The 144,179-nt window shown below is 37.6% G+C and overlaps 2 protein-coding genes and 1 non-coding gene across 4 annotated transcripts; 1 reads left to right on the top strand and 2 right to left on the bottom strand.

The window, feature by feature from the left end:
• The first annotated feature begins 13,955 nt into the window (after positions 1-13,955).
• Positions 13,956-16,575, top strand: LOC121984463 (tubulin beta chain-like). The gene is made up of 3 exons (XM_042537394.1): positions 13,956-14,451; positions 14,964-15,233; positions 15,704-16,575. Exons 1-3 carry the CDS (start codon positions 14,058-14,060, stop codon positions 16,384-16,386), a joined length of 1,347 nt encoding a protein of 448 aa, XP_042393328.1. The 5' UTR covers positions 13,956-14,057; the 3' UTR covers positions 16,387-16,575.
• A 26,642-nt stretch (positions 16,576-43,217) lies between these two features.
• LOC121988124 lies at positions 43,218-43,323 on the bottom strand. The gene has a single exon (XR_006113881.1). It is a non-coding gene; the product is annotated as a small nucleolar RNA R71 (small nucleolar RNA).
• Positions 43,324-74,441: 31,118 nt separating this feature from the next.
• LOC121984462 (starch synthase 3, chloroplastic/amyloplastic-like) lies at positions 74,442-130,679 on the bottom strand. 2 transcript variants are annotated; one of them, XM_042537393.1, is made up of 17 exons: positions 130,585-130,679; positions 130,262-130,493; positions 129,645-129,705; positions 128,129-129,562; positions 126,930-127,144; positions 126,471-126,741; positions 124,818-124,993; positions 114,799-114,906; positions 113,849-113,958; positions 112,815-112,920; positions 90,499-90,669; positions 89,587-89,715; positions 76,337-76,519; positions 76,094-76,225; positions 75,910-76,021; positions 75,245-75,368; positions 74,442-74,761 (listed from the first exon to the last, which is right to left on the bottom strand). In XM_042537393.1, exons 2-17 carry the CDS (start codon positions 130,355-130,357, stop codon positions 74,632-74,634), a joined length of 3,558 nt encoding a protein of 1,185 aa, XP_042393327.1. In that variant the 5' UTR covers positions 130,358-130,493; positions 130,585-130,679; the 3' UTR covers positions 74,442-74,631. The 2 variants fall into 2 exon arrangements, 1 of the variants encoding a protein (XP_042393327.1); XR_006112908.1 differs by lacking the exons at positions 74,442-74,761; positions 75,245-75,368 and having other exon boundaries at positions 76,420-76,519.
• Positions 130,680-144,179: the final 13,500 nt, after the last annotated feature.

Genomic DNA, 144,179 nt, shown 5'->3' with positions numbered 1-144,179 from the left:
CCTATAAACAGAGAAGATGACGTAATTCAATCTGAACCTATTGAATCTGAAGAACAAATCACTAACTCAAATGATATGCGACCAACTAGAACAAGCATAAATCACCCATCTGACCAAATTTTGGGTGACCCAACTGTAGGAGTCAGAACTAGATCATCTTATAGAAACCAGAGCCAAATAGCTTTGATTTCAAAAATCGAACCCAAAACCATAGAAGAAGCCCTACCAGACCTAGATTGGACTCTAGCAATGCAAGAAGAATTGGCCCAATTTGAAAGAAATCAGGTCTGGGAATTAGTGCCGAAACCCGTTAACAAATCCATAATTGACACTAAATGGGTTTTTAGAAACAAATTAAACGATCAAGGTGAAATAGTTAGAAACAAAGCTAGGTTAGTAGCTAAAGGATTCAGTCAAGTAGAAGGGTTAGATTATGACGAGACCTATGCTCCAGTAGCAAGACTTGAATCCATTAGGATGTTGCTAGCCTATGCAACACTCAAAGGATTCAAGCTATTTCAAATGGACGTAAAATCCGTATTTTTAAACGGATTTATTAAAGAAGAAGTGTATGTAGGGCAACCCCCAGGATTTGAAGATTTAGAACAACCAAATTATGTCCTTAAATTTAAAAAGGCCCTATATGGACTAAAACAAGCACCTAGGGCTTGGTATGAACGTCTGTCCAATTACTTAATATCAAAAGGATTTAACCAAGGTCAAATAGACCCAACCCTTTTCGTAAAGATCTTAGAAAATAACATTTTTATAGCCCAAATTTACGTTGACGATATTATTTTCGGTTCCACAAACTCTAAATTTCTAAAAGAATTCACCCAACTTATGAAAAATGAATTCGAAATGAGTCTGGTAGGAGAACTTAATTTCTTCTTAGGCTTACAGATTAAGCAAACTAAAGATGGAATTTACATTTATCAAACTAAATATGCTAAGGAATTAATTAGAAAATTTGGCATGGAAAACTCAAAAATAATCAATACACCAATGGCTACAAATGCTAAAATTGACTCAGACTTAGAAGGTAAATCAGTAGACTTGAAATACTATCGGAGTGTGATAGGAAGTCTACTGTACCTAACTGCAAGTCGACCAGACATTATTTTTGCAGTAGGTATGTGTGCACGATACCAATCTTGTGCAAAAGAGTCTCACTTAACCTTTGTTAAAAGAATCCTTAGGTATGTTAAGGGAACCCTAAATGTAGGACTATGGTACCCTAGATCTGGCACCCTTGACCTAAATGGCTACTCTGACTCAGACTATGCTGGATGCAAGCTAGATAGAAAAAGCACAAGTGGTAGTTGTTAATTTCTAGGACAATGCCTAGTAAGTTGGTCAAGTAGAAAGCAACACTGTGTTGCTTTATCTACCACTGAAGCTGAATATATAGCCTTAGGTGAATACACATCTCAGTTGCTGTGGATGATGCATACCCTTAAAGACTATCAACTGGAGTATCATAAAATTAAAATCTCAATTGATAATATAAGCTCAATAAATCTAACAAAAAACCCAATTCATCACTCAAGGACTAAACATATAGAAGTGAAACACTACTTTGTAAGGGATCACGTAGCTAAGGGTGATATTGAACTCAACTATGTTGAGTCAAAATCAAATCTAGCTGATATCTTCACAAAGCCCTTACCTGAACTTGAGTTCAGCTCACTTAGAAGGCAAATAGGAATGTGTTGGGTAGAATAGACATTAATTTTTCAAAACTCACTGTCTTACTTCAAAACTCATTCTTTTATTCTTTTCAAAACCTAGGAAAAATAATGATTTTAAAATCCCATTTTCTTAGAATTTTCAAAAATATGACATACCCTAGGATCTACCCTAGAAATCTTGTTCCACTAGATTTTAGCCAGAGCATCTCACAAACACCTAGGTATACCTTGCTTGTGTTGGGCAAAATAATTCTTTTTGAAACACTAAGACACTAAATAAATGGCTACTCTTCAGGGGGAGCTTAAACTAATTATTCTTTTCTTTTCCTGAAATTCTTTTTGATTTATGTCAAAGGGGGAGAGAAAAGTTAAAGTTAAAGTTAAAGAATAGTTAAAGAAATTAACAACAATTAAGAAATTTAAACATAAAGAGCAGCATAAGTTTCAAATTGTCAAACATTCATGTTTAAATTTCCTAATAATTTTGTCATACTTTTACTTAACTTTGAACTGTGTTGCCATAATCAAAAAGGGGGAGATTGTTGGTGCAGGAAGCATCCGACGATCGAACCGATGTTTTGATTATGTCAAAGGGTTCAAGTTAAGTTGTTTTGTTATCTAATGAGCTTAAACAAGTGTGTAGGAAAGTCCTAACTGCAGTTAGGCAGGAGGAAAATCCTAAGGGGGGTAACCTTAGGTCCTAGGGGGCCCTAGGTGGAGGAAAACCCTAAGGGGCGGTAACCTTAGGTCCTAGGGGGTGGTAACCCTAGGTGGAGGAAAACCCTAAGGGGCGGTAACCTTAGGTCCTAGGGGGTGGTAACCCTAGGTGGAGAAAAACCCTAGGGGGCGGTAACCCTAGGCGGAAAGTTCAGTCGGTCTGGAGGACCGGACTGACATCAGGTAAAATCTCCTGAGTGGAGTAGGTGAGGACGCGTTCCCCGTAGAGGGAACAGTAGGCGTCGGGTCGACCTAGGGTTTTCGGTCGGAAACTTGAAGTCAGACCCGGTCAGTCCGATGACTGACAATTATATTTATTGTGTTATCTTTTTGTGTTCTAACTCTGTTTTGCAGGTAACTAATAGTTTTATGTAGGGTTAGAACTGACCAAGATCGGTCGACCGAACCTTCAAGCTACCAGATCAGATCTCCAGAAGATGGGTCGGGTTCGACCAGGGATCGGTTGACCGGACCTCGGGATCGGTCGACCGAACCTGGGATAGGTGTCGACTGGATCAAGCCGAGGTGTGCGGGTCAGAGGAGACTGATCGGTCGACCGAACCTTGGGATCGGTCGACCGAACCCAGGGATAAAGTTTGACCAGATCGAAGCGGAGCGACGGATGGACGGATCAGATGCGGTGGAGGTCATCTGATCGGTCGACCGAACGTGGGGATCGGTCGACCAATCCACTTCGGGTCAAATCTGATCCGGAGACTTGGGGATCTGGATCAGACTTCACAGAGCTATAAAAGGAGGCCTCGAGGTGCAGCTCAGTACATCGAATTCCGAACAGAAGTTCTGCGCTCTTGTGTGCTCCGTACGCTTCAACTACGCTCTGCTGCCACAACGAACTGAATCTCCAAAGTTCTTCTACTTTCTTGTTCGTTGGTAAAACTTTCTGATTTGCACTTAACTATAATTGCTTTTAGTTTGTAATAATTCCGGATATATAGTTGTTGCCCACCGAAAGCGGTCAAGGACCGCGGGCCTTCGAGTAGGAGTCGAAATAGGCTCCGAACGAAGTAAATCAATTGTGTCTTTGTATTTACTTTACTTTTCATTTCCGCTGCGTTACTTTAGTTACTCGAACGATTTCCGTAAATCGATAAAATAGCCACGAGCGCTATTCACCCCCCCCTCTAGCGCTTTCGATCCATCAATTCTGACTTATGTGTCATCAAATACACATAACCATATCTACTGATGTCATCAGTAAATGTAATGAAGTACCTATCACCACCTCTGGCAACGACATTGTAAGGGCCACATATATCACTATGTATAAGTCCTAACAAGTCAGTCACTCTCTTGCTGTGTCCACTAAAGGGAGTCTTGGTCATCTTACCCAGTAGGCATGACTCGCATGTCTCATATGATTCAAAATCAAATGAGTCCAGCAAACCATCTTTATGGAGCTGGGATAAGCGTTTGTTATTTATATGACCTAAGCGACAATGTCAGAGATAGGTTTGGTTCATTTCATTTCATTTGAACCTTTTGATATTTATGTTATAGATGGGGGTCTATAAGTCTAGAATATAGAGTCCGTTCATCAGAGGTGCACTACAATAGAATATATCGTTTAAATAGACGGAACAACATTTGTTCTTTATGATAAACGAAAAGCTTTTCTTGTCCAAACAAGAAACTGAAATTATGTTCTTAGTAAGAGCAGGCACATAACAACATTCATCTAATTCTAGTACAAGCCCAGAGGGCAGAGATAGAAAGTAAGTCCCTACAGCAACAGCAGCAACCCATGCTCCATTGCCTACTCGTAGGTCCACCTCGCCCTTCGTCAATGCTCTGCTATTTCTCAATGTCTGCACATTAGTATAAATGTGAGAAGCACATCCGATATCTAATACCCATGATGAAGAAATAGAGAGATTAACTTCTATAACATATATACCTGAAGTAGAAGTCTCACTTCTCTTCTTCTTAAGATCTTCTAGGTAAACTTTGCAGTTCCTCTTCCAGTGCCCGGTCTGACCACAGTGGAAGCAGGTAGCATCCTTGGCAACCCCTCCTTTAGGTTTCAGTGCCTTGCCTTTGCCCTTGGCTTGAGACTTTCCCTTACCTTTAGGCTTGCCCTTGCCTTTATGCTTTTACACCATCAAAATGGAGTTAGGCTTCATGTTCTTAAGGTTAAGTTCAGCAGTTCGTAACATGCTTAGCAGTTCAGGCAGTGGCTTGTCAATTTCGTTCATGTTGTAGTTCATGACAAATTGACTGTAGCTCTCTGGCAAGGATTGCAAGATCAAGTCAGTGGCCAACTCTTGGCCAAGTGGGAATCCCAACCTCTGTAGGTTTTCTATGTACCCAATCATCTTGAGCACATATGGTCCTATGGGAGTCCCATCTTGCATCTTGCACTGAAACAGTGCCTTGGAGATCTCGAATCTCTCGTGCCTCGCTTGTCCTTGATATAGTTGACGAAGATGTTCAACCATATCATAAGCACCCATCAACTCGTGTTGCTTCTGAAGCTCAGAGTTCATGGTTGCGAGCATGAGGCATGACACATCTAATGCGTCGTCTTGATGCTTCTTATAAGCATCTCGGTCAGCTTGCGTGGCAGTGGCAGGAGGTGCCTCAGGAATGGGATTCTCCAGGACGTACAGTTTTCATTCTTGTGTGAGAACGATTCTCGGATTCCTGTACCAGTCCAGGAAATTAGCTCCATTGAGCTTGTCCTTATCAAGGACAGAACACAAAGAGAAGGTGTTCGTGTTTGTCGACATGGCAATCTACAACAGAAAAATGCAGAAAATAAATATCATATTCCACTAATCATTTAATTAGGCCTTTAATTAAATGATGCTCCCACTTAATTATAGAGTTTTTGTAGAATCAAGTCATGTATGTGGTCAAACCACACTACAAGATTCTTACCAATTAGCTATAATTTTTGTGGGACAAGATCCACATCATACTATGACTTGAGGTAGCTTTAGCTAAATCGCCCAAGACTTAGTATGATCGGTAGATAACGAATTATCAATTACATCTCTATGCAACTCTTGTTTATAGGATCAAAAATCTCATTTATAATAAAACTTGAGTTAGCTTTGGCTAAATCGCCCAAGATTTAGTATAAATGTGATTTTTATTTTATCGTCCAACTGTTGGAAAATGCCTATAGTTATACCTGATCCAATTGAGTTAACTAGTTATACTCAATCTAATTGAGTTTGTACTCACCCAAGCTTTGATAGGCGGGACCAAGATTGTCCCTCCGCACCCTACCAAGATAATATGCGTTGCTCTGCTTTGGCAGATTCAACAACAACAAATGATCGAGGTAGTGATGGGTATCAAAACTTGGTAGGCATTTCGAGTTGAGTTGATTTAGATCTAATCTAATCGTGGATTCGTATCTTATACGCATCAAGGCACTAATTATCCTACTCTAGCATGCATCACATACACACAGGCAATGAATAATTAAATTTTGATTAGGTTATGGCCCTACTACAATCTTCTCAAGCCAATGAGAAGATCGGACGGTCAACCTAGGGTCAACAGCTTCTCTAAGCTCCTCCCTTTGACCACCATGTGTTGCTCGCACCCTCCTCGTCGTTCCTCCTCGAGTGGACCTTCCACCGCTCCATTTTTTTTGTACATTACAGATATGAAACTTGAGTTATATTCGAGTCTAAAAAACTATTTACAACAGGAAATAAAAATGAGGGCGGTACGACACGCAGGTCGCATAATATATACAACACGCACATCACACAAAATGGCGCACAGGCCATATTATGAATTACAACACATTTAGTCTAATCAAATTGGGTTTTTGGGCCATGACCATCACAAAATCATACATAATTCTAAATTATGTATTTTACATAAATTTCTATAATTTTACTACTATTTTTATAATTTTATGAGTTAAAATTTCTCGGCGGTCCCGTTTAGCAATTTTCGGGCGCGATCGCGGGACAATGCCCCTTGTGGGGTTAGGGGCAGCATCCCTTCTCGCGAAATAAGTCTCATGAGTGTCCTACTTCGATCTTACAGTGCCTTAAGCCGCTGTCCCAAAACAATTAGGGCGGTACCTAGCCGTTTCGGAAAGTTTTTATCGGTAGTCGAAGCCTACAAGTGTCCTAGCACTTGTTGCTTCGCCTCTACGAGAAAAATACCCATAAAATTTATAAAAATAGTAAAGTTACAGAAACTTACAGATCTGATATTTTTCATAAAAATACAAACAAAACATGTACACGCTTCGCACGTGGCTCTGATACCACTATTGGGACTTTCGGGCCGCAAAAACTGCTTTTTGCGTTGCGGAAACCCCGAAGTCTTACCACGGATCCATTCGAAGACATATAAAATTTTTCATGTACATGTTTCTTATCCTAGATCTACACTAAATCTACTAGAAAGTGAGTATACCTTTGAAGTGAAACCCTTCGCAAATCCTACTCGTCCAAGGTCCATCGGATCTCAAGTGTGTTTAAGTGTACACACCTCTAGAAGTATCCACACGAACAAGAGATGGAGAGGAAACCTTAGAATGTGCTAGCACCCCAAGGAGTCTCGGCCAAAGAGGAGAGGGAGAGAAGAGAAGAAGAGAGGAGGAAGAAGATGATGCCTTGAATGAAAATCAATTCATTCTATCACTAAAAGTGGTCGGCCACTTCAATGAGGTTTGTAACCTCCATGGAATCTCAAGAGTAAGACTCTTGGTTTCCCTCATGAGGTGGCACTTGGTCAAGTCAATCTTGACCAAGTAAAGAAGCCTTGATGATGTGGAACACTATCATTGGTCGACCCATGCCAAGTCACAATGACATGGCATTTGGTCAAGTCAAGGTCAAGTCAAACTTGACTCTTCATCTTCCCTCTCAAGTCAAGTCAAACTTAACTTAAATTCTCCCATGGTTGATCAAATCTAACCATTGATTCAAGCCAATTTGATTTAATGAATCTCTATTCATTAAACTAAATTGATTTAATGAGTCATAATCTAAATTAGACTCATTGGACACATAAATCAAATTGAGTCCAACTAAATTAGTTTAATTCGGATTACTCTTGATCCAATTTGGTTCATCATATGAACCTAATCCTCTTGGTTCATCATATGAACCTATTCTCCATCTAATTATCCTTTGTGGGTGACCCTATAGGTTCTTGTAACGTTGGCAATGCTCCTAAACTCATTTAGAAGCATAAGTAATGAGCGGTATCTAGCAACACATCATTACTACCCAAGTTACAAGAATGTTGAGATCCAACATTACCTTGTGACTACTAATTGTGACCCTTCACAATATATGCTAATGTCCTTCTATCTTTGACATCTAGATTGATCAATTTGAGGCATAGACCATGTCATCCTCTAATCAATCTATATCTTGAACTCCAAGTAGACTCACTCTAATCAAATGAGTTCAATATCTCATATTGACTCATTTGGGCATGGTCATGCACTTAGTGGTCTCACTCTATCAAGAATGATGATGTCACTCCCATCATATAGGAGGGATAGATCCTATCTACATCACTCACATCCCTCCGCATAATTTGTTATATACTCAGTAATCGCCTTTATAGTCCACCCAGTTACAAGTGACGTTTGACGAAGCCAAAGTATGTAACTCCTTATGTAGGGAACCATGGTGACTTCTGGTTCAATGACTGATAGTCATACTAATAGTCACATGAGAAAGTATATGACACTCATATAATGATCCATGATACTTTCTCATGGCGGGTCATTCAGTATACATTCTCCAATGCATACCCATGTGTCAACTTGATATCTCTATATCCATGACTTGTGAGATCAAGTCATCGAGTTGACCTACATGCTAGTCTCGTCGCATTAACATTGTCCCTGAATGTTAATACTTGACTAGGAATGATTAAGAATAGTGTTCTCTATATCATCTCACTATCGATTCAACCAATCGATTGGTATAGATAAGAACCTTTTACTCAAGGACGCTATTATACTTAGTTATTTAGCACCAATACAAGTAAGTATAATAACCATAAAGAAATGTCTTTATAAACATATAGGAATATGGTACATCGAGTTCATACAATAATCATCATATGATTGATTCTAGGGCTCTAACTAACATTAAATCTTGATACCTTCGATAATTCAGATATCCAGCTTTTGATAATATCTTTACTTGATAAATGATCGTAGCCAAAGCTAAAATACATACCAAAGGAAAAGAATAAACATAAATACACGCACTCACTACTGTCTTGCAATTATCCAATTATGTTGGTTAGAGAATGTGAATCTTTATCTTTAAACCACTAATTCAAACATTATTAATTTATGGACATTATTAATTAATTTATTATTATTATATATAGTTGGTGCCACATTTCAAAACTTATTATTATATTAAATTTACTCTACCCATTATATAAAAAATGTATCCCTCTTTAAACCCAAAAGGTGCACATGATTTCAATTATACCCCCGACAATTGTTCACTTTTCTTCTCTCATTTATATACAACATTTAATTAATCTTTCTCTTCCCTCTCTCCTACTTTTCCTCTCTTCTATTTTCTCCAACTCCACAGAGTTATCTCTATTTTCTCTAACCCCAAGGAATTATCCGAGATAGTAAGTGATAGTTATATTTGCAGTTAAGAACGTGAGGTCGAATCACAGGAATGTCGGGACGTAAATCTCCGGATTCTGTGTACCTCACCCCATCCACCACTTACCCTCTCGTTACCGTGATTTACCTCTATCGTGATGACTTTAGATTGGGTGCGGTGAAGACACCGAGGGCGAGCGATTTCAACTTTTGCAGCTCTCTTCTATTTTCTCTAAAATTAATTTAAACACTCTAAATTTATTTATTTTTATTTTAAAACTTTAATTAAATTTTTTAAAAAAATATAAAATAAAATTAATAAAATATCAAAAATATTTTTTCTATTTTTTAATATCTAATTATAAAAGAATAATAAATTAAAATTAATAAAGTTAATTTTATTAATAAAAATAAATAAAATAAAAATTACTTTGATGCAGGTCTTCAAAAACCAACACCACAACTTAAATATCAACATTACTGTTGTGCTAGTTTTCGAAGATCAGTATCACAATGCCATGAAAGTTTTAAATCATTTTGAGTATTATTGGGAGGATCTTAAAACAATAAATGAGAGCTTATTTGGACTTAGATTTACCTAATAAACACATAGGAGTTGGAATGAGTTCGATCAAAGCTCTCTAGGGTCATCAATGGATCTTGATCAAAACTTATTGATGAATCTAGGGGACTCAGATTTCTAAAAACTTGAAATGAGATGGAAGATGTGAATGTGTAGAAGGGAGAAATGGTGAGAAATCATGGTCTTGAGTCTCCTACATAAAATTATAGACCCGTGTCAATTAACACAAAGTTTGAAACTTTCTAAACCTTTGAGCAATGATGGGAATATTTTACAATGATAATGGAAGACACCCTTGGACTCTGGGGCACTACAGAAACCTATTAGACTTGGAATGAGTCTGATCAGAGCTCTCTAGATTCATCAATGAATTTTTGACCAAAGCTTATTGATAGACCTTGATGACTTAGATTTTTGGATTTGTATAATGAGATGGAAGTGGGGAGTATGTAAAAGGTATATATGGTGAGAAATCTTGATTCTAAGTCTCCTACATGAAGTTATAGGCCCGCGTCAATTGGTACAAAGTCTAAAACTTTCTAAACCTTTTGAGCAATGCTGAGAATCTTTTACGATGATAACAGATGGCACCCTTAGACTCTAGGGAACTGCAAAAACCTACAGTAGTTGGAATGAGTCCGATTAGAGCTCTCTAAGTACCCATCAATGGATTTTGATCAAAATCTATTGATGAACTTAGATGACTTAGATTTCTGATATTTTACAATGAGATGGAAGTATAGAGTGTGTAGAAGATATATATGGTGTCCAATCATAGTCCTAATCCACATAGACAAAGTTATGATCGCGTGATAGCTCGTACAGACTATGGTGTTGGTTTTTGAAGACCAGCACCATAGACTATGCTAATTGGCACGCGATCATCACTTTGTCTACGTGTATTAAGACCAAGATTGGATACCATATATACCTTCTACACACTCCACACTTCCATCTTATTATAAAATTTTAAAAATTTAAGTTATCTGGGTTCATCAATGGATTTATATTAATGGACTTAGAGAATTATGATTGGACTCATTCCAACTCCTGTAGTTTCTACAGTTCCCTGGATCGAGTTCATGGGTGTTCTCCGTTATTATCGTAAAAGATTCTCAATATTTCTCAGAAAATTTAGAAAATTTCAGACTTTGTGACAATTGGTACAGGCCTATAACTTCATATAAGAGACTTATAACTAAGATTTCTCACCATATCTACCTTCTATATACTCTACACTTCCATCTCATTACAAAAATTTTAAAATCCAAGTCATCTAGGTCCATCAATGGATTTTGATCCCATTGATGGACCTAGAGAACTTTGATCGAACTCATTCCAACTCTTATAGGTTTCTTCCAAGGGTGTCCTTCATTATCATCATAAAAGATTTCCAATATTGCTCAAAAGGTTTAAAAAGTTTCAAATTTTGTGCCAATTGGCACAAGTTTATAACTTTGTGTAGGAGACTCAGGACTATGATTTCTCACCACATCTTCCTTCTACACGCTCACCTCTTTTATCTCATTATAAGTTTTTAGAAATCCGAATCCCCTAGGTCCATCAATGGATTTTGGTTGGACTCATTCCTGTTGAGGTTGCAAGGTTGCAAATAAAGTCCCACATTGAAAATACATGGAAAAAATCATGAGCTTATAAGGGAACGATGTCTCCATTGGTATAAGATCTTTTGTGTAAAGTTTAAAAATAAAACCATAAGGGATTAGACTCAAAGTGAACAATATCATACCATTGTAGGGATCTATAAATTCTTTCGATCCTAACAATTGATATTAGAGCTTGGACTACTAGAATGTCTAATTGTCAACTGTAGGGATGACAATTTTCCCCGCGGGTTTGGGGCCCAGCGGGGAAAACCCGAAATGGGGATGGGGATCCCCGATTTTTCGGGGATGGGGCGGGTATGGGAATACTATCCCCATCCCCGAACCCGCCCCGAATATTATTATTATTAATATTAATAAATAATAATATGATATTTTTAAAAAATATTAATAATAGTGTTAATATTAATATTAGAATTTTTGAAAATATTATTAATAATAATATTATTGATATTGATATTGATATTAATATTATCATTAATAATTATTATTAAATAATAATAATAATAATAATATAAATTAAATTTAGAAATGGGGCGGGGATGGGGAATTCCCGAACCCGTGGGTTCGGGATCGGGGAATCCCCAAACCCGAAAAAATGAGAACGGGGCGGGGATGGGAATGGCAAACCCGCCCCCGCCCCGCCCCGTTGTCATCCCTAGTCAACTGTGCACAAGAGCTATGGTCTAATCAAGTTATGTGAGGCAGTTATGTGAGGCAAGAAGACCTAGTAGGTTTGTTGGACCGAGGGGTAGGAAGACCTGGTGGATAGAGAATCGGACGTCAAACAAATAGACTTTCCACTTGAGAGGAGCTTGTGGTCATTCATTTGAGGGGGGATTGTTGGAATTGCAAGTTTACAAATAAAGTCTCACATTGAAAATAAATGGGAAAGATCATGAACTTATAAAAAAAAGATATATATCTATTAGTAAGATATATCTAAATTCTTAACTTAAATTAAGAATTTATTTATAATTATAATAAATTATATTATTTGTAATTTGTATGGTATATTATACATATTATCAAATAATAAATAAAATAATAAAAAATTGAATATTTTAATATAAAATTATAAAAATTAAGGAATTAAGAATGAATTAAGGAATTAAGAATATATATATATATATATATATATATATATTAATTTATTTATTTTATATTGTATATTGTTTATATATAACATAACAAATATGAATAATGAGGATCGATTATGATTATATGATTGGTTATAATTAGGAAAAATATAAATTCTAACCTTACAATACTATAATAAAAATAAATAAATAAATAAATAAATAAATAAATATAATAATTTGAAACTTTCATGACAATTCGGTGTTAGTCAGTATCACCAGCATTAAAGTAATAAAACAAGCTTTATGAATTTTATTTATTATTCTTTTTATAATTAGATATTAAATATAGAAAATATTAAAAAATAGGAAAAAAAATATTATTTGATGGTTTATTAATTTTATTTTATATTTTTTTAAATATTTATTAAAGTTTTAAAATTAAAATTAAAAATAAATAAATTTAGAGTGTTTAAATTAATTTTAGAAGAAAGATAAGAGAGGAAAATTAGGAGATGAATGAGAAGATTAATTAAATGTTACCGGTAAATGAGAGAGGAGAGATAACAAATGTGAAAAGTTATCAGGGTTAAAATTGAAATCAAATGTGTCTTTTGTAGAATGAAATTTGAGCCTGTCTTTTGGGTAAAATTAAAGTTGAAGTGCGGCCTTTGAGAATTTGTCACATTATATATTCTTTTAAATGAGCGCAGATCTTCTAATCAACTTTTTATAAATGGATAGTTTATAATGTAATTTTGATCGGATTATAGTTATGATTTGATCACAATTAATTACAATTCTTTTCTAAGTTTATTTTTCTATCTAAATTATAGTTTGGGTTGGAATAAGCGGTCGGAGATCGCCTAGAGGCCTCCGGGGATGGGTGGGTGGCCGGGCTATCGTGTATCGAGCAGGGAGCCGTCTTCGATCGTCCATCTCGATCCAAACTATAACCTAGATGGGAAGATAAACATAAGAAAATATCCTAACTAATGATAGTCAAATCATGATCACAATCTGATTGTAATTATGTTGACCATCTCTGATCGTGATCTAAAAAAAAAAATAGATAAGAGAATCCCGTCTTCTTTTAAATTGTTATTAATGTGTTGTTATGACAAGTAAAGGAAACATTTGTTTTTTAATAAAATAAAATTAGATATTTTGAACTATATTGGTGTTTTGTTATTTTGATTAGAATACAACCCACATAAAAACACATTATATATCAAGATACTTCTATAGAAATTACTTTTTATAGAAATTCATTTAGAAGTCCTAAATCTGCCACTAGATCTGTGCTACGTAAGATTCGCGGCGTATTAAATCCTATATATATAAAAATTTTATTATCCCTCATAATAATAATAATAATGTATATATATATGATAAATAAATCAATATGAATAAACATAAGGAACGTAGTTTGGCCCATGTATTTTCTATCTACTCAACAAATTTGGATTTTGCATGCTCATCTTTTAAGTTGAACTAAATAATGAATATTTAAATTTACTTATTGGCAAATTAAAGGAAGACTATATTTAAAATTAATCGGACAATTGAACACCTAAATTATTAAATAATAATAATAATTATTATTATTATTATTATTATTTTACCCGAGCTGTCTCCGTGATTCATAATTTGGCTCGCGGCTCGTGGCTCGTGGCTCGTGGCTCGTGTCTCCTCCGCTTCTTGCGCATTTGTCCTCCGTCGTTATCTAGGAAACCGAAACGCCTCGTTCGAGCGTAGGTCTCCAAAGAAACGAAGATGAGAGAGATCTTGCACGTACAGGGCGGGCAATGCGGGAACCAGATCGGCGCTAAGTTCTGGGAAGTGATCTGTGACGAGCACGGCATTGACGGCACCGGCAGGTACGGCGGCGACTCCGACCTCCAGCTTGAGCGGATCAATGTGTATTACAATGAGTCCAGTGGAGGCCGCTACGTTCCACGAGCTGTTCTCATGGATCTGGAACCCGGCACTATGGATTCCATCAGATCTGGCTCATTTGGCCAGATCTTTAGGCCGGATAACTTCGTCTTCGGGCAGTCCGGTGCTGGGAACAACTGGGCGAAGGGGCACTACACCGAGGGAGCAGAGCTTATTGATTCGGTGCTTGATGTGGTGAGGAAGGAGGCCGAGAACTGTGATTGCTTACAAGGTATGGTTTTTGGGTATAATTGCTGGATTTTGCTTGTAGGTATTCTTAGTCTCTAAGAAAAATGATTTTTTTTTCGTGAATAAATCAATAGATCTGGGCAGTATTGCATTTTTTGATCTTGTAATGTTGGCTTCTCTTTGGCGGATTTATGTCTCTTCTACGTTAGGTTTCTCTTAAAGGTGCAATATCTGTAAACAAACATGAGATTTTGCAAACGGCTCTTGTAATTCATTTCTTTAATCGGCAGTAAAACAAACATCACTGCCAGGCATGTCTTTTTCTTTCCTCTGTTCTGTGTGATTCTATGTAGCCTAGTGTAGTATATCTGCGTGTTATAGTTGCATTATATTTTTGCTCTCACATTTGAAAGATCAACCATGTGTGCTAAGGAAGAGCCCAAACCAGATCTGTAGTCTTAACTCTTCAATTGGGCACAAATCTGTGAAATTCTACCCTGTTTACTCCCTCGAGGTTGATCTATCTGTTAGTAAATCTTGGTTTTTAATCTGCAGGATTTCAGGTCTGCCATTCCTTGGGAGGTGGAACTGGTTCTGGCATGGGCACCCTCCTTATATCCAAAATCAGAGAGGAGTACCCTGATCGTATGATGCTTACTTTCTCTGTTTTTCCATCGCCGAAAGTTTCTGATACAGTTGTGGAGCCATATAATGCTACTCTTTCGGTACATCAGCTTGTGGAGAATGCTGATGAATGTATGGTTCTGGACAATGAAGCACTCTATGACATTTGCTTCCGCACACTGAAGCTTGCAACTCCTACATGTAAGTGAAAACAATATTTTTTAAAATTCTTTAATTGTCTCATTCAAATCTCATAGCTTTACTACAGTCTTCAATCGTTGTAACATACTCTGATTCCATTTCAACTTCAAGAGCTACTAGTGTTAGTCATACTATTAGTTGCATGTCCTTTGATCCCTCCTTGCTACAATAGTACTTTTCTCTTGGTAAATCGTCTCCTGTTGCTGACAGCGTCCTAAATTAGTGCTAATCCCTTGAGCCATTTTTTTTAATTGGTTACCTCATTTGTTCTTCTTTTCTTTGGACATGGCGTAAATGTAGCTCCATTTCACAGTCATTATGTGTCTAAAGTTAATAAATGGTAATTAGAATTATGGTGGATATGTAGTTTTCTCAATGTTCCAAACAGTCATAATTGCAGATGTCAATCTCCCAATTAGTAAATAGTTGTTATCTTGTTCTGTTTGTTCATTGTTTCTTTTCTGCTCCAGTTGGTGATCTGAACCATCTGATCTCTGCTACAATGAGTGGTGTCACATGCTGCCTCCGTTTCCCTGGTCAGCTTAACTCTGATCTTCGAAAGCTCGCTGTGAATTTGATTCCTTTCCCTCGCCTCCACTTCTTCATGGTAGGGTTTGCACCCTTGACATCGAGGGGATCCCAGCAATACAGTGCTCTGACTGTTCCCGAGTTGACTCAACAGATGTGGGATGCCAAGAACATGATGTGTGCTGCTGATCCTCGACATGGACGGTATCTAACTGCCTCAGCCATGTTCCGTGGTAAGATGAGCACAAAGGAGGTTGACGAACAGATTATCAACGTACAGAATAAGAACTCTTCCTACTTTGTCGAGTGGATTCCAAATAATGTAAAATCAAGCGTGTGTGACATTCCACCCAAGGGGCTGAAGATGGCTTCAACATTCATCGGCAACTCAACATCGATCCAGGAGATGTTCCGCAGGGTCAGTGAGCAGTTCACTGCCATGTTCAGGAGGAAGGCTTTCTTACACTGGTATACAGGCGAGGGAATGGATGAGATGGAGTTCACTGAGGCAGAGAGCAACATGAATGATTTGGTGGCTGAGTACCAACAATACCAGGATGCAACAGCTGATGCGGAAGATTATGAAGATGAGGAAGAGGAAGAGGAAGAAGAAGAGGTCGGCTAGGAAGCTTGAGTTTCTTCTATCTATAGTAATGGTTATTATTGCTCTTATAAATATAATTCCATCTTGATGTGAGATATTAGTTGTGCTTCTGGCATGAAAGACATGAGGATACCCTTCTACGGTATGACTTGTGTTCTAAGAGCTGTGACTTGATATTAATATTGAGCTACATAATGTTTATTTGAGAAATGGCACTTTTGTTTCCATAAAACACTACTAATTGGGATTTTAAGTCATTTGCTATGGGGGTTTGAGAAGAAAAATTGATCACAAAATTCTCTAATGGTGTATTTGTTGAGGATCGATAGTCAACTAGAAGGGCGTTGAATAGTCGGTACCCCTAATTCATGGTTCTTTCTTTCTACACATGTTAGTTGTACAGCGGAAATATAAATAAATAAAGTTAAACAATAAGGAATAACATCAAATTGCTAACACGTCGATTTATATGGTTCAGAAATAAGCTTCCATTTCACGGTTGTCCGTAAGACAGACGCCCTCGATCCATCAATGGATGACTCCTCGAAAAACCTCCGGCTAACTCACGTAGCTCCTTGTACGTGGAGAAACCTCACCACAACTCTCACAAGAACACTTGAGATGCTAGGCACTTGAAAGATTACTAATAGGGGTTAACCACCTCTATTTCGTCAACCTTAAATCAAGCTTCAAAGCCTTGGTTATATAGGTCATGAATTGAAAAACTCCACCTACCAATCGACTACTAAGTATACCAGTCAACTGCCCTCTGTGAAAATATGACCATTACACCCCAACGACTCGATACCAGTCCAATGCTCCACATTGACTGAGCGAATAAAAGTATTCTGTTCGCTCCCAGTCGACTGCGCAGTCGTCGACTGCACCAGTCGACTGACAAACCCTAAACCTAGGGTTTTACCTCGAATATAATCTTTCAGCACTCGAACTCTCACAACTATGCGTGTAAATGAATCAAGTTGCTCATTAGCTATTCGAAACTCGATTCGATAAAAGCTCGTTTGAGCTCGTTTAATTAGGCTTGTTAAGATAAACAAATCAAGCTTAAGCTTCACAATACTCGGCTCGTTAGCTCGTGAACATTTGTTAGTAAGCTTATGAATCAACTTTTAAATGAAAAAAATAGTTTTGATATTGAATTTATAGATTTTACACTCTAATTATGAAAAATATAGATAAATATATTAAATTTATTAGAATAAAATTATAAATTTTAATAAGAATATTATAATTTCTCTAAATATATAATTTAATTTTTAATGAATATTTAAATTTATAATTTATATTTATTAAGCTCGTTTAGGCTCGATAAAAGTTCAAATAATCTCCTGGGTTATAAATATATTCGTTAAATAAAGCTTGAGCTCGACTCAATTATAAACGAGTTAAACTCAAACATTCAAGAGTTCATCTGGCTTGGCTCGATTACACCTCTACTCACGACTCACTTGACTTTTTTTCGTAACCTTGATCTATTGCCTTCAAGTCTTCATCCTTTAGCTTTCATCACTCGGATGCATTCAAGCCCATGACTTACCCCAATATCATCCTTCGCGTATGCCTCGAAGTGTGCTTCCCTCGGCTCTTGTGCTTGTTGCCTTATCCACGGTCCCTCGGATGCTCCATCCTTCACCGGACCTGAAGCCATCAAGCTAAGTCATATATATATACTGTAAATCTGCATAACTCAAATACACATATCAAATATAATGATAAATCTAACTTAAATTTTTTATCCAAATCATCAAAACTCATGATCACATCGGACCATAATAAGGCAAGATGACTTCCAATAGTATTTTCTTTTGTTTTAAAGATAGCTCAAGACTTTGGTAATTATTTGTAGTGTTCTTGCCAACTGACCTAGTTTACCTTCCTCTCTTAGTTGAAAACATTTGATAAAAAAAAGGGGTGTTTGTTAGTAACCATCTGAAAAAGCATTTAAAAACATTTGAAAGAAAAATGAGAGGTTTGTTGGTAAATATTTGAATATGTATATTGAACCTTGCTGCTACTTCAACTACGCTAATTTTTTTTTATCTATACAATTGTAGCATTAGATATGAAGATCTCATTTCTGTGTAGGACCTTGTTTCTTTTCATAAAGAATTACTTTAAAATTATTTTTTTTTCTTATTGTTTTCTTATTAGTTTAACTCGTCTGCCAAATCTACATATGCCTTCATCAATTACACCTATTCTTAGAAACCGTTTACACTTCATTTCCAATCCTTGTTTATTTAGATATTGACCGACAAGATTCTCTCAAGCTCATAAAGAGTTTGATGATTCGTCTATTATGTTTCCTTGAAGTTTCTATAATCTTAGTTTTGTTGTTTAAATCATAGAGGAAGTTTATCCAAAATTATTAGAAAGATATAAGTTTGTCAAATCTCAAAATTGATCTCTCTATTGTATTCACTAGAACCTTTAGGCCTTCGGAGCTATGGTATAGTGGAAGGATGTTTAGTTGTCATTTATATATCAACGGTTCAATTCTCAGCTACGGTGTATTTATAGAAATTTTTTCTCTAAATGAGACTTGTAACCAAGAGATATTGGACTTTTGGGTTATCCACCATAAGCACTTTCTGATCTATCCTAACGACCGATGAAAAATTTTCATGGGATTAAACTGATCACCTAATCATTTTTTTTCACTAGAACCTTTAGAAAATTTATAAACGTCTGAATATTGGTTAAAAATTTTGTTTGAGCCCACTAGTAAGATGAGGAGAACGATAGCACTCATAGAAACTTGTTTCGTGTCAATCCGAGCTCTCTAGGGTCATCTTCCAAATTTTTAAAGTATCACTTAAAAAACAAAAAATTTGCGACGAACTCGGAAATTCGTCCCTAATTTGCGACGATATATAATGGCGACGAATATATATTCGTTGCCAATTTGCGATGAAACTAGAGATTTGTCGCAAAAATTTATCTATTTATCTTAGTTTCTGCGATGAACAAATTTTTTCGTCGCAAATTTTATAAATTTTCCAATGAAATTTATTTTTTGACGGAGATTGGCAATGAATTTTACGACGAAAATATATTTGTTGCTAATTTGCAACGAATTGTTTTTGTTTCTATTTTCGTTGCTAATTTGTGATGAATTAGGTTTTCATTGTAAAATCAGTCGCAAATTTGTAACGAATATTATTCGTCCCAAATTTTCGTCCCTAAATGATAGTTTTTTTATAGTGGCTTTTATTTCTATTGTTTTAGTCTTTAAAAGGTCATTTAACAGTTTCGGTCAAAATTGTTAGATGGACCTAACGTTAGGATTAGTGCATCAGGATAGAAGGGATGGAATAGTGATTAACAGCTACAAATACGATTCTAATATTCTTGCTAAAGAATTAGTAAGGTCAAACACAAACACAATTAACAGCAGAAGCAAAACATTAAACTAGTCACACTTATAAGGAAGTCCAATGGGAAGTTATAAGAAGTCCAATAGAAAATTAACATTATGAAATCTAAGTGGGCACGGTCAATCAAAGACTTAGTAGTTGAAAGTCTAATAGAGAGTTGATAAAGATGAAGTCCAAATGTATCTATTGGGCGTTGCATTAGTTGCAATGTTAGGAAGATGAAGGGGTGCTCGTTCACCTTCATCTTCCTCTATTATATGTTATCAAAGTATCAATTACAAACCAATGCTTTCTTCTTATATAATGAAGCGTCCAAGAGCAATCGGAAGGAGGAAGAAGGTGATCAGTGTGTGCACAGCAGAGTCAACAGTGAGCAAAGAAGAACATTCAAGATTGGCTTGTCCAATCTTGCAAGAGGGATTTGGTTTGTGAACCATGAAGAGGTTTCTGATTATGTAATCATTCTCCCGTCAGCAAGTCTTGCCAGCGCCGATTGCAGATCTGTGGGAGATCACTATAAGTGTTTACTATTTTTCATGTTTTAGAACTATCAACAATGGTATCAGAGCAGTGTCTTAGTTCTAAAACTATATGAAACTTGTCACTTCGTTGAAAAAATGTCTCTGCCACCGTCGCCAGGCAAGATCGCGGCTGGGTCGCTATTTGCCGCAATTGTCGAGCCCTGAGAAGTTGTTGGCTATCGACTTCCGTTGCCAGAGAGTGCTAGTGACCACGTTGGCAGACCAACGATCGCGTTCGTCGCGGCAGAAGATGAGAGTGTCGTGGTCACGACAAAGAAGAGAAGAAGAAGTTTAATCGATTAAACTAATCGATTTAAATAGATCTTAATCGATTCAAAATCTGTGTAATCAATTAAACTGACGAAGTACAGTAAATCTGTGTAATCGATTCAAGTACAGGTGTAATCGATTCAAACAGATTTTTAATCGATCTGAGTAATCGATTAAAACATATTTGTAATCAATTAAAATTAGTCATTTTGAAATTTTAATCGATTCAAATATCAAGGAATCAATTAAACTGAGTAAGATGAACAGTATTGGTTATGGTTCATCCGTCAAAAGATTTTTTTTTTTAAATTAAAAAAAAAACATGAAAGCTATGTCATGTAAAAAAAAATGATAATGAAGGTTATTTTTTTTAACAAAAAATGATTGAAAATTAAAACTTTGTGTTTTTAATTTTTCAATTAATAATTCTTGTATTTGAATTTGCATGACTATTTAATGGTATAATCTAAATCGGTCTAGTTAATTGGAAATAGACCATATCAGATTGGGTTGGTCTATGAGGATCTCAATCTGGTGCAAACCATTGGTTGGTTTAACCAGACCATTTTGATTCAATAATACCGAGATCTAGTGCAAACCATTGGTTAATTTAACCAGGTCAGTTTATTATTGATTTAATTAGGATGAGTTTAAACTTTTTGGTCAAATTTAAATTGGATTTGGTTCACTGAACCAGACCGACTAGGTTAGTTTAACTAGACTAATCTTTTGGTCTAATTAGACCCCAATCTAGTTTAAACCATTAGTTGGTTTAACTAAACTAATTAGATTTGTTCTAATGGGTCAAACTTAATCTAATAGACATTGGTTTGATCAAATGAACCTAAGTTTGATCAATAAGTCTGAGATTTACTTAAATAGGCTTAGATTAACAGAACATAGGTAAGAAATCCCAGTCTAGTTAGATTAGTTCTAATGAGGACATTGGACATAATTCAGATCTAGATTCCGAATCAACCGATCAAATAGATCAGTCGATTTAGACTCCTGAAAATCAAGAAGATTTATTTTTCTTGATTAATAATGTTGGTGCTATGCCTATATAAATTAAATTAAGCTGATTTTTTACTGGTTAGTTGGTTTTGTACTAACTTATTTAATTTCAATTTAAAGATGACGCGAATGATTACCAGTCCTGAAAACTCGAATAAGAAGAGTTTCGAATCCTGGATAATTACAGGATCTGGGCATTGATTCGTTCATTGCCGGAGAATACTAACGTGGTAGCACACTAGATATAGAGGCTCTCCGAAGGAAGAACCTTATATGTATAGTTGTGTGTGGAGCTACTTCACCATAAGTTTCTAAAGGAAGATCCTAAAGAATTTGAGAAGGATCCAAAGGAGGATCCTGAAGAATGTAAAGAAGATTTTGAAGAAGTTTCGATAATAGATCGAATTGAAAATCTTGAAGTTGGTCTATCTGAGACTGCCTCAAATGAGTCCAGGTTGAATAGGATTATGTTGGTTACTACATTAGTGTCTGTCCTAGTGAAAGTGATGTCTACCTATTTAGTTTGTAAAAGTTCTATTATTATTACTGTCATTATGTATGAACAGTATTAGTCCATTTAGTTTATGTCCATTTGTTATATGTTCACAATATGTGGTATATTTATATGAATGATATGTTCATTCATATGTTGATTACTCTACATGATACATGAAAAATGATTAGTTCATTTTATTAAATGATTAGTTCATTTAATTATAGAAATCATGATAGAATGATGATTAGTTCATTTGTTGGGATGTATGTAATAGTATTGATCAATGTTGATTTGATTGGACCATACAAATGATGAGTAGAAACGTAGTTATCACTTGATTTTGTAAACCAACTCAAATTAATACTAAGTCAATTATAAATTGCATGCATATGAATTACACTGAATACTAAATAATATGTTTATTTATGTTAGATCATGACAAATAAAAACATCATAGCTAAACTCAATAATAGAGAGCAATTATATGAGGATAACTATAAAATCTGACAACTCAAGATATAATATGTTTTTAAGGAAAAAGAAGTTCTTGAGGCTATAAAATAGGTTATGGAAGAACCTGTAGATCCCATTACACAGAACAGACGAGATCTTGATGCTTATAAGGCATGGAAGAAGAAGGACTCCACTATGATTAGTTCAATGGTGGATGACCTAGTTTTTGAATATGAGTCGTATTTTACGGCTCATGCAATCTGGGTAGCCCCTAAGGAGAAATATAGTGGAGGAAGTCTAAGCAAGCTTCGATAGCTAACAATTAAGTTTGACAGCTACATTAAGCGTCCGAATCTTTCAATGGTTCAACACCTCAGGGAGATGTCGAACATAATTCAGGAGCTTAAAACTGCTAGTCATGAGTTGACCGATGAACAATAGGTTCAAGAAGTTATTCGTTCCCTTTCAGATTCTTGAGAGACCACGAAACAGACCCTAACTCACAGTGAGAGTATTAAGACTTTCATTAACATCTCACGCCATGTAGAATTAGAGACGGAGAGAGTTGAATCTGTAAGGATTTCTGGACTAGCCTATGTGGCTATTGGTTTTGTTGGATCATCTGAATCCAAGAAAAAGAAATGGTTTAAGAAGGGGAAGGGAAAGAAGAAATAAGTTGCTGCTATGGGAGAAGACCCAATCAAGAAGAAAGGAAAGAAGACCAGATTGAAACAGTGCAAGTGTGTCTTCTTTTCTTGAGCATTTTGTTGCTAGTTCAGTGTTGTTAGCTGATTCTTATCCTTTGTGGATTATAGATTCGGGAGCAACCAACCATGTAGCTCAAGAGTGAGTTACATTTGTAGAGTACTGACGGGTACCAGCTGGCAACAAATGGATCTATGTAGGAAACAATGCAAGAGTTGAAGTCAAAGGAGTCAACACTTGCAAACTCAACCTCCATGGTGGTAGTGTTTTGTTTCTACATGATGTCCTGTATGCTCCTGAAATTCGATGGAATCTTGTTTCCATTACAGGTCCTCTTGATTTTGGGTATTGTATTAATTTTTATAGCTGGAGTGTTAAACTTAAGATTGACTCAGTGTCAATCGGATATATTTTTTTTTATCAAATGGTTTTATGGTTCTTGATAGAACCAGATGTCAATTGTGCTATTAAGGGTTGCTTTTCAAATATTGCTCTAACTAGTAATGCAGATATAACTAATGAGGTTTGACATGCTAGATTAGGACACATAGGACAAGAACGTACGAATCAGTTGGCTAGAGAGGGTCTATTGGGCACTCGGGCTAAGATTCACTTGTCTATATGTGAGCATTGTCTTATTGGAAAAGCAACTAGGAAATCATTTGGTAAGGTTATAAGAGTTGAATCATCATTGTAATTAATTCATTCGGATATTTGTGGTCCAATGAATGTGAAGACTAGATATGGAGCTTCCTATTTCATTACATTTATTAATGATTTCTCTTGTTTCGGTCATATGTATTTGATTTCTCATAATTTGAAGTATTAGATTGCTTCATTCGTTATATGAATGAAGTTAAGAATCAAACAAAATGTAAAGTTAAGACCTTACGCACTAACCGTGGAGGGAAATATTTGTCTGATATGTTTTGTTGGATCGTGAAAATGCTAGAGGGGGGTGAATAGCGTTCGAAAAAAAATCGTAATTAAATCGAGTCGAGTACGCAGCAGAAATACGAAAGACACAATGCTAACACAAATTAATTTTACTTGGTTCGGAGTCTTCGTCGACTCATACTCCAAGGCCCGCACTCGTTGAGTGCTTTCGTTGGGCAATCACTAATAATTTGAAAAGATGTTTACAAAATGAGTACAAGAACTTGCAAAATGAAATTACCGACAACAAGAAAGTAAAGACTAAATCGTTGGTTGTCAGAGAAGCTTCGCTGTGACGACCCGCCTTCTACTGGCTAGGCTGTAAGGCCGGACCGTCACATTATGCTGTGCTAGCTATTTTTAAGGTGCGGAAAAAGCTAAACTAATTTAAATCTTTGCTAACTAATACCATTTCCTTGTTCTACATGTGCTAAGGGATGCGATCTAAGGTATACGTGGCATATCCTACATCCCCTATGGTCAAGGAGATGAATTACAGGGTTTCCTGGTCGAAACCCAGCTTCCCAATCGATTCAGATTCAACTCAATCGATTGCAAGCTGTTGGATCGATCCATGGATCGATTCAGGTTGCTACTGTGCTCGGGTAATATTCTGGATCGATCGGCTGATCGATCCAGGCTGGCCAATCGATCCAGTGATCGATTCCGAAGCTCTCTGTTCGCGGGAGCAAATTCCCCGATTCCTCGATCGATCGGTTGATCGATCCGGCAGCTTCCTGTTCGCGACAGAAAGTGACTGGATCGATCGGCTGATCGATCCAGGAGCTTACTGTTCGCGGAACAAGTTCACCAATCGATCAACGGATCGATTGAAGACCCCCAATCGATCGGCTGATCGATCGGGGTTTCTGATTTCGTATCAGAAGTCTGATTTCAGCACTGGTTCGTGCCAAAATCACATACATCAACTCTATAAGCATAAAATAGAACTACTAGGCATAACATTACTCATGGAATGCTATCTAATATCATGACAACTAACAATCTATGCTTAACTGACATAATTCAAAATACTTAAACAACTAAAGTGTAGGAAAGTAATGACATAAAGAAAATGCTATGTTCTAAGTGGGCTAGTTCCCAAGCATCGTTATTCCAAGTTCCTTTTTCCACACACATCTTCATCGCATTGTCCTCCAGCCTCTGCTAGTCCATCTTTCCTTTACCTTTATCTGCAGTATAAGGAAAAGAAGTATCTGTAAGCTTTCGCTTAGTAAGAAACCATCTACCTCACAAAAACATGCATACGATGCAATTAATGCTTTTAAAACATGCTATTTGAAATATATGCTGAACATTACTAATCATAGGTTCTAAAATCATGGCATAATCACATATAAGACATGGCAATCATACCTAAGCATAAAACCAACATGTGCATCCATAAGAACTAAACTGAAATCAAACTGAACTAAGCTAATGTGAACTGATGCTAAGCTGTACTATATCCACATAATATATTTTGTGAAGCTTTTGAAAACTATTTATCATAGATAGATGAAAATACATAATCATGCTGCTGATGGGCCCGGCAACTGTACGTGCTATGTGCGCATCCCTAACTATACCCGGGTTTGCAAGTCCCGAATTTAGTAGGGTTTACTAGGTTATCTAAACCTAGGGACGACTGTGGGAGCCCAACCCAATGGACATCTAGTCCAGTACAATGCCACTGCTAAAATAAAATACTGGTTATAGCTAAATTTTCTTATTTTGCTATTTCTAGGTTATCTGAACCTAGAGCTAGGTTATCTGAACCTAGAGGCGACTGTGGGAGCCCACCCATTGGACCGTAGTCCCATATAAGCTGTAGTAAAACTGCATATACTAAATAAATGCTTCTATCGCATTTAGCTAAACTATTAAAATGCCTAAGTCGCATTTCAATTATACTGAACATACTATCGAGCATTTGGCGTGCGCTGTTGCACACCCTATGTGCCACAAATCCATATACTACTAAACTAAAGCATGCAATCACACAAGAACTACTTATACTGCAGGTGAGGGGTTTCTTACATCCTGTGCTAGATTTCCTTACGATCTGATCGCTAGATTTCCGATGGAGAAGATCCCTTCGTCGATCTCCTCGCGTCTACGTGCTCTTCTCTCGGAGAGGAGCGTTCTCGAGCCGAAGTCGTTTCCGGAAGGTGCTCCTATAGCCCTTGGGATGAAACCCTAGACTTACTTGTGGTTGGCGCCGAGAGATGAAGGAGAAGGGAGGTTCGGCGGGATTAGGGTGAGGAAGAGGAGAGAGTTACGTTAAAATAAAATAACTCTTCACTTGATTCCCTATTTATATTAAGGAATTAATTCGCCCAACTCTAACTTAAATATAACTGATTCCCTTTCTTTTCAGCACGGCCCTGCTAGGTTCACTTGGTTACTAAAGCTATCTATAAGACATAGGGCCTCATAGGTCTTGGGTTCAATTCCCGCGTAGGCTATTTTCTCTTCTATTTGTTTTTGCTACTTCCGCTACTCTAAAAATTCCATAAAAATATTCTAAAATTCCAGAAATTCATAGAATATTTCTAAAATAATTTTTAGAATTTTTGGGCGTTACAATCCCCCATACCTTATAAAAAGTTTGTCCTCGAACTTAGAATAACTCTGGGTACTTCTGTCTCATACTAGCTTCTGTCTCCCACGTTGCCTCTTCTGTGGTGTGATTTTGCCAAATAACTTTTACTAATGGTACCTCCTTATTCCGCAATTTCTTAACTGCTCGGTCTATTATCTGAATAGGCCGACTGTCATAGTTGAGGTCTTCGCGGACTGGTACCGATTGGGGTTCAATCACCTGGGTGGCATCTGGGATATGCTTCTTCAGCATAGAGACATGAAATACATTATGGATGACTGACATTTCCTGTGGTAGCTCTAGCTCATATGCTACCTTGCCAACTCTTCTAGTGATAAGGTATGGTCCCACATATCTGGGACTTAGTTTGCCCTTCTTCCCAAAACGCATTACTCCCTTCATGGGAGCCACTCTAAGGAATACTGTATCCCCAACTGAAAACTCTAAGGGCCTGCGCCGTGTATCAGCATAGCTTTTCTGGCGGCTCTGCGCTGTCTCTATCCTCTGGCGGATCTACTGTATAGCTGCTATGGTATCTGCTACTAGATCTGTCTGAAGTTCTAGTTCTTTATGTTCACCACTTTCATACCAGCAGATTGGAGATCTACACCTCCGCCCATAGAGAGCCTCGTAAGGTGCCATACCAATAGTGGCCTGATAGCTATTGTTGTATGCGAATTTTTCTAAACTCAGATATTTGCACCAACTTCCCTTGAAGTCTAGGGCACATGCTCGGAGCATATCTTCGAGTACCTGATTCACTCGCTCCGTCTGACCATCTGTCTGAGGATGGAAAGCTGTGCTAAATTTCAACTTAGTGCCCAATGCTGACTGCACACACTCCCAGAAGTGTGATGTGAACCTACTGTCTCTGTCTGAAATGATGGTCCGTGGGACTCCATGTAGTCTAACGATCTCCTTGAGATACAACTGAGCTAGCTGTTCCATGGAGTAGGATATCCTGATAGCTAAGAAGTGGGCTGATTTAGTTAACCTGTCAACTATTACCCAGATGGTATCAAAACCATTCATGGTTCTGGGTAGTCCCACTATGAAATCCATAGAAATGTCTTCCCACTTCCATTCTGGAATCTGGATAGGCTGTAGAACTCCTCCTGGTCTCTGGTGTTCTGCCTTGACTCTCTGACAGGTCAAACAGGTGCTAACATATCTAGCGATGTCTCTTTTCATCCATGGCCACCAAAAACGTTTCTTTAGGTCTTGGTACATCTTGGTGGAACCTGGATGCATCGCATAAGGAGTCCTGTGAGCCTCGTCTAAAATCTTCCTCTTTAGTTCCTCCTGATCTGGAACACAGAGTCTGTCACCGAAGTATAATACCCCACTATCGGACACTCTGAATTCTCTACTTTCTGATTCTGTCAACCCTTGCTTGATTTTCTGAATTTCAGGATCCTGTTCCTGAGCTGTCTGGATATCACCAAGCAAGGTGGATTCTAATGTCATAGTAGAGAGCCGTCCCACTATAAGTTCGAGGCTGAAATCTGCGATTTCTTTCTGTAGGGGCGGTGACATGGCTGCTAGGGATAGTAAGGTAGCATCGGACATTCTGCTAAGTGCGTCTGCCACCTTATTGGCTTTTCCTGGGTGGTAGAGGATATCTATGTTATAATCTTTGACCAGCTCAAGCCATTTACGCTGTCGCATATTCAGATCCTTCTAAGTAAAGAAGTACTTCAGACTCTGATGATCTGTATACACTCTGCACTGAGCTTCATACAAGTAATGTCTCCAAATTTTGAGAGCGAACACCACTGCTGCAAGCTCAAGGTCATGAGTAGGGTAATTCTTCTCATATTCCTTGAGTTGTCTGGAGGCATAGGCGATCACCTTGCCATTTTGCATCAGTACTGCTCCTAATCCCAACTTAGAGGCATCACTATAAATATCAAAGCTGTCTGTGTTTTCTGGTAGAGTCAAAATGGGAACACTGGTCAATCTCCTCTTTAACTCGCTGAAGCTGTTCTCGCAGTCCTCTGTCCACTGAAATTTTCTGTTCTTTCTAGTAAGAGCTGTCAGTGGGGAGGTTATTCTGGAGAAATCCTCTATAAACTTTCTGTAATAACCTGCTAGTCCCAAAAAGCTCCTGATCTCACTGGCATTCTTGGGTCTTTTCCAGTTACTTATAGCTTCTATTTTACTGGGGTCTACCATGATACCATCCTTTGAGATGATGTGACCCAGGAAGGACACCTGATCTAACCAAAATTCACATTTCGTGAACTTGGCGTACAGCTGGTTCTGCTGAAGGGTCTGCAATACTATCTTCAGGTGCTCTGCGTGTTCTTCCTGAGTTCCTGAATAGATAAGGATGTCATCGATGAACACAATAACGAACTTATCTAAGTATTCCCTGAATACCCTGTTCATGAGGTCCATGAAAGTAGCTGGAGCATTTGTCACGCCAAAGGGCATGACTACGAACTCATAATGTCCGTATCTGGTCCTGAAGGCTGTCTTGGGTATATCACCTTCTTTAACTCTAACATGGTGATATCCTGACCGTAGATCTATTTTAGAGAACACTGTCGCTCCCTTTAGCTGATCAAACAAGTCATCTATTCTGGGAAGAGGATACCTGTTCTTAATCGTGACTTGGTTCAGTGCTCGATAATCTATGCATAAGCGCATGCTCCCGTCCTTCTTCTTCACGAACAATACAGGCGCTCCCCATGGTGAGTGACTAGGGCGTATGAAGCCTTTGTCAAGCAGCTCCTGTAGTTGCTCCTGAAGTTCCTTCAGTTCTGCTGGAGCCATGCGATAAGGTGCCTTGGAGATAGGATTCGTACCGAGAATGAGTTCTATCTCAAATTCAATCTCCCTGTCTGGTGCTAGGCCTGGTAACTCCTCAGGGAAGACTGCTGGGTAGTCACATATGACTCGGACCTCTGCTAGCTGTTGGTCCTTGTCCTGATTGGCATTGACTACATGCGCTAAAAATCCCGTACATCCTGAATCTAACAATTTCTGTGCCTTCAAAGCTGAGAGAAATTTCTTCTCTTTTCTCTTTGGTTCTCCGCTATACTCAAATTGTACTCCTGCTTCAGGTTGGAATATGACTTTCTGTTTACGGCACTCGATAGAGGCACCGTATCTGATTAGGAAGTCCATTCCAAATATGACATCGTAATCAGTCATATCTAGCACTATCAGATCACAAAAGAGCTCTCTGTCTGCTATAATGACTGGCACTGCTTTGAGCCAGTGCGTGGACGCCATTATTTCTCCTGAAGGTAGTGTTGTCAAAAACTGACCACGGAGTACCTCTGCAGGTATCGCTAACTTTTCGGAAAATGCCCTAGATACATAAGAATGGGTTGCCCTAGTATCGAATAAGACAGTTGTACTTTGCTGTAAAATACTGATCTGACCTGTAACAACTGTCGAGGCATTCGCTACGTCCTCTCTGGTTAAAGAGTAGATCCTCGCATTTGTCGTAGCTGGAGGGGCTTCTAGTCTGCCCTGGCTGATATGTGGACCATCTAAAGCGGTCTGCATCTGATGTAGCTGTGCTGGCTGGCCTCCATACTGTATCGGCTGTGGTTGACGAAGACTTGTCTTGTTCGGGCATTGCTTAGCCATATGCCCTTCCTGTCCACATTCAAAGCATCCTCGCGTGCCCTTGCGACAAACTCCTGGGTGAAATTTCCCACAAGTAGCACATTTGGGATAACTGGGCTGTTTGCTAGCTGGTCCTCCCTTTGGGTAACTCTCTGGTTTGCGCTTGTTACTGGAGTTCCCTTTCCAGTTAGAGCTGTGGTCCTGTTGTTTCTGAGTACCTGAGCCTCCTTGCCCTTTGGACTCTGAGAGGACTTGCTTCTGCTGCTTGATATTGTTCTGATAGTGCTCGGTGGTCAGAGCACTGCTGACTAGTTCTTCGGTGGTTTGCGGTCTATAAACGCCGCCAGCCACGTTCATTGCTATTTTCGGCCTCAGCATCTTGAGCATCAACCGTACTCGTTCTTTTTCTGTGCTGACTAGTTCGGGGCATAGACGAGCCAATCTATTGAATTTCTTCACGGCTTCCTCCACTGATAGGTTGCCCTGACGAAACTCAGTGAACTCGTCATAGTGGCGGTTTGTGACCCGCATGTGAAAGAACTCCTCGAAGAATTCTTTCTCGAAGTCAGCCCATGTCATCTGGTTCACTGGGCGCTTCGCTCTAATTCTCTCCCACCACATACGTGCATCTCCTGTCAAGCAGAAGGAGGCGCACTTCACTTTTTCATGCTCTGGCCAGTCCAGAAGCTCCATCGTACTCTCCAGCGTTTTGAACCAGGCTTGAGCATCCCATGGTTCACTGGTGCCTGAGAAGTTCTCGGGCTTGACTCTCTGCCACTGGATCAGATAGACTTCTCCCTTTGCCTCTGCTGCTGGGGCTACTGGTGCTGTAGGCTGGACTGGTGGAACCTCTATAATTACTGGGGTTGTTATGTTTGGTTCCGGGGTGACAGTGGGAGTATTCTGTTGATTAGCCTTTAAGGTGGCTATCTCCTGTTTCTGTTCTGCTAGCTGCTTCTGTAACTGAGCCACTACTACTGTAAGGTCTGGGGGAGGCACTGAACTGCCTGCCTCATACTAGGGCTCAGTAACTGGTGCCCTTCTAGCTGGGCGTCCTCGTGCCATTTCTAAAGGAACAAAGGACGTACATAACTAAAGCATCATGTTCACATAGCTAATACTATCATGTTAGTTACTATCACAGATAAGCATACTCTAGTTGTCTACAAATATGAAAGCAATAACATAACAAAGTGAGAGGTATTCTTACTTGGAAGCTGCAGGTTCAATGCTGATGTGTGTGTAGGAAGTATGGAACTTCCTGCTCTGATACCACTCTGTGATGACCCGCCTTCTACTGGCTAGGCTGTAAGCCCGGACCATCACATTATGCTGTGCTAGCTATTTTTAAGGTGCGGAAAAAGCTAAACTAATTTAAACTTTGCTAACTAATACCATTTCCTTGTTCTACATGTGCTAAGGGATGTGATCTAAGGTATACGTGGCATATCCTACATCCCCTATGGTCAAGGAGATGAATTACAGGGTTTCCTGGTCGAAACCCAGCTTCCCAATCGATTCAGATTCAACTCAATCGATTGCAAGCTGTTGGATCGATCCATGGATCGATTCAGGTTGCTACTATGCTCGGGGTAATATTCTGGATCGATCGGCTGATCGATCTAGGCTAGCCAATCGATCCAGTGATCGATTCCGAACTCTCTGTTCGCAGGAGCAAATTCCCCGATTCCTCGATCGATCGGTTGATCGATCCGGCAACTTCCTGTTCGCGACAGAAAGCGACTGGATCGATCGGCTGATCGATCCAGGAGCTTACTGTTCGCGGAACAAGTTCACCAATCGATCAACGGATCGATTGAAGACCCCCAATCGATCGGCTGATCGATCGGGGTTTCTGATTTCGTATTAGAAGTTTGATTTCAGCACTGGTTCGTGCCAAAATCACATACATCAACTCTATAAGCATAAAATAGAACTACTAGGCATAACATTACTCATGGAATGCTATCTAATATCATGACAACTAACAATCTATGCTTAACTGACATAATTCAAAACAATTAAACAACTAAAGTGTAGGAAAGTAATGACATAAAGAAAATGCTATGTTCTAAGTGGGCTAGTTCCCAAGCATCGTTATTCCAAGTTCCTTTTTCCACACACATCTTCATCGCATTGTCCTCCAGCCTCCGCTAGTCCATCTTTCCTTTACCTTTATCTACAGTATAAGGAAAAGAAGTATCTGTAAGCTTTCGCTTAGTAAGAAACCATCTACCTCACAAAAACATGCATACGATGCAATTTATGCTTTTAAAACATGCTATTTGAAATATATGCTGAACATTAATAATCATAGGTTCTAAAATCATGGCATAATCACATATAAGACATGGCAATCATACCTAAGCATAAAACCAACATGTGCATCCATAAGAACTAAACTGAAATCAAACTGAACTAAGCTAATGTGAACTGATGCTAAGCTGTACTATATCTACATAATATATTTTGTGAAGCTTTTGAAAACTATTTATCATAGATAGATGAAAATACATAATCATGCTGCTGATGGGCCCGACAACTGTACGTGCTATGCGTGCATCCCTAACTAGACCCGGGTTTGCAAGTCCCGAATTTAGTAGGGTTTACTAGGTTATCTAAACCTAGGGACGACTGTGGGAGCACAACCCAATGGACATCTAGTCCAGTACAGTGCCACTGCTAAAATAAAATACTGGTTATAGCTAAATTTTCTTATTTTGTTATTTCTAGGTTGTCTGAACCTAGAGCTAGGTTATCTGAACCTAGAGGCGACTGTGGGAGCCCACCCATTGGACCGTAGTCCCATATAAGCTGTAGTAAAACTGTATATACTAAATAAATGCTTCTATCGCATTTAGCTAAACTATTAAAATGCCTAAGTCGCATTTCAATTGTACTGAACATACTATCGAGCACTTGGCGTGCGCTGTTGCACTCCCTATGTGACACAAATCCATATACTACTAAACTAAAGCATGCAATCACACGAGAACTACTTATACTGCAGGTGAGGGGTTTCTTACATCCTGTGCTAGATTTCCTTACGATCTGATCGCTAGATTTCCGATGGAGAAGATCCCTTCGTCGATCTCCTCGCGTCTACGTGCTCTTCTCTCGGAGAGGAGCGTTCTCGAGCCGAAGTCGTTTCCGGAAGGTGCTCCTATAGCCCTTGGGATGAAACCCTAGACTTACTTGTGGTTGGCGCCGAGAGATGAAGGAGAAGGGAGGTTCGGCGGGATTAGGGTGAGGAAGAGGAGAGAGTTACGTTAAAATAAAATAACTCTTCACTTGATTCCCTATTTATATTAAGGAATTAATTCGCCCAACTCTAACTTAAATATAACTGATTCCCTTTCTTTTCAGCACGGCCCTGCTAGGTTCACTTGGTTACTAAAGCTATCTATAAGACATAGGGCCTCATAGGTCTTGGGTTCAATTCCCGCGTAGGCTATTTTCTCTTCTATTTGTTTTTGCTACTTCCGCTACTCTAAAAATTCCATAAAAATATTCTAAAATTCCAGAAATTCATAGAATATTTCTAAAATAATTTTGAGAATTTTCGGGCGTTACATTCGCAGTGTAGCAAGAGCGACTTAGAAGCAGCGCGCACGAGAGCAATTGTAGCAGAAGTTGTTATATTCTACTGCAGGTGATGGCCTCCTTATATAGGAAGCTCCGGGCACCCGGATCCCTTTCGGGCGCCTAGAGCGTGATGTAGGCCCAGCCAATCAGCGCGCTCCATGTTGCGTTGGGATAGAATTTATATTCCGGACGTCTGGATCCCTTCCGGGCGCTCAGACCACCATTTTCAGCAACTCAATTTCCTGCAAGAAAATGTTAGTCTAAGACAAATGCAAATTATACTACCCTATAAAACAAAGTGTTAGTGCAATAAAAAAAAGATAGTAATTAGATTCTGTCTCACCATACCAGAATCTAGTCACGATCTTAACTTAGATTCCCGAAATGGTTTTAAGTTGGATCGACGTCAATTGTTCCCTCGAACGGGGAATGCATCCTCACCAAGTCACTCCCTTCTAGTGACTTACCTTAACTTACCTGCCAGACATCGGGTTAGCCCGTTGACCTATCTGGACTTCGTGCCAGCTATCAGATCAGTTCATCGACCTAGTTAGACTTCGTGCTAGATATTCGGTCAGCTCGTCGACCTGTCTGGACTTCGTGCCAACTATCAGGTCAGCCTGTCGACCTAGCTGGACTTCGTGCCAACTATCCGGTCGGCCTGTCAACCTAGCTGGGCTTCGTGTCAGATATTCGATCGGCCCGTCGACCTAGCTGGGCTTCATGCCAGATATCCGGTCAGCCCGTCGACCTATCTGGACTTCTCCTGTACACTCAGTCAAAGTCTTAGATTACTACGAAACTAACTTAACATACTTTGTCATTTATCAAAACCTGAGTTAGACTGTTAGTGCTAACCGCACCAACAATCTCCCCCTTCTTCATGCAATGACAACCTGAATTAAGTTAGTAAAAATATGCAAAAATAACTATTACCAAAGAAATGATTTTTTATTTACTTTTTAATTATTTTGGTGTTTGTTAGTCTAGTTTTTTCTAACTTAAGCCACCTAACCCTCCCTCTTTGGCATTCATCAAAAAAAATTACAAGCATAAACAGGTTTAAGAAAAAATGGCTAAGTAATGGAAAGAAAAAAATTTAACAGAAATTTGTCAGAATTACTGGGAAAGTTTAACTTTCAAGAATTCAAAGAAAGTTTTGTAAGAAGAAAATAGTTTTCAAAATTTACAAAATGTACTATCTTTTCAAAGCATATAAAATTTGAAAATGCTAGAAAGAGTTAGACGATTAACGGTATATAAAAAATTGAAAGTGAATTTTTAAAAAACATTTAAAATACTTTTCAACCCATTTGAAAAACAATTTTTAAAAAATTGAATTTGAAAAAGGGATAATTTCAAAAATGTCTTGTTAAAAATATAAGGCTTTCAAAAATAAGATGATAAAGGTATATTTTGAAAACAACATTTTGAAAATAAGGGATACTTTGAAATATATTTTGAAAATAATTTTTTTGAAAAGATATAAAAGAAGTTTTCAACAATAAAGCAAGATTCAAAACAATTTTCAAAAATTAGTTTTGCAAATTTAAAACACTTTTCAAAATAGTTTTCAAAAATAAGCTTGCAAAAATTAAAACAATCTTGCTAAAGTATTTTTGAAAAATACTTTTCAAAAATAATTTTGCAAAAATATTTTCAAAGAAGAGAAAAGTATGAAAATAATTTGAATTAATTCACCCCCTGAACCTGACATTAAAAAATCCTCAATTGTCTAACCATTAGTTACTTATTGACTATCAGAAGATAGCAGTTTTCACTTGGTTAGTCAGGTTAAGTTAATTGAATTCAGTTAGTGTTTGACTAAGCTGAAATACTTAACCTGATTACTATTTATTTGGTATTTTAACGCCCAGACTTTTGTTGATATACTGATATAAGTATCTTTAAGTCTAGGTAATCTGTCTATACATTTCACCCCTTTCTAAGTTTAGCAATACACAAACAAGCTAGTCCTAGTGTTTTGGTGAGATGCTCAAGTTCTAGCCCTATAGGAGTATGCTTTCTAAGGGTTTGATCTAGACTAAGGCTAAAACTGATTTTTTTAAAAAAAAATTCTAAAAAAGGGGATTTTGAAAAATATAAAAAGTTTTACCCTAGAATTTAAGAAAAACATTTTTGAAAATAATTTTGCAATTTAAAACTCCTAGTCTATTAATCATAACATGACAAGTCAACATGTGAGATGAAATATAAAGAAGTCAATATATAAGTCAAGCAAAATACACGTAGATAGTGGCAATCTAATCTATCGGGATGATGAGGAGGGTGGTCCGGACCCCAAAGAGTGTAACATCTCTATCAGCTCAGAGTGACGAGTCCGGTCATCCTCTTGAGAGTTGGATATGTCTCGTCGAAGATCGGAGACATCCTGCCGTATATCTCGTCCAAGCTCGGAAATCTCCTGTCGCATGTCCCGTCGAAAAACAGAGACCTCCTATCGAAGATTAGTCATAGCTATCTCAAGACCGGTAACTCGGTCGACTAGGGTGTAAGAGCGGGACGTGGTGCTCGAGCTAGAGGCGGTGCTGAAGCAAGGTGATCGTCGAAAAGTGCATCCATGAACTCGTCTACCTCTGCCTCCTCCCCCTTAGCATCTGGCTCATCGTCCAAGTTAGGCTGGTGTTGGGCCCCCCTCTGCTAGGACAAGATACCCTCATCATCTATGTGAATGCCTCCTAAAGAAAAATTCCTAGACCCTACCATGTCAAACTCAGTCAGGGCTCTGACATCACCTCTAGTGACATCAATCTCTAAGGATGCAAGGTATGTGGTCAAGATGTGGCAGTAGGGTATATGAACCCGTCTGCTCGTGATGAGTCCAGCTGAGTAAATAATGATATGAAAAATATGTAGACTAATGTCTACGTCTAATCTATGGCATAGGGCATATAGTAAGAATGAGTGAAAAGGACGCATCATCGCGATGTTGCGAGTGGTCAGTGGCAAAGTGCAAGAGACCAAGACCCTATAAAGGACATAGTCCTGAACTCTAAGGGAGACTGACCTAAATAGCATAATTGTGGGTACTCACTCTTCCCCAAAAAAAATACGAGTAAATCGTATCTAGTGTAGTGTGTGAGTAGGGATCACCAAATGGTGGATCCCTAGGGGGATAGCACTGAAAAGTGCATGCAGAAGGGTGTAAGCCTAGAAAGATACGGATGACAGCAGGGGATAGCGTCATATCAATACTAGCTACCCTCGTGGTATATATAAGGCCATCTACTCTAGCTAGGTTATTGTACAGTTCAACACATAGACCTATGTTGACTAAACTGGTACAATAAACCAAACGATGCAAGTTGTAGTAGTCAATGACCTCTATAGCAGGAATGTATGAACGTACAAAAAACTATCTATCTAAACACCTAGTCCAGATAGGCATGTAGATAGTACTAGCAAACCTAATCCTAAGTTCCTCAGTCGGAAACCTAGGGTATATACTAGCAGTAAAGGCCCAACATCAAATCTAGAACGTTTCCTAAATTATTAAAGATCTCTAAACTAAGCATAAAGTATTAAAATAAAGAAATTTAGAAACTTGCGAAAAGGAGGAAAAGTTTACCGAGGCATCGTTAATGAAGATAATAGAAATGACGACCTCGGTTGTTTCGCAGCGGCATAATAACCGAAGGAGGAAGCAAAATTTTAAATTTGATCCCTCTTGCATTAAAGCCCGATGAGAGCCTTTGCAAGAGTGGAAAGGAGAGGTTCAAGGAGTAGGAGGTGCCCTTGCCGCCCCTTATATAAGGTGGTCCGGGCGCCCGGACTAGGTCCAAGCGCCCGAACTAGGTCCGAGTGCCTGGACTAGGTCTGAGCGCCTAGAGCAGGGCAAGCCAGGGCACTTGGAGCATGTTCCGAGCGCCCAGAGTTGAATACTAGGGGCGGGCACCCCGAGTTTCTAACTCCATTTTTTTAAGTTAATTTAATTTAGAAGTTTACGTTAATTTCTTAATTTGATTTTTAAATTTAATTTTTTAAGTTAATTTTTCAAATAATTTTTTAATTCAAAATATTTTTTAAAATAAGTTAAAATAATTTTTAAATTAATTTTTAAGTAAAAATAACTTTTAGAAAAATTTAAAATAATTTTTTTAAAGAAAATTTTAACTTAAGAAAATTTTAAGCTAAAACAATTTTAAGAAAATTTTAATGTTAAAATAAATTTTTAAATAATATTTAAGTTCAAAAATTTAAGTTAAAATAATTTTTAAGAAAATTTTTAAGTTAAAATAAATTTTTTAAGAAAATTTTAAGTAAAATAATTTTCAGAAAATTTTTAAGTTAAGATAATTTTAAAAAAAATTAAGTTAAAATAATTTTTAAGAAAGTTTTAAGTTAAAATAATTTTTAAAAAAAATTTAAGTTAAAATAAATTTATAAGAAAATTTTAAGTTAAAATAAATTTTTAAGAAAAAATTTCTAAGTTAAAATAAATTTTTAAGAAAAATTTTTAAGTTAAATTTTAAAATAATTTTTTTAATTTAAAATAATTTTAAAGTTAAAATGAATTTTAAAGTAATTTTTCTAAGTTAAAATAATTTTTTTAAAAAATATTCTACGTTAAAATAAATTTTTCTAAGTTCAAATAAATTTTTCTAAGTTCAAATAAATTTTAAAATAATTTTTTTAAGGTAAAATTTTACTAATTTTTAAGTTAAAATAGTTTTAAGTTAAAATGATTTTTAAAATAATTTTTCAGTTAAAATAATTTTAAGTTAAAATAATTTTTATAATAATTTTAAGTTATAATCATTTTTTTTTTAAATAATAATTTTAAAGTCAAAATAATTTTAAGTTAAAATGATTTTTAAAATAATTTTAAACAAAATTTTAAGTTAAAATAATTTTTTTAAAGAAAATTTTTAGTTAAAATAATTTAAAGAAAATTTGAAGTTAAAATAAGTTTTTTTTTACGAAAATTTTAAGTTAAAATAATTTAAAGAAAATTTTATGTTAAAATAATTTTTAAGAAAATTTTAAGTTAAAATAATTTTTTTAGGTTAAATAAACTTTAAAATAATTTTTACTAATTTAATTTAAAGTCCTTAGTCATCTCACCCGATCTATGTTTTCAATCAAAGAAACCTATAGTTTTTGTGAGATGAAGTTAATTCAATTTTTAGGGTTTAGTCTAACTTTGTGTTAGATTTAGGTTTAGCCTTAGGCTCAACAAATATGCATTCTTTGGATAAACTTTTGGGCTATGGTGAGTCACCTGGACATCATTAGAGTAACCTTGTGTTAGATTTAGGGTTTAGCCTTAGGCTCAACAAATATGCATTCTTTGGATAAACTTTTGGGTTATGGTGAGTCACCTGGACATCATTAGAGTAACCATGCTTTTGAGATTTTCCAAATAGTCCTATCCACTGAACTTAATACAAATCCTTGGTCTAACTGATTAGGATCCGTAAGGGGTAGCTTCAGTTAATTCCACTCAGCCAAATGTATTAGGTCGAAGTCATATCTTCCTAGACATGCATAGACTGAGCTTCCCTAACCTACTATCATCCAAAACTTCACCAGTACCGTAGGTCAAGTTAAACTTAGTCTCTTTTTAAGCTAATCCTAATTACCCTATCGGATAGGTTATTTTTGGAGGTGCCAACTAGTTTGGAGCCTCCCCCTAAATTATTGATCTTGGTTAAATTTTAGTTTTGGGTTTATGTCGATTACTTTTATAATTGTAATCAACTTGATGATAGTTTGGTTTTATTTTTGTTCTATAGTTATTTCTATTATTTGATTTTGGTTTACTTGATTTAATTTTATAGCTAAAATTCTGAATTGGGTTTTTGGATTTTACATAATATATTTTATTTTTAGGTATATAATATTTATTAATTCCTAATTGCATGGTTAAACATGCTTTCGGAACCCAAACTTTGGTTTGTTTTTTGATTTTGCATTATTAGTTATATAAATGATTTATTTGAGTTTGACTTGTATCCAAATTTATTGTATACAGCCTTTTGATTATTTAAGATAAGATCTAAATTTTTAGATCTAGTTGTAAAGTTTTTTAATAGCCCTTTTAGTCTTTTAATTTCATCTTTTAGTGTTGAATTTTCCTTCTCAAGTATTAAAACTTGATTTGGATTAGATTTTTCAATTTGTTCCTTGAGGTGTTGGTTTTCCTCAAGGAGCAATTTATTTTGATTTTCTTGTTCGGTTAATTTTCTATTTAGACAAGAAATAACTTTAAAAAACTTTCTGCTTAAATAAAAATTTACCTCATTGGAACCTTCGGAAACGAGTACAGAATCGTGGCTCGATTCGGGTTCGGACCCGTCTTCCGATTCGTCCTCCAATTCTGACTCACGGGCCATCAACGCAAGGTAGCTCCGGTTCTTCTGCTCTTCGACTTTTGATTCCTCTAAAGACGATTCGTCCCATGTTGCTTTGAGTGCATTCTTTTTGGTTGTCTTTGACTTGTTGTTCTTCAATTTTGGGCACTCGTTCTTGTAGTGTCCTTTCTTGTTGCACCGAAAGCAGGTCACATTTCTTGGTTCATCGATGGAGTTGATCTTCTACAGGTCTTTTCTGCTGAAGTTCTTCTTTCTCCTGGAAAACATCTTTCTTACCAAGTTCACCAGGTACTCTTCGTCTTTTGACTCTTGGTCAGACTCATCTTTAGGTTCAGGTGATGTGTGTAGATCTTATGATCATTTATACATGTTCGGGCGCACATCTACTTGTATTTCATTGACATAATCTATGTTTATTGCACCCTATTTATTTATAATGGCATACTTCCATTATATTTTGTTCGGAGATCTGTTCTCTGCTTGTTTTGATTGACAGGACATGATTTGGAGCAAAAACGGAGCTTAAATGAAGTCTAGAGCTTCCAGAGTGTCACGGGCATGCGAAAACTAAGTTCTTGTAGGTTCTGGCCGTGCGGACACCACACGACCGTGCGAAGGCCGTGTGGTGGGCGTGTTGAGGCCGTGTGAATGTCACACGACCGTGTGAAGGCGGTGTAGAATTTTCAGCACTGTAGACCAAAAGTAAAATTGTCATAACTTTGTACTCGGTTGAAGGTTTGGGCTGTTCTTTATACCGATTTGTATATTACTTCAAGATCTACAACTTTGATGAAGACTTCAAATAGAGAAAACCCCATTTTGATGGTGTAAAAGATGTTGCATTGAAATATAGTCATTCAGAGCCAAGACAAGGGGTGTGCAAGGGGTGCGCAAGGGGTGTATGAGCTCCACACGACCGTGTAACCTTGATAGAGCAGAAGGAAGGCACAGTCGTGGCAATTCGCACGGTCATGCAGTGTAACCATTGCAGAAGGAAGGCACGACCGTGTCAATTCGCATGGTCGTGCGGTGTAACCAGTGCATAAGGAAGGCACGACTGTGTCAATTCGCACGACTGTGCGGTGTAACCACTGCAGAAGGAAAGCACAACTGTGTCAATTCGCACGACCGTTCCACTCAACTCGAAAGGAGGAGGCAGTTACCCGTGCGGATCTCGCACGGCCGTGACACGGGTCGTGCGACACCCGTGCCCTAACCTATAAAAGGGTCAAGAACCCTATTCTTGGGGGCATCTTTGGTTCGGGACTTCGTTCCTCTCCTTGGGAAAGGGTTCTCCCCATCGGGGGAAACCCTAGAGCTTCATCCATCGTCATCCCTTGACGTTCCGTCCATCTCCAGAGCAAGGAGACATCCCCAAGACATCGGAAACCTCGGCAAGCATCTCTTCTTCTCCTTCTTCTCATATCAAGGGTTGTAAGTATGCTTTACTTTATGTTTTGGGGTTGTTCTTCCCTCACAATGGAGTAGATATCCTCTTCTGGGATTAGGAAGTATTTGTAATGTGATGGAGATGTAGAACTATGTAGATTCGCCATATTTCTATTCAATGACTTATTAATGCTTTGTTCATGCTTGATGAATTTATATTTATTTGCATGATTTGTTGATTGATGTGGAGGATCGTTAATCACACAAAGGGGATGCCCTAGAGCGTATTGACCAAGGTACTATAGTGACAGGGGTAACCCTTTCCGAATGTCTAGGACGTTCCTTAAAAGGAGAAACAATCCCTTAGAAATCGCTGCTCTCGTAAAAAGAGTGCTCTAGATCGTATACCCGAGGGGCCCTAGTGACAAGGGTAACCCGTTCACAGATGTCTAGGATATTCTCTTGAAAGGAGAGGAAAACCCTCCATAAGGAAGTAGGAAACCGTACCAAATCTCTGCCTTTATCCTTATTGTTATTTACTAGACATGTTTTCCCGTGATCTACTGAGGCGCCCTCGTGACAGGGGTTAACCGTTACAGGATTTCACAGGAATCGTCTCTATTTCGATACTTAGGGATATTTACCAATTTAACTTCCTACAAAAGCATGGACATAGAGGGTAGAAACTAAGCAATCTATGTAATATCTCATAGCATTATAATGAAACCGAAATCCTAGAATCCATCTCCCAAAGCTCATTCCCTCCAAGATCAAGTCTCTCTCTCCTCTCTCTTCATCTCAACCTTCTTTCCCTCTCTTTAATCACACTCGTTAGTTCGTAAGCGTCAAAGCCAACTCTCGACCGTCTAGATAACTTACTTTGTGACATCTCTAGTGACTAATCAACAATCCCTATGGTTCGACAATCTTATATATTACTGACTATGAATCCGTGCACTTATGGAATCGTAACAAGTTTTTGGCGCCATTACCGGGGACTGTTCACATTAACATTAGTAGATTAGCAATTTAGTTAATCTAGACTTGTGAATAGTTTTTATTTTTCCATTTTCATAATTCAAAAAAAAATTGCAATTTGTTTTCCATAAAAACTTACATTTTCTTTCTTGTCTTTAAATTCTGCATTTATTTCTACATTTTATTTTTTTTAGATATCCATGAGTACTAACATGTCAAGTAGAGCCTTAAGAGATTTCTCTGCACCCATTTCTGCAAGATTTTTATCTCCCATTGTGCAGCCTCACATTGAAGTAGAAAATTTTCAACTAGACCCAGAGTTAATTTTCATGATACAAGGTCACAAATTTGGAGGAGAAGCATCAGAAAGTTCTTATCTACACCTTGAGACATTTCTAGAGCTTTGTGATATGGTGAATTGTGAAGGAGTGTCAGCAGATGTAGTTCGATTGATAGTATTTCCTTTTAGTATCAAGGATAAAGCAAGGACTTGGTTATATTCCCTTTATCCTCAAAGCATCACAAGTTGGAAACAATTGGAGAAGCAATTTCTGGATCATTTTTTCCCTCTAAGTAGAACAATTTATATGAGGAATTGCATCACAAATTTTACTCAAGCATATGGAGAATCGTTATTTGAAGTATGGGATATATTCAAGAGTCTACAAAGACAGTGCCCTCATCATGGTTTGGAAAAATGGCTAACCCTATACATATTCTATAAGGGAATTTCTTTCTCAGATAAGCGTTTGTTAGATTCATCAGCTGGAGGTTCTTTTATGGACAAAAGTGTAGATGAAGCATATACATTGATTGATCAAGTAGCATTGAACCTCCATGAATGGTCAAGCCAAAGTTGGATGGAATCTCCCTCAGAAATTCAAGAAGTACAAGCCATATATACAGGATAGCCTGCCAAACAAAATACAAGTCAACCATCCAAGAGTTTTGAAATCCACAAGTCACAGAATGAGGAGTTCAAACATTTAGGGGCAAAGATTGATAACATTATTTCAAAATGGTTCAAACAAGATCCCCCCTACATAGACAGTGTCTAGTGAACAGTGTAATAATTTTAAGTTGAGAAGTGGCAAGAATCATGAAGAGCTACTGAAGAAGGATTTGTTTAGAATTGAGGAAAAGAACAATAGAAGACCTCAAGAACTCAGTTTCATTACTCCAGGAAGTTCCCAAAGGCCACAAGTACCTTTCCCTCAACGATTGATCACACCTACACTAGATAAGCAAGTTGGACCTCCTCCGTAAGCTCAAAGGGAATATGGGAAAAGGGAAGTACCTTTCCCAAGACCTTCACTAAAAGTTCCTTTTCTACAAAGGCTAGTGAGGGTCAATGAAAATGAAGACTTTGGCAAATTCTGTGACACTAATATGGTTGAGTGTAGATTTTTGGATGTATATGAAGATGAGGACTCTTCAGATGAGGATTGTGATGATAATGCAGTGGATAACAAGTTTTCATATTTACCTTCTGGGTTTATTAGGTGTTATGATGAAATTGAATTTTCAGATGATGAATGTGATGTGGTAGATCAACTTAAAACTGCAAATTAAGTTAGTGATCCTCCTATAGATGATTCTCCCACTGAGGATATTGATGTTGGTTTATTTTTTGATGCTTGTGTTGATGATGATGTTATGAAAAGAAGTGTAGGGAGCTGTGTTGTGGAAGTAGCATCTCAAGAATCGCCTCTTTTATCCACACAACCTTCTGAGATTATGAGAGTTGCAAGGATTGAACATGTTGTGGACCAACGTGTAGGGACTTGTGCAATAGAAGCAAAGCCCCAAGAACCATCACTTTTAGAGGCACCACTACTTGAGCTAGAGCAAGAGCCAATACAAGATTCAGAAGTCACATCCACATGTTTAGAACTTTCAGGTATTTCTCAGCAAAGCAAGATTAGTATCCTTTGTGATCTTTTGGGAAATTTCATAGATGTACCAATAGTAGATTTTGATGGATGTGATTCAATTTATGATACATACTCAGTTTATCTTAATAAGGTTCTAGTTCTATCTAATATAGCATGCTTGGGAAAGGTATGTTTTTGTAACGACCCGCCTTCTACTGACTAGGTTGTAAGGTCGATCGTCACGTTATGCTGTGCTAACTAGTCCAAGACCATCAATAAATCTAAGTGCGGAAGCTATGCTAACTAAAAATTTCGCTAAACTATTGACATTTCTTGGTTCTACGTGTACTAAGGGGTGTAATCTAAAGTATACCTAACATATACTACATCCCCTATGGTCAAGGAATTGAAATAACCCTTTTCTGGCTGTTATCATACCTCCCAATCGATCCACGGATCGATCGGAATGTCGGATCGATCCAGTGATCGATCCAGCATGCTACTGTGCTCGGGACGATTATCTGGATCGATCAGCTGATCGATCCAGGCTGGCTAATCGATCCAGTGATCGATCCCAGAACCTTCTGTTCGCGACAGAAATTGCTGGATCGATCGGCTGATCGATCCAGAAGCCTACTGTTCGCGACAGAAATTGCGGGGATCGATCGGCTGATCGATCCAGAAGCCTACTGTTCGCGGAACAGATTGCCCAATCGATCAACTGATCAATTGAGGACCCTCGAATCGATCAGCTGATCGATTCGAGTTTCTGATTTCGCAGCTAAGCTCTGATTTTAGCACTATTTCGTGCCTCAATCACATTATAAGTTCTAAAATGGCTAGGAAACACTCTAACAATGACAACTAACATTCTAACATCATATATTTAATATTCTAAGCATAATCTAAAGCATGGTTCGTTAGCTCATGGCGTTTAACATGCTAAAACCAAGAGTAATAGAAATACTAGAGTTCATATGTTTAATTGAAATTGCTGGATCCCTATGATCTTTATTCCAGTTCCTTCCACACACATCTTGATCTACATTGACCTCTAGCCTCCACTGCTAGTCCATTTTCCTTTTACCTGAATCTGCAGTATAAGGAAAATAGTATCTGTAAGCTAAAAAGCTTAGTAAGAAACCATCTACCTCACTAAAACATGCATACGATGCAAATATGATTTTTAAACATGCTGTTTGAAAGGATATGCTAAGTATACTAGATAAACTAAACATGGCATGGCATATAAGCATACAATCATGGCATATCTAAAGCTGAACATGATATCAATCACAGGGTATCAATGAAGAACTAAGCTGAATACTAAAAATTGGGCTACTGCTAGGACTGTACTGAATTCACGAACTAATTTGTGAAAGGTTGAAAACCATATACATATAATAAGTGAAAATACTAAACATGTTGAGATCTACACCCGGCAACTGTACGTGCTATGCGCGCATCTCTAACTAGACCCGGGGTTGCAAGTCCCGAATTTAGTAGAGCTACTAGGTTATCTAAACCTAGGGACCGACTATGGGAGCCCAGCCCAATGGATATCTAATCCAGTACAGTGCCAACTGAAAAGTAAAATACTGAGTATAGCTAAACTGTTCTAAATTCCTATTTCTAGGTTATCTGAACCTAGAGCTAGGTTGTCTGAACCTAGAGGCGACTGTGGGAGCCCACCCATTGGACCGTAGTCCCATATAAGCTAGAATAAACTGATTTACTAATTTAGATGCTTCTAATGCATTCAACTGTGCTAATAGAAAAAATGCCTAAGGTGCATTCTTTTCTAAGCGGGTTATTTAATCGAACACCTAGTGTGCTTTAACTCCCCTCTCCATTAGGGAGACTACCTTTAGGCACCCAACAGCATCTAAACCTCCAACTGAAGGAGAAAAGACGTGTCCGGCCCATCTAAAGGTACTCACTAAATCCCTAAACCTGCGAGGAGGGTTAAATACACACTACGTGTCGAAAACATACGCATATAACTAAACTAATGCACAGAACATCAAACGGTAGCTATTATACTGCAGGTGAGGGGTTTCTTACATCCTGTTCGTAATTTCTTACGATTCTATTCGCTAGAATTCCGGTGGAGATGACCTTCTCGACGATCCGCTCACGTCTTCGCGTTCCTCTCGCGGAGAAGAACCTCTTTCGTGTTGGGGTCATCACCGGAAGATAATCCGAGAGTCCTTGGGGCTTGGGCGCCGAGAGAGGAGGAGGAAGAGGTGTGGGTGGCGGTGAGGTTTTGGGAGAGGAATAGGTCACGGTGAAAAAAATAATCTCCTCACTTAATTAATTTTCCTATTTATATTAAAGACTTAATTCGCCCAACTCCAATATAAATTTTATTGGTTCTCTTTCCTTTCAGCACGGCCCTGCTGGGTTCAACTGGTTCCCAACATTATCCCTAAGCCATAGGTCTCGGGTTCGATTCCCGCCTAAGCTATTTTGCGGTTCTAATTATTTTTGCTACTTCCGCTACTCGGAAAATTCCGGAAAAATATCTAAAAATTCCAGAAAAATCATAGAATATTTATAATGCAAGTTTGAGAATTTTCGGGCGTTACAATCCCCCATACCTTATAAAAAGTTCGTCCTCGAACTTAGAATAATTCTGGGTACTTCTGTCTCATGCTGGCTTCTGTCTCCCAAGTTGCCTCTTCTGCTGTGTGACTGTGCCAAATAACTTTGACTAATGGTACTTCCTTGTTCCGCAATTTCTTAACTGCTCGGTCTATTATCTGAATAGGCCGACTATCATAGCTGAGGTCTTTGTGGATCTGTACCGACTGGGGCTCAATCACCTGGGTGGCATCTGGGGTATGCTTCTTCAGCATAGAGAAATGAAATACGTTGTGGACAGCTGACATTTCCTGGGGTAGCTCTAGCTCATAGGCTACCTTGCCCACTCTTCTGCTGATAAGGTATGGTCCCACATATCTGGGACTAAGCTTGCCCTTCTTCCCAAAACGCATTACTCCCTTCATGGGAGCTACTCTGAGGAACACTGAATCCCCAACTGAGAACTCTAAGGGTCTGCGCCGTGTATCAGCATAGCTTTTCTGGCGGCTCTGAGCTGTCTCTATCCTCTGGCGGATCTGCTGTATAGCTGCTGTGGTATCTTCTACTAGATCTGTCTGAAGCTCTAGTTCTTTCTGTTCACCACTCTCATACCAGCAGATTGCACCAACTTCCTTTGAAATCTAGGGCACATGCTCGGAGCATATCTTCGAGTACCTGATTTACTCGCTCCGTCTGACCATCTGTCTGAGGATGGAATGCTGTGCTGAACTTTAACTTCGTGCCCAATGCTGACTGCACACACTCCCAGAAGTGTGATGTAAATCTGCTGTCCCTGTCTGAAATGATGGTTCGTGGGACTCCATGTAATCTGACGATCTCCTGAAGATACAACTGAGCTAGCTTCTCCATGGAGTAGGATATCTTGATAGCTAAGAAGTGGGCTGATTTAGTCAACCTGTCGACTATTACCCAGATGGCGTCATAACCATTCGTGGTTCTGGGTAGTCCCACTATGAAATCCATAGAGATATCCTCCCACTTCCATTCTGGAATCTGTATAGGCTGCAGAACTCCTCCTGGTCGCTGATGTTCTGCCTTGACCCTCTGACAGGTGAGGCAGATGCTAACATATCTGGCGATGTCTTGTTTCATCCCGGGCCACCAAAAACGGTTCTTCAGGTCTTGATACATTTTGGTGGAACCCGGATGCATCGCATAGGGAGTCTTGTGAGCCTCATCTAAAATCTGTCCCCGTAGCTCCTCCTGGTCTGGAACACTGAGTCTGTCACCAAAATACAACACCTCGCTATCGGACACTCTGAATTCTCTACTTTCTGATTCTGCTAGCCCTTGCTTGATTTTCTGAATTTCAGGGTTCTGCTCCTGAGCTGACTGAATATCACCAAGCAAGGTAGACTCTAAGGTCATAGTAGAGAGCTGTCCAACGATGAGCTCGAGATCGAAATCTACGATCTCTTTCTGTAGGGGCGGTGACATGGCTATAAGAGATAATAAGGTAACACTGGATTTTCTACTAAGTGCATCGGCTACCTTATTGGCTTTCCCTGGATGGTAGAGGATGTCTATATCATAGTCTTTGACCAGCTCAAGCCATCTGCGCTGTCGCATATTCAGATCCTTCTGAGTGAAGAAGTACTTCAGACTCTGATGATCTGTATACACTCTGCACTGAGCTCCATATAAGTAATGTCTCCAAATTTTGAGAGCGAACACTACTGCTGCAAGCTCAAGGTCATGAGTAGGGTAATTCTTCTCATAATCCTTGAGTTGTCTGGAGGCATAGGCGATCACCTTGCCGTTTTGCATCAATACTGCTCCTAGTCCCAACTTAGAGGCATCACTATAAATGTCAAAGCTGCTGGTGTCGTCTGGTAGAGCCAAAATGGGAGCACTGGTCAATCTCCTTTTTAGCTCGCTGAAGCTGTTCTCACAGTCCTCTGTCCACTGAAATTTCCTGTTCTTTCTGGTAAGAGTTGTCAGTGGGGAGGCTATCCTGGAGAAGTCCTCTACAAACTTTCTATAATATCCTGCTAATCCCAGAAAGCTCCTGATTTCACTGGCGTTCTTAGGTCTCTTCCAGTTACTTACTGCTTCTATCTTGCTGGGATCTACCATAACACCATCTTTTGAGATGATGTGACCCAGGAAGGACACCTGATCTAGCCAAAATTCACATTTCGTGAACTTGGCGTATAGCTAGTTCTGCTGAAGGGTCTGCAATACTAGTTTCAGGTGCTCTGCGTGTTCTTCCTGAGTTCCTGAGTAGATAAGAATGTCATCGATAAACACAATAACAAACTTATCTAAATACTCCCTGAATACTCTGTTCATGAGATCCATGAATGTAGCTGGAGCATTGGCCACACCAAAGGGCATGACCACGAACTCGTAGTGTCCGTATCTGGTTCTGAATGCTGTCTTGGGTATATCCCCTTCTTTGACCTTCACCTGATGATAACCTGATCTGAGATCTATCTTAGAGAATACTGCTGCTCCCTTCAGCTGGTCGAACAGGTCATCGATCCTGGGAAGGGGATACCTGTTCTTGATGGTGACTTGGTTCAGTGATCTGTAGTCTATGCACAGTCGCATGTTTCCATCCTTCTTCTTCACGAACAGTACAGGCGCTCCCCATGGTGAGTGACTCGGGCGTATGAAACCCTTGTCAAGCAGCTCCTGTAGTTACTCCTGAAGTTCCTTCAGTTCTGCTGGAGCCATGCGATAAGGCGCTTTGGAGATAGGATTTGTACCGGGAATGAGCTCTATCTCAAAGTTAATCTCCCTGTCTGGTGCTAAGCCTGGTAACTCTTCAGGGAAGACTGCTAGGTAGTCACAAACGACTCGAACCTCTGCTAGCTGTTGGTTCTTGTCCTGGCTGGCGTTGACTACGTGTGCTAGGAGTCCTGTACATCCTGAATCCAGTAGCTTCTGTGTTTTCATAGTTGAGAGAAACTTCCTGGCCTTTCTCTTTGGTTCCCCGCTGTATTCAAATTGCACTGCCGCTTCAGGTTGGAAGATGACTTTCTGTTTACGGCACTCTATAGTAGCACCGTATTTGATCAGAAAGTCCATTCCAAAGATAACGTCATAGTCGGTCATTTCTAGCACTATCAGATCACAAAAGAGCTCTCTGTCTGCTATGATGACCGGCACTGCTCTGAGCCAGTGCGTGGATGCCATGATCTCTCCTGAAGGTAGTGCCGTCAAAAACTGTCCACTGAGTACCTCTGAGGGTATTTCTAATTTTTCGGAGAACATCCTGGCTATATATGAATGGGTTGCCCCAGTATCAAATAGAACAGTAGCACTATACTGAAAAATACTAATCTGACCTGTGACAACTGTCGAGGCATTGGCTACGTCCTCTCTGGTGAGTGAGTAGATCCTCGCATTCGCCATAGCTGGAGGGGCTTCTAAAGCGGCCTGTTATGCCGTGCTTACTAGTCCAAGACCATCAATAAATCTAAGTGCGGAAGCTATGCTAACTAAAAATTTCGCTAAACTATTGACATTTCTTGGTTCTACGTGTACTAAGGGGTGTAATCTAAAGTATACCTAACATATACTACATCCCCTATGGTCAAGGAATTGAAATAACCCTTTTCTGGCTGTTATCATACCTCCCAATCGATCCACGGATCGATCGGAATGTCGGATCGATCCAGTGATCGATCCAGCATGCTACTGTGCTCGGGACGATTATCTGGATCGATCAGCTGATCGATCCAGGCTGGCTAATCGATCCAGTGATCGATCCCAGAACCTTCTGTTCGCGACAGAAATTGCTGGATCGATCGGCTGATCGATCCAGAAGCCTACTGTTCGCGACAGAAATTGCGGGGATTGATCGGCTGATCGATCCAGAAGCCTACTGTTCACGGAACAGATTGCCCAATCGATCAACTGATCGATTGAGGACCCTCGAATCGATCAGCTGATCGATTCGAGTTTCTGATTTCGCAGCTAAGCTCTGATTTCAGCACTGTTTCGTGCCTCAATCACATTATAAGTTCTAAAATGGCTAGGAAACACTCTAACAATGACAACTAACATTCTAACATCATATATTTAACATTCTAAGCAAAATCTAAAGCATGGTTCGTTAGCTCATGGCGTTTAACATGCTAAAACCAAGAGTAATAGAAATACTAGAGTTCATATGATTAATTGAAATTGCTGGATCCCTATGATCTTTATTCCAGTTCCTTCCACACACATCTTGATCTGCATTGACCTCCAGCCTCCACTGCTAGTCCATTTTCCTTTTACCTGAATCTGCAGTATAAGGAAAATAGTATCTGTAAGCTAAAAAGCTTAGTAAGAAACCATCTACCTCACTAAAACATGCATACGATGCAAATATGATTTTTAAACATGCTGTTTGAAAGGATATGCTAAGTATACTAGATAAACTAAACATGGCATGGCATATAAGCATACAATCATGGCATATCTAAAGCTGAACATGATATCAATCACAGGGTATCAATGAAGAACTAAGCTGAATACTAAAAGTTGGGCTACTGCTAGGACTGTACTGAATTCACGAACTAATTTGTGAAAGGTTGAAAACCATATACATATAATAAGTGAAAATACTAAACATGCCGCTGATAGGCCCGGCAACTGTACGTGCTATGCGCGCATCTCTAACTAGACCCGGGGTTGCAAGTCCCGAATTTAGTAGAGCTACTAGATTATCTAAACCTAGGGACCGACTATGGGAGCCCAGCCCAATGGATATCTAATCCAGTACAGTGCCAACTGAAAAGTAAAATACTGAGTATAGCTAAACTGTTCTAAATTGTTGTTTCTAGGTTATCTGAACCTAGAGCTAGGTTGTCTGAACCTAGAGGCGACTGTGGGAGCCCACCCATTGGACCGTAGTCCCATATAAGCTAGAATAAACTGATTTACTAATTTAGATGCTTCTAATGCATTCAACTGTGCTAATAGAAAAAATGCCTAAGGTGCATTCTTTTCTAAGCGGGTTATTTAATCGAACACCTAGTGTGCTTTAACTCCCCTCTCCATTAGGGAGACTACCTTTAGGCACCCAACAGCATCTAAACCTCCAACTGAAGGAGAAAAGACGTGTCCGGCCCATCTAAAGGTACTCACTAAATCCCTAAACCTGCGAGGAGGGTTAAATACACACTACGTGTCGAAAACATACGCATATAACTAAACTAATGCACAGAACATCAAACGGTAGCTATTATACTACAGGTGAGGGGTTTCTTACCTCCTGTTCGTAATTTCTTACAATTCTATTCGCTAGAATTCCGGTGGAGATGACCTTCTCGACGATCCGCTCACGTCTTCGCGTTCCTCTCGCGGAAAAGAACCTCTTTCGTGTTGGGGTCGTCGCCAGAAGATAATCCGAGAGTCCTTGGGGCTTGGGCGCTGAGAGAGGAGGAGGAAGAGGTGTGGGCGGCGGTGAGGTTTTGGGAGAGGAATAGGTCACGGTGAAAAAAATAATCTCCTCAATTAATTTTCCTATTTATATTAAAGACTTAATTCGCCCAACTCCAATATAAATTTTATTGGTTCCCTTTCCTTTCAGCACGGCCTTGCTGGGTTCAACTAGTTCCCAACATTATCCCTAAGCCATAAGTCTCGGGTTCGATTCCCGCCTAAGCTATTTTGCGGTTCTAATTATTTTTGCTACTTCCGCTACTCGGAAAATTCCGAAAAAATATCTAAAAATTCCAGAAAAATCATAGAATATTTATAATGCAAGTTTGAGAATTTTCGGGCGTTACAGTTTTTCTTTTGGGTGTGCAGATTTTCATGGGGTCTATAATTGGAAGCTCGATCTGAACTATCTTCGACCCCCTCAAAGAATTTCCAAGAAGACGAAGATGGAGAGAGTGATACTTCACTTTTTAACTCATATATTGAAAGCTCCCTCCATAATAAGAGCCCTTGGTAAGAGGGTGCTGAAATATCTTACCTCTCCAAGATCATGATTTCGTTAAATCTAATGAGGTGGTTGAGCTAATGACCTTAAACAAGCGCTTTTTGGGAGGCAACCCAAGTTCATTTTCCTTATTTTCTTTATGTCTTTAGTTATTTATAATAAATATGTATCCTCTACTTAATTTTTGTTGTCAATCTTCTTTTATAGGACTCAAAGATTAGGAGGAGTGCAATTACATGATGGCAAAGTTAGTGACATTAACACACATCATTTGGTAACTTCTCTTACTTTTAATCTCCTCCACATTCTTTTTAGTTTTCATTGGGATAATGAAAAGTTTAAGTCCGAGGGGAGGCATTAGATGCATTTGGTTTAGTTTAGTTTTTGCTTATTTCTTTTGCATAATAAATTTTTCCTAGTTGTATCATTCATCACATCACAATTGTTTGTTCCTTAATGCAAAATACTAGCACGTTTCATCTAGATATTTATGTTGTGTGATTTGGTATGCTAGTATGCTTATTGATCTTTATTTTCCTATCCATAGTAGCATGAAGTGAGCATTGTTATTACTAGAAGAATTTGAATGTTGGCCTAGTTTTAGGATCTTTACACATTATGCTTGACTTTGATGGTAGATATTTTTGAAAATAGTCATGATTCATAGAATCGGACTAGTACTCTTGCTTCTATAGTGACCTCTCAAATATATTTTGGTTACTGGATAAAATCAGATCATGTAAGCTCATTTGGAAAAATCAATCCCAAAAAAAAATGATGAAAGTTTGTTCAAGTTTGATGCTTTGCAAACATAAAAAAAAAAGAAGAAAAAAAATAAGGGATAAAAAAATAGTTATCGTGAGTGAAAACTAGCAATTCACCCCTTTGAGATCGAGTTAGGTTACTGGGAAAATGAATGCTATATTTCTCTTGATACTGAGTATTCCTTTGAGACCTTGTATAGATGATGCATAGCATTTTTTGAGAGGAACGAACCTTGCGTGTGGCAGGTAAGTGCCTATCGCCGGAAGTATGACGAACATGGTTAAATGAAAAATTGACTAGGCTTAGAGATTGACACTTGAAAAAGTTAAGCCACTTATTACACTGAGCACGGAGAACTTCTACTTAGGCCACACTTAAATAATTTTTGTATAATTCTCATCAATGAAACTATATGATAGGTTTATATTGATTCATTAGGGATAATTACATGTCATCTACACTTGCAGGTTCTAGCTATGCAGAGACCACACAGCCGTGTGAAGGTCGTGTGGGGGGCATGTTGAGGCCGTGTGAATGTCACACGGTCATGTGAAGGTCATGTAGAATTTTTAGCACTGCAGACCAAAAGTAAAATGGCCATAACTTTGTTGTCGGTTGGAGTTTTGGGCTATTTTTTATACCGATTCGTAGATAACTTCAAGATCTACAACTTTAATGAAGACATAAACTAGAGAAAACCCCATCTTGATAGTGTAAAAGACGTTGCAATGAAATATAGTCATTTAGAGCCAAGACAAGGGGTGTGCAAGGGGTATGTGAGCTCCACACGGCCGTGTAACCTTAACAAAGCAGAAGGAAGGCACGTCCATGGCAATTCACACGGCTATGTGGTATAACCAGTGCAGAAGGAAGGCACGGGCGTGTCAATTCGCACGGCCGTGCGGTGTAACCAGTGCAGAAGGAAGGCATGACTATGTCAATTCGCACGACCGTGCGGTGTAACCAGTGCAGAAGGAAGGCACGGCCGTGTCAATTCGCACGGTCGTGCCACTCAACCCGAAGGGAGGAGGCAGTTGCCCGTGCAGATCTCACACGGCCGTGACACGGGTCGTGCGACACCCGTGCCCTAACCTATAAAAGGGTCAAAACCCTATTCTTGGGGGCATCTTTGGTTCGGTACTTCGTTCCTCTCCTTGGGAAAGGGTTCTCCCCTTCGGGGGAAACCCTAGAGCTTCATCCATCATCATCCCTTGACGTTCCGTCCATCTCCAGAGCAAGGAGACATCCCCAAGACATCGGAAACCTCGGCAAGCATCTCTTCTTCCCCTTCTTCTCACATCAAGGGTTGTAAGTATGCTTTACTTTATGTTTTGGGGTTGTTCTTCCCTCACAATGGAGTAGATATCCTCTTCTAGGATTAGGAAGTATTTGTAATGTGATGGAGATGTAGAACTATGTAGATTCGCCATATTTCTATTCAATGACTTGTTAATGCCTTGTTCATGCTTGATGAATTTATATTTCTTTGCACGCTTTGTTGATTGATATGGAGGATCATTAATCACACAAAGGGGATGCCCTAGAGCGTATTGACCAAGGTACCCTAGTGACAGGGGTAACCCTTTCCGGACATCTAGGACGTTCCCTTAAAAGGAGAAACAATCCCTTAGGAATTACTGCTCTCGTAGAAAGAGTACTCTAGATCGTATACCCGAGGGGCCCTAGTGGCAAGGGTAACCCGTTCACGGATGTCTAGGACATTCTCTTGAATGGAGAGGCAATTTCTCCATAAGGAAATAGGAAACCGTACCAAATCTCTACCTTTATCCTTATTGTTATTTACTAGACATGTTTTCCCGTGATCTACCGAAGCACCCTCGTGACAGGGGTTAACCGTTACAAGATTTCACAGGAATCGTCTCTATTCGATACTTAGGGATATTGACCAATTTAACTTCCTGCAAAAGCATGGACATAGAGGGTAGAAACTAAGCAATCTATGTAATATCTCCTAGCATTATAATGAAACCGAAATCCTAGAATTCATCTCCCAAAGCGCATTCCCTCCAAGATCAATTCTCTCTCTCCTCTCTCTTCGTCTCAAACTTCTTTCTCTCTCTTTAATCACACTCGTTAGTTCGTAAGTGTCAAAGCCAACTCTCGACCGTCTAGATAACTTAGTTTGTGACATCTCTAATGTCTAATCAACAGTCCCTGTGGCTCGACAATCTTATATATTACTGACGATAAATCCGTGCACTTGCGGAATCATAACATCAGGCTTGGTCTTTGTCTTTTCCTTGGAGGAACCTACAAAAAGAGCAATACATTTCTCGGTTCCGGTGTTAGTTTGCTCGTGTAACTCAAGGTCACAAAGCATCTCATATAACTTTACCTTTGAAAGATTCTTCATAATCTTGTAGGCATCCACGATGGCTGCCCACAATGCATTTCGAGGAAACGCGTTTAGAGCGTACCTGATTAAGTCGTGGTTCTCCATTTGGTTGCCAATAGTGTGGAGCCCATTGAGGATATCTTTTATTTTTGCGTGGAGTTGACTTGTCATTTCTCCTTTCTGTGTTTTAATATTAAACAATTTATTTAAGAAAAGGTCTCGTTTGGTTACCTTAGCGTCGCTCGTTCCCTCATGTAGTTCGATGAGCTTGTCCCACAGTTCTTTTGCATTTTGGTGTGGGCCCACTCGGTTCAGCTCTTCCTTCGTTAGCCCGTATTGTAATGTGTTGAGGGCTTTGAAGTCCGTCTAGGCTTTCTTCTTCATGTCCGAATTCCACTATTCCGGGTCCAATGGATTTCCATAGTTATCGACAGGCGTCTTGTAGCCTCTGGTGATGCTAAACCACTGGTCGAAAAAATTCGTAATTAAATCGAGTCGAGTATGCAACAGAAATATGAAAGACACAATGCTAACACAAACCAATTTTACTTGGTTCGGAGCCTTCGTCGACTCCTACTCCAAGGCCCGCACTCGTTGAGTACATTCCTTGGGAAATCACTAACAATTTGAAAAGATGTTTACAAAATGAGTACAGGAACTTGCAAAATGAAATTACTGACAACAAGAAAGTAAAGACTAAATCGTTGGTTGTCGGAGAAGCTTCATAGCGTAGCAAGAGCATCTTGGAAACAGTGCGCACGAGGGCAATTGTAGCAGAAGTTGTTGTATTTTGCTCTAGGTGATGGCCTCCTTATATAGGAAGCTTCGAGCGCCTGGAGCATGACGTAGGCCCAGCCAATCAGCGAGCTCCATGTTGCGTCGGGATAGAATTTGTATTCTGGGCGCCCGAATCCCTTCCGGGCGCCCGGACCACCATTTTCAGCAACTCAATTTCCTTCAAGAAAATGTTAGTTCGAGACAAATGCAAATTATACTACCCTACAAAACAAAGTATTAGTGCAATAAAAAAAGGTAGTAATTAGATTCTGTGTCACCAAGACTAGAATCTAGTCACGATCTCAACTTAAATTCTCAAAATGGTTCTAAATTGGATCGACGTCTACTGTTCTCTCAAATGGGGAACGCATCCTCACTAAGTCACTCCCCTCCAGTAAATTACCTTAACTTACCTACCAAACATCGGGTCAGTCCGTCGACCTATCTGGACTTTGTGCAAGCTATCAAGTCAGCTCGTCAGCCTAGCTGGACTTCGTGGCAGACATCCGGTCAGCCCGTCGACCTGTCTGGACTTTGTGTCAGCTATCAGGTCAACCCATTGATCTAGCTGGACTTCGTGCCAGCTATCTGGTCGGCCCGTCGACCTTGATGGGCTTCGTGCCAGATATCCGGTCAGGTCGTCGACCTATCTGGACTTCTCTTGTACACTCAGTCAAAGTGTTAGATCACTACGAAACTAACTTAACCTACTTTGTCATTCATCAAAACTTGAGTTACACCGTTAGTGCTAACCACACCAACATGTTCAAGATAATATGTAATGATAGAGGGATTATTAGACAACTGGCAATCCCAAGAACTCCATAGCAAAATAAGGTTGCTGAAAGAAGAAATAGAACTCTTCTAGATATGGTTAGGTCTATAATGGTGCAGGATAATTTGTCGATCTCCTATTGGGAAGATGCATTATTAGTTGCAGCCCATATTAACAAGGTGCCTTCAAAGTCAGTTCCATCTATTCTATATGAATGTTAGATAGGTAGAAAATCAGATTTGAGTAATCTGAGACCCTGGAGGCCAGCTGTATATATTCATGATAGTTTTCACAAGTATAGAAAATTGAGACCTAGGGGTAAGAAATGTATCTTTATTAGATATAATGAGACCTCCAAAGGTTATGTCTTCATAGGTGAGCAACAAGATAGAACCATCTCCGAAATAAATTCGAGAGATGTGACTTTTCTCGAAACAGAGTTCTCATCCAGAGGTGATGTTGATAAAAGTGTTCGTTTTTTAGAGGAGGATGAGATATTATCAACAAGAAAGGTGTCAAACGAGATGCCAGAGTCTAGTCAACCCAGTGGGAGTGATTTGCTAAGTCATAAGTTGATTTCTCAACAACCCAACTTACGAAGAAGTGTTCATAAGATTAAACCTCGGAAATGGTTTGATATTGAGAATAAGGTATTAATAACACTCTTAGTTGACATAATGAACCTCAAACGGTTGAGGAAGCATTAAGATGCTCAATTAGAGAAAACAAAGGTAAGTTGCAATGGATGAGGAAATGGAGTTAATGAGAAAGAATCAAGTTTAGGATTTAATCGATCTTCCTCTGGGTAAAAGGATCATTGGGAATAGGTTGATTATCAAAATGAAGAGAAAAGTGAATAGATCGATTAATTGACACAAAGCTCAACTAGTTACAAAAGAATATACCCAAATGAAGGGTATTTTTTCTTAAAGAGAAGCTGAGTACATTTTAGGAGTGACGATCATGAGAGATTGATAAAAAAAAGGTTTTTGGGTTTGTCTCAAGAGGCTTATATCACTAAGATGTTACAACACTTCAATATGTCGAATTGCAGCATTATATCCCAAGACTCCTGAAGAAATAGTTGAAAGAAAAAAAAATCATATGTCAATGTTATTGGTAGTTTGATGCATGTGCACTATATTATATACTCATCCTGCTATAAGCTATGATGTTGGTTTAATTAATCGTTTCCAGTTAAACCCAAGATCGAGACACTGGAAAGCAGTGAAGAGGATATTAAAATACCTCAAAAAGGACAATAGATAATTGTATCTATTTCCAAGGATCTATTATGAACCTGAAGGGCTATACAGATACAGATTGGGCAGGAGACCTTGATGACAGAGAATCCACATCTAGCTATACATTCTTGCTAAATGGTGGTGTCATCTCATACCAAGAAGCAGGCTTATGTAGCCTTGTCGACAATGGAAGTTGTATGGTTTGGCTTGTGTAGCCATGTCGACAATAAAAGATATATGGCTTGGCTTGTGTAGCCTTGTCGACAATTAAAGTTGTGTGGCTTGCGCATTAGTTGTGCAATAATATGTCTGGTTGAAAAGGTTCCTGAAGCATTTGAAGATTGCTGAAGATAGTGGGAGTCCTATTTGTGACAGTCAAAATGAGGATCCTAAATATCACAACAAAGGCAATTATATAGAATTAAGTATAATTTTGTAAGGGATATTGTGGACAAGAAAATGTTAATTCTTGAGTATATCCCTACACGTACTATGCTTGCAGATCCTTTTACTAAGCCATTGACTAAAGAGTCATTTCAAAAAATAGGAAGTCTTTGTAACTTCGTAAAAATATAACACGTTATAAAATGTCATGATATATTCAGTGTATAAGTTGTTACATTTTGAATTAAAGTCTCGATGAGAATGTTGACAGGTTGAGATTGGTCCACTCACATGGACAATCATCTATATTTGTTAAGTATAAATAGAGGTAAGACTGTTACTTATGGGACAGCTTATGTAGCTGTGAACTAAGACATATCCATAAGTTAAGGTCGCCTTGATAATTATGTCAAGATGAGATCATTTATGTTGAATGATGATCGAAGTAAATGAACTCACCATTTACTAAACCTGTTGAAAGCCAGATTAGAATTCATATGTTGAATTTAGGATTAGACATTAGGTATGTCTAGATCGAAATCTGTACGATATTAAAATATGAAAATAAAAACATGCGCTCTTTTTAGTAAAGATAATAACATCGTAGCATGTGATTCATATCACATGTGCTATGACGACAATAAGGGTAGTAGGAGAATGGATCCCTGTTTCTCTACTATGTGAGACCTTTGAGATTATAAGTTAATCTCAGTTTCTGCCTTAGTGACTATTTACCTGTTTACTTGAAGTTTTAATCAGTGTTTGCTACTTTAGCATATATCCTATCGCTATAGATGATTTGGTCTATGGAACATAACTAGGAAAGCGACTGATTGGAATAAATAGATTCTAGCTAAAAAGGAAGATTAAATAGATTTACATCTTTTGATATTATTCACTGGTCGACCCATTTCTGTTATGTATAGAAATAAATGTGAATATTAAATATAGAATATGCTCTTGACATAATGGTCATTATAAGGGATTAGAGATGTTCATATTGATATAAATAAAGATTATTTAATCTGGGTAAATAGCAAGACATAGAAATATCCAAGATAATGACTGTGTACCACTAGGAGATTGGATGTTTCCTGGATAAAGGTTATGTACTACCATGACAAAGAGGCTATGTGTCATTATGAGGATGTCTCTGATTCATTGCTCAAAGAGCGGCTATGTAAGGTGTAACAATCTTCTTAGCACATATCGCTCAATGTGCTTGTTGTCACACAAATCATTTTCCCTAAATTATGAATTGGATGTTCTTATTTGGTCTTTGTGACTAACTAGTTCTTATTTAGTCTTTGTGACTAATTAGTGTTTTGTTCTGGTCTTCGTGACTTGATCGTCATATAGTCTATGTGACTTATTTGGTCTTTGTGACCAATTAATGTTTAGCTTTGGCCTTGTGACATGATCATCTTGTAGTCTCTGTGACCAGATAACCTTTATGGATTGACTTGTATGAGTGGGAGATGTTGGACGTTGCATTAGTTGCAACGTTAGGAAGATGAAGGGGTGCTCATTCACCTTCATCTTCCTCCATTATATGCCATCAAAGCATCAGTTACAAACCGATGCTTTCTTTTTATATAATGAAGCGTCCAAGAGCAATCGAAAGGAGGAAGAAGGTGATCAGTGTGTGCACAGCGGAGGCGACGGTGGGCAAAGAAGAACATTCAACATTAGTTTTTCCAATCTCATAATAGGGATTTGGTTTGTGAACCATGAAGAGATTTCCAATTCTGTGATCATTCTTTCATTAGCAAGTCTTGTCGGCACCGATTGCAGATCTGCGAGAGATCGTTGTAAGTGTTTACTATTTTCATGTTTTAGAACTATCAACAATATCATGATTGATTGAATATTTAACAACTGAAAGTCCAATATGGAGTTGACAAAGGTGAAGTCCAAGTGAATTATGGAGAACCGGACACTTGGCAAAGATGAAGTCCAAATAAGTCATGAATGACTAGACACTTAATAATTGGAAGTCCAATTGAGAGTTGGTAAAGACAAAGTCTAAGCAGACCATGGAGGATCGGACAATTAACGATGGTTAAAGTCCTAACAAATCATGAAAAATGGAATGTTAGGCATGAAAAGTGAAGTCTTAATAGGTCATAGAGGATCATATATTAGATACAATAAGGGGAGTCCAAATAGGTAAAGGAGATTAACCATTAACCCAATAAGTTATTAACTCAATAAGTCATTAACCCAATAAGTCATTAACCCAATATGCCTAATTATCTCATAATTGGCTCTTAGGGCTAATATTAACAATCTTCCACTAGCACTAGTAACAATCACTACATAAGATGACACTAACACTTTGGAGTAACCCATTATTTTTAAGGTCCATAGTATTTTAGTCAAACTAAAATAAATTCATCTCCAATCCAATATATTCTTTGTGTGTAACCCAATAGGCTCTTGTAATGTTGGCAATGTATCCAAATTAACATTTTAGATATATAAACAATGATTGACATCTAGCAAGACATCATTGCTACCCAAGTGACGAGAATGTCGAGATCCGACCTAACCTATCTTTGTCTATTATCTTGCATGAATCAGCCCTTCTATTCTTGATATCTATATTGATCAATAAGGTATAGACCATGTCATCCTCTTATCAATTTTTGTGTTTCTTGATCCCTAAGTAGATACACTCAATCAAATAAGCTCAATATCTCATATTGACTAATTTGAGCATGGTCATGCTTTCTTGTATCATACTTAATCAAAGGGTCCACAGATATCACTTCCGTCATATGGAAGGGATAGATCTCATCTACATCACTCATATCCCTCCGCATAACTTATTGCATACTTAGTGATCGACTTTATAATCTACCTTGTTACAGGTGACGTTTGACTAAAGTACATAATTCCTTATGTAGAGAATTATAGTGACTTTAAGTTTAAGGACTATTCATACCAATAGTCACTATAAGAATGTTTATGACACTAATATAACAATCCATGAAACATCTCATAGTGGGTCAATTCAATACATATTTTCTAATATATACTCATGTGTCAACCTAATATCTTATATCCATGACTTATGAGATTAAGTCATCAATTGACCTATATACTAGCCTTAATGCATTAATATTGTCCTTGCATATTAATGTTTGACTAGGAATAGTTAAGAGTATTGTCTATATATATCTACAGGCTCTCACTATCAATTCAACCAATTGATATACTGTAAACTAGAATCTACTACCCTAGGACATTATTATACTTTTTCATCTGACACAGATTTGAAGTAAATATAATATCTAAAACTCTGCCTTTTATTATTAAAATATGATACAATATGTCCTAAGTCAATCAACTCTTGATTGGCTTTTAGGGCTTACACTAACAATTTCCTTATGTCACTAGTGTCAATCACTGAAATATCTAATATCCATTGACCTAGTGTGACCATCATGCTTCCTCTGTGCAAAAGTCTTGGTCAATAGATCCATAATGTTAGCATCAACCGATACTCTGCATAATCTCACATCTCTTTTATTGATGATCTCTCAAATGAGATAGAATTGCCATAGTATCTAATGCACAACACCACCATTTAAGTAAAATACATACCCTGACTGTGATCTAGAATCATCCTTATTAGTTTAGAAGATGGCATTGGTGTAACCCTTTACAACAAGCTCTTCATCACCTCCAAAGATCAAGAAATAATCTTGAGTTCTTCTCAAGTACTTATGAATATTTTAACTGTTGTCCAGTGACCTTCACCTAGATCTGACTGATATCTGCTCATCATGCTTAATACATATGAGACATCAGGGAAAGCATAAAGTATGGCGTACATAATAGACTCTATAGAAGATGCATAAGGAATCTGATCCATGTAGTCCCTTTTTTCCTTAGAAGAGGGGGGATTGAGTCTTCTAAAGACTCACAACATGTGACATCTGCAAGAATCCCTTCTTGGAATTCTGCATGGTAAAATGATTAAGCACCTTGTCAATATATGTACTCTGACTTAGACTAAGCAATCTCTTAGATCTATCTCTATAGATCTTGATACCTAATAAGTCTTTCATTGAGAAATAATTCTCAAGCCAAGTCTTCAAAGACTGTAGTGTAGGGATATCATTTCTAATGAGAAGTATATCATCTATATACAAGATCAGAAAGATGACTGTACTCCCATTAACCCTTTTATAGGCACAAGGTTCATCTTCATTCTTTATGAAACCAAACATTTTGATCGCATCATTAAATCGAAGATTCCAACTTCGAGAAGCTTGATTTAATCCATAAATGGACCTTTACAACTTACATACCTTTCCAACATCCTTTGGATCTACAAAACTCTCATATTGTATCATGTACACATCCTCGAGTAGATTTCCATTCAGAAATATAATTTTGACATCTATCTGCCAGATCTCATAATCATGGTAAATGGCAGCAGCAAGCATGATCCGAATAGACTTAAGCATCACAACTAATGAAAAGGTTTCATCATAGCCTATACCATGAATCTGCTTGAATCCTTTAGCTATCTATCACCCCTTATAGGTATGTAGATGACCATCCATGTTAGACTTTCTTTTAAAGACCCAGTTACAACCAATAGGTTTGATCCCTTCAAGTGGATCAATCAAAGTCTATACTTAATTGGTGTACCTGGATTCCATTTTAGATCTCATGGCCTCTAGCCATTTCTCATAATCTGGGCTCATTACAACTTCTTGATAGGATGTAGGCTTATTGAGACCAACAAGCACTACATCACCATGGTCAGATGCGAAAAAAGAATATTTTTCAGGTTGATGAAGGGTCCTATCAGCTCTGCATAGAGCTTATTCTACTTGAACAGGTTATTGCTCCATAACTTCTTATGGTGTAATAAAATCATAATCCACAACCCCTCGTGGTACATGTTCAATTTCCATTAAGACCTCAATACTTGTTTGTGTATCTTGAATTTCTTCAAGATCGACTTTACTCCCACTAACTCTTCTAGAAATAAAATCTCTTTCTAGAAAAATATCATTTCTAGCAACAAACACTTTACCTTGTGTGGGATTATAAAAGTAATATCCCTTTATTTCCTTGGGATATCCTACAAAATTTCATTTGTTTGATTTGAGTCCTAGTTTATCTGAGACTTGTTGTCAAATGTAAGCCTCACATCTCTAAATCTTTATGAAAGACATCTTGGGACTCTTCCTAGTCCATATCGTATATGGTATCTTTATGACCACTTAAGATAGAACACGATTAAGTGTGAAAGCAACTGTCTCTAAAGCATATCCCCAGAAATAAGTAGGAAGATCTGTATGACTTATCATTAATCGTACCATATCTAATAAAGTATGATTTCTCCTTTCTAATACATCATTCCACTGTGGTGTTCCAGGTGGAGTTAGTTGAGATATAATCACAAACTCAACGAGATGGTCACGAAACTCTTGGCTAAGGTATTTCCCACCTTGATCTGATCAAAGCATCTTAATATGCTTTCCAAGTTGATTTTATACTTTATTCTTGAATTTTTTGAACTTTTCAAAGAATTCAAGCTTGTGTCTCATGAGATATACATAGCCATATCTACTAAAATCATCAATAAAGGTAATAAAGTATTGATAGCCTCCTCTAGCTGCTATATTGAAAGGGCTGCATACATCAGTATGTATGAGTCCTGACAAATTGTTAACTCTTTCGCTGTGTCTACTAAATAGAGTTTTTGTCATCTTACCTAGTAGACAAGATTCGCATACCTCATATAATTCAAAATTAAATGAGTCTAAAAGTCTATCCTTATGGAGTTGTGATATGCGATTCTCATTTATGTGACCCAAATGGCAATGCTAGAGATATATTTAGTTTAGATAATTAGATTAGAACTATTTGGTATTTATGTTATAGATTATATTTTCAAAGTCTAGAATATAGAGTACATTCATAAGATGTGCACTGCAATAAAATATTTTATTGAAATAAACAAAACAACATTTATCTTTTATTACAAATGAAAAACCTTTCTTGTCTAAACAAGAAATAAAGATAATGTTCTTAGTTAAAAAAATACATAATAACACTCTTTAAGTCCTAAAAAAAGTCCACTGAGTAAAGATAAGGAATATGTTCCTATAGTTATAGCAACAACCCTTGCCCCATTGCCTACTCATAGGTCCACTTCGTCCTTCATCAATGATCTACTATTTCTCAACCCTTATACATTCATACAAATGTGAGATGAACAGCCGATAACTAATACCCATGAAGAAGAAATAAATAGATTGACTTCTATAATATATATACCTGAGGTAGAAGTCTTACTTCTCTTCCTTTTGACTTTCTCTAGGTACAATTTACAGTTCCTCTTCCAGTGTCTGGTCTCACCGCAATTAAAGCAGGTTCCTTCTTTACCCACCCCACATTTGGGTTTCAATGCATGAGACTTGCCTTTTCCTTTAGCCTAGGTCTTACCCTTACCTTTGGGTTGCCATTTGCCTTCACCTTTTTGCACCATCAAAATGGTACTAGGTTTTGCCTTCTTAAGGTTGAGTTCAGCAATTATCAACATGCTTAACATCTCAGGTAATGGCTTGTCAATTTCATTCATGTTGTAGTTCATGACAAATTGACTATAGCTCTCAAGTAACGACTGCAGAATAAGATCAGTGGCCAATTCTTTGTTGGATCAATTCCGATGGTCCGTGCAACCATGTGTTTTGGTGTTTCGGCAAATGGTTTAAGTTCGATTTACCCGTGTATTTGATATATGCATTTGAGTTATGCAGGTTTGCAGGATATACATATGACTCAGGTTGATGGCTTCGAGTCTGATGAAGGATGGAGCATCTGAGGGACCATAGACAAGGCAGTAAGGATAAGGGCTGAGGGAAGTGACTTCGAGGCATACACAAAGGATGACATTGGGACGAGCCGCGGGCTTGGGTGCATCCGAGGGACAAGAGCCAAAGGAAGTAGGCTTGAAGGCAAAAGGTCAAGGCTGCAACGAAGAGTCAAGTGAGTCGTAAGGGTGAGGGCCCGAGTGCTAAGGGATTGTACTCGGATACCAATCGACTGGTGGTTTCATCAGTCGACTGGTGTAGTCGATTGGGCAGTCGACTAGGAGCGAACAGAATATTTCTGTTCGCTCGGCTAGTGTGGTGCAGTCGACTGGTATCGAGCCGTTGGGATGTAACGGTCGAATCTCCATATAGGGCAGTCGACTGGCACTTTCACCAGTCGACTAGTAAGTGGAGTTTTCCAACCCGTGGCCTATATAACCAAGCTTTGGGAGCTTGGTTAAGGTTGATGAAATTAGTGGTGGTTAACCCTAATTAGTAGTCAACTAGTGCCCTAGCAATCCGAGTGCTCTTGGTTGAGTAGTGGCGAGGTTTCTCCACTGACAAGGAGGATTGTACTATCCTGAGTTTTCAGGGATTAATCCACCGACGGATAGGGATCGTCCACCTCAAGGACAAGCCGTGGAGTAGGAGCTCTATTTTCCGAACCACGAAAATTGTCGTGTTAACGGTTTGCTTGTTTTTCTTTGTCTTTAGCCTCCTTTGTATTCATATTAGTTTGTATTTCCGCTGTGCAAACTAACAAGTGTAGGAAGCTATCGATTTAGGGGTGTCGTCCATTCAACCCCCCCTTCTAGCCGGCCGACCGATCCTTAAGTGGTATCAGAGCAAGGCCGCTCTCCGTCGAAATAACCGCCAAGGAAGCAAAGATGACCAGCTTGATAGATCCGCCAAAGTTTGAAGGAGGAAGTTTATGGGACATCACCTTTGGATGGTGAAGATGAAGAACTTCTTCGAGACGGATTGGGACACAATGATGGTGGTGGAAGAACCATTCGAAGTCCCTAAAGACAAGAAAGGGAAGAAGCTCCGACCATGATATTGGATGGAGGAGCAAAACACACGATCGAATGTCAATTCAAAGGTAATATCAATATTGGTAAATATTTTGCCTTCTAACGTGATAAGTCGTGTAGGTGAATACAAGAACGCTCACGAGTTGTGGAGTAAAGTGAAAATGGTTCTAGGAAAAGAACTCATGCCTACACAAGAAGAAGAAAAATCTGAATAAACGAATGAAGAAGATCAAGTAGAGAAGGAGCAACCGGAAGTTGAGCAATGTTCAACATCCGAGGAGGAGAAGGAAGATGAGGTATCATCAACATCCTCAAAGGTTGAAGAAGAAGTCAAGACAGAAGAAGAAGTCTTGGAAGTCAACCTAGTGAGCACCTCCACTGAAGCAAAGTCAAAGGACCACATTGTGTGCTTCAGGTGCAATGAGAAGGGATACTACAAGAGTAGGTGTCCAATGGGCACAAAAGAGGTAAATCCTAAACCTACTCAAATTATTTAAACACTAACAAGAGTTGTAGGAATGAAGAAGCCCAAAGGAGGAGATTGTGCATCATACGCTTCACGTGTTGAGAGAAGTGTCACTACCATACCAAATATCCCAAGAAGGAAAAGATCAAGAAGCTAGCACTATTGAAGAAATGGGAGAAAGAGAAGAAGAGGAGCTCAAGTCTAGGGGGAGCTTCAAGGGTAAGGGAGGTATACCCTAACTTGAATTGTAATTCAAATTCTTATTCTCCCATGCATGCTAGAAATAATTTCCATTATTTACCCATGCAAAATTTTGGATTTAGATATCATGATAGGAATAGGGTAAATGTAGATCATAACCCTAGGAGACTCATTCATGATAAATCTAGAAATTGTAGATCTAAGGAGAACCAAGACATCAATCCCAAGAAGGGGAGACACATGCCTAGGAAGGGAAGGTCTAGCAATGTCCAATGTGGACAAGTCAATTCTAGGTTTAGGAACCTAGAAAGGAAAAATCAAGCTTTAAAGGCAAAGCTTGATAGTTTGGAGAAAACCCTAGCTAGATTCACTGTTGGATCTAGAGGGTTGAGCATGGTGTTGGGTAGTCAAAGACCCAATAATGATATATCATGTTTGGGATATCGATCTAATGTCTCCAATGCTAAGGGAAAGTCTTATGCTAAGGTTGCATATGACTATAGCAAGGAGAAGTCAATAAATGGCAAGGGAAAGTCATTTAATGATAAGAAGAAATTATCCAAGGACAAGGTGTCCAAGGTTAAGAAGGTTAGGTTTGTAGGCCAAGTGTCACCGGAGGTGCACCGATGTGGCCTAGCAATTGTAGATGAGTCACCTAGGGATGTGACCAAGGTTAAGAGCTTTAGGGGAAGCTCAAAGAGTCAATTTGGGATCCATGGTCAATGGATCTCAAGTAGGCTTTACTTGGGAGTCTAGAGGAGCCATGGAGTGTGCCAAATGATTTGGAGACGGACTTGAGTCTCAAACCTAGGGAATTGGCACACATGGGATGTGTTTCATGCTTAGAAATATGACATTGGGGTCATATAGTATGATAATTGATTTTGGATGTATAGATGTCATATAAACCAATGCTAGGAATGCATTGTGGTTTAGTATGAGCAAATACATCAAGAGAAAACCAAAACTAGGACTTTAGGTCAAGGTTCAATTGAACCATTTAGCTAGTTTTGGATTTTATGTCAATCTTGGGATTGGTGATAGATATATTTTTTAATGTATTTTTTTCCAAGTAGACATGGGTAAAACAGACCTCTCCACAAAATTTAGATATTTTTGGATGTTTGTGAAATTTTTTGTGTATTTTTGAAATTGGGTTCAGAATATTGTTTGGGTTGAAAATAGTGTACCAGTCGACTGGTGCAGTTACTAGTCAACTGGTAACTGTATTTGTCGAACACAGAATGGTTCTGTGAGTTTATTTCGATAAGGGCAGTCGATTGGTACTTCTGTCAGTCAACTGATACCAGCCTGAAACTATTTTTCAACGTTGAATTTGACCAGGTCAGCTCGTATATGTGTATGAGATCCATAAGGGATAAATACACAAGTTTAGGGGTAGGTTGATGATCAAGTTTCAACAATTGGGATATTGTTGGAGCTTTTTAATGTTAGGCAAAGGGGGAGAAATAAGGTTTAGTTAGGAAAACCTAAAAATACCTTTGCAGTGGTGAAAATCCTAACTCGGAAGCTTAGGTGTAGGGGAGCCTTGTGATAGGTTCTTAAATAGCCCTGTGGGAAATTCCTAGCTCTATGGGGAGCATAGGTGTAGGGGGAGCCTTGTGATAGGTTCCAATGCATGTTGAATTATTTTTGTTTCGACAGTGTAAGTCTAAGTGTGTAGCCTAGGCGGTGTAAGTCCAAGTGTGTCGCTTTGGCAACGTAAGTTCATTCGGCAGTGTAAGTCCAAGTGTGTAGCCTTGGCAACGTAAGTCCATTCGGCGACGTAAGTCTAAGTGTGTAGCCTTGGCAACGTAAGTCTATTCGGCGGTGTAAGTCCAAGTGTGTAGCCTTAGCAATGTAAGTCCATTCGACGGTGTAAGTCCAAATGTGTAGCCTTGGCATCATAAGTCCATTGTTTTTAGTATATTGTTTTGCTATTATATTTTCCCTAACTTAAACGTATTGCCAAACATCAAAAAGAGGGAGATTGTTGGAGTAATCACGATGGTCTGTGCGACCATGTGTTTTGGTGTTTCGGCAAATGGTTTAAGTTAGGTTCCCCCTTGTATTTGAGTTGTGTAGGTTTGTAGGATACACATATAACTCAGTTTGATAGCTTCGGGTTTGGTGAAGGATGGAGCATCCAGGGACCGTGGACAAGACAGCAAGGACAAGGGCTGAGGGAAGCGACTTTGAGGCATACGCGAAGGATGGCATTGGGACGAGCAGCGGGCTTGGGTGCATCCAAGGGACGAGAGCCAAAGGAAGTAGGCTTGAAGGCAATAGGTCAAGGTTGTAATGAAGAGTCAATTGAGTCGTAAGATTGAGGGTCCGAGTGCTGAGAGATTGTACTCTGGTACCAATCGACTGGTGGTTTCATCAATCGACTGGTGTAGTCGACTGGGAGCGAATAGAATGCTTCTATTCGTTTAAGCATTGTAGAGCAGTCGACTAGTACTTTCACCAGTCGACTGGTATCGAGATGTTGGGATGTAACAGTCAAATCTCCACAGAGGGCAGTCGACTGGCACTTTCACCAGTTGACTGGTAGGCAGGATTTTCCAACCCGCGGCCTATATAACCAAGCCTTGGGAGTTTGGTTAAGGTTGATGAAATTAGTGGTGGTTAACCCTAATTAGTAGCCAACTAGTGCCCTAGCAATTCGAGTGCTCTTGGTCGAGTAATGGCGAGGTTTCTCCACCGACAAGGAGGATTGTGCTAGACGGAGTTTTCAAGGATTAATCCACCGACGGATAGGGATTATCCACCTCAAGGACAAGCCGTGGAGTAGGAGCCCTAATCTCTGAACCACGTAAATCGTCGTGTTAGCGGTTTGCTTGTTTTTCTTTATCTTTAGCCTTCTTTTAGTTTGTATTTCCGCTACACAAACTAACAAGTGTAGGAAGCTATCGATTTGGGGGCGTCATCCATTCAACCCCCCTTCTAGCCGTTCGTCCGATCCTCCAATATTCTTGACCCAAAGAAAATCCTAATCTTTCCAAGTTCTCAAAATACCCAATTATTTTAAATATATGAGTTCCTACGGGACTTCCCTCTTGCATCTTGCATTGAAATAAGGCTTTGGATATCTCAAACCTCTCATGCCTTACTTGCCCCTAATACATTTGTCTAAGATGTTCAACCATATCGTGAGCATCCATGTTCTCATATTGCTTCTGAATCTCAGAGTTCATGGTTGCATGCATAAGATATGACACATCTAATGCATCATCTTGATGACTTGCTCAAGGGCGTACAGTTTTCATTCTTGTTTGAGGATAATTCTCAAGTTTCTATATCGATCCAAGAAATTAGCTTCATTGAACTTGTCCTTATCAAGAATAGATCACAGAGATAGAGTATTTGATGTACTAGATGACATGGTTATCTCAATAATAAAATATAGAAATAAGTATTATATTCAGATCATTTAATTAGGCCTTAAATTAAATGATTCTCCCACTGAATTGTAAAGCTTGGTAGGAGCAAGTCATGGATATGATTTTACCCACACTACTAGTTCCAAACCCAAAAGCAATGACATTCAAGTGGGACAAGATCTATATTATACCTAATCTTGAGTTAGCTTTAGCTAATCGCCCAAGACTTGTATAAGTTAGGTAGGCAACATATACCAATTGAACAAGATCCATATTATACCTCATCTTAAGTTAACTTTAACTAATCGCCCAAGACTTGTATAATTTAGGTAGACATTGTTTACCAATTATATCATATGTAACTCTTGTATAGTTAGGCGAACAAGACTATTTGTTTGTTTTTCCATCTCATGAAATATATATTATAACTCATCTTGAGTTACCTTTGGATAATTGCCCAAGACTAGTATAATTAAATTACATCGTATGGGATATGTCTCTAAGTTCTCTATCCAATTAAGGTAACTTAGTTAAGTCATACCTAAAGTTCAATAGTCGGACATCACAATTATCCTGTCGCACTCTACCATGATAAATCGAGTCACTTTGCTTTAGCCAAAACCTGACTACAATTAATCGAGCTAGTAGTGAGTACCAAACTTTGGTAGGCATATAAAAGAACTTAATTACGATTAAACTACACGTGCATTGCATACAATCATGGAATATCATGACATACATCAACATATATGCTAAAATAAAATGTGACATGGTTATGGCCCCATCTACTATTATCTTCTCAAGCCAATGAAAAGATCGAAAGGTCAACCTAGGTAAAATCATCTCCTCCAAGTACTTCCTTGGTTGTCGTGTGTTGTTGTCCTTCTTCCTTTTTCACCATCATCTAGTACACTAGCTCTTTTAAAATTTATACATTATAAAATCTAAAAAAACCTCAAGTTATATTCGAGGGTAATCTAAATTTATAATAGGAATGAAAAAGATGAAAAGCGCAACACGTAGGTCGTATTATGAATTATAACAAACACACATATATCCAATCACATTGGGGTAAAGGGTCATAACCATGCACTATGTTATATAACATTCACAATAAATCTATGGCATATACTTTACTATAATTTCAACAATGAAGTATGAGCCGCAACGTCCCCAAAGTAAACTTATTTTGCAAACTCATTTGAATGAATTGCTGCTATACCTAAAACCACCACATACCTGAGACTAACAAAACTATTCACAACAGTTTGCGTGTTTTACACAATCTGTTCTCAACATATGCCAACCCGAGATCATCCATAGCCATGTATGTTTCTATCGAACGAAATCGGATTAGAGCACACGTTCATGAAGATGCTATATCCTTTAGTTTTCGTTCAACATAAAGAAAACACTCATAACATAATGCAAATCATAATAAAAGCTTCATGAAATTTCTATATCACATATTGAAATATTACTACAGCTTAATATACGTCTTCGCAAGCGGCTCTGATACCACTATAAGGATCTTGAGCGCAAAACAACACAAGCACAGCGAAATAAATAATTTTAAGATCCTTTCCAGAAGATCAATGTGAAGGAAACCGTATATTAATTGCGATGAGAGTTATACCTTTGATATGTAAATACAAACTCCCGATAGTAACTTTGTCCTCAATGGATCTTAGCACGATCAAGTGGCCGTGCCTCTACGATATCTACATAAACACGTTTCGTCCGTCTCACAAACTTACAATTTAGAGAAGAACCAACTTTTGTGGTGTTAGCCACTTACAAGTTCAACCAAAGAGGAAGGAGGAAGAAGATAAGAAGATCAAGAGTCTCTCATGAAAGAATAAACTCAAAAGGTCTTTTATATTCTTCAAAGAATATCAAGAGTTTGAAAGAATACCAAGATTCTTTGTCTTTTGGTATTCTTCCAATAATGATACCAATTAATCTTCATTAATTTATATTATCCTCTTAATGAGTTGGATTTAATATATTAGATTAATCATTAGTCCAATAAATCATTAACCCAATAAACTTAATTATCTCATAATTGATTCTTAGGGTTAATATTAATATTCACCCCATGTGATGAATATTCCAAGGAGCACCCTCTAGTGACCAGTCAAGGGAAATTAGAGAGCTACTTAAAAGACAATGGTGACGACTATTTGTGGGGTCCCTTTTGAGGCTTACTAGATGGTTAATTAGAAAGTTCAAGTGTCGTTAAGTCATCTACCACACTGTGGTTCTATGCAATGACGTGATCAATAAGAAGGCGGCCAAATAAAGGAGGGATTCGAGTTTTTAACATTTTCTTTAATTAGCATGAGCTATTCAGCTTGTATCGACTAAGCTTAAGATAATTAATCTAATCCTATAAAAATTTTCTACCCACTATCAAAATAAATTGAAACGCTCTCATAATAAATGGTCTATCAATTTAATATTCTTAGGTCAATTACCTCCAGAAAAATTTATCCGTTTATTCGTTAAAAGTAAAACTTAATACCCAAAAAAAATTAAAAATGTGCTCTGCCACCGTACCATTGCCCCCAAGGGCATTTGAGTTTTTAACATTGATGGCAAAAGGCGAATACGTTCGCCCCCAGCACCCCCCGTCAACCCGTCCCAGGGTCAACACGGAAGAGGTAAATCACAGACGACTACTAACCTTTGGAATAGTGACTAACACATAAGGGAAACATTTACCTCGACTTTGTCGAGATTCGAACCCCAGACCTCATTGATGACAACACCTCATGTGCTAACCACTAGACTCATCCGAAAGGAGCATTTGAGTTTTTAACATGTTACATATTGTGGTTGATTTACTAATGATTATTATCGAACGATGCCTATTTGTAATAGGTTAGTATCTTTGATCACCTTGGAGCATTGGCTGGCGATCTAATTTTGTAGCAACGCCACTTCATTAGATATTATGGCAAGGTTGTTGCACCGTTTGTATCTTCTTCATAAGTTCAATTGAAGGTGTCTTTTTTAGCCTTTTAAGGCGAACATGGAACCAAAGGTATAAAGCTCTTTGAGAGCTTTTAGACACTTAGAACTCACTAAATAACTCTAAATTTCTATGCTCATTAAGATCAAATGCTCAAAGCTCTTGTTGAATTCTACATTTTGGTCCAAGTCATTAATAAAATTTAAGAGACTAATAATAGTTGTGTTGCACCACAACAAAAGCTCATAAAACAAATATTTTCGCAAGAGTTACTATCATCAAAAGGAAATACTATCTTTCACCATCGAGCAAATGCATCAAATGATAATTACAAAAGTGACTTGGATTTTTCCAAGAATAAAAAACTGCATAAACAAGAAAGATCATCTGTAGAGATTTTCTACAAGATTTTACAATCCACGAAACTAAGAAATTACTATTTCCTTGCAGAATGGTAAAGCTCCAAGTAGTCCAGTGCAGGTCGATTCCACGACCAATCTTGCTCCATCACACGCTTGCATAATGAGGAGTACCACTCCCGGGCCTCAAACCAAGCAGAGAATGCTCTGGAACATCACATTATAAAATGCAATAATTTGGTTATTAGTTGCAAAACATAGCGGTTTCTCTTTACCAATGGAAGAATAAATAAGCTATCGGTATCAAGCACAAATTAAACAACATACATTTATTTTCTAAGACAAAAGTTGCTAGAACAGGTAGCACAACATCAGAATAATAGTATACAAATCAAACAAAAATGTCATAAATGTGAAATGTGATCTACCTGATTGCTTGGTAAACAAAATCAATAGCTCTGGCCCTACACTTAGCTTTGTAGTAATGATGATTTCAAGTTAGATAAAAATTTACTTAATTATAGTTGATCTGCTAAAATAGCATCTATTTCCTTTTTCAAAGAAAGCACAGCATTTAGTTGAATCAAGTAAATCTTATCAATGTCACAGAACCTTAAGTATATACCAATCACACTTCTGGCTTGAGAAATAATCAATGGAAAATCAGGAAGCTGGACTAGTGTAACATGCCTGTTGAGAGCATAGTCGACTGCACCGGCATCAGTTCCATCAAAGCTGAATCCATTTGGTTCAAGGCCTTGTGCTTGAGCTCTCTCTTTATCATTGTCAACGTCAAAAACAGTATCATAAAGTCCTGTAGAAGACAATACCTTGACGTTCAATATTTGAAGAATATAAACAGGTTTCCTTATCAAAAATAAATAGTAACAAACCACAGAAATTATAGACAACCAATTTACAAGTCACACATTACGTATGAACTATTCTGCTATTAGGAAATTGCATCAATGAAAAACACCAAACACTACAATCCCTTTTGGCCTTTTGGGATCCATGCAAGATTATTTATAACAAATAATCTACAATTTGACCAGATTAAGTTTCTATCTCTTGCCTATTTAACTCATTATCATAAAGCCACGTGTCTTCAAGGGGTCAGCTATCCTTGCCTCCATATTCAGTTGCTTGCTGAATTTTACCATTAAGCTCTTGCCTATTTAACTATCTATAAGTTTTATAGATCAACTATTCACATGTAATTGTGCAGTGTTAAAGCAAACACTAACATGGCCACTAGATTATTTTTTAGCTTCCATATTACTCTTATCGGGAATTCATGACTTAATACTGTTGTTTTAACAAAAATCAATAACTGGGACTTTTAGAGAACTAACCTCCTGTTTTGCGAACTACAGGAATGGAGCCATATCTCATAGCTATAAGTTGGGTCAATCCACAAGGTTCAAAAAGAGATGGAACGAGAATAAAGTCGGCACCAGCATAAATCTGAAGGACAATGCATTAGATCTCTTATATCAACGCGGGTGAGCACCTCCCAAGAGCAGTTAAACATCTTACCAGATGTGAAAGAGGTTCATCATAGGTTAAGCAAAAGCGTGCACGATCAGCATGTGAACTGTGCAACTGGTTTGCCAAGTTAACAAAATCATCCTGAATACGAGGATCTGGTGCTGAACCAAGAAGAACAACCTGCAACAAGGTCGCTAGACACGATAAGAGAATTAACTTGAATATATGGAAATATAAGATGTGGTGATAGGAAAAACATAAAAACATTGCTCTAAGCAGAGAAATCCCTGCCTGTCCATTTCTCTCAAGTGTTCGATGAACAGCATGTTTGATGAGGTGAATTCCCTTCTGAACTGTTAAGCGGGAAATAATACCTATTAAAGGAAGGTCCGATCTCTTCAATCCAAGTCTTTCCTGCAATGCATTTTTAGCAGCCTTCTTACCTTCCACCACATTCTCTGCTGTGTATGACACCTAAAATTCCATGAAATAAACAAAGATGTAGATATATTAGAAATTTTTTTTGACAGATCAGTAATTTTTTTTTAAAAAAAAAAGTAAAAGTTTTTGTATACTTCGACCAAGAGCTTCACAAGACAACGACTCTCCTAGCCCAACTGGAAATTAATGATATAACCATGTTCTAAGTTGGTAATACTAATTCTTCAGTCTTTTCAGTTCATTCATGGAAAGATAAATATGTTTCAAGGTACTTGTAAAAGAGACATTGCACAACAAGCCCTAGCATCCAAGGACATGAGAATCAAATGTTTTCAGAAGAATCTCTTTTATCATGAGTTTATGGCTGCTTCAGTCTGAAAGAATATAAAACTCCCTGCTCTAACTTGATACTCCCTAACCAAGCTTTAGAGAAGCAGTGAAACTAGTCATAATTGGCTCTTCGCTAGATATTGTTCTACAGCTAGAGCCAAAGTCCCAACAGACTATGCCAAAGGAATTAGCTGGTCATTTGGAACCAGATCATATGCATTAGCTGAACATTTAAAGTCAGCAGACTACCATTTAAAACCAGCAGTTTATATGCATTAGCTGGCCATTTAATGCCAGCAAATTTTATGCGTTAGCTGGTCATTTAAAGCCAGCAGATTTTATGCATTAGCTGCCATTTAAAGCCAGCAAATTATTATACAACTTTTATTATTAATTAGGATATATAGGCTATCTTTTGCATATTTGTATACAATAGTTTAGCTATTTTATGGGCTAAAAATCAGGTATAATGGATGATCCCGTCTGAAAGCGAAGAAGATGGCTGGCTGAGAAAGGTGGCTCGGATGTTGACGAAAGACTCTGACTCAGCATGTTGACGAAAGACTCTGACTCAGCAAAAGATGGCTCCAAGCGGTCCGTGTCAAAAAAGCGTTAGCACCCGAGCCAGGGAAGCACTCCGACGCATAAGTCAGTTACAGTCGAGTAGAGTGAACAATAGTATGAATGAACAGTGGCTATGAGTGTGTGTAATCACGTAGCATCCCATACTTGCGCCTGTAGATGGAGACTTTTTTTATAGTGTTACTATTTATGCATAAATCTCAAAGTGTTTCCAAAAAAGGGCAGACCATGAAGATGCTCTGACACCTTTCCCAAAATGGACCCGCAATCCCTGCGATTGACAGGATCGAAGCTTCTAGTGTACAGCTTGCAAATAGAATATTCTCTATCCTCCATGGCAAAAAATACCAAAAAGGAATATAAAACCATTGAGTTGAGGGGCCCACAATATGATTATATGACCAGCCGGACTACTCGACCGAGCTGGTTAGTAATGTTATCTTTGAGTGGCTAAGAAGTCTTGGCTCTAGAGAGTGCTGACTTGTCTTGAGTAATTCATCAATGTCGAGGGCCTCAGCGTCCGACCAGCCCAGCAATCCAGTCGGATGAACTCTTGACTGTGATGATCAACCACGCTGTCCTTGAACGTTAACCCTTCCTTGACTTTGACCGTCATGTCATCTAACCCTCTTGACTTTGACCTGACTCGGAGGCTCCACATCATCCGCCATATCACAAATCTCCCCCTCAAGTCTAGTCGGAAAAAGTTACAAGTCCGACTGACTAGACAATTGTGTTGTTTGCGCTCCTTATCCTCTTATCGGACGCTCATTCTTTGTCTCGCCACTCGGCTTACGTTGAGGCTACACTTAGTTTTTCCCGCTTTAAACGACCTTTGTTTCCCGTCCGGGCGCTCATTCTTTGTGTCGCCGCTCAGCTCGAGCAAACATCACTCTGATACCTTAGAAACAATGCACGTCACTTATCATTAATGCTTAACATAATGAGCACACCTTTTTCATTATAAGCTTGCTTATTGCCTCTCGTCCCTCATAAATGTCGTCGGTGTCTGGTTGACACGTGTCACACACCTATACAAAAGAATATCCGATGTGATAGACAACTGTTAAGATTCGATGTGACCGCTAGCAATTTAAATTCAACGATCTAGATTAAATCTCTCTTTTCGATGCATTTAATTGCACGTCTCTCAGGGATCTTCAGTAGGGTTTTTAAGGTTTGCTCTTCCACCCCACTTCATCGTTTTCACATTCCTATCTTCATCTTCTTCTTCCTCGTTTCCTGCACACTGCCGCCGATGATTGTTCGCACCTCTTGCTCCTCTATTTTCTAGTAAGTTCCATTTCCTTCCTTCTCCCAATCGTCCTTGTGCTCTTTTCATAGCTTTCGGTCCTCCCATTGCCGTCCACAGGCTCTAGTACACCTTTACTGCTTCCGATTTTAATGGTGAGGAGGTGGACAAGATGCGTCTTTCGTATCACATTCCTCCCGACCAACGTATTGTCATCCCCTCTGGTTATGATCGCCCCCATCTTCCGCCGGCCAATTTCATTGCCTTTTTCAAAGACCAGTTTATGGTCGGCCTCCACTTTCCCAGCATCCTTTTCTTTCTGAAGTTTGTTCTTATTTCCACATCCCTGTTCAATAATTAGCAACTAATTCTAGTAGGTTGCTGTGCGGGGTTATAGTGTTATTTTGTTTGTACCGAGTCCCCTATATCCTCGCATCTTCCACTACTTCTACTATCCCAAAAAATTTAAGCCGAGCGTATTCATCTTTCAGGCCCGCGTGGGCACTGTATTTTTTGATAAAATGCCCTCTTCTAATAAAGATTAGAGGTCTCATTACTTCTACCTCTGATCGACCCATCCAATAACCTTCCCGATGACTGGGTGACAAATGGAATTGCCCAACCCTCCCGAGTTAAGTACAAATGGGAGTTGGTCTACCTAACGGCCTCTGGTCAGCTAGCCGGTCTGAAGTAACGCATTCACAAGTTGCTAACTGAGGGAGTGTTGTACATATTTAGCTTGAGTCCCATACAAATCCAACTACCCCATAGCTTTGGTGAGCCATTCATCCTCCTGTTGCTATTGCTAAGTGACTCCACCAAGTTAGCAGATGAAGAGATGTAGAATTGGAGGGAAGCCGAGCTAGAGAGTCATGGGCTTTGGTCGATCGGACTATCCGAGGAGTCGACCGACGAAGAGGGAGCGAGCCAAGTCGCGTGGAGTGATGCGGTTGCCAACACCGAGGAGTTACCCCCTCCACAACCCTCCTTGCTATCGGTGGTTGTCTCCTTCGAGTCCACAACCTCAGTCGAACCCCTGATCATTCGTCATCGCCGTAAAAGACACTGCTCGGCAACACCTACCCGATCGACCGCATCTCTACCGCAAGCCTCCGCTGAAGCATCGACCTCACGAGCACCTTCTGAGCAAGGGGAGAGTTCTACATCCGCTGTTCATGAAGTGGCAGCCGATCGACAAATTCCTGCTTCTTCCGATCGGACGCCATCACTCTCTAAACTACCGATCGGAGCCATTCCCGCACAACCTGTTGGTGCAATCGACCTATGCTTGATCGATATGATCATGGTTTTGATGTGTGTGTCAAAGAGTTTAAGTTAGACTTTCATATGTGTTTGATATGTGAGTTTGGGTCTTGCAGGACTTGGTGAAACACACATGAGAAGCTTGGTGCAGCTAAGCTTAGGAAGCTCATCCTAGGGCTCAGATCCTTGAGTCGGTGAAAGATGGTGTGGAAGACATCCGAGGGACCGCCGGACGAGGAGCAACGGAGTGGAGCCGAGGGAAGCGGACTTCAAGGCAACGTGAAGGATGGCATGGAGAGGAGCCGCGGGCTCGGGTGCATCTGAGGAACAAAGGCCGAGGAAGAGGACTTCAAGGGCGACTCCAGAAAGGATGAGTGTGTGTGTAACAAGGTGCAGTCCAGTCGGTTGCAACTTTTAGCAGTCGACTGGTGCAGTTGACTGTATGTTTTAGCAGTCGACTACAACAGTCGACTGCATGTTTTAGGAGTCAACTGGCAACGAACAGAAGCGTTCTGTTCGCTCAGTCGGCAACGACCAGTCGACTGCTAAAACTAGCAGTCAACTGGTAAATGATCGTTAGCCAACCGTTGGTGCTACAAAGTAGCCGTTGGCTACCTCCAACGGTAGCACCAGTCGACTGATGGTTTTGCCAGTCGACTGGTGCCGAGATGAGTTTATATGATGATCAACTCTGTCCTCTTATTTATAGGAAGCTTTGGGGCTTGAAGGAGGTTACTCATGCTTATTGAATAACTCCTTAGCAATTGTCCAAAGCTTCCAAGTCATTCTCTTCCTCCTAATCTAAGTCTTCATCTTGTAAAAGGAATAGAGCTTTGTGAGAGGTTGTACTCTACCGAGGAGTAAGAGCTAGCCGAAAATTGCCGGGGATTGATCCACCGAAGGGTCAAGAGTTTGTCCACCTCAAGGACACGCCGTGGAGTAGGAGCAAGCAATCTCTGAACCACGTAAAGGGATCGTGTTAGCGTTTGTATTCTTGTTTATATTCATTGTTTTAGTTTTCGTATTTCCGCTACGCACTAACGTCTTGTAGAGAAGAAAGGAATTGGGGGTGGCCTAGCTATCCAACCCCCCTTCAAGTCGGCCACTGATCCCTTACACAACCCATCTCCTTTATGCTACCACCCCCGACTACGCCGATGGCGCCTCATTCGACGATACACTCAGCTGCCCTCTCCAAATCAAAGACCAGATCCAAATCCAGTTCGGAGCCAAGTGATCAAGGTAAGCATAAGTGGATCAGGGCCACCCTCAGATTGCCATCTCATGAATAGCTCTGCACTCACCTGACCAAGTCGCTGGCTCCCAAGCATGTAATAAAGATACTAGGCCCTTTGGCCCAAACTTGGGCTGATTCCCGTGCCCGGGCGACGTCGAGTTCACCTGAAGAGCTAGTCGACCGTTTTAGTCAAGATATCATAGGGGTAAGCCTTCTTTGTACTTATACGTTCTTCTTTCTTGTACTTCAACTAACCTTCTCTTCGCTTTGATAGTTCTAGGTGGATGGCCTAGCTTTATGGCAAAAATTTGCTAAGTTGAGCCATGAGCACAAAATTTTGCAAAGCTCAGTCGGGGGAGCGAGCACATCACAAGGCTAGGCCAAACGTCTATCATCAAAGGAGACTCAACTAAAGAAAGAGTTGGATAGCCAGTCGGAGCTACTGTTGGGGGGTCGAGTGGACCCTCACCGTGAAAAAAGATAAGACTCATGACCAAGTTGTCCAACTCGAGAAGCTGTAAAAACAAGCTCAAACATTCGAGTCGTGCCTCCACTCGGCCAACGCTAGGAAGCTAAGGGCCATAAATGATTTGGATATCAAAAACAAAGAGGTTGGCTAGAAGAAATAGAAGCCACGCTCCTCTCAGAACAAGCCAGCCGAACGGCGGAGCAAGCAGTTCAGGAACTTCAGCTCGAGGAGAAACAACAAGCTATTAATGCCAAAGACGCCGAGCTGGAGGCCTCAAAGGCCGAATTTGCTAAATACAAGGAAGGAGAGTCTGGTCGGCTAGAGAGCCTTAGAGTAGAGTATCTGGGCTCTAAGCACTTCAACCAAATGCTTGCCGATTGGACTTACCAAAACGTTCAGCTATGGAGCGAAGGGGGCCATCAAACAACTAAGGGAGGAAGGCTATCTGATAGCCCATATCCCTAGACATTTCATCAAGCGTCAAAAGATTATAGAGAACATCCCGGACGACGCTTTTCCTGATTTTGCATAATATTTTCTATAAAAATTTTCTATGGCTTTGTAAGAACTAACCACTATATGGCTCTGTATAAATTCTCTAGGGATATTTTCCTTGTCATCCAGGCTCTTAACACTTTCTCTGCCTTAGCATTTTGCCATGCCTTTTACTTTCCTTAGACTTTATGCTCTAATTTATTCAAATGCTATTTTTTAAACGTTGCATAACGACTAATCCTTAAAAGTTATAAGTATGCTGCCTTCAAGCATGTAAGCGAGTGTCTCTGTAATGTGGTTGAATGGCATGAGAATCAGAGATTTAGTCGTGAGAGCAAGCTCACTTATAATTCGGTCGATCGGCGCGAGAGTTTGTGACTTAGTCGTGAGAGCAAGCTCACTTATAACTCAGCCGAGCGGCGCGAAAGTCTGGGACTTAGGCATGAGAGCAAGCTCACTTATAACTCGACCGAACAGCGCGAGAGTTTGGGACTTGGTTATGAGAGCAAGCTCACTTATAACTCGGTCAAGTGGCACGAGAGTCTAGAACTTGGTCGTGAGAGCAAGCTCACTTATAACTCAGCCGAGCGGCTCGACAATCTGGGACTTGGTCGTAAGAGCAAGCTCACTTGTAACTCGGCTAAACAGCGCGAGAGTCTGAGACTTAGCCGTGAGAGCAAACTTACTTACAACTCAGCCGAGTGGTGCGAGAGTCTTAAGTTGGTTGTGTTAATTACATAAGTTTTTAAAAGCTACACCATTTAGTACAAACGTACTCTCAAGCCCGACAGGGCTGTAGATGATTTGCGCTCCAGGGTTGGTCTAAGTTTTTTCCATTCGAGTCTTGAAGGTATTAGGAATAGAGCCGAGCTTTTGCACCACCTTGTATGGTCCACCTCACTATGGCTTCAATTTGCTGACATCGTCGATCGGTTTAACTTTCTTCCATACTAGGTCGCCAACCTAAAAAAATCTTGGGATGACCCTCCAATTATAGTTCTGCTTTATTCGCTGTCGATAGACCATCAGCCGCGCAACCGCTTTGTCTCTGATTTCTTCTATAAGATCAAGATCCATAAGGCGCCGATTGGAATTATCTTCATCGTATAGTTGCCTCTTATCAAACTCTATTCCAACCTCAACTGGTACAATTGCTTCTCCCTCGTACACCAGATAAAAAAGGCTTATACCCGTGACTTTCCGAGGTGTAGTGCAGTAAACCTACAATACACTGGGTAATTCATCGACCCAACTCCCTCCAATATGATCAAGCTTGGTCTTGAGCCCTTTGATGATTTCTCTATTGGTGTCTTCCGCCTGGCCGCTACTTTGAGAATAAGCTACGGAAGTACACGCTTGTAGAATGTCATAACTTGAACATCATTCTTGGATCTTTCGCCTTTGGAATTGCCTTCTATTATCCGAGGTAAGCTTTTAAGGAATGTCGAACCGTCAAATGATGTTTTGCCATAAGAACTAGATGACCAGCTGCTTAGTTATCTTGGTGGCTCGACTTCCACCCATTTCGAAAAATAATTCACAACTACTAGGAGGAACTTTATCTGACCGGACGCCGTTAGAAATGGCCCTATAATATTCATTCCCCATTGGTCGAATGGGCAAGAGACAATTGAGATCTTCAATAATTCTGTGGGTTGGTGTGAAATGTTCTGGTGTCTTTGACATGATAAACAAGTGGCTACAAGCCAAGTCGAGTCTGCTTGCAGTGGGTCAAAAATATCCAACTAATAGAATCTTCCGAACGAGTGACCAACCGCCCGGATGACTCTCGCATGAACCTTGATGCACTTGTAAAATATACTGTATATTGTTCGATCCAACACACTTGAGAAATGGACAAGAAAAAGCTCTCTTGTATAAATAATCTTCCACTAATATGAGTCGATCGACTCTCTTTTTTATCATGCGTGCTTGCTCCCAGTCGACAGACAAATTTCCCTATTGAAGGAACGAAACCAAAGGCGCCCGTCAATCACTTTGTATTTCCTCTACAGCTTGCCGCTCAATGTGAGCTATTAAAGTCTCCTCAACCGGCTTATCCAATGTTTAGGGGCTCAGGGAACTGGGTAACTTGACCAACTCGTCTGTATACTGATTTTCTGAGCAGAGAATTTTCTATAGCACCACCTCTTGAAATCCCGCTTTTAGCTTCTCAAATACCTCTGCATACAACTTCAACCGCTCATTATTTATTTCGAAATTACCGGATAGCTGCTCAACTGTTAGTTGGGAATCCAAGTAAATCATAACCCGGGAAGCTCCCACATGTTTTGCCGCCTGCAAACCAACTATCAAAGCTTCATATTCTACTTTATTGTTTATAGCCCAATACTCGAACAATTGCATTCTGTCTTCACGAGGAGAAATCATAAAAATCCCGACTCCACTACATTGCCGAGTGGATGATCTGTCCACATAAATCCTCCAAGTTTCTTTCGGTTCAAGACTTTGTATTTCAGTTACAAAATCAGCTAAGGCTTGAGTTTTGATAGTTGATCGGAGTTGATACTATATATCATATTCACTTAGCTCCGTGGTCCACCTGATCAACCTTCCCAACACCTCTGGATTGATAAGCACCCGACCCAAGCTACTATTAGTTAAAACAATTATAGGATGAGAAAGGAAGAACGTAATCTCCAGGCAGCTAAAACCAGCCTGTACGTAAACTTCTTAGTGGCATTTAACGTCTTTTAATAAATGACTTAAAAAATACACAGATTGTTGTTCATTATCATCTACCAACACTGATCTGATAGCCCTTTCATTGACCGACAAGTATACCTAAAGCGGCTCACCAACTGTGAGCTTTGCAAGTATAGGTAAAGAAGATAAATAATCCTTAAGCTCCTTCAGCGCTTTGTCACACTCGGTATCCCACTGGAATTTTGTGGTTCAGTAAAGAATCTTGAAGAACGGTAGACTCCGATCAAATGATCTCGAGATGAATCGAGATAACGCTGTGATTCGTCCGGTTTGGCATTGTGCTTCCTTCAAATTGCGTGACGGGGGCATGTCTTAGAGAGACTTCACCTTACTCGATTAGCTTCAATTCCTCGCTCTGACACGATATAGTCGAGAAAGCATCCACTCTTGGCCCCAAATAAGCACTTATTAGGGTTCAGCTTGAGTCTGTACTTCCTCAGGATCTGACACATCTCCTCTATATCTGCACAAATCAGCAGCTCAGAGGGATTTGATTAATATATCATATACATATACCTCCATATTTCTGCCGATCTGCCTACGGTACACCTTGTTCATAAGCTGTTAGTATGTTGCTCCTGCATTCTTTACTCCAAACGGCATAACATTATAACAGTATGTTCCTTCAACAGTGATAAAGCTAACATTTTCTTGATCTTCTTTTGCCCAGGGACTTGATGATAGCCCTAATATGCATCTAGCATGTATATTAACTCGTAGCTAGCGGTCGAGTCCATCACCTGATCAATGCGTGGTAGAGGGTAGTAATCTTTTGGGCACGCTTTATTTAAGTCTCTAAAATCAATGTAGACTGGTCACTTGTTCCCGAGCTTGTACACCAACACCACATTTGCTAGCCAGCTTGGGAATTGAACTTCACGAATATGCCCCGCTTCAAGTAATTTGTCCACCCTCACTCAAATAATTTAATTCTGATCGGTTCTGAAATCTCTCTTCCGTTGTTTGACCAGCCGAGGGTCCGAGCGGGCGTGTAATGCATGCTCCATTACTGCTGGTGAGATACCCGTGAGTTCATGAGGCATCCAAGCAAAGACGTCCTTATTACACGTCAAGCAGGCAATCAACTCTACTTTATTCTTAGGGCTTAGATCGGTAACTATTTGGGGGTCAGGATAAATTCGCACTTCCTCTTTTTCTTCATAAATTAAAGTTGAGGCTTAAAGTTGGGGGAGCTTCCTGAATAGCATTAACCTCCACCTATTAATTTTTCCGAGCGGCACAAGCTTCAGCCCTTATCACTTCTACATAGCACTTATGGTCCACTAACTAATCTCCTTTTAGCTCGTCGACTGAGTCATCAATCGGGAATTTGATCTTTTGGCAGAATGTGGAGACGACTGCTCAGAACTCGTTCAACACCAGTCGACTCAAAATCACATTATAAGCCGAAAGTACGTCCACCAAGATAAAGTTTGACCGACGAGTTCTCATGAGCGACTCTTCTCCATAGAGATAGCCAATCAGACTTGTCTGATCGACTACACTTCATTTCTAGTAAACCCGTAAAAAGACATCGGTTGAAGCTCACTCTGATCTATCTGAAGTTGCTCCAATGTCTTCTTAAAACTGATGTTGACCGAGCTACCTGTCAATAAAAGTGCAATGAATATTATAATTAACTATCATGACTTTAATAATTAAAACATCATCATGGGGTATCCCCACCCCTTCCAAGTTTTTGGGATCAAAACTAATTTCTAACCCTTGTGCTTTCTCCTTGCTGTAACCGACCGCATGAATCTTTGGTCAGCGTGCATGTGACTTTTTGGCCTGATTGGAATCACCATTAGTCGGACTGCCCACTATCATACCAATGTCGCCTCGAGCGGCATTGCTACTATTTTCTTCTTCTTAAGTTAACTAGTGAGGCTGTTCTGCAGGGACCAAAACCGATGCTTGGTTGTTTCTTTGTTGGGGCCTTTGCTAGTTCCAATCGACCCTTGCAGGGCTCCGGCTTGGGGGTCCGTTCGATAGGTGATGACGATGATGATTAGGAGAAGGGGATCGCTAGCGAAATCCTCGATCGGTCGATCTGTGCAACTCTTGATTATAATGGTAGCAAGTTTCTGTATTATGAGTTCCCAATCGGTGATAGGTACAAAACCTATGAGCCCACTATCGGGCTCATGGAATCGTGCCCGCTCGGATTCCACATCTTGAACTATATGCGGCCTTGGCTCATGGTGGTGCGGCGAATAACCCAATTGGGGCCCTTTAGGCGACAAAGCAGGAGGAGACATCAACACTCAAGAGCGGCAACGAGAGCAGGAGTCACCTCTTTCTTCCCAGCGGACTAAGCTTCTTCAACGTTGATGTACTTTGTGGCTCGTCCGAGTAAATGATCGAAGTCCCTCGAAGGCTTCTTGACGAGGGATCGGAAAAAATCACTATTGTGAGAGAAGGCACTCACAATCTCTTGGGTGACCGAGGGGATGTCAATGGCCACTTGATTGAATTTTTTGGTGTAAGCCCTCAATGTCTTCTTCGGCCCTTGCTTGAACGAAAACAGACTCAACGTCGTCTTATGATAGCGACGACTGCTGCCAAAATGATGAAGGAACACCTAGCGAAAATCTTTGAAACAACATATAGATTCGGATGGGAGTCTGTTAAACCAGCTCTGTGCCGAGCAGGGTGGTGAGGAACACTCGGCACTTGACTCCGTCCGTATATTGATGGAGGATCTATGCGTTCTCAAATTTAAGCAGGTGATCCACAGGTCAGTTGCCCCTCTATATTCCCCGATCGACAGGGGTTGAAAATGGGCCAATAATTTGTCTTCCAAGATCTCTTGGAAGAACAGCATGCTTGCCCGCTCAGGAAGATTGTTGATCACTGGGGCTTTACCTTTACACTGGTCACGAGCTGGTGCATTTTCAGAAGATGATCCTTGGGGCATTTCCGCTCGACCCATATCATCAAGGGGTGTTCGGAACAATGCCAGGTAACATGCAATCGACGATGGAGGCATGGGCGTAAGGCTAGTCGGCTGCACTGGTGATTGCGAGAAGGCGGTCAGGGAGGGTGGATATGTTAGAGCCTAGTCGAGTCCCACGTTCGGTGTACTGGCCAGTCGTAGATACAGCCAGGTCGTTCGGCAAAGGGCACTCAATCGTCGCTTGTTGTTGCACCATTCTTGCCGCTCGAGCGGCTATCAATAGTTCTAAATCCTCTTGCAACATGGTGAATTGCCCAATCTTGTCTATCTTTACATTTTAAATATAGGTGATGTTCTCACAGACGGCGTCAAATATGATCCTGTCTAAAAGTGGAGAAGATGACGGACTGGAAAAGGTGGCTCGGATGTTGACTGCGGGAAGATTGACTCAGCAAAAGATGGCTCCAAGTGGTCCTGCGTGTCAAAAAGAGCGTCAGCACCGGAGCCAGGGAAGAGGTCCCCGACATAGGCACTCCGATGCTCAAGTCAGTGACCTAGTCGAGTAGAGTGAACAATAGTATGACTAAACAGTGTCTAAGAGCATGTGTAATCACGTAGCATTGCATACCTGTGCCTATAGATGAAGACTCCTTTTTATAGTGTTACTGTTTACGCATGAATCTCAAAGCGTTTCCTAAAGAGGACATATCATGAATATGTTCTGACACCTCTCCCAAAATGGACCCGCAATCTCTGTGATTGACAAGGTGGAAGCTTCTAGTGTATAGCTTGCAGATAAAATATTCTCTGTCCTCTGTGGCATAAAATCTCAAAAAGGAATATAAGCCCGTTAAGTTGAGGGGCCCACAATATGCTTACGTGACCAACCGATCGAGTTCTTTCTATGACCTAATCGGCCATCGCTTGCATGGGCGGCCGATCGGATTTACAGAGTGTCGGAGACTCATCCCTCACTTAGCTTATCTATTTTAGCCAAAGAGCTCAATCTGACCGGGCGTCCAGTCTGTCCAATCGGACCATAGTTTCAATCGGCTGGACTACTCGACCGAGCTAGTTAGTTATGTCATCTTCGAGTGGCTAAGAAGTCTTGGCTCTAGAGAGTGTTAACTCGTCTTGAGTAATTCATCAATGTCGAGGGCCTCGACGTCCGACCGGTCCATCAATCTGGTTGGATGAACTCTCGACTGTGATGATCGACCGCACTGGCCTTGGATGTTGACCCTTCCTTGACTTGGACCGCTGTGTCATTTGGCCCTCTTGACTTTGACCCGACTCGAAGGCTCCACATCATCCACCATATCAATGGGGATACAAGGAGAGATTTTTTCTCCTAAAGCTCTCTAAGTTTTTCATCTGTTTCTGCTCAAAGTCGGCTAAATATTTTCAGCCTAACCCAATACTAACAGCTAGAGCCAAAGTTATGCAACTTTTGGACATTGTGTTGAACAAAGGCTGACTGAAATCACTGCACTTGCATATTTATAGTTATGCAAATTCTGCAAGCATCGTTCACGTAATGGGAGTCTAAATGTCAACTAAATGATTGCATGGTTGACTAATGAAAGTTCTGATGAAAATTCACTTATCCAGTGGGTTAATTTATCATGCTGCCCTAGTTATACTACATTTCAGAGATGGAATCATTGACATCGACTAAGCAGTAACTAGTAACCACTATTAGTTACACTTTACATCTGGATATCCTAACTTTAATCATGTTCTCAATAAGAGTATTACAACCAAAATTAGAAAGAAATTGCACATATAGAAAGATAAATGTAGAAAAATTATGTAGCAGACACGTTGAAAGAGTCAAAGGTGTTACTGGGATGAAGTGATCATTGTATGGGTCCCAGATATCTGGATCAATGCCATTTACAATGCCATGGAACTTGAAGAGATGAGGAGATATTGCAGGATTTCCAGAAATCTCTCTCGAGTATGTTTGTGACACCTGCATTGACGTCCAACAAGGATAGGAAAAGAACAAATTGCAGTAAAACCTTATTTTTCTTATTCTATTCAAAGTAGAATTCATACAAGTACAATTAAGTAAGATATTTGAATGTTTAAACCTGAATCCATAAATTAAAACCAAACATGTAACATAATAATAGAAGAACATCATTGTTTACATTTTATAGTTTACATATATGATACCAAGATGGCAAGATGCAATTAGTAGTGGTGTTCAGACCATCTAATTTAATAGGTATGGGTCCACAATGCAAGATATAATCTGAATTAATGAGGACATCAAAGATTGAAGCCAGAGATACTGAATATACCCAGTATCTTTTGATCAGTCCCACATTGCTCATGGCGTTATGCATAGAATAGAATGAAAAAACAATTCAGTCATGCTCGAGTTTGAGGCCTACCCTTTTAAAGGCATAGGGGATTGTTTCTGGATTGAGTAATGACAATTTAAGTAATATTTGACATTTATATATCATAATACACTTTGACAACCATTTCCCCAATATAAAAAAAAAGTATTCAAAAGAGCAGACAGATCCATCGATGAACTATCATATTGCAACAAACATCTGGAAGAAAAGAAGATATAAACATGTTAAATGTACAATAAATTAACAAGACAATTTCCAGAATTAAAAGTGAAAAGGAAACTATAGGAAGGGTAACAAAAATTTTGTATAAAATTTTAAAACTATAGGGAAAAGGACAATTATGATAAATTCCATAAATACTATAACCAAGAGAGCTAGATACTAACAGTAGTAGCCTTGTCAGCAAATTTCATCGCTCTACCAATGTTCTGTATCCCAAACTCTAGATTATGAATTGTAAAGACAACTCGAGAATTACTCAGTCCACAGTCAATGTAGTGTTCTTTAAATAACCATGCTACAGGAGCACTGGACCAATCATGGCAATGTAAAATATCCTGTCCAAGCAACAAACAAAAGCTTAAGATTTGTAAAGTAAAAATAAGATCCCGCAAAGCATATAATATAGGATAAGATCAGTTCGAAAGTAAAGGAAGCTTACATGAGAGGTAAACTTGTAATATACCTGGATCATTGAGTCCCAGTTGACACAAGAAGTATAGCAGTCCAAAGAAAATCAGAATGTAAACTATTCTATGCAGTTGTTGTTGGATGAAATCTCTTGAAGTCGATCTAAGTGGTTTGGGTTTTGGTCAGTCAGCTCATTGGTACGTCAACAGCTCAAACTGGTGGGATGCTGGTATGACAATACAAACCATGTCCTTTTAAATAATCAACACACCTTTCCAATTGTCAACACACAGCTTTGGATGGATTGACATTATTTACATACCCTTAAGGCTAAAACCTTTCATCTCAAAAGTGTTACACATAGGCTAATACCTCTACATGAACAACCACGAGAACCTCATGTGGTACTAACAAGCTAACACACAAGCACCTACCGTGATTCTAACAAGTTTGATTGCATTTGTCTTGCAAGAAAGTTTTAACTTGAAAACTTCGTTGATTCACCACTCCCCCATCTCGTAATGTAACTCGTATTTGAATCGACTATCCGCTCCTGACAAAAGCCACCATACCAACCCCCATGCCAAAAAGGAAACTCTTGCAAATTTGCTCATCGATGCTCAAAACAAAAAACTCATAGACATGTCATATATTCTTTTTTTTTTTTTTTGGTAATCAAGGTGTCTGGGCTCAAGTAATCCTAGATGTGGGTGGCCTTCCCCCCATTGGCACACCAGGTAAATCCAGAAGCACAAGCGGATCCATGCTAGTAGCCAACTTCCTAGAAAAATGCCCTGCAATGCGCCATTGTTGGAATTAGAACCATGAGTGATTAGGAGTCTGCTGAACGCTTTGCTGCTACACCATGCCGGGAGGTTGTGTCATATATTCTTTCAAGAATAGGACTTGAAAGAATAGGACCAAAGGCTATTAGGAATAATCATTTTCCAATACTAATGTATAGAAACCTTTATCAACGCTACCCATTGGTGCATGGCCCTAGAAAGGAAGAGCTAGGGAGGACTGGTTGAAAATTCTTAATTTGTTGATGCCCAAGCTCTTGAACAATTACAAACCATGTCTAATGATTCTACATTGTAAGAAGGGGAGAGCATACATATTTGTCATTGGCATGCCTTCTAATCTTATCCAACTCCTTCAAAACCCATGTGGAAAAAATACCAGAGGACAATATATCATTGATGAGAATCTATCAAACCCCAGTAGATAGAAACACTTTTTGCCTTGGTTGAAGAGGTTTACCACTTGTGAGATAAGATTTCCAATATCCTTAATTTGGTGTTCCATCCTCAGTTGAAACCCTAAGTACTTGATAGACATAGGTGTGATAGGGAAAGTAAGCATGCAATTAATTTTACATCTCAGTTGTTGCCAGTATTAGAAAGGTCGATTTTTATCAAGATCAATTTTGAGTTTTCTGAATGACAAGAAAGCTTCTAAGGTAATTCATAAATTGCAAACTGCTTGATGATTCACCAATGGAGACTGATACAATGTCATTGGTTAACTGAAGTATTAGAAACCTTAGTGTTTAACACTCCCAGAGAACCCACCAAGATAGTTAAGTGAGTGTTCACAGTTCAGGACTAAAATTAAATAAGGTGACAGTGAATCACCCTAATGAAACCCCTTACCATAGGAAACCATTCATTTATTTGATAGCTGGTAGTCACTGCTCCCCCTGGTACTACCAACAATACCAAAATTTAAAAACTCCATTGTCGAAGGAATGGAGAAGAAGGGCATGTTCCAATGTCAAATGGCATTTCATAATCTATCTCGACGACCACTATCACTTCATGTATTGTTTTGTGCTACTTGATAAGTTCTGAAGGATATATAACACAATCAACAAAGCCCCTCCCTTCTAAGAAAGAAAACTCATGCCCCCAGATTAAATTTGAGATGAAAGATTTTAGCCTAAGTGTAACACTTTGAGCAAATTTACATACTCTTTGGGTAGCATGTTCTGATGTTGACTCGCCCCTTTGGATATCAACATACCTAGGCTAAGTTTATTGGTTCAGATACGAGATTCATGGTCAAGGCAAGGATTATACTCTCTCTCTCTAAGATATTGTTGCCACATCTAAATAATTATGATTTATCAGCATAGATTTTGATAGTGTCACACTATTCCCACAATTCCATTTGGCACCGTGCAAGTAAGCGTCGAACAGCATTGCTTCGATGTGATTGGAACTAACATTCTTTTATGTGCAATTAATGCTCGTCTTAGAATTTTCTTGATTTTAGTCAAACACAAACAAACATTAATGCACACTCGAATTAATGTTCATGTGCCTGCAACCATAGACCACACTCGTGTACAAGTTCATGTCCTTGTCAAATCAAGCTAAACCAAAACAATGAATATTATAGTTTCCTCCATCACTGAATAGTTTGGGACATTAATTTCTCATTTACCCTAGCAATTGGTTTACAATAGTTTGCTCGCGAATTACCTATCCATGTCCCTATTCAACCAATTGATTACAAAAAATAATTATTTCCAACTGTTGTTATACCCAATATTATGCGGAGCATATTTGTTAAATCACTTATTATTACTGATCAACACAAAATGGACATGAATGAAGGAGAGCATTGGCGCAACGGTAAAGTTGTTTTGTGACCAAAAGGTCACGGGTTCGAATCCTGAAAACAGCCACTTGCAAAAAGCAGGGTAAGGCTGTGTACAATGGATCCTTCCCCGAGACCCCGCATGACAGGAACTTCGTGCACCGAGCTACCCTTTTACAAAATGGACATGAATGTTATAATCACACTAGCATTGCACAGGAAGGAGACATTGATGAAATGACTTGAATTCACCCCAATGGAGAAACACAAGAGAAGGTGTGATTTAACCACCAATATCTGAGCCAACACAATACCAAAAAAAAACAAGTGTGAGGCTTTTGAGCATATAATTTGAGACTGAATTTTGGAAATCTCAATGACATGCAGGCTCCCACGTCCCATGGATCAAGTGTCCTGATTTTCTCATCAGAGCTGCAAGATTTTGGCAAGTTACTGTGGCAGCAGATGCAAGTTACCACAATTCCTCAAAGAGTTACATGAAGCTGATCAGTAACTGTCATCTTTAACAAAGTCAATATTTGTCATGTTTTCTATTTGACTCACCGGGAAATCAAGTGTACTCTTGTATGGGGACAGTATGCTATTTCACGTTATCAAAATTCTTAATACCATGAAACTAATCGTAAATGTTTACATTTGTAGACAGCTATTATAGAGGATGTGCTATCGTTCAAAATATCAAAAAGCGGAATAGAAATTTTCTATGCAAACATGATCTACAAGTGTCTAGGGTGCATTTTGTTTTTTTATAAAAAAAATGAAAATTTTGACTTTCAATCAATTCCCTGAGCTTTCTAGTTTCATATAAAGTGAGAGTAATAATTGTGAGTCAGAACTGTTGGCTCATCAGTTACAAGCAGTAGTTTATGGAACTGCTGTTCGATTGCTAAAGCCACAAGTGTTTAATCTTACAAAAGCCTACTAAATAGCAGTTTGCCTTGTGACGCCATTTGATCCTTCATGAAACAGTGAATTATCTCCTAATTATATCCCCAGAGAATCTCTTGTGATGACATTTTTTTTGCATGGAGGAAGCATTAGAAAACAATTTGAGGTTTGGCACAGTGCAGTAGACATAGGTGGATAACTGATTTTGCTGAGTGCTCAATCCCTTTGTGGAGTTGATCTATGGCCAAGGGCTGTGTGTTTTTTGTACCAACAAGTTTTGCGTAGGGTAGCAACATCACTGGATATGAGGCACTCAATTAAAGAAGGGTGACAGCCAGGAGGATGATATATTTGCTTAGTGGTCTAGGTGTTCAATAACTTAACCACGAAGTAGATGCATGCAAGTGATATGATGGCAGTATAACTTCCAATGAGGTATAAAATGCATACAGCAACATACATCCGAAAAAGATGCAGATTCATTAAGCTACCTTTAACCATCATTTCAAGTACGATATTTATGAGAAACTCTATATAGTTCTCTACTAAGAGATTCTTAATTTGGTCAGCTAAATTGATGTCTCTTATCTATGAATATAGCTATGACATGTGTTGAGTTTAATACTAATTGTTAAGAAATTTTAGAAGCAAAAATATATTATTAATTTTATTCATCAATCTCATACATATATAGAAAGTATCTAGACTTAATCAAATCCCTACAATTAAGATAAATCGTATCCCTATATTTCCTATTTTTATTTATATAATATATAACACTCCCCCTCAAGCTGGGGCATAAATATTGATCATGCTCAGCTTGTTACAAAGATAATCGACCCGAACCTAGACCGGGCCTAGACACGTAACTGGGTCAACGGACCAGTTACCCATTGACCCGGTTAAACAGGCCAAAACCAGAAGCCGCCAGTCTGGGGATGGGTCGATACCGGTTCAAGCATGAAAATAACCATGAATTGGCGATTTGAACCACCGATTCAAACCGTGTGTGTACTTTTTCAAATTTTACCTAGGCAAAAATAAAAAGGAGAGTGAAATGGAGTAATAATTAATTCCGAGAAGAAGGGGAAGTAAAGAGAAGGGTGGGAAAGTTTTATTTATAGGAAAGAAAATTTTTTTTAACTCCCCTTTTAAAAGGTGACAGCATGGAAAGGATGCTCCCATTTCATTCTTCATCATTAAAGACCATGGAAGCGATCCGAGCATTGAAAGGTGAGTGCTTCTATGATAATGAGCCTTTGACTTTTACAGGTTCATAATGATAAAACCAAATATCTTCCCACTTAGAACCGAAAGAATACTAGCAGAAGAAATTTTTATTTCTAATTTTGATAGCTCTACTGTAAGCATGAAAATTGGTGTATGAATTGTATCATCAAATTTAATTACATTGGTAATAGAGTAATAGAAGAAGACGTACTATTAAAAAATGAAGGCTATTTCAACGGTTGAAATTGCCGATTTCGATTGTTGACAAAAAAAAAAAATTAAATAGGTGAGATTATTTGATTCCCAAGATAAAGAGAGTTGAGAAGTAAGTCATAACACCACTTTCTAAGGTAATAAGGTAAAAAAATAAATAATGTGGGTTTTGATTTCTCTATATCCCGAAGAAGTACAAGCTCTTTTTTCTATTTTAAATTTTTATAAATTTATATTTTTTTAATTAACAAATAATAATTTTAATTTGTCGTGAACCATGAATCGAATTATAATTGGTGGTTCCGAACTATGAATTGTAACCGTCTTAAATGGTTAAGGTTAAGGGTCGACATTCCTAGAACTATTGAACCATCGGTTCTGAATCGTCTACCCAAACCTCATTTAAAACTTTTGTGAAAAATATCTCTGATCTTATATCTTCACATACCCTGTAAAGATCACACTTTGCTGAATTTTTTCACGGCCAAAATCATAATTAATTTCAACATCATGAAATAAGATATTGGAAGCAATATGTAGAGTCGCTTGGTAATTACACCACAATTTAGCTGGTACTAAAATTTTAAGACCTACTTCAGTCAGAAGCTAATGTATCCATATTATCTCACACACATTTGTCAAATCTCTATATCCTAATTCTGCAGTGAAATGTGAGACAGCATTCTATTTCTTACTTTTTCATGAAACTATATTTCTCCCAACCAAGATACAATAAGGAGATATGGATCTCTGATCATCTTTGGATCTTGCCCAGTCAGCATTTGAAAAACACTCAACCTTAGTATGGTCATGATTGTCATACAAGACATCTCGTCCAAGTGCTCCTTTCTAATAAAACAAAATTTATTCTACAACTGCCCAATAATTAGTTGTTGGAGAAATCAAATATTGATTTATAATACTGGTTAAATATGTAATATCTAGACGAGTCACAATAAGATAATTTAACTTTCCAATCAATCTTTTATACCTCTCGGGATTCTCAAATAATTCACTATCTTTTGTGAGTTGTAGATTAGGAGTCATTGGAATACTACATGGTTTAGCTCTTAATCTTCCTATCTCATAGGATAAGTCAAGTATATATTTCTTCTGAGATAAGAAGATTCATTTCTTCTTGTTACCTCAACGCCCAAGAAGTACTTTAAAATCCCTATATCCTTCATATGAAATTGACTATAAAGAAAGGATTTAAGAAAAAAAATATCTGCAATATCATTCCCAATAATAAAAATATCATCCACGTATACAACCAATAAGATGTGCGGGTGCCCACTGCACTATCTATAGAACACATAATGATCAAACATATATTTCTTCATTCCAAACTTCTCAATCGCCTAACTAAATTTGTCGACTAAATTTGTCAAACCAGAGACACAGTGACTTTGTTTTAAAATATATAAAGCTTTACAAAAACAGTAGTTACCATTCTCCCCCGAGCAATAAAGCCTAGCAATTGCTCCATATAGTCTTCCTCTTAAAGGTCACCATGAAGAAAAGTATTTTTGATGTCTAACTCATGTAAGATCCAATTAAGAGTGGCCTCCATGGAAATAAATAACCGAACAAAAGTAAGTTTAGCAAGGAGAAAAAGTATTAGAATAATCCACTCCATAAGTTTGAACATAGCCTTTAGCAATAAGACGAGCTTTCAGTCGAGCAATAGACCTATCAAGATTGACTTTAGCCATAAACACTCATTTGCATCCAATTGCCTTTTTTGCTGTAGGTAATTTGACTAAGGTTCGAGTGTCAATGCCATCCAAAGTATTTATCTCTTCGATCATAGTATTACGCCAACCAAGATAAGATAGAGCTTCATGAACAATTTTAGGAAGGAATGTAGAATCGAGAGATGCAATAAAGGAACAAGTAGATGATGATAAGTGGTTATAAGACAGAAAAGAAGACATTGAATAAGTACATTAACATTTACCTTTACGAAGGGCAATTGGTAGATCATCACTTGAAACTGGATTAGCTAATGAAGAAGCTAGAGCAAGATATGGATCAGGAGGAATATGTTGCCAAAATAAACCTCCTATATGAGAGGTTTAACAAGAATAGATTCAGTAGGATTAGAAATAGAAGATGTGACAAGGCGATCGGTAGAGGAAAAGAAAGGTGTGGTCTCAAGAAAAGCGATATTAGTGGACACTAAATACTTGTTAAGATTAGGAGAGTAACATCTACACCCTTTTTAAACCTAAGAATACCCAAGAAAAACACACTTCAAAGATTTGGAATAAGCAGTTACAATCAAATGTTCTAGGTTCAATACAATGACTTATTTAGAAAAAGAACATGATAAGGAGTTTCACAGAACAGACAATAGCATACAATTAATTAGAAAGAAAACTGCATGTGCCCAAAATTGTTTAGGAACTTGCAATTGAAATAATAAAGCTCTTGTAGTTTCAAGAAGGTGTCTATTCTTTCTCTTAGCAAACCCATGTTGAGATGGTGTGTTTATACAAGAGGTCTGACGGAGAATGCCATATTGAGTCATGTAAATTTGAAACTATTCCAATAAGTACTCGTTAGCATTATCATGTTAACATTAAATTGAGTTTTATTCTTAGCAAAAAATGCAGAGAAATGAAAGAATAACTCAGAACAAATTTTCATCAAATAAACCATGTCATACGAGAATAATCATCAACAAAAGTACCAAAACACTTAAACCCAAGTTGAGACATAATACGACAAGCTCTCTAAATATCTGAATGAACTAATTCAAAAGGAGCACTAGCTCGTTTATTGACTCTTGGACTTGAACTAAGACAATGATGTTTAGCAAATTGATATGACTCGTAATCTAACGAGGACAAACTATAAAATTGGTGACAGTTTCTTCAATACTGGGAGAGAAGGCTAACTCAATCGACAATGTGCTTTGAATGGAATGATTATTCTAGAACAAGCAATGAACTTCAATACCTGTCCATCAAGGATGTAAAGGCCCCCAGCCTTTACTAATAATCTTCTTCGTCATAAGATCTTAAAAAAGACAATAATCAAGTAAAAATGAGACATGACAATCAAGAATACGAGTGAGTTTGCTTACAAAATTCAATTAAAAGACCACTGAGGTAAGCTTAAGATAGAGTGTAAGGAATTGGAGTAATTGTGTCCCAACAACAAAAGAGGTTGACTCCTCTACTAAAGTAATAGTAGAAGTAAAGGTATGTGACTAAAATGTACAAAACAAAATAGAATTACCTATCATATAATATGAGGCATCTGAATCAATGACCTATTCGAGGATGAGGAAATAAAACATGTATTTGCCTTACTAGACTTGGCAATGATAGTAATTGGTATAGATGAAGACTCTTACAGTTCTTAGTAGATTGAGAGAATTTGACAGACAGACTTCTTCTCAGTTATATTTGTTGGACATGTGCAATGATTGCACACGTTAATGAGGGAATGGGTGTTACTTGCCCATTCCTTTTCCTCTATAATGAGTAATTATTGCACACGTTACGATCGCTCTTCCTATATAAGCATCCAAGGCAATCAAAGGAAAGGTGTGCAAAGAGAACATAAAAAAACGAAAGGGATTTGGTTTATGAACAGTGAAGGGTTGTTCGTTCGTTCATAATCGCTCTTCGACAGCAAGTTCTTCTCTGATTTCTTCTCCTAGAGCAGTCAGTTTTTGTTTCGTACAAATTCTCTTATAATAACAATGGTATCAGAGCGAGTAATGCTCGGCAAAGGAGAAATCCCTTCGGCGACCACAACAGAGCAAAGGCTGCATAGTCGTGCCGAGAAAAGCAACAGTGTATCATTTTCTCCGTTGCCTGGACTGTCGCAATAGAAATTGACTGTTGCGGGCCTCGGTGACCATGCCAGGTGGCTGGCGATCGACTTCCGTGGCTGGATAGAACCAGCGACCGCATTAGGAGGTTGGCGATCAGTGACCATGGCTAGCAATCGTGATTGTCGCGGATGTGAAAGGTTGTCGAGGCCGACGATTAGCGGCTGTGGTCGGCAACCACATCACGGCGTGGGTATGGGCGTTGTGCGGACAAGTGCGGCGAAGAAGTGAGAAAAAGTTTGATTTAAAAAAAATTAAAAAAAAAAGTAAAAGAATCAATTTGGTTCATTTGAACCAACCAAGTTGGTCCAATTGGATCCCGATCTGTTTCAAACCATTAGTTGGTTTAACCAGATTAGTTTGGTCCAAACTAAAACCGGTCTGATTCAAAATGACTTGTTTATTCAGATCAGTTTGATCCAATCAGACCAGATTGAATCTAATTGGGATGGTATAATTAAATTGGTCTGGGCTAATTAAAATTAGGTCAGTTTGATTTATTGGGCTGGATCATTCCAGATTTGATCACATGAGCTAGATTTTTTCTAATGGGCCAGATTGTCCAATGAGCCTGAATTGATCAAATGAACCTCAATTTGATCAATATGTCTAAATTAAATGGGCTTAGGTCAATTAGATCAGTTCTAATAAGGACAAGGGACTAAGCTAATGCTTAAGATCCAATTTCCCAATCGACCAATCCAGTGTGTAGGTCAACTGAAGCTCCTCAAAAAAAGAAAAATTATTTTTCATATTGCTTAATTATTCTGTGTATTGGATCCATGCATATGTGTGAATTAAATTTAATTGGCTTTGTTACTAGTTTGTCAGTTTTGTACTGACATTATTATTTTCAATTCTAGATGTCACGGATGATATATACGATGATTTGTCACAACGTACAACGAAATGAGCTGAGAGAGGCAATTCAGGAGATAGAGTATAACTCGATTTACGGAGTCAAAGGGTATATTGAACAACTCGATTGATTATTCTGAAAACTCAAGCGAGAAAAGTTTCCAATCCTGGACAATTATAGAATCTGGGCTTTGATTCAATCACTGTCGAGGCATCCTTGTATGGGGGAGCTATGAAGGCCGCATCTCATATTCAGAGTTGTGCATAGAGCTACTTCACATTGTGAATCAAGAGGATTCTGAAGAATTTGAAAAGGATTCAGAAGAAGATCCAAATATGGACTAACTTGAGAATCCTGAAGTTGGCCTACCTAAGATTGCTCCAATTGAGTCCAGGATAAAAAGGATAGTATTGACCACTGCACTAGTATTTGTCTGAGAGTGGTATTCGCTTATCTAGCTTATTAGAGTTATGTTGTTATTACTGTCGTTATAAACGACAGTATTAGCTCATTTAGTTTATAAAAGTCATATAGTAGAAACTAGTGTTATGTTTGAACAATTATGTTTTATGAAAAAGTTATGTTATATGTTAAGAAACTTGAAATGATTAGTTCATGTTTTTTTGTAAATGATTAGTTCATTTGATGAGATGTGTGTAATACAATTGATCAATGTTGATTAGATTGGCTCATACAAATGATGAATGGAAGCATAATTACCACTTAATTTTGCAAGCTAACTCAAATGTACATTGAGTCAATCATAAATTATATACATATAAAATACACTAAATTACTGAATAATATATTTATTTATGTTAGATCATGGCTACTAAGAACATCATCGATGGACTCAATAAGGGAGAGAAATTATATGAGGATAACTATAAAATATAACATCTCAAGATATAATATGTTCTTGAGGAATAAAAAGCTCTAGAAGTTGTAAATCAGTTTATGAAAGAACCTGCTACCGTAAGGCATGATTCTACAATATAAACATAATCTTGATGTCTATAAAGTATGAAAGAAAAATGACTTCACTGCTAAGGAAAATATTGATTAGTTCAATGGTAGATGACCTAGTATTCGAGTATGAGCCACTACCATCAGCTCACGCTATTTGGGTTGCCCTAAGAGAAAAATACAGTGGAGTTAGCTTAAGCAAGCTTCATCAGCTGACAAGTTTGACAAATGTAAAAAGCGTCCGAATATATCCATGGCTCAACATATAAAGGAAATGGCGAATATAATTCGAGATTTAAAGGTTGTTAATCATGAGTTGACTAATGAACAACATGTTTAGGCAGTAATCCGATCCCTTATTAATTCTTAGGAAACGATGAAATAGAACCTTACACATAGTGAAAGTATCAAGACTTTCATTGATGTCTCACGCCATGTTGAACTTAAGGCTAAGAGAATTGAATTCGTAAGAAAATTTGGACAAGTTTTTGTAGCTGAAGGTTTTGTTGGAGTATTTGGATCCAAGAATAAGAAAAAATGGTTCAAGAAATGAAAGGGAAAGGGAAAAGAAGTGAGTGCTGCTGATGGGCAAGACTCAATTAAGAAGAAAAGAAAGAAGTGTTGGTGCAATATCTGACTAGTTTGACTAAGATTGAGTTGGCTCAAGTTTGAGTCTTAATGTTTGACAATATATGGAGATTGCAGGTGCAATTGTCCGTTTGGAGAAATTGTTGGTGTAATTCTCCTCTACTCAATGTTTGACCAGTTTGAGATAAAGAAGAGTCAAGTAGGTTAAGGTTAACCGGATACTTAACTGAGAAGTCCTAACTGAAGGTTAGGCAAGGGCAAGACCAACAGGAGGGTTGGCAGAAGGTGAAAATCCAAGTGGGTCAATGTTGACCGGACACTTGTGTAAAAGTTTTGGTGAGTGAAGCCAAGCAGTTGAAACGGACACTTGGCACGGGGAGAAAAGTCCAAGTGGATCAAACGTTGATCAGACACTTGGCACGAGGAGAAAAGTCCAAGTGAGACAAAGTTTTAACTGAACACTTGGTGACGAAGTCCCAGCGGCATAAAGAAGTCCCGACAGGTCACGGTTGACCAGATGTTGGGCAAGGGAACCTAGACTTAAATGGAGCAAGTTAGGGTTGCTCAATCGATCAAGTAATCGATTGAGCTAGAGTCCAATTGATCAATGGATCAATTGGGCAGTACTTTTTGACGCAGGGAGCTCAATCGATCAGCCAATCGATTGAGAGAAAGTCGCGTGAGCACAAAAGGCTTCCCAATCGACCATCTAATCGATTGGGCTACTCCAATCGATCAGACAATCGATTGTGGTTCGATTTCTCGCAGTAACGCGAGGAAAGCCAGAAACGATTGGTCAATCGATTCCGGGGATTTATGTGACAGCACAGAAGCATTCTGGATCGATCAGCCGATTGATCCAACAGCTCCCAATCAATCAACCGATCGATTGGGAGATGACCATTACGCAAGATGCGAGATTTGGACGGCTGGGATCACGCAGATCTTACGTGGCAATCGATTGGAAGCAGACCCAATCGATTGGGAACCCTAGAAGGACAGATATAAAGGCGACCGCGAGTTCAAACGCAGTATCTCTTCTCACATCTTCTTTCTGAGTCTCACCGCCAGTTCTTGAAGGTTCTTGGAGGAAAGTGTTGCTGCATTACCAAGCATCAAGAGGTGTTTCCAAACAAGAAGAGAGCAAGCTAGGGTTTCATTATTGTAAATCTTGTAAGATTTCGTTTGTTTAGCTTCTCAGTTTCTTCTTATTGTGTTGAGAACTTGTACAAGGTTTCTCCACCTCCGGAGTGTTTCCGAGGAGTGTTTTGATAGTGGATGTGTGAGAGAGGGTCGGATCCTTGGATTAGTCACCTCAGTATTGAAGAAAATATCAAGTAAATTCACATTAGCGTTTGCTTGAGTGTTTTCCGTTGCAACAACTCATCAACCAAGCGAACGGAGCTAATCACCCACCCCCCCCCCTCTAGCTCCTGAAGTGTCCAAACAAATGGTATCAGAGCAAGGTCGCTCTTCACCGAACTCATCGCCGAAAGGGCAAAGAGCTAGAGAAAGAAGAAGAAATTGAAGTCCCAAATTTTTACAAGTCAAAGATTATCATCAAAGGAGTTCAACTTGAAGATGGATTTCCGAGATGGACTCGGATATAACACAAGGATGCCTCCACCATTCACATCTACAAGCTTTGATTCTTGGAAATCAAAATCAAAAACTTCTTTATGATGGAGATAGAGTAATGATTTGCTCTAATAGAGGGATTTGAGGCTCTAACGGATAGCAAAGGAAAAATCCTTAAGAAAAACAAATGGAGCAAAGAACAAATCAAAAAAGCAAGGTCAATGACAAAGTGACCAAATTGTTAGTCAATCTATTACCCAGCAACATTTTGATTCAAATTAGGGACTATCAAAATGTCAAGGAGCTTTGAAGCAAATTAACAAGATCCATGAAGAATCCTCCACTACACGAAATCATAAAGAATCCAAAGAGGGCAACTCATTGGATCAAGAGGAAGAGAATTCGGAGATTAAGAGGTGCTCAACATCCAAGGAGGAAATTGAGGAAGAGCCATCCTCATTAGAGTGCCAAGACAAAGGTAAAGGGGTATACTCTTTGTTTCATGTACATAAGGATGAAGATGAAGATGAAGAGGTCTCTACATCTAGGATTGAGGGGGAGCGTCATTCATTGATACCAGAGCAAGAAGAGGCGTCTACTTCCGAGTCAAATGGAGAGGAAGATGATGTCACCTCTATAAGTCAAGCAAAATCAAATGGAGGATCAAGTGTCATCCCTACATGTGAAGGTATAAAAATTTAAAATTGTAATAATAAAAATCACATTATATGCTTTGAGTGTAGGGAAAATGGATACTACAAGAGCAAGTGTCCAAAATTGACCAAGAAGAAAGGTCAAGTGACACTAAAGGCTAAGGAGAAGCCAAGGAAAGTTGGCCCCATAGTACATCAAGGCAAGGAACACATTGTGTGTTTCTTGTACAAGAAAAAAGGGCACTGTCGGAGTCAATGCCCAAGGGGGAATATTCCGGTCAAGAGCCAAGGGGGAAACTCAACTCAGGGGAGCTCTAAAGAGCAAACTCAAGGTATCATTTATTGATGCAATTCCCTTAAGTCATGATAAAAAGCATGCTAGAAGTAATCTTTATCATTTTAATGCAATTTATCATGAAAATAGGAAGCATGACAGAATTAAGAAAAAATATATGGCATATCATGCTAAAATCACCTTACCTAAGGATAGGAAGGTAGAAAATGGTCTTTGCAAAAATTCTAAGAATTCTATATATAAGCCTAGAAATAAAAATGCTGAAAGAGTTAATGAAATTAAGGATGTATGCCATAAATCATCATGCATACTTTAAATTCTTTGTAATTAAGGACAATACATTAATCAACAAGTGACATCTTAGGTGGATGATCAATTTTTAAAATGCCTAGATATGCATGAACACTTAGATTAGGGAAAACCAATATCTACATCTCACAAAGACCACAAGTTAACTTATATGTGTTTTAGTGCACATTAGATACAAATGAGATGTTAGGAGGATGAACAAAACTCAAGATGTTGATTAAGTGTATATATTTGAGTTTTAGCTTCATCAAAACACATAGATTATGTGTTATCCAATCATTGGGAAAACTACTGTACAAGTCATGTGCATTTAGCCCAAATAATATGGTTGAAAATTGGTTTTGAAAATCATTTCAAAATACTCTTGAAAAACCTTAGTGAAGACTATCTTTTGATAGGAATCATCACTGTAGAGTTAGACATAAACTAGAGCAAAACATTAAAGTTTTCAATGGTTTCAAGTTTTGTGTCAATCTTTGAAAATAGGATGTATTTAAATAGAAAACTATTTTTCCAAGGTAATTTTATTTTATAATAACAAGAATGGAATGGTTAAGAAGACTAATTTGAAGTTTAGGATGAGGTTTGCATTCAATATTGATTCTTGAACCTCAAAACTTCAAATTTGGGGTTTCCTAAAAGTTTAGGAACTCTAAGTCATTGTTGGTGCAATGACAGAAGTTTATAACATGTTTTGAGGGAGAGCTAGTCCTTAAAGACATGAATTTATTTTTAACAAAACCATGGAAGGTTGTAAACTTCATTGTTGTGAATGCTCAAGGTTGAGCATTGGACAGTGGAAATATGCTCTAGGATGAGTATATAAGTACAATGAAGGGAATGGACTTTCATTGTGATGTTGTGAATAACAAGTACGGTTGCGAATAACATGTAGATAACTCTTCAAGGGGAGAGTTTTTGATGTGTGCCATAGGAGGAGAATGTAGGGTTTAAGTTATAAAACCTTTATTACCCAAAGGGGGAGGTTACCCTTTTGAAAAAAGGGAGAATAAAGGAAATCCTCATTCATGCTTTGGCATGAAAAAGAAGTTGAGGCGATGAGATTAGCCTAACTTAAACGTATTGTCAAATATCAAAAAGGGAGAGATTGTTAGTGTAATATTTTCTGGGTCAAGTTAACCAGTTTGACTAAGCTTAAGTTGGCTCAAGCTTAAGTCTTGATGTTTGAGTTTTGATATTTGATAATATATAGAGATTGCAGGTGCAATTGTCCGTTTGGGGAGATTGTTGGTGTAATTCTCCTCTGTTCAAGGTTTGACCAGTTTGAGGTGAAGAAGAGTCAAGTAAGTCAAAGTTGACCAGATACTTGATTGGGAAGTCCTAACTGGAGGTTAGGCAAGGACAAGACCAACGGGAGGGTTGGCAGAAGGTGAAAATCCAAGTGGGTCAATGTTGACCGGATACTTGGTGTGAAAGTTCTAGTGAGTAAAGCAGACAGTTGAAAAGTCTAGTGAATGAAGCTAGGCAGATGGAAAATTCTAGTGAGTGAAGCTAGGTGATGGAAAGTCCTAGTAAGTGAAGCTAGGCGGATGAAAGTCCTAGTGAGTAAAACCAGACAGTTGGAAAAGTCCTAGTGAGTGAAGCTAGACAGTGAGAAAATCTTGGTGAGTGAAGTCAGATGAAAAGCCCTAGTGAGTGAAGCTAGGCAGAAGGAAAACTCTGGTGAGTGAAGCCAGGCGTGTGGAAATCTAAGTGGATCAAGGTGACCGGATACCTGGTGTGTGAAAGTCCAAATGGGATATGAAGGACCGAACACTGGGCATGAGACGGTAAGTCTAAATAGGTCAATTTGACCAGACACTTGGCATTAGATAAAAGTCCAAGTGGCTCAAAAGTTGACTGAACATTTGGCATGAGGAGAAAAGTCCAAGTGGGTCAAAGGTTTGACCGGACACTTGGTAACGAAGTCTCAGCAAGTCAAAATTGACTGGATGCTAGCATAAAGAAGTCCCAACAGGTCACGGTTGATCGGATGTTGGACAAGGGAACCCTAGACTTGAATGGAGCAAATTAGGGTTGCGCAATCGATCAGGTGATCTCAATTGAGCCAAAGTTCAATCGATCAGTGGATCGATTGGGCAGTGCTTTTTTGATGCAGGGAGTTCAATCGATCAGCCGATCGATTGAGAGGAAGTCGCGTGAGCACATAAGGCTTCCCAATTGATCATCTGATTGATTGGGCTACTCCAATCTATCAAGCGATCGATTGGGGTTCGATTTCTCACAGTAATGCAAGAAAAGCCAGAATCGATTGGTCAATTGATTCCGAGCACTTCTGACAGCACAGAAGCATTTTGGATTGATCAGCTAATCGATCCAGCAACTCCCAATCGATCAGCCGATCGATTGGGAGATGACCGTTGCACAGGTTGAGAGGTTTATTGGGAACTCTAGAAGCGCAGATATAAAGGCGGCCGTAAGTTCAAACGTAGTATCTCTTCTCACATCTTCTTTTCGAGTCTCACCGCTGGTTCTTGAAGGTTCTTGGAGGAAAGTGTTGTCACATTTTTAAGCATCAAGAGGCGTTTCCAAATAAGAAGAGAGCAAGCTAGGGTTTCATTGTTAGAAATCTTGAAAGATTTCATTTGTTTAGCTTCTCAGTTTCTTCTTGTTGTGTTGAAAATTTATATGAGGTTTCTCCACCTCCAGAGTATTTCCGAGAATGAGTGTTTTGATAATTAGATCCTTGAATTAATGACCTCATCTTGAAGTGGATACCAAGTAAATCTTCGCGTTAGCGTTTGCTTGAGTGTTTTCCATCGACCAAGCAAACAAAGCTAATCACCCCCCTCTAGCTCCCGAAATGTCCCAACAAGAAGTATGAAAAGAAACCTCAAAACAGGTTGACTTGTTATAACTGTAGGTCACTTTACTCGAAAATATACTTAGCCAAAAAAGGTAGATTCATGTTTATCTTCTTTCATGAGCATTATGTTGCTAGTTAATTCTTATCCTTTATGAATTATACATTCAGGAGCAACGAAGCATGTAACTCGTGATTGAGCTACATATGTGGAGTACTGCCGGCAACAAATGGATATGTGGGAAACAATGCAAAGATTGTTAAAGGAGTTGGCACTTGCAAACTTAACCTACGTGGTGGACGTACCTTGTTTCTACATGATGTCTTGTATGCTCCTGAGATTCGACGGAATTTTATTTTCATTACTAGTCTTCTTGTTTTGGGTTATTATATAAATTTTTACAGTCGTTGTGTGGATCTAAGTATTAACTCATTTTAAACCATGGATTATATATCAAATGGTTTCATAATTTTTAATGTAGAACCAGATATTAATTATAGCAATAATGGTTATTTTTCAAACATTGCTCTTACTAGCAATGTTGATATAAATGATGAAGTTTATGCTAGATTAAGACATATAGAACAAAAACGAATGAATAGATTAGCTAAAGAGGGTCTGCTCGGCACTCATGTTAAAGTTAACTTATCTATATGTGAGCATTATCGTGCTGGAAAAGCAACTAAGAAACCATTTGGTAAGGCTATTAGGCCTGAATCACCATTGCACTAGACATGGAAGTTCTTATTTCATTACATTTATTAATGACTTCACATGTTTTGGTTATGTGTATTTGATCTCTCATAAATTTGAAGCATTAGATTAATTCAATCGTTATTTGAACGAAATTGAGAATCAATTGGAACGTAAGGTTCAAACCTTATGCACTAACCGTAGAGGTGAATATTTATCTTATCAATTCAAGATAATATGTAATGAGAAAGAGATTATTAGACAGCTATCCCTAGAACTCCATAGCAAAATGGGGGTGCTGAACTAAGAAATCAAACTCTACTAGATATTGTTAGGTCTATGCTAGCTCAAGCTAATTTGCCAATTTTCTATTGAGGAGATGCGTTATTAGCTACAACCTATATATTTAACCGAGTGCCTTCTAAATCTACTCAATCTTCTCCATATAACCGTTAGACAGACAGAAAATCAGATTTGAGTAATCTGAGACATTAGGGGTCAACTAACGCACAAATACGGAAAATTAAGAATCAAAGGTAAGAAGTGTATCTTTGTAAGGTATTATGATATTTCTAAGGATTATGTTTTCATTGATGAATAACAAGATGAAAGCATCTCTGAAATAGAATCTAGAGATGCTACTTTTCTCGAAACTAAGTTCCAATAAGAGAGAAATTAATAAGATAATTCCTTTATTTATAATAGAAGAGAAGGATAGTGTTCCTTTATCAACAAATCAGGTATCACAAAAGATGTCTGAATCTAGTTAACCTAATGGGAGTGATTTACCGATGAATGAGTTAGTTTCTCAACAGTTCAACCTACGAAGTAGTCGTCAAATTATTGCTTGAAGAAGATTTGACATTAAAAAAGAGACATTACTAATTCTCCCAAGATGAGAAACCTCGGACAGTTGAGAAAGCATTGAGATGCTCAATTAGAGAAAAATGAAAAGTTGTAATGAATAAGGAAATAGAGCCTATGAGAAAGAATCAAGTTTGGGATTTAGAAACAATCAAAGTTTGGAATTTAGTCGATCTTCCTTTAGGTCGAAGGGCTATTAAGAATAAGTGAATTCTCAAAATTAAGAGGAAAACAGATAGATCGATTAATCAATACAAATCTCAACTAGTTGCAAAAGGATAGATTCAAATGGAGGGTATTGATTTTGAAGGAACATTCTCTCCAGTTGTGAAATTTGTGTCAATACATGTCATCCTAGTTATAGTAGCACATTTTGACTTGGAAATACATCAAATGGATGTAAAAACAGCTTTCCTTAATAGTAATCTTGACGAGGAAATCTATATGGCATAACAAAAGGTTACATTCTGAAGGTCAAAAGAATAGAGTATGTAGACTTAAAAAGTCTATATATGGGCTAAAACAAGCATCAAAATAATGGAACATAAGATATAATGAAATCATTTTATATTATAATTTCGAAATGATCAAGGATCATTGTATTTACCTAAGAAAAGAAAAAAGAAAAGTTTATCATCTTATCATTATATGTTGATGATATGCTAATAGCTAGAAATGATATAAAGTTTGTGATAGAAGTCAAATCATAACTTTCATCACAATTTGACATAATAGATATGCGAGAAGTTGAGTACATCTTAGGAGTAAAGATCATAAGAGATCGATAAAAAAGACTTTTAAATTTCTCTGAAGAGGTTTATATCAATAAAATGCTACACCACATTAAACAAATACCTACAATGAAAGATACTATTATGAACAAAAGCATGTATCTCAACTCCTGAAGAAATAGCCAAAATGAAGAGATAACCATATGCCAGTGTCATTGGTAGTTTAATGTACACTATGGTATATACTCGCCCTGATATAAGTATATTATTAGCTTAGTTAGCCGTTTCTAGTCAAACCTAGGATCGAGACACTGGAAAGCGGCGAAGAGGATATTTAGATATCTCAAAGAGACAACAGATTATTGTCTCTGTTTCAAGGATCATATATGAGCCTAAAGGATTACAAATCTGGCTATACCTTCTTAATAGATGGAGGCGTCATCTCATGGAATAGCCAAAAACAGGCTTGTGTAGCACTGTTGACAATGGAAGCTAAGTATGTGGCTTACGCAGCGACTATGCAAAAAGCTGTCTGTTTGAAAAGATTCCTAAAACATCTAATGATTGTTGAGGATAGTGGGAGTCTTGTTATAGTATACTATGACAATCAATGTGTTATAACTTTTTACAAGGATCGCAAATATCTCAATAAACACAAGCATACAGAAATTAAGTATAATTTTATAAAGAAAATTGTTGACAAAAAAGATAGTTTTTAGTATATCCCCACACGTGTTATGCTTACAGATCATTTTACTAAATCATTGACTAAAGAGTCATTTTAAGGACATGTGAAGTTTTGGGACTTCGAAAAATATAACATATTGTAAAGACAATCAAATATATGAAAATATCATGATCTATTGTATATGTTGTTGTTACATTTGAATAAAAGTCTCGATGAGCATGTTAGCAAGTTGAGATTGGTCCACTTAATAAGGATAATCATCTTTATTTGTTAAGTATAAATAGAGGTAAGACCATTACTTATGAAACAACTTATGTACTTGTGAATAGAGATATACCCATAAGTTGGGGTCGCCTTGATAATTGTATCAAGATGAGATCATTTATGTATTAATAATAATAGAGTAAATGAACCCACTATTTACTAGATCTGCTAAAGGCCATATTTGAATTCATAAGTTGAATTTAGGATTAGACATTAGGTATGTCTATATCAAAATATGTACGATATTAAATTTTGAGAAAAACATGCACTCTTTATTGGTAAAGAAAAAAATATATCGTAGTAAGTGATTCATACCACATGTGATATAGCGACAATAAGGGTAGCAGGAGAATGGATCTCTGCTTCTCTACTATATGAGACCTTTGAGATTATAAGTTAATCTCAATTTTACCCTAAGTGACTATTTAACTATTTACTTAAAGTTCTAATCAGTGTCTACTACTTTAACATGTATCTATATGGATGATTCGGTCTATGAAGCATAACTAGGAAAACGACTAATTAGAATAAATAGATTCTAACTAAAAAGGAAGATTAAAATAGATTTACATCTTTGACATTTATTCACTGGTGGACCAATTATATTTTTTTTTTTAGTACATAAAATATAATTGTGAATAATTATATTGAATGGAAATACTAAACTTGCTCTCGACATATTAGTCATTATGAGATATTAGAGATGTTCATATTAATGTAAATGATTTAATAGGCAAAGGCAAGATATTGATGTCTTTGATTTGTTTGACATAGTAGCTAAATTAAGTTTAACAACCTTCTTAATAGTAATTGTTGTGTTTGCTATTACACGAACCATTTTCCCTTAAGTATGAATTGAATGTTCTTACATGATCTTTGTGACTAGATGACCTTTATAGATTTAGTTGGACGAGTGGGAGATGTGTGCACGCGTTAATGAGAGAATGAGCATTACTTGCTCATTCCTCGTCCTCTATAATGATCGATTATTACACACGTTATGATCGCTCTTCCTATATAAGCGTCCAAGGCAATCAGAGGAAAGGTGTGCGAAGAGAACATCAAGAAGACGAAGGGTATTTGGTTTGTGAACGGTGAAGGGTTGTTCGTTCATTTGTAGTCGCTCTTCGATGGCAAGTTCTTCTTCAATTTCTTCTCCTAGAGCATGGTAAGTTTTTGTTTTGTATGAATTCTTTTACAGTAATAATATCAATAAAAGCAGCAAGAACAAAAGAAAACATATAACTAAATCTAGGATATCAAAGAAACTCTTAATCGGTTGCCAAAAAAAGTCTCACACCCGAACAGATGCTCACTCAATCAAATATATGAAGATGCTGCATGGAGCAGGGCAAACAAAATAGTGACAACCAAAGAGATTTCCAATAATGAATGTGCTTTCACACAGCGACTCATGGGACTGGACCAGAAACTCAAAACGACACGTGCGCTCACGCGTGGAGATTCCGATGACTAGAATTTGGGTGATGACATACCAGCGATTGATGGTTCCTCCTATGCCAGCGGCAGCTAATGCAAGAGAATAGTTCTCGTCATCGATCAATAATGGAAGAGAAGAGGAGGCTAAGATTTGGACTGATGACTAGGGTTTGACATGCGGCTAGGGTTTGCTCTGATACCACGTCAAAAAATTTGAGAAGAAAAAAATGTTATTAATTTTATTCATCAATTTCATACATATACAAAGAGAGTATCTAGACTTAATCAAATCTCTATCATCAAGGTAAATCATATCCTACAATTAAGATAAATCATATCCATATATTTCCTATTTTTATTTATATAATCTATAACACTAGTAGAAATGACCCTTAAAGAGAAGGAATATTTTCTCAAAGAAAATGACCCTATATGCAAAGTCAATAAAAGTGTGCAAGGTTATAACTTCCAGAAGAAAATAAAAGAAAAAGAAAGTGTGTCATCATTTTAACTCACAGGTTTAAATCCACTTTGAAGGAGAAACTCCAGGGCAGCATGACAAAAGAAACCAAATCTGTGTCCATCATCATTTCTACCATATATGCACCCTACCGAGAACATCCTGCATAAGAGTGTAACATAATGAACTACTACCACCCACCTTATCAATGAGAATGTATAAGAGAATACAACACTCCACAAATTATCAGTCAACAATAATGCATCCAAGAAATGGTACATTCAAGCAAGATCTATCAGAGAAAGACAGCAAATGCAGTTATATCCGATTAACTAAAATCAATCTAATCCCATCACCTAATATTTAACATTGAGCTAGTTAGGTTAAATCAATATCCTGATCCAACACTTAATTCCTTAACCCAAGTTCCCCAACCTGAGATCGCAATGGAATCTCTGTTACATTAACCAAGGAAGTATAAGCTAAACTGACATAGGGGTGACTAGGGATGTTGATAGATCGAATTAATCGCAAGCAAACTACATTCAGTCCGGATGCTTGAAGTAGCATATTATTTTTGAAGATTATTTATTCCAATTCTTCTAATAATCACAATTTCATAAAATTGTTGCAAATAGGTCCATCACCCTAGCATAGGGCCATAGGCAGATCAGCTTCAGAAATCAAGAAGCAGTTGTAGCTCAGATTAATGACTCAATAGCTTAAAAAGTCATAACCAGCTTGTCCTGGGCCATGAAGAACAAATGTGCAAGTTCACTGATTAGATACTTCTGCAATATTTTACAATAATTGCAATCCCTAGCTCCTAAGGAGGAGTAGATTTACTATTGAGTTGGACAGAATATGGGCAACAATTTGTTCTGCTGCTAACCAGCCAATTCCTTCCCTCTCCCATCGTTCCCACCAAAAAAAAAAGAAGAAAAAATGAAAAAAAAAAAAAAAAAGTCTGAGGATAGCATGTTGTTGGAAGGAAAACATAATATGAAGTTTCCACATCACATATATCATCAAAGGCCAGTATAACCATGGTAATGAACAATTGAATCCATAAGAAAGAATTACTACACACCCATTTTGTGGCTCTAAAAAATATACAGAAAGGCCCTCAACCTTTCCAACCATGACTTTTATTTCTGCCCCATCCCAAGCAAAGCTGTTATGGTAATGGAAGTCTTTCACCTGAATCATGATATAAATAATTAAATATCAAAGAAATTCAGGGAACTTAGACAAATTTAAAATTCAAAAATGATGGTTAATACAGCCTATTGGAGGGGGGAAAATAAGCTTATGTTTGACAAATTTATAATTCAAACTTAAAAATCATGAGGACATAGCAAAACAAAACAAGAAACAATAAGCTTGCCAGTAGAGAATGAAAGAGAATGTCCTTTACAAAACAAGAAAGGAAACAGGATCGACAAAAACGTCTGACAAAATATGAACTTGAACTGGACACCATTAAGCTGAGAGATGCTCATAAATTTGTAATATTTTAAAAAAACAATCCACAATATAAGAAAGAAAACTCCATGGGCAGCAAAACACCGGGTCAATTCAAAAACTAATGGTATTGGCACAAGAAACTTTCCTAGGAAAAAACAGAGGAAGTACTCTTCTTGTAAAATATCTATCCATGTATTCTTACTGGTTTCTACCTTGTTCTCCAATTTTACTTTACCTAGTGTAAGATATATAAGAATAAACCACCACTAACTTCTCCATGTTATTTCAAAGACTATTCCCACATTGTCAATTGAGATTTGAGACCTACGTAATCGACTTCTCTAGCACCAATACCATTCAGATGTGCTAAACCAACAAACTATGAAAAACTAAAACTAATTGCCACTTGTAAAAACATTTGAAACCTACAAAACAACACACAGAAAACCATCCTCCATCAGTTTCTGTATTTATTGCCAAATTTTATAGCTAATGCAACTGCAATTCTTAAATCAATCAGATGGGATCAACATAGTAAAAAGGATCAGATGGAACATATCAAGATAACCTTACATTGTTAAGCTTCATACAGTTATAATTTGGAAGAATAATATCAACTTTATGGCCCAAATCTTGGACTGCTCGAGAAAGACTGGTAACAACATCCCCAAGACCACCAACCTGCAAAAGGATAGCATATATATATATATAATTGACCATCAAGTAATATAGCCAAAAAAATTAGGTCTGCACATCCAAACTTAATCATGATGCAATAAACTGATAAACACCTAAAACACACCATAGTCACTTAAACAGTGAAATAGAAAACAATGGTCACTCTAAATTATTTAACATCTACTCTTGAGCTTCAAAAGTAACATAAAAATGTATAAGACCTTAAACAAAGCATAAGCCACAAGGTCAAATACATTTTCTATGTATCAAAAAAGCATCTCATTACACATAATAAAAGTCCTTGCAAGCATGGCTCAACAAGATAAATTTTGTTGGTTGTGAAAATAGAATCTTTGTAAAACATTTTTGTCATAGAATAGTCAGAATTTTAGGAGTTGTTTCTTGACTCTTTTTGTTGGTGCAACTATGCCCAAGTGGTTGAGTCCAATCAGCTTGTTTTCGGCAGTGTCGTTTATTGTTCTATTTCATAGTATTTCTCTTCGAATTAACAGATTGTAGAAGATTACTTCCGGTATTCATGCGCGAATCAATAGATTCAATAGCCCGCGGGATAATCTCTATCCCGCTCAGCGTCAAAAGGAGTATAGGCAGTAGGACAACCTCTTCAAGATCATCCTCATTAGCATAGTACTCTACAATAGCTAAATCCAACTTGTTTTCTAGGTTTCACCATCAGAGTCGAGTTCCAAACCAAAACCCTCAACATGAACAGAATAAGTTTAGGACACCTATAGAGTAAGAGCCATTCAAGGCCAGCAACATCGCATATTATCATGGCATTGTCATGGATATGCTAAACTATGCTGCCAAAGGAGAATTCCACTAAGCGAGCTCGTGTTTGTGTGCAAGAACATAGTAGGCGCATTCAGTTTGTTCATAGCAACGCTGCCAATGGAGCAGATTAGAAGAGTTTCTCATGTAATATTCACAAGTTAAAAAAGATAAGAAAGTAATTTTATTATGCAAACCAAAGCCTTTCCCTTTCTCCAACCCAGTTTTAGGCCGAAGAGATTACGCCCAAAAGGTCCATTCCTACAGAAGTGAGATGAAATAATTTGATTCTAAGTAAGCAGCAAAAGGAGCAAAAAACTCAACGCCTTCCACTCAGATTTCCTTTCTTGTGAACGCCCTTCTTTCCAAGTAGACAGGACATTAATATTAAAGCAGACTAAACCTTAGGCACCATGAGATGTTGGAAAATGTTGTTTGCATGATGGTATAAGTACCATCGGCCTCACATGTGGCCTATTAAGGTTATTTCTATATTGAGCTAGATTTTAGGTCTACACGAGATAGAGCCATCAATTTGAGTTGGGTCTGTCAAGTTGGCCTGCCCTGCCAAACAATTTAAGTATGTTGGGTTGAAATTTTATCAACTAATTTAAAAGCGAGACTAGTCTGCGTGGATTGCGGATCCAGGTGGGCTCAAGTTGGCTCACGGGTTGAGAAGGAAAAAAAATTCCAAAACTTAAAATAGCCTTCAAGTCAAAGTCCTTGTTTTTCGCTTGGTTGTTCAATTATTCTTTTCTCTCAAGACTCAAAGGCTCCAAGCCCTAATTCTTTTCTCTTCTCTGCGACTAGCCAATTCTGTCTCTCTTCTCACTTCTCACTTCTCACTTCTCACTTCTCTACCGTCTGCACAACAGCACACCAGCCACCACATGTCGCCACTGCCCACTAGTGGTTGGTCTCAGCATCACCGGCTTACACTTTAATTCGATATGTATTATTCTGATTTTTGCCCATCCCCTTCTACACTAGTTACCACCATGAATCTCAAATTTCAAGACAAGAGCCTTCCCCAAAACCCCTAAAATTAAATGTAATGTTGCATCTTGAAGCATAAGAGAGTTCCAATAAAGCTAAAGTAAAAATTATTTACAAGATTTATGTTATGGTCCTTTATTCAATAATTGGTATATGTGAAAGAGCAGCTCTTAATGTTGTCATTACTAGATGCATAACAAAACCTTTTGACATTTTTATGGTCCTTTATTCAATCATTGTTTGTGTTTGATTGATTTTGTCTGAAAGTGAAACTTATTTATTCTTTTTTTTATAACCGATTGGTTTTGAAATGAACTCTGCTTCTCAAAATCAAGCCATTAATTTAGATGTTGATGAATTGGGTCAACTAAAAGGTCTAGAGAATCTTCATATATTTGGATGTATATTAAGAAAATCAAAGAGATTGATAAACATAGTATAGATAAAGTTGAATGTAATGGAGGTAAAAAATAGTACAAATGTGGGGGTAAACATTATGGGACTTCTACGTTGTGGCGTAATCTTAAAACTTGCAACAATTGAAATTCATAATGTACGACAAATGATTCTTGATCAAGATGAGAAGATGAGGTCTAAGAAAATAAACCATAAGATTTCACGTGAGTTACTAGCTTGTGCAATCATTATACATGATTTATCATATTCATTTGTTCAGTACGATGGTATTAGAGCTTGGATGGAGGACGTAAATTGTAAAGTTGCTTGTATTTCTAGAAATACTCTTGTTGCAAATATTAACTAAATTTACTTAAGGGAGAAAGAAAAACTTAAGTATGTTTTGGCTACTATTCAAAATAGAGTTTGTTTAACTCAAATTCATGAACAGCATGCACTAGTGAGGGTTATATTTACTTGACTGCCTATTTTGTTGAAAATGATTGGAAATTGAATAGTAAAAATACTTAGTTTTTCTCATATGCCTCCTTCACACTCAGGAGTTGAATTACATTTTTCAAGAAATGGGGGATTGAGAAAAAGGTTTGACATTGGATAATGTATCTTATGTCTTTATTCTCTGTTATATCGCCGAATCCCTCAGCCCCGATCCGCACCTCATGTCTTCGCCGACGCCGCCGACTACTCCATGCCTTAACCGCTGCGCTCTCCGCCGCCGTAGCCTTCACCATGGATTTCAACTACATCATGTCTCGTATGGATCCGCCGGAACCCTCCGGCGGCGGCGGCGGCAGCGGAAGCGGCAAAGCAACGAGTGGAGGTGTGGGAGGAAGAGTACCGCGCGTAGTATTCCTTCGCTCATTCATCCATCTCGCCGCCCCCTTTCTGGTCGCCTTCCCGGCGAGACTGTCGGTATGGCCAGCGAGCAACTCTCGATCGCTTCCGTGGGCTCGCTACCATCGTCTTGTAGAATTATTTCTAGTAATTAAATTATTTAGATTTATAACAAGTTCTTGATATCAGGCATAGCTTTTATAAATCCTAATTAAATTTTCTTAATAAAAATTAAAATATATAAAAAATATATTTAAAAAGTAAAATTTAATTAATATTCTGAAAATTTAATTTTTAATGTTTTAAATTGTATTTAAAAATTTAAAAACAATTATAATAAATCTGTTTAAAATTTTAAAAAATTATAAAAATTCAGATATATGTTATAATATTTTTTTATTTAAAATTTAATTTATTTATAAAAAAATAATAATAAAAATTCAGATTTATATTCTAATATTCTAAAAAAATAAAAATTCTAAAAAACTAATAAATTAAATTTATATTTTGATATTTTTATTATTTTATATTTTTAAAATAATAATTAATTAATTAATTAATTTGTATAATTATTATATATAAAATAAAATCTTTATGCTAATTTATATATTTATTATAGATAATATTTTTTATCTTAGAATTAATTTAAAATTTGGATCCATGAATATTAACTTTTGTACTTTTGTAATATGTTTAGAAATATTACAAATCTTTTATTTTAAAAATTTTGATAAAGGTATGTTGTTATGTTTATGATTCCTAATAAAACACTATTAATTTTGTGCAATTCTGATCAATCTAAATTGAGAAAGATGAATTAATATTTTTAGGAGATTGTTTCAAATTTCAGAAGTTGATGTTTATAGTTTATATACTTAATTTGTAAATTTACAATGATAAATACATTTTTGACATTATAAAATGATGATCATTACCTAGAAATGTATATTATCCTTACTTTTTGTATAATGCATAGGTAATGGCACCAAAACAACAATCTCATGATCCAGCTTGGAGACACGCACGTCGATTAGAAAATCGATTCCATTGGCAATGTTTGCATTGCGATATGATTGGATGCGGCGGCGAGGTCACACGCTTAAAACAACATCTTGCTGGTGGATATCCGGATGTTTCTAATTGTCCAAAAGTTTCTCAAGAAGTTCGTCGTGCAATGAAAGAGAAACTTGATGGCAGAAAAGCATTAAAGTATAAACAACAACGAGAACGTGAACTTGTTGATAGTCGAAGCTCTAAAGAACCAATCTATGATGAAATGGAAGGTCGTGGTGAAGTTCCAAATGACGAAGACTTTTTAGCAGCTCTCAATGCCTCTCGAACTCAATATGACTATAAGCAAAATATGCGACATAGAAGTGGCTCTGGTGCCAGTGGAAGTGGCTCAACTATTGCATCAACATTAGGAAGGAGTGCAAGTGTTCGTATTCCTTCAACACAAGGTGGTTAGCAGTTTCGATCTTGTTTCGATTTATGATTATTTTCGAGTTAATCTGATACCAATTTAGTGGTATCAGAGCGAGGTTCGAGTCAAATGCCGTGTTTTGTGTTTTGAAATTTCGATCTTGTTTCGATTTATGATTTTCGGTGTTTCGATTGTTTTGTTTTCCCTTTGTAAGTTGATTCCTCGATGTGACTCTCGAGTTGTGGGACCAGGCAGCGGCAGGAATCTCCAAGCTATAGGAGGTAAGTGGTATACCGTTATCATATACTTTGATTAGTACTTGGTTAGTTGTTTATACTATGTGTACTTGTTTAGTTGTTTGTACCATGTGTTTATACCATGTATGATTTGTGGGGTCAATCATTGGTTGTTGATGATCTATTAGTGGATATTAGACTTGATGGTCTATTATTTAGTCTTTGATGTTGATAGTAACTTAAAGAGTATAATGCCTTGATATTTATGGAGTTGGTAATTTTAGTTGAAAGTTAGATTACAGACTTTATGCTAGTGATCTTATTTTGAGGTTTGTTGTTTGTAGACATAGAGGAGTCCTTATTATTGCATTTAAGGTTCTGATTGCGGTGCCTAATTATTTATGGACACCGATGTATAGACTGTATCGATTTACTCGACTGATGGCGCATTTACTCTTATTAGCTTGATCGTTGGAACGATTTACTCTTCGGTCTGGCTCCTGTATATATGAGAAAGGGAAATGTAAGGTCGATCTTGTGAACTTTGAAATTCATTGGGGTGTCGGATTAGTGAAGGAATATCAGTGGCATGGGGAAGCAGATGACCAGATTCCATAACCACTCCTTTTTGGTTAAGGATTTGATCGGACACTATGATGGACTAGTCGATAAAGGCCGTATGTCTGCTTGAGTTATTACCTTTAGGAAGATCCTCAAAAAGGAAAAAAAATAGTCCGTAGGTCGTAAATTTGGGGACTAAATTTTTATAAGTATAAAAAATTTAATATTTAAATAATAAGGTTATTTGACAAATAATTTTAACGAAATTTTAATTTTAGAAATTTTTTGGAATTTAATTGGAGCTGTGTCTACGAATCATTTAGTGAAAGCCTATTTTGGAATACCCATTTAAGTGGGAATTGATTGAGAAATAGATCTAGGGTTTAATCAAAATTTCCTATTATAAAAACATTCGCTTCACCGTACCTAATTTTCCATGAGCCTCTCCTTATGATCTTTTCATTGCGATCCCTTCCTCTATGCTTCGGCCTACCTTAGCTTATTCAGACACACCATTGCTTTCCCTCTTCTCATTATTGTTTTCTTCCCTTGCGACTCCTATCAACCTATCCTCGTGTGTTATAATCTTGCACGGCTGATGATCTTCCGGTTGGTGGCCCTCCTTCCCGATTAATAGACCTCTAATCTCTCTCTCTGATCGCGGACTTTAATGAGCCCAGAATTGAGCGTCCAAGTCTCGATTATTTCGAGCCAAATATGGTTTGAATTTAACGATCCTATGCTTCAATACGAGGATTTGGAAGGATGCAGTAAATATAGTAAGGTTATTTCTTTAGCATTGTCAACAATGAGAATAGGAGGTGATAATGTATCGTGTAGGAAGGTTAATTTTGTTCTTATTTATTTTACAGTTTAGGGTTTAATAGGTTTAAATCCGAATGGTGGAACGATTAGAGTTAATGGAGCTAACCCTAGTTGATCGATGGATTAGATTTAGTTTTGGGAATTTTATTTAACTATTTAATTCATATAGAATTAGCTAAGTAAAAAATATTGATTGATACAAAACTCTGATTTCCGACGAGCTGCCTTACGTGGGATTTCTTTTGGCACGCGCTATTTTGAGGCGGATACTTGACTTATCTTTTAGATATTATCATTTGATATGCATAGAGGATTTTAATGAGTAGTAATAATTATGTTATACCCGCATCGGTATTTCATTGCTTGATTTCTTCAGCATGCTTATTTATTACATGTTTTGCATTCATTACCTTCTTGATTATTTATGCTCATAATGGTAGTGGCATACCATGCCTTATGATATACCGGACTATGCGAGGAAGAAGATGATGAAGCTTTTGATCAAGAATTTCGATTTTCTAGATCTCGGTCTAGGCGTTCTCAAACATGACAAACCCAACCAAAGTCCATAGATAAAGGCAAAGGCAAAGCTCCTGCAATTTTTACTAAAAAGAAAGAAAAAGGCAAACCTCCTACTTTTACGGAAGTGGTCCATCCTTATTGCTAGAAAATCTACACTCGATCGAGGGGATGGCGACCTGAGTTGGTGAAACATTGTCGATCACCTCTCGACCCCATTAAGGGTCGAAATGAGGATGGGGTGAGGGGTGACCGTCTTTGTTGTTATATACTTGTGGAAGTGATGTTGTTATTCTTATCTTTGTTGTGGTAAAATGTTTATCTTCGTTGTTGCTTCTACTCTAGCACCGTGGGCGTTGAGATAGATATACACTCGTTGTAGGTGATTAGACCTCGTGGTTTATTTGTAGGAAATGTATACTACCTTCACATATCAACGTATATGAGCGTGACAAAACAAGAAAGCTCGTAATTATTCAAGACCTGCCTAGGAGATGGTTTCGATAAGCATCTGATTCTAGTCAAGTATCATCTTTATTTCTTATTATGAGCATCGTATGGTGATCTCGGAGCGGGTGGTATGTTATGTTCCTTATCTTTCTTACTCTTACCGTGAGTTCGATACTCACCACCCGTTGGTTTCGTGGTGCGCTCAAAATCAACGCGGGTCCAGATGATTGAGAAGAGCTTGAGAGATGTCGGTCCAGAAATCAATTATTTTCGATATTTCATTTGTAGTATGTGATTTTATTTAAGTGTTTTGATAAATAAGTCGATGTGGAGGTTTTGGAGTTGACTAGTGTGTGGTTGCGTGTGTCGTTGTTGATCTTATGTTCGTATTATTTTATGGTTTTAATGGTGATGGCGTGGTTGTGTTTATTTTATCGTGTGGGTTGATGGTTATATAGATGTATTTTTATTTTCTTATTTTCCTCTTTCGCGTAAAGTCTATATTTATATATGTTGTTGAATATTATGGAAATTATATAAAAACACACTTAGGAGTTGAATTAGCTGCAAAATTATTTGAATATTTGAAGGAATGGGGAATTGAGAAAAAGGTTTTCTCTTTGACATTGGATAATGCATCTAGTAATGATAACATGCAAGTTCATTTGAAAGCACAACTCTCTTTGCATTATAGCTTCTTGTGTGACGGTGAGTTTTTTCATGTTCGTTGTTCTATTCATATTTTGAATCTAATTGTCCAAGAAAGTTTGAAAGTCGCTCCTATAGCTTTGAATAAAATTAAAGAATCAGTCAAGTATGTTAAAGGTTCAAAGACTAAGACGAAGAAGTTTGAAGAATGTATACAAGCAGTTGGTAATATTGATATTAGTATTGGCTTGCGATTGGATGTGTCTACTCATTTGAACTCAACATATTTAATACTAGATAGTGACATCAAATATAAAAAGTTTTTGCTTCTCTTCAATTCTGACAAAAATTATAAATATTGTCCTTTAAGTGGAGAGTGGAAAAGAGGAGAGAAAATATATGAGTTCCTTGAGCCATTTTATTACACTACCAATTTGATCTATGGTTCTTCCTATCCTACATCAAATTTGTATTTTTTTTCAAGTCTGAAAGATTTTAAAGTTTTTTAAAGGAAAACTTATTGATTGAAGCTGAGGTGATAAGTTATATGTGTAAAAGAATGATGGAGAAGTTTGACAAGTACGGGACTCAATATAGCATGGTGCTTGTATTTGAGGCTATTCTTGACCCACGAATAAAGCTTTCGATGTTGGAGTTCTTTTATTCTAAGGTTGAGAGTAATTGTGTTAAATGCCAAGAGAAGATGAAACTTGTGAAGATAAAATTGTATAAGCTTGTTGACCAATATTCTAATACTAGTAAGACAAGTTCTTCACAACCACAATCTTCTTCTACCTCATACACCTCCACAAAGAGTAGGAGTTAAAGAAAAGAACAAAAGAATCTTTGATGTAAGTCCTCTATTTTTTTTTTCTTGTATTCTCTAATTGGTTTATATTTTCATGTCACTACTATTCCAATTAATGTAGGAAATGATGACATTTGAGATCTAAACAATTATAAGTGCTGAAAAATCTCAATTGGATCTCTATTTGGAGGAGCCAAAACTTAAATTTGTATATTATCAAGATTTGGATGTTTTGGAGCATTGGAAGAATCAAAAGCATCGGTACCCAACCCTTGCACTAATGGCATGTGATGTTTTGGTTATTCCTATAACTACTCTTGCATCCAAATTAGTTTTTTTTCACTGGTGCTCATGTGCTTACCAAGTATAGAAGTTGCACCCTTCCTGAAAAAGTGCAAGCTCTTATTTGCACTCACAATTGGTTAGTTACAAATGTTTAGTTATGTTCTTGACTTAGTTGATTTATTAGGTTATTGTGGTTTTATTTTTAACTATCTTCATCTTTGTGTATTTTATATGTAGATAAAGTTAAAGAAGACAATGGAAGTATTAAAAAACGTTGTCCAAGTAGGGATCAAATGATGAAGAGAAAGAGAAAGAGAAAGAGAGAGAGAAAGGAGATGGAGGAAAAAATTTTGATATGGATGCCATGATTGATGAAATTTAAAAAACATTGTATTATTTGTTTATTTTCATATACTTATTGAACTTTCTGCTTTATGAATTCTTTTAAGTTTTTAATTATTTTGTTGAACTATTTGGTTATATAATAAATGATATATGTACTATTGGTGTGGATTATGATTATGGTGATATATGTACTTTTGTAGTGAAAGTTGTGAATTTTTTGTGTTAATTGCTTTGGTTAATATGTGTAAGTGTGAAATCAAGAATTGGGGATTTTTCTAGAAATGTTTATTTATGAAATATTCAAATTCAATGAATTGTAGGATTTTTCTATATTTTTTAATTTTTTTGGTGAACTAACCCGCAATCCATCTTGGGTTGGATTGGGGGTTTCCCGGCCCGCCCCACCAGATGAAGGGTTTTTGGTGGGACGGTCCGCCCCGTCACACGCAGCTCGTCTGATAGTTCTAAATCAGCTTAAATGAATTAGCTATTAGTAAGTGGCTTTAAATTTTGAGTTAGTAGTTGGGCCTAACAAGTTACTAGTTAATAGGTTAATTTTCTCATCTAAGTGAGTCCTAACAAAATACACTTAAGCAAATTAACAGTAAGTTCTGAGCATAACAATGTTTTGTAACAGCATGCCAATATAGAATTAGTTAGAGTTTATCTGATTGAACCTGTTTCCCTGATTGATTTTCATGTTCTTGTATTTAGCTTCCCTAATTATATTCAAAACCTAGATTTAAGTCAACAAGCATTCAGCAAGTGACTTTACCTTCGCAATAGGTGCCATTTCAACAGCAATATGGACAATATGCATAGGTGGTTCCTTTGCAATGCTTCCAGTGACAGGGATATGATAATCCATCTGGTTTCTATTATCATAGAGTCCACCATCTTCCCTCTCCGAGAAAACAAAATCCATCATATACGCATCAATTGGGACCTTAACTGCAATAATAAACAATAAAAATTTAAATTTCAGAGGCTGTCAGCCATCAAACTTTAACATAAACACTACTACAAATCTACATGAATTAATGTACCATCATCATAGTAATCTAGAAATGATTAAATGAAGCACTTTAATGAGAGAATATTCACATTTTTTATTACAAATGTGACTTAGTACTTGAAAGGACTTGCAACTATAGGCTCTTTAACATACAGAATCAATAGCTAGCCTAAGATAGACTAGGTCAGACCAAACAAAGAAACATGGGCCAATGTAAACCAGATTGAATCCACCAGCGTATCAACATTCCTTGAGATAAACAGTGTAGCTATTGACTGGATACAATGAAATTAGGATGATTAATAGATTAAGGGTCTACTCTAATGCCCAAGTTAATCACCTGGTTAGACTCAAATAAGACCTCCTATCATTTACTCTTGTGGTTGGCTAGAATCCAACTTGGCTGCTTTGATGAATAAGCACAATATGGGTCGTAAGATAGAGATAGAGAGGTTGATGCAAATTGGGTTGGCCCCCTCAATTAACATAAAAGAAATTAAAATATTTTTTTATTAGAGTGCAAAGTTAGGGCATACATGGTTCTGTACTACTGCTTGTAACATAAATATTAGAAAAAGCAAGTGATAAGGATCACAAGGCCAATGTATAATGTCACACTGAATTGTTTGTCATTTGCATGGACCGACTGTGTTCATACAAGAGAACATCCACATTACATACCCAACTTGTGTTCTCTGCCTCAATCTGCACCAGATTCAGATCAAGACAATCTCATTTATTATTTTCTTATGGCATGGCTGTGATATGGTGATCCTTGATGAGGAAATTATTTTATCCCTCATGATCAGACTCTTCTGATGGACAAACTTAGTATCCATCGTTTCAAACAACCTATTTGTGGTATCTACTTGAACATACCTATATGAGATTTGGCCATGTTTGTTTTTGTATGCCTTATATAACAGGGAACAAGGTAGTCTGTACTCGTGCTCAAAGTAAAGTGTGCTAATCCTAAAATTTCCTATGGAATGATAGCATCACATCAATAATTTAACCAAACAAATAAAAAGGGTGTGGTATCCCGAGAAAAGTTCACAAACTAATCATTAAAGAAATTTATCTTATCAATAAAGATCTAATTATTAAGCAAATAATGCAAAAAAAAAAAAAAAGATTGAAAATAAATGAATTGAACTAAACTTCATTCGACAAGCTGAGAAAAGAATTTGATTCAACATAGATGAGAACGCATCAGAGATAAATAGCATGATGTCATAGTTCTTGTGTTAGCAGAAAGATGCATACTAAAGCAAACATCAAATACTAGCAATTTTGAAGAAGCATTGAGAAAGAATCCTTTAAGAGTATTTGATAGTATATTGACATTAAGGGATTAAAAATAGTAAAAAATAAAAGGATATTCAAGAAATTCTTTGAATGGAGAAATCTAACCAGGTGCTTTAAGGTGTGAACCGTTCTCTGCCAGAACCATTTTTTGAGGTGGTAGAGGACCATTAGGGTGAGTCCAACGATTGAATGAACATCTAAACCAAACTTCAGGTTTGCCATTTAGAATAGTGTTAGATGGATTATAAAAAATGGTGACCATGTTTCCAGCTCGCACGTCGATTGGTTCAGTGTATACTATATGCTTTTGAGACAACAAAAACATTTTCATTGTCCTTTCCTTTGTTTCAGCCTTCATATGTTCAGTTTTCTCAATCTGTAAAAATAATCATTCAAATTAAGCTAGGTCTTATTTTTATGTTGTCCAAGGATGTTAACAAAAAAAGGAACTGAAGACAACAAAGTTTCTTCGTTCACTCAGATATCAAATATAATTATTTACAGTACGCATTTCTCATCTTCTTGCTAAAAACATAAATTAGCAATACTAAAATGATACCTAACCTTTTTACGAAGAGCCTCTTCCCTAGCTTTTCTGTCTTCTTGAACCTTTCTGAAGATTCGGTGCTCTTCTTCAACCCAGAAAAGTTCTTCAGGAATGCTCTTTGGCACAGTAGCATGAAAGTCCTTCAAGTTGTTGTTGTCATAACCAACTGCCTTTCCGGGTGGTCCATCAGCAAAAACCCAATCCAGAACCAATGCTCGACCAGGCACAACAACTGTGAAAAAAAAAAATAATCACTAAGAATAATGGCATATGTAGTATTTTAATGTTCTACTAAGCAACAAGGAAAAATGGCTAAAGGTTTCAGCAAAAACTAAATCATTTTTTATCAGATAACAGTTGGCTATTATTGCTTATAGTTGTCAACAACATATGAATTGCCAAGTAACCAAACAAACCACCAACCCTCCAAAATGAAGACAGCTAAGCATATACTAGATTGTGTCAACATCACAAGAGTTATTCTCCTAACTGGGAACAATTTAAGATATTATTTGTATGAGAGAAAGAACTAATTTTTAGAACATAAATGTTTACAGAGATTCCACATCTTGACCAATTTAAAATAAACTCCTTTTTAACCTTTGATCCAAATAAGGATTGAAAGAAGCTTTTGGAATTGGAATTGGAATTGCTCAAAATCACTACTTTTTTTTTTTGAAAAAATGATAGGCTCAAAAACACTGCTGATGACAGAATTTTCCATGATAAAAGACAGAGATGTTCAAAAATGATAGACATCCATGCACAATGTACATGCAAAGATAACAACAACTCAGCACTATCTTCAAAAACAAACTGTGATTAAGATGTACAAACAATTTGTATTAGAGTGACTGGACCAGGCATCTGTTGTAGCGTAAAGATCTAAAAAACAATGCTCACTTCACATGAAGTTCTTGGTCATTCTTGCACTATGTCAAGCAAAATGGAAGCTGAAATAAATTGATATTGTATAAAGAATTAGGGAGAATGTCACGGGTAGCAATAAATGGACTCCATGATCACAATATATGGGCTAACATGCAAACATAGTAAAAGCCTAACCTGATTATTTGGAAAAGGATAACTGGGGAATCAACGTGGAATCATGCTTATTTGGAAAAGGAAATTGTGTGTAGTTGCATAGTTAAAGAGGGTGCAAGAAGACCAAATATTCAGGACATAAAAGAATGCTAAAAGTGACTATGTATTATACCATCAGCACACCACCAATCACCATCAACTTTCTCAGAACGGGAAAGTTTCTCGACAATAGACAATCCTTCACTCCAGTTGTTGTGACCTCCATGAATCCAAATCTCTGAAGCATGAGCAAGTGGGCGTGAACTTCTGTTATAATAAATTTTAATCCTGTCACCTCCTTCAAATAAAGTAGGCTCCATTTGCCATACATCATGAGCTGATTGTGAAGCCAATTTCATCACATGATGCAAACCCTGCCTCCTTTTTTCTACTTGTGCCTTTGCTTGTACTCTTTCAGCTTCAATTGCAGCTTTTTCTGCTTCCATCTGGCGTTGCTCTTCTGCCAACCTTTTCTTTTCATTTTCCTCAGCAGCGAGTCTTTCAAGTTCCTTCTTCTTTTCTTCAAGCAAGAATTCTTCAAATTTAGTTTCATCCATACCACCTTTCACAGATACAGAGAAATCTTTATAATCATTATTCTCATATATGTTGGTGCCATTGAAAAACACAAAATCCACTCTATATGCCTCCTTAGGCACATGGAGTTCACAGGACCACCAATCTCCTTCAAGATTGGTTTTCTTCATTTTCTCTGTAAAAAATTTCCATCTCCAACCATTGTAAGCACCCATGATTAAAACATCAGGTTCAGTTGCCAATGCAGATAAACTTCGGTTCAAGAAAACTTTGATAGCTTGGTCTGGGGTCACCACTTCTGGAATAACAAATATTTTATTACCTCTTGAAAAATTTTGATCAGCAAGATTCTCCAATCGTTTCCTTTGTTCCTGTGCATCAATTTCTTCTCTCTGTTTGAGTAATAAGTCCTCAGTTTCAATCATTGTGTTTTTTGCATTAAGAACTTCAACTGATTCATCAATGTCATCTTTATCCAGATTATTTTCAGTCGTACCTGAATTTTCCTCCTGTTCACCAACTGTTGATGCCTTTTCTGCTATTGTCGTTCTGCCTATTTGATCATTACCAAAGGCCACTTGCCTTCCCACTTCATTGAACTGGTCAGTCTTTGCCACATTTTCTATAATTTTGTCACTATGATCAACTTTTACATGCTGAGATCTCAGATCGTGTTGATATTCTTCATTCCCAGTCCTCATTTCTTTTATATTGTATTCAGTGTCAACAGTAGTAACAAAAGACATGCTTTCAGCTTCAGCCGTTTGTGATTCCGTAGTAAATATTTTAGCAGTTAATCTGCTTCTCGAAACTGTATCTTTGCCTGAGCTTGAAGTTTCCACTGCTTCTTTTTCTTTGGTGTCATTTTGATCTTCCTTTTCAGTGCTTATTCCAACTTCTTTTTCTTTGGTGTCATTTTGATCTTTCTTTTGAGTGCTTGTTCCAACCAGTGGTCTAGGAGCAAAGCCTCTTGGAGTAGAAGTCTTTGACTTTGGAATCAAGCTCTTTTTGTGGCGCCTCTTCAAATAGTCTGAAATGCAAATCAAAACCTGAAGAATGTAACATGATTGTGGAAAAAGTATTTGATTTCAAACAACATATGAATCATTTACCTGAACTTGCCTGGATGCAAGGTACAAATTTGATTCTAACTTCTTGATGCCATAGTGATGACTGTGGAAAGTACATGAAACGAGAGAGACGAAACATGAGATATTTTTTCACGGTATTAGGATTTTAGAAAATCATATGTAATCCTCATAGTAAACAAATAGTGTATAATGCAGCAACTTCTACTCAGGAGGAAAAAAAGAAAAGTTAGTATCTTCTTCAGGAACTGCAATCAAGATGTAGAACAAAATAAAATCCAACTATATAAGAAAAAAGCATCAAAATGAATTACAAGACTAAAAAGAAAGAACATCGAAAAGGATAGAGCTAATGAATAAAAAAAGCAATTTCATCCAAAAATTGGATCAAAATCACTAGAAACCATTTTTTACTAAAAAATCAATTTTTCGAAGTGTAACCCAGCTGATAATTGCCACCAAAGGAGGCATTCTTACAAATACCCAAATCGGGCAACTACTGAAAATAGAGAGATAACTCCAACTCAATGAATCAAACCCCCAATGGCAGCACCTTTCAGACTCTCACCCATGAAAGCAAACCTCATCAAAAAACCAAGCCACACTAAGAACTAAAAAAGGAACGAGAGCTGGAAACTTACACGAGAGAAGAGCCCAAGATGCGGCTTTACCCTGAACTGGGTGTTCCGCAAGGTCGTTGTTCGACAACAAACCGGCCACTGCGGTTGTAGAGCCATAGCCACCGTCGCCGCCCCAAGATCGCCCACGCCGCCTCTTTGCAGACTCCAGAACCCAAATGAAGGTAGAAGAGTCCCGTCGCAGGGAGTGATAAGGATTTACAATCACAAAGGCCCGTCGGGGGATCAGCCAAAACTGACGAATTCAAAAATGAAAAATAAATTTAAACAATGGAGCATGTTTCTGAATTTAGATTTGGAGCGGAATTTGAGGGCAGAAAATTTACGGTGTTTTTTCGAATTATCGCCGATCTGAAGATGTCGTGGACAACGTCGGCGAAGCATTTGCAGCCGTGAATAAATGTGCAAGAAAGCTCAGGATAGTATTTAAATTATTATCTAGACGTGTTTTCTGGGGGAATATTTCAATTCAGGAAATGTGGAAAAGGCAACGTCCTTTTCGGCAAAACAGGTGGCGATAGAATGGGCGATCGGGCGAGAAGGGTGAAGGGACCACGTTAGTCACGCGGTAATCCCGTGACATGTTTTCATGGACGTTTGCTTTCTCAAACGGACTCCGGTGAGACTAGCGAAAGTTTGGTTAAATTAATCCATCAATCAATTAAAATTTTTAATTCGATTAAACTAAATAACACGACACGGTGTCGTGCCAAGTAACATGACCTAATAGATTTTTAGCATGGGACACGATTATGTTTAGGTAGGGATATAAATGAATCAAATGGTTACTGAATTATTCGGAGTTCGATTCGATAAAAAATTTATTCGAATTCGTTCGTTTATCTTATCGAGTCGAGCTCAAGTTCGATTTCGAGTTCGATAGTTTTATGAAACCGAATTCGAGCTTAAGGATATTTGGCTCGTGAGCTCGCGAACATGTTCATTTATAGGCTCGCGAGCCAAAAGAAAACGAGCCTTAAAATGAGCTTTAAAATGAGCCAAAAAACGAGCCTTAAAGTGAGCTTTAAAATAAACCAAAAAATGAGCTCTAAAACGAGCCAAAAACGAGCCCGAAAATGAGTCCGAGCTCACTTAACGAGTTAGGCTCGTTAACTTTGATAATCAAGCTAATAACGAACCGAGCTCGAACTGTTCGCGAGTTTGATAATTCTAAAATGAGCCGAGCTCGAGCCTTGTGATAAAAGCTCAATTCGAGCTCGAGCCCGAATATAACTTAAACTAGCCGAGCTCGAGCTTAATACTGTTCGGCTCGGTTCGGCTCGTTTACATCTCTATGTTTAGGGACGAAATCAAGAATTTTATATCGACGGGATGAAATATATGTGTTTATGTTGAGTGGAGATGTTCATGTCATTATTTCCTATTTGTCTCTATTTCACCCTCTATTCGTATACCTTGTACATTTTATATATTTAAAAATTAAGGGGATCAGCCGTCGTCATCACCTCCCCTCTAGCTCCGTCCGTGATTATGTCAAATGATACGACCCATCTATGTTCCTTGCTAGACCTCCAAGAATATCATTATTGAAAAGTTTGGTTTATTTAATTTTTAAATGTATTAATTAATATTTTATTAATTCTTTATTTAATTTTTATTTAAAAATTTAATCGATTTAATTAGTTTAATTTTTTTTATTTATTTAGTTTTAATTAAATAGGTTCGAATGGATTCGATTTTAAATCAGCCCTATTTTAAACGACTTCAAACTTCGTTGATGACCTTTTGAATCATGTTTTTATCACCCAAATGAGTCAAAAATCTAAATAATAAACAGCTCTGATTTAGTAATTTCCGGCTAATTAAGAAAGAAAAAACATTCAGTGAATTAATGGTCAAATATTATGGTTAGAAACCAACAATTATATTGATAATTGTATTGATTGAATTATATTTTACTTCCAAATAGATGTTACGTACTCAAATAACTTTATTTTATTCCTGAACACTTGTATTTAATTGATTATACAATCAACTAATATTCACTTGATTTATAACCTTTATTAGCTTATAGAAATATCCAACACAAGCTAGTTGGTGAATTATAACGCAAAATAAATAATCCTTTGATCGAAGGTTTTGCCATCAAAACATAAGAATATCTGCACCTACCTAGCGATCACATTATTTATCATGTGTAACTAGGACGGTAAATGGATTAAACATTCGTGAATAAGTTTAGTATTCAGTTTGGTAAGAATTTATTTATGTTCATTCAATATACACAAGATCAATTAAATAAACAAACTTGAACATCTCGTTAAGCTAAACAAACAAGATTAAACACATGTGTTCAGATTGTTAATATTCATGAACAATGTTCGTGAACAACGTTCACGAATAATGTTCATTAATAAAACTCTTATCAATATTCTAAATAAATAAAATAAACAAATAAGTTTGAATTATCAAACTTAATAACCAATCAACAAGTAAAAGTTTCAAACAATCAAATGAAATTAAAATGAGAGCTCAATAATATCTAAACGAACCAAACTCAAGCCAAACTTGAATTGAGAACTCGATAACATCTAAACAAGTCAAGCTTAAGCCAAGCTTAAGCTCATAAAAATTAAACCAAGTCAAGCTTAAACAATCATTTCAAAAGTTTGGTCCATTTTAAGTTCGGCTTAGCTTGGTTTGATTATCTTATCAAAAAAATTTGAATACCCTGAAGTTCGGCTCGACTCAACTTGTTTACAACCCTATGTGTAACCTAAGGACCAAAAATAATAATAATAATACATTTGCTCTTATAATTTTTCATATAGCTATCATGCTCACATGTCTTCAACTTCTCCATCTAGATCACTGAACCATCAAATGCACCAAATGTTCCCTCTCCTATTCACTTCGTATCGTACAATTAAGTCGACGAATCCACCTCATTCCAAGGTACTACTGGAATTTATTGCATGAATTAATGGTGTTGATTCAACAATTAGGTCTGGTCAATCAGCTCAATGATGAGTCATCAACTCAAATCGATGGAACTCGTATGACGACATGGACATTATCTCTTTTATACTCTCGATACACCCTTTTGGTTATCAAGGTACCTCTTCAATTAATAAATATATCCTTGGTTTCCTAAAGAAAGCAATCAACGATTGTCGGCTTTGGAGTAGGAGTCGTCACAAGCTCTGAACCAAGTAAATCCTTGGTGTCCTTATTCTTTGTTTCTTACTTTTCGCTGTCTATTCTATGTTTTGTGAAATGCGTAAAAAATCCACAAGCGGTATTCACCCCCCCCCCCCTCTAGCGCTTTCGATCCTACATGTTATGGATATAGGAGTCATTTTTATAGAAGAAAAACTCATCTAGTAGGAGTCTATATTTATTTTATTGCTCTGATTAATAAAGACACACATTTATTTTGATTATTGTATATACTTAAAGTTCAAAATATTAATGAAAATTTATATGATTGTTTGACACTCTAAATATGATATCATAATTTACTGCTGTTGTTTAGCATTTGATATTTGTAAATATAATACAGGTTCAATTTAGAATCATAAAGTTTGGATCATGATTTGTTATTGCAGTTTAGTATAAAGTATTTTGTAAATATGATCTAACCTCTTTTTGAGGTCATCTTAGGACAATTGGAAATTGACGTTTTGTGTAGTTTTCACTCTACATATCCACATCTTAATATATATAATTAATGATATTAGTATTGTGATTATTGTTGGGGATTATTACGATCATATACAATAGTTGTGACATCTTTAATCATATACTAATTAAGTTAATATATCAGATTATTTATAGGGGTATCTTGTACTCATAAAGTTTGATATCAATTAAAGTTACATTCACATAGTGTCTATAATCATATATAGCCCACGTGAGAAATTATTGGATTTAATATCCCTTAAGATGGACTCACATATGATTTAAGAAACTTGTGATATCGAACCTCATTAAGTGATCTAACTTAAGATTATTGGGTTTCAAGTTATTGGATGTGGGTTTAATATGTAGAACTCTTCCCTTTAGCCTAATATGTTATTATCTATGAGCTAATAACGGATTGGATTCCTATATAAAGGGGAGGTCCCCAAGGGTTTAGCGTATCAAATCTTGACCTAGTTTCTTGTTTCCTATTGATAAGAAATTTTTCGGTGCCTTCATTCCCTAAGCTCCTTAGAAGATCCTCCTTATTTGCTTCCACTTCTTCTTCTTCCTTAGGATCTTCTAGATGACGCTAAAGGACAAAGACATGACTCTTCAATTAGGTTCTTTGTCTATTATGTTTATGTATTTAATTTCTTATGTCATATTCTCAATGAAATGAAGATTCATGCTCATATGTTTTTGTCTTTTCTCTATTTGAGTTCTTATTTTTGTCCTAGAATTCATGAGGTCAAGGGAAAACACATGTTTTATTAGAAAAGACCTATCAATTCAATTAATCAATATACATTAATTAATTAAATTAATATTATAGTTGTGATTAAACTATCATAAATAATAATAAATCAATTAATTAATATTATGATCAATCCATTAATTAAATGATAATCAATTAATTAATTTTACAACTATACCCCTTAATGGTTCCATACAGATTAACATTTATGCATATTCAAGTTAGCGTTCATGTAATCTCATCTATGAGCACAGCTCAACTGCTAGCCAAAACTTTCGTCTCATTATACTAAATCAACCCTTCATTAGATATTAATTTATCATTCTCTCAAGAAATTAGTTTACGATGATCTACTTGTAAAATAGTTATTTTATCCCTATTCAATTAATTGGTTATAAAAACCAATTTTTTCAATAATCCGTCACATAAATGAAAATTATAGATAAGTTTCAAGTCTCAAACAAGAGTTTTAATGGAAGACTATCATATTTGGAGAGATAGCTTGTGGTTTTGAATCTTTCGTAATGAAATATAATCGGATTTACTTGGATATCTAATAAACTATGTCTTGAATTGTTTAGTTGTTGGTGTAAACTAAGATAATCATACCCACATAATAGCCCCTAGGCTTCTACTAGTTCTTTGTCATGTCTGTTTTAACCATGGACAACACTTGGGATTCATAAGTGTTTCATTGAAGTGGTCAATCTTTATACTTATATAGGTGATCTCCTATTAAGAGTATCCTACAATACCCTATTATACTCTTTTGTCATAAAATATAGGAATTATTAAGAACTTTGATTATCCTTTACTCATTTTACAAGTTGCACTTTTTATCCCCAGGAATGAGTTGGAGTGATTACTCCTAAGTGTCTCAAATCTTATAACTTAGTTGTCCCTTTCGAACCATAATCTTGGGATCTCCGGTTAAAATAGTTGGGTTACTACTACTTAATTCAAATTCTGGATTTTAGACTCATTCTCCTAGATATGCAGTATATTTGATCTCTCAATAAACTACAAATCCAGTGAGATAGAAATGAAAATTTCCTATAAGTCATTGAAAGGTCACGAACCTTCCAATGGAGCTAATAAATATAGGGGTGAACCAATAAATGTGGGAATATTTGGGTAAGGTATAGTACCCAAATAGGGGGTCAATGACTTGACAACCAACAATATTAAGTCGGTAATGACGATACCAAGAAGGGTATATCTATTACTCGAAGGGGTGCCTCGATAACCGAAAGGGTGTATCGGGAGTATTAAAGGGGCAAGGTCCACAATGTCATACCGAGTTCCAATAGTTTGAGTTGAAGACTCATCATTGAGCTAACTCATCAAACCCAGTTGTTAGATCAACACCGCCAATCCATCCAATAAATTCCAACAATCTTAAGACTATATTGCCTTGCCCAGATGCTCACAATTTATCAATATTCGTCTCTCAAGACATAACGACTTATGTCTCAAAATATGAACACTCTAAATTTTGAGCCTTAACATACTTTTAAAGTCTTAGAACTCTTAAGAGAGGAGAGAGAATGTAGTTAAAAGGAGATTTCAAACTTGAAAATTGAGTGATTTTGATTCAAATTGAGTGATTTGAATCAAAGAAGTGGAGTTCCTTATATAGGGATGAAGGGTTACTTCATGAGAGTCAAGTGTTTATTCCAAAAGATGAAAAGATATGAGATGTAACTTTTCACTTAAATCATTATCAATTCAATTAATCAATATGTATTAATTAAATTAATATTATAACAATGATTAATCTATCATAAATATTAATTAATTAATTAATTAATACTATGGCCATCCATTAATCTTTTGATTAACCAATTAATCTTTATCAAGTAATTAATTCATTAATTAATTGATAATCAATTGATTAATTTTACAGCTACACTCCTCAATGGTTCCATATAGATTAACATTCGCAAATACTTGAGTTAGTGTTTATATAATCTCATTCCTGAATTCAGCTCACGTTTAAGTCAAAACTTATGTTTGATCATAATGATTAACTTTTCATTAGATATTAATTTCTTATTCACTTAAGAAATTAATTTATGACAGTCTATTAATTGGTTAAGGAAACCAATTTTCCAACAAGTACTAGCCATTGAATGCATCAGGACTCAAGAACGCATCAGGCCCCTTGAGTTTGTTATTTGTCGTCTAATCCTCCGTGCTTATGAGTCACCACTCAATGATTCATGCCACAAAGTCCTCCTAGCTCCTCTCAATTTTTGTCACTAGTTCCAAGCCGCCAAGTCATTGAGCAAAGTTTAATTCAATCTCATCAAGTAAATAAGCTTCACAAGATTCGTGTATAAACACACTTATGTACGTATTAGAAACATAGATAAAACTTAACTTAAACTATATTATCAACATATTAGAATAATATTGTCAAACTTGATGTTAAGATCAAGTATTGAAATTTCCCATAACATGGGGTGGGAAAAAAATATTGAATTTTAAGTATATCATACTTACCATATTGGAATATTCTAAAATATATTGATATTATCGGTATATCAAAAATTTTAGTATGATATTATACTATATCAAATTTTTTTGGTATTGATATCGATATGAGATTTAGTATTTCGGTATGGTATATACCGTATGCAATATCAAAATTTTAAGATAACTAGCATGAAATTTATACCATATCAAAATTTCAGTATATCAAAAATTTAATACGGTATCGGTATGAATTTTCTCATACCAATTTTTTGGTGCAATATACGGTATACAATTTCGATATCGATATACCGTATCAAATCACCCTTAGTTATGTGCACAAGGTACTTGTTAGAAAATGGTTTCTTCTCGTGGTTAGAATTTAACCATGACATTTTGATAGTTTTGTAATAAGACTAAGGAGTGTATTTGATATTGGTGGGTACAAACTTTGTCATGTTAATTGAAGCCTAGGAATTTAGGTCATGATGTTAAGGGGAAATAAGCAGATCAAAAAGGACATGGGAGTAGGTATATAGTTTGGATCAAGAGGATTAGACTAAAGGAAAAAATTATCAAGATTAAGAGAACTCAAGGGTAGGTCATTTAGAACAAAAAGATTGAACATGATGGCAAATAATCCAGATCAAGAGAATTGGATTTGATTAGAGGTAACTCGAATGATTAGATGAAGAAAATTTCAAGGTAAGTTGTCTAAATTGAGAAGACAAGACTTGAGCGAAGAAGGGTCAAATTGAGAAGATTAGAGTCAAAGGTAAATAACCCAAATTAAGAGAACACAAGGGTAGTAGCTTTATGGAGGAGCTTAGATGATGGATATCACAGATTGAATAGAGTACCAAAGTTAGGCTGAGGACTCAAGGATTGTCTTCAAGATTAGAGGAAGACCTAAGGAACATTAGAACCAATGTTGTGATAATGTGTTGTAATTTTGTGCTACTAATTCTAAGCATTATATGATGATATGGTTATGAATTATCTATTTTTGACCATATTGCTATAAAAAAAATCATGGGAGCAAAAATATGATAATGCTCATCTCAGGCAGTCTAGTATCGTTGACCCCCTGCTAGATATATGAAGGTAAATCACGGGAATATTTGCCCTAACACATTAACTCTTTGTATAGGGGAGGTCATGCATCCAATAAGCTATTTTTAATCAATTGAAAATTAACTTCAAGATCTATTGGAGCAATCACCTAAAAAAAATGGCTCATATAATTCGTGCACACATGAGATATCTTAATGGATCTATATTACATTTGAAAATGAGTGCCAAAATTATAATTTTTCAAGGTTCTATCATATAAACCTATTTTTTATTTATTATGAATTAATTATTAACCATATTATTTTGAATTGACTATAGTACATAAGGAAATACACTAGTCATTCTTATGATTGCTCATGTTTGTTTATTTTTTTATGAGCATAAATCAAAACAACACTCAAAATTAAGAAAAACATCAAATTAAAAAAAAATTAAATAAAATAAAATGGGCATCTGATAAGCTATGAATTGATACATTACTTTTGGGTCAATTTGTGATGATTTTTATATATTTGCACACTTTAATTTCCATTTTTGATCATATTTCCCAAACAAAATTTTGTATGAGCTTTAGGATGTTTTTCTTGTTAATGCATGATTTATTCCTCATTATTTGAATTTCATTGTGTAGGGTACTAAAAGGGTTCATTATTCAAATGAAGACTTGGTCTATTCAACCAAATGAAGCTGTGCAAATTCACATGTGGGTTTAACTGAACCTAGACCTCAATTGAGCCAAACCCTAGGTATTTAATCAAAAATTTGACACGGTGAACAGTGAGCTTGCGCTACTGTTCATCATGTCGTTTCCTCAATGCACGACCGCGGCTCCTCTCTACTTCCAGATCTCGAAATCAACTTGTTTTCATCGGCGTGGAGGTTCGCAGCTTCCGGCGACTAGTTTCTGATCACCGTTCGTCTTCATCGAGTGGATTTGGAAGGCGGAGCACTGTAGCTGTGGATCGCAACTTTCTCCTCAGTTCGGCGGTGTTCCTCCGGTTTGAGCTTCCACCCCTCTACAGAATCATCGGTGGCGTTCCTCCGGTGATCCTGGACCATTTCCAACAGCAATCCAACCTTCGTAACTCACCTTCCAGCTCACGATTCCAGTGCTAGTGAATCCAGTGTGCGATAGTGAACAATATCAACAACCTGAACTTGCTAAAGATTTGTGAGGAGATACAGGTGAATCTGAGCTCATATTGAAGCTCGAGAACACCATTTCGACATCAGTTGGAGCGTTCTCTACTGGTTCCTTGTGCGACGGAAAGGAGACGACGATTTGGTTTGAGATTTGGGTTGTAGGGATGTTTAGTTTCTTTTCAGTTTGATTCTTAGCGTAGACTTTCTTGTGTCTGCACTTTTGTTTCTGAATTTATTAGTTCATAGCTTAGATTTGTTTGTCGTTTCATTTTCTGCATGAATCTGTTCTTTTTAGTTCTGTTCTTATGTGTTCTGGTTCGTATTCTATTTGGTTCGATAATTTCTACTGCAACTTTGTTTAAATTATTCATTAGCTGATAAGTTAGTTAGTTTAATTGAGTACTTAATCTCTAGTGTGACTAGTTTGATGTCTTGATAAGATTTTGTTAAGTTCTATTCTATAATGCACTGAGCTGAAATTCTGCATTTTTGTTAGAAGTAGGTAAATGCAATTAGTTTAGTAGATTTAGTTCTACATTAATTTCAGGTAGCTTTAGATTAAAACTCTAGTTTGCTTCAGTTACATTTAGTATTTTTAAGGTTGATTGTCGTACAGGGTTGAGCATTATTCTGTGCAAACATGGATTGAGTTATTTGATTTCTAGGTTTTACTTCTGCAGTAGGTAGTTGAAGTGTTGCAAATTATTTATAGTTTATATTTCATTTTAATACCAAATCCAATTTCATGACTTGAAAACCCAAAAATAGAGTGTTCTTAATCCAAGACAAGCATGTATCTAGCATAATCCTCGAAAATTCGACTCAACCCTTATACTAAAACATTTCCTTGTGTAGTTGTGGGTTTTCGATCATAACATTAATTTGGGAGTTTATTTGTGACATACATTTAGATAACTACCAACATCCCTCCCATAATTTTATCCTGACAATATCTCTGAATTTAGCATTGTTATAGAAGCTACTCGATAGCTTCTACAGCATGTACAAGCTATCAACTAACTTCTACAATGTGTAAAAGATAGTAGGTAGATGTTACATATTGTAAAAGTTACATGCTAGCTTTTACATACTCTATTTTGATTAGATTATGTTCATTTGAAAAGTAATGAGGGTCATGGAGTCTACATGTTTTGTTTTGCTCGTTGAAATGTTGTTTTAATCAAGATATCCCTCAGAGAAGCAAAATTAAAATGATATAAAGTTATATATTATTGTAGAAACTAGCAACTAACTTCTACATGGTCGATCATGATTAAATAATATTTATTTAAAATATAATTTATGTCATGGAGTCTCAATCATTTATTTTGCTAGTTGAAATATTATTTTAAATAGGTTATCACTCAGAGAAGCAAAATCAAAATATATAAAGCCACCATTGTAGAAGTTAGAGTTTCTACATGGCTGAATGATCAGATAATGTAAAGGTATTTTGGATAGTTCATGTTAAATGGACTGTCACTACAAAAATTCCTGCAAATAACGACGGGATTGCCGACTGAATTTAATTCAGTCAGAAATTACCGACTGAATTTAATTCAGTCAGAAATTACCGACTGAATTTAATTTAGTCAGTAATTACCCACTGAATTTAATTTAGTCAGTAATTACTGACTGAATTTAATTTAGTAGGAGACTACCGACGGAATAACTAATTCCGTCGGTAAATACCAACTGATTTTTTAAATCGGTCAGTAATTTCCGACTGAATTAAATTCAGTCGAAAAATCGCCCTAGGGTCAACGGATTTACAAGTTTCGGGTTAGCGGGTTTCTGATATTACCGACGAAATTAGTAATTCTGTCAGTAAATGTGTCTGGTTAATGAATATAAGTTAACGGGCGTGGGCGATAAAGTTATCGACGGAATTAAATTTCCATCGGCAGTTACCGACGGAATTAAGGTTCCGTCAGAAAATACCAACGGAAGATTGGTTCCGTCGGTAACGTAGATTAAAATTAGGGCACGGGAGCTCCCTTTCCTCTCAGCGCGACCCCATGCTTTTCCTCTCTCGGTGATTTTCCGGCGGCTTTGGTGATCTCCTCTCCACATCCAGCAACCCCTCGTGCCCTCTCCCTCTCACCATGATCCGCAAGCGACTCAAGTATGCTCCTCTCCTCTCTCGTCTCTTCCTTTTCACACCCACGATGGCCGTCGAGACCTGCTCGCGGCCGGTGGGCCGCAGCTAGTGGCTTCTCACGACAGGCCAGCCGCCGCAGGCGTCTGCTCGCGGCAGCTAGCTGCGGCAGTCTAGCAGCCGCAGACACTTGTATGCGACATGCCGGCCGCCACAGGTCAGCTGCCAGAGGCTGGCCACTTCAGGCCGCCCGCCGCAGGCGCTTGTTTGCGGCATGTCGGCCTCCACAGGCAGGCTGCTAGAGGCCGACCGCTGCAGGCGCCTGCGATGCCTGCTCGCTGCCTAATCGCGGCCAGCCGCGGGGGCTTGCTTGCGACCCCTGCAGAGTCCTGCTGGCGGCTGACCGCTGACCGCTTTAAGTGCCTACTCGTGGCTGGCCGTAAGGGTTGCTTGCAGCCTACTCTCGGCTAGCTGTAGGGGCTGCTCACGTCTATGCCAGCTACCGCAGGAGTGCATATCATGGCCATTGTTTGATGCATGTTCATTATTCTATATATTAGATTTGTTTTACTTTCATATATGTATGGTTATTTTATTTAATAATGCTCTAAGCAACAACATGTGCATATTAGTTTTATTTATTTACTTTAGTGTAGAGGAGATTTTTGGTAATATGATACGAAGATCGTGAGATGAAATTGTGCACATAATACTTTATTTAAGCTTATTTCAAGTGATACAAGTTTAATAATGTTTTAAATTATAATATCATTAGGTAACAATGTATATGAACAAAATTTGGATGTATAATCAATTAGACAATGGTTTAATCAGAGATGATTTTATTGCTGAAGTTGAACAGTTTATGAACTTTGCTAAAAGTCATCCAGAATGTATGAATGGTAATGAGTTACGGTGCCCGTGCAATCATGAAAAATGTCAAAATAGAGCTTTTTGTGATGAGGATACTGTAAAAATGCACATATGTAGAAATGATTTTGTGCCAAATTACTACAATTGGTACTGTCACGGAGAGCCTTATTTATATGAACCAATTGAGCCTTTTGGTGGTTTATCTCCTGGGACTACTGTTATCGCTCCTGAAGCATTAAATAATATTGATATTTCAATGCAATCAATGGTTCAAGATGTGATGAATGCAGTTGATTATTCAAATATAGATGAAATATCAACCCCTGAATATCAACAACTATATGAAATGTTAAAGGCTAGTGAAAGAGAAGTGTGGGAAGACATTCCTTCTGGTCATTTTCAACTATCAACTACTGCAAGGTTATTGAATATGAAAGCAGAACATCATTTTTCTGAAAGATGTTACGATGACATTTGTCAATTGATGTCAGAGTTGCTCCCTGCTGATAACATAATGACTTATAGCTTCTATGAAACAAAAAAATTGATCAGAGGTTTAGGTTTGCCTGTAGAAAAGATTGATTGTTGTATCTGCAACTACAACTGGCCACATGATGTGGCATCATGAGCATGAGCATGATCATGAGCACAAAGAAGGTATAATGTGTCATCCTTATGATTCTCCTGCATGGAAACATCTTGATACTGTGTTTCCCTCCTTTACAATGGAACCACGTAATGTGAGATTGAGACTTTCTACAGATGGATTTCAACCAATTGGTCAGTCGGGACAACAATATTCATCTTGGCCAGTTATATTAACACCGTACAACTTACCGCCATGGATGTGCATGAAAGATGAATTTATGTTCCTTATGGTGCTTATTCCTGATCCAACCAATCCCAAAGATAAGATAGATGTTTTCTTACAACCTCTAATTACCGAGCTGAATGAATTATGGAATGTAGGGTCGGTAACTTATAATGTTGCAAGTAAAACTAATTTTACATTGCATGCTGCCTTATTATGGGCAATCAGTGATTTTTCAGCATACTTAATGTTTTCGGGATGGAGCACGACTGGTAAAATAGCATGCCCATATTACATGATAGAGTTCGATGCATTTTCATTACCTTGCAGTGGGAAGGTATCTTGGTTTGATAATCATCGTAAATTTTTACCATTGGATCACCCTTTTAAGCGAAATAAGAAAAATTTTCTAAAGAATGTTGTAGTCAGAAAATCACCCCCAACAGTCCATGCTTCAGGTGAAGAAATCATTGAACAAATAGATAGTTATGAATTTATCCTAGTATCTCAACCTAATTCTGATGAGATAAATAAATATCTTGTTAGGATGTGCAAGTGTGGTTGGAAGAAAAAGAGCATATTCTGGGAGCTGTCTTATTGGAAGTATCTACTCATTCGATATAATATAGATATGATGCATGTTGAGAAAAATTTCTTTGATAATATCTTCAACACTGTGATGAATGTACCTAGAAGAACTAAGGACACTGCAAAATCACGTGAGGAATTAAAGGAACTAGTCAACAGACCAGAGTTGCATTAGAATGAAACAACCAATAAGTTTCCAAAAGCTTGTTATACATTGGACAAAGATGGTAAACAAGCTTTATATAGTTGGTTAAAAGAAATTAAATTCTCATATGGATATGCTTTGAATATGGCTCGATGCGTTGACATAAATAAATTAAAGATATTTGGAATGAAAAGTCATGACTGTCATGTGTTCATGCAAAGAACCAATAGCTTTTCATGATTTACTTCCCACTAATGTTTGACAAGCACTTACAGAGTTGAGTCTTTTTTTCAGAGATTTGACAGTGAGGTGTAT

The sequence above is a fragment of the Zingiber officinale genome, chromosome 5B (genome assembly GCF_018446385.1).
Source record: "Zingiber officinale cultivar Zhangliang chromosome 5B, Zo_v1.1, whole genome shotgun sequence".
Lineage (NCBI taxonomy): Eukaryota > Viridiplantae > Streptophyta > Magnoliopsida > Zingiberales > Zingiberaceae > Zingiber > Zingiber officinale.
The sequence above is the reverse complement of the archived record's forward strand: the minus strand, read 5'-3'. Positions and strand labels throughout refer to the sequence as shown.

Coding starts and splice junctions, on each gene's coding strand:
- LOC121984463 (XM_042537394.1), top strand. CDS start 14,058: ATGAGAGAGATCTTGCACGTACAGGGCGGGCAATGCGGGAACCAGATC. Junction 14,452..14,963: donor GAACTGTGATTGCTTACAAG/GTATGGTTTTTG, acceptor TTTAATCTGCAG/GATTTCAGGTCTGCCATTCC. Junction 15,234..15,703: donor GAAGCTTGCAACTCCTACAT/GTAAGTGAAAAC, acceptor TTTCTGCTCCAG/TTGGTGATCTGAACCATCTG.
- LOC121984462 (XM_042537393.1), bottom strand. CDS start 130,357: ATGGCTCTACAACCGCAGTGGCCGGTTTGTTGTCGAACAACGACCTTG. Junction 113,959..114,798: donor ACTGTATGAAGCTTAACAAT/GTAAGGTTATCT, acceptor ATCATGATTCAG/GTGAAAGACTTCCATTACCA. Junction 75,369..75,909: donor TGTAGTTCGCAAAACAGGAG/GTTAGTTCTCTA, acceptor TGTCTTCTACAG/GACTTTATGATACTGTTTTT.